The following is a 124,969-nucleotide window of genomic DNA, read 5'->3' as shown; positions in this document are numbered from 1 at the left end:
CACCACGCCAGGCCGTAAGGAATCTTTAGATACAAGAATTATATACCTAGATACAAGTTCCTTATCAGATATGTGATTTGCACATATTTTCTCCCATTTTGTGACTTTTCATTTCCTTGATAGTGTGCTTTGAAGCAGAAACATTTTTAATTTTAATGAAGTTAGATTTATCTGATTTTCCTTTTGTTGCTTGTGATTTGGGTGTCATATCTAAGAAATCATTGTCCAAGGTCAATAAATTTACCACTGTGTTTTCTTCTAAGAGTTTAATAGCTTCAGCTCCTATATTTATTAGGTAAATGATCCATTTTAGTTAGTTTTGGTATATGGTGTGAGGTAGCAGTCCAATTTTATTCTTTTGCATGTGGATATCTAGTTGTGTGAGCATCATTTGTTGATAAGACTTCTCTTTTATTTAATTTTCTTATCATTTTTGTCAAAAATGAACTGAACATAAATGTAATGGTTTACTTCTGGACTCTCAGTTCTATTCCACTGATCTATACATCTACAGATGCTGGTACCACACAGTATTGATTATGTTGTAGTAAGTTTTAAGAATTTAAGGATTGGTTTAGCAATTTCAACAAAAACATAGCTGTGATTTTGATAGGCATTATGTTGAATCTGTAAATAAATTTGGCATCTTAATAATGTGATATTTTCTAATTCCTGAACATATAATATCTTTCTATTTATTTAGGCATTTTAACGTTTCTCTCAACAATGTTTTGTAGCTTTCAGTGTATAAGTCTTGCCCTTTACTTTATTCCTGAGCATTTTATTCTATTTGATGCTATTGTAAATAGAATTGTTAATTTCCTTTTTGAGTTGTTTCTTGTTACTCTGCAGAAATACAGTTGATTTTCGCATACAGTTGATTTTTGTATTCCCATCTTGCTGAACTTATTTATTAGTTTTCATAGGGTTTTTTTTTTTTGTAAATTCCTTACGATTTTTTATATACAATACCTTGTCACTTGCAAGTAGATAGTTTTACTTCTTCCTTTCCAATATAAAAGTCTTTTATTTATTTTTCTTTTCCAGTGGCTCTTGTGGAACCTCTAGTACAATGTTGAGGCAAGAGTGGACCTCCTTGTGTTATTCTTGATTTTAGAGGGAAATCATCCAGTCTTTTAATATTAAGTATAATGTTAGGTACAGTTTTTCATACATGCCTTTTATCAGGTTGAAAAAATTCCCTTTTTTCCTAGTTAACTGGGTGTTTTATGATGAAAAGGTGTCCAATTTTGTCAAATGCCTTTTCTGTGTATACTGAGATGATTATGTGGTTTCATTTATTATTCTCTTGATATGATATGGTGTATTATATTAATTGATTTTAGGATGGAAAACCAATGTTGCATTTCTGGGGTAAACCCCACTTGACATGGTGGTAACTCTTTTTATATACTGTTAGATTCAGTTTACTGGTATTTTGTTGAGGAATTTTGCATATTCACATGAAATATTGATCTGTATTTTTGTTTTCTTGTTACATCTTTGTCTGGTTTTAGTATCAGGGTAATTAACTTGCCTCATAGAGTGAGTTGGAAAGTGCTCATTTCAACGCTTTAAATTCAGAGACTTTTATCATCTTGATCAAATGAGCATTATCTATTTGTTTTAGGCATTTGAATCATAGGTGTCTGAAATGTGTATCACACACAAAACTGACATTCAGTGGCGCTTGACTGAAATCCACTGTGCAATGAGTCTAATGAAGAAACTGGTAAAACTAAAACTAAACTAAGTCAAACTGAAATCAATTGCAAATCTTAAATAACAGAATCCATAAAGCTGTTAAACTTTTCCATGCAACACAGTTGCCATAAACTTTATAAATTGCTGATATAAACAAATTTTTGAATTGATAATTTCACCAAATTAGATTTTGGTGTCCAAAAGCAGATTTTTCTAAGTTGATAAATTTGGAAAATTTGGTGAATTGGACTTTGGGTAGCTTGGTCATTGGGTGAACTGTCTTCAGTAAAAACTCTTTCAACTAATTGCCTAGTTTGTGGGTACAGATAAGGATCACAAGGACAGGGAATTGAGAGAACTTTGCCTACAGACTCTTTTTTTTTGCAAAATAGGCAGTGAGGTGAAGGTGAAGTAGAGGGTTTAAGAAAAGTGGAGAAAGGCTGGGCAGGGTGGCTCACACTTGTAATCTCAGCACTTTGGGAGGCTGAGTTAGGCAGATCATCTGAGGTCAGGAGTTTGATACCAGACTGGCCAATGTGGAAAGCCCCGTCTCTACTAAAACTGCAAAAAAAAAAAAAAAAAAAAAAAAAAAAAAAAAAAATTAGCCAGTTGTGCTGGCACATGCCTGTAGTCCCAGCTACTTGGGAGGCTGAGGTAGGAGAATCCCTTGAACCTGGGAGACGGAGGTTATAGTGAGCTGAGATCATGCCACTGCACTCCAGGCTGTGTGACAGAGCAAGACTTCATCTTGGTAAAAAAAAAAAAGAAAAGAAAAAAAAGGTGGAGAAAGTTCGCAGGAGTCAGTGAGGTGATGGAACTGGGCAACCCAAGCTTGCTCAGTTGTGTTCAGGACCCAGCTCTGTTGGTGCCAGTTCTAATGGTTGTTGATGCTTCTTGTTTCTAGGAGCATTCAGTGAAGAAGGCACAGGGGTAGAGAAATCTGGTGATTAGTAGGTAGGTGGGAGAAAAAGACAAGAGGTTCAACAGGGCATGGCATGAGAATGGTGGTGTTGGCTCATGACATCCAGGCTGGGCTGAAAAGGAAGAAAGGCCTGGTACACGAAAGGATAAAAGAGAGATTCCAAAGGACTGGAGTTTCAAGAAGTTAGAGGTTTAACATCTGTGTGTAAGGGGATGAGGGAGCCAGAGACAAGAAGCTGGGTTTACAGAGTGAGATTCTGGAGGGCAAAATTTCAGGGGTAAAGCAGATCTCATCACGAAAGGGCTAGAGGCCTGGTAAACAGAGTGGGCTAGTTGGATGGGTTACTGGAGGTGAGGACAATGTAGAACAGTAGGGCCAGAGACTTGGATGGAGCAACTACATGGATGGGGCAAGCACATGGATGGAATGATAGCAGGTCTTGGGATGGTGAGCAAGACTCTAAGACTAAGACCTCACTGAATCTGTGAGTGATTAGGAGCTGTCTTCTCCCAACCCCAAACTCCATTAGCCCAGCATGAATGAACCATCCTGTCATTAAAAAGGTGGGATGGGGAAGGCAATCTTGTTCTCAAGTGTTTGCAGAACTTCTGTAGAGAGGTCTTTACCTTCCTGTATTTGCTTCTATCTCTGCCAGCTCCATATTGACTACTCAGTCAGGTTTTGAATTCATGATGTTCTCTCAATCTTCTCTAGACCATCCTGTTAGGTCTCTGATTGTCCGAGTTTAATGGTATTTTTTTTTTTTTTTTTTTTTTTAACTAGCTCTGGAGTATATACTGTGCATGCTTTCTCCTGAGAGGTAGACAATTTTTAAACTGCAAGCTTGCCAACTGACTTCCTGCCAGTTGGGCTAACAGATGCCCTAGGATCCTTATCCCTTAGCAGCTAAGGCCAAGACCATTAAGAGGAAGTGGTACAACCAACGTTCTGAGTCCCAAAAGATAAGGGACTTTGCACAAAAATGAAGGAGCTATGGAAGCAACAATAAGGAATGAGAAGAAAGCTCCCTTTCTTCTTGCTCTCAACTCAACATTTTGGATTTTTCCCTCAATTTACACATACCCTTTAAGTGTCTATCTGTACAGCTAAATGACCTTGCAAAAAAAAAAAAATCCCCAAAATGGATTTTTAAATGTGCCTCCCTTTCAAGTTGCTGATGTGTCTCTGTCTCATCTTCCCTTTCCATGGTCACCAAACTTCTTGAGCTATCTTTACGGTTTCTGCTTTTGCCTTTCTCAAGAGATAACTCTATCAGATATCAACAGTGAATGTGCTAATTTCCAAGTCCAATGGCCAAAGATAGTCTTTAAACCAATACTCTGGAGCCTGGCCAATGTTAGGTTCTGAGAATACAAAATTAACTATTGTCTGCCCCCCAATAACTCACAATCGACTGGGGGAGATAGACTCAAATTGACATTTTCAACACTCTGTTCCTCTGGATTCTGAGACAGCTAGGACTCTTTCTTTTCTTCCCCTATATTTCCTGTTTGAGAAATCTCATCTAAACCAATTGCTCCATTTCCCATGTATGTGTATATGACTCTCGAGTTTGAATTGCTAGCTTACATCTATCCTCTGAGCTCCAGAACAATCGTTGACAAGACAGTTCCTTAACATGAGTATATTTACAACCAAGTTCATCACTGTAACTCCTGATCTACTTCCCCTCTTACTTATGCTCATTCTCTGTGAATATGTGAATAGAATTTCTCTACCCAACTACCCAAACAGAAACCTGGTGTTATCTTGACTCTTAGTTTCTCCTCCACCTCATGTAATCACATACAATGTATCTAGTCTATTCTACCTTTTCTATTGGCTGTTTGTTCTGTCAGCTTCTCTAGGTCTTCCCTGTTTTTGGCCTAATCTGGGTTTCCAACTCCCCTTAGACTCCTTAATTAGCTTCCTATTTGGTTTACCAGCTTCTAATCTTGTCCCTCTCACCTGTCTTACAATCTGATGCAAGGATGATCTTTCTGAAATGTTACTCTTATCCCTCTTTTCTCCATTTTAAAATACCAGTGGCTTCCCTTAGTCTTCAGGATAAAATCCAAACACTTTATCATTATCTTACAGGGTACTTTGTGACCTGGTCTTGCCTGGCTTTCCTGCTTCACTTCCTTTACTTTTTCCTCCAATCCTAAATCCCTGCTGTGCCAAATTACTTGGAATTTCTCAACCACTCTATACCATTTCATAATTCAATGCATTAATACCTGCTGATCTTGCTGCATGGAATGCCCTCCAAACTGACTTCTTTCCCCAATGCTTGATGATTTCCTAATCATTCTTCAAGATTTAGCCCTAGCATTGTTTCTTCTGAGAAGTTCTGCATGGACCGCCTCCTTTCTTGGTACTCCAGTAGGTCTCAGGTACAACCATGTACATAGTACCTGTTTTACTATGTTGTAGTTATTTATGATCTGTCTCTCTAACTGGTCTTTTGGGCCTTTGAGGGGCCACCCCTATATTTCAAAGCATAGTGCTTTGGACGGAGAAGAAATATGCTTGCTAAGTTAACTGATTATTTATTGAGTGCCTCCTATGACAAAGAAGACACGTGCTAGGTACTGTGGTGAATTTTGCAGTTTCCTTTCCTCTCTTAAAAACTTCTGTCTCCTTCAAAAGTTCTCCATCCTGTCTGTTCCCTACTGTCTGACCTCAGCCTCCTCTCGCTCTACGTATATACTCTGAGTCACTCTATCCATTTATTTAGCTTTAATTGCTGACAACTCCCAAATCTGTTCTTCCAGCAAAAACCTCTTTCTTAAGCTCCAGATGCTCCCAGGAATCTCAAATGCAGCACAAATGAAGCTGAACTATCTTCTTTTTATTCCTTCTGGGATAAAAGGAGAAGATAATTGTAGGAAAGGTTCTGAAACCATTTTAGGGAAAAGTAGTTAGAAATTAAGCCAGGACAATGTCATTAAGTCTTCCGTGACATCCCTAGGTACAGCTTTTGTGTTTTCATCTCCTTTTGTGTTTTCAAGTGAATAGCAGAAAAACCCTTTAATGCTGTGCTTCCCATGCTGGGCTACAAGGTATATATGAAACCACAGTGTAAACAAGGCTTGTCTTCCCAAGACATTAATTTTGATAGAAAGTTGTGTGCATTCGTGTGTGTGTGTGTAATGTACAACATTTAACTTGTGAGAATTAAAACATTATTTTTATATTAAATAGATATGTTGTGGAACAGAATGCAAAAATATCAGAAAAGTTTAAAGTCCTTTCCTGGAAATGTAACCACACAAACCATTTCTATTATTAAGATATCTCAGATTTAACTACCAAATTTAAGGCTGGGCTCAGTGGCTCACGCCTGTAATCCCAGTACTTTGGGAGGCCGAGGCAGGCGGATCACCTGAGATCAGGAGTTCGAGACCAGCCTGGCCAACATGGTGAAAATCCATCTCTACTAAAAATACAAAAATTAGCCAAGCCTGGTGGCAGGCACCTGTAATCCCAGCTACTTGGGAGGCTGAGGCAGGAGAGTCGCCTCAAAAAACAAAAAACCAAAACGTCAATAACTAACACATTTATATCCCAGCACTAAAGGAGAGCTACACTATGCCCATGCATTTAAGAGCACATAGAGGAAAGCCTTAAGGGTACAAACATTACCCAGGCATGAACAATAGGGAATCAGCTTTGCAGGAAGTTCTTTTTTAGATGAAAAAGGAGGAAACAGGAGAAGGGAGGAGTCAGTGAGTCCAAAAGACAGAGCTATGCAGAAGAACTCAGTATAACACATTGATTCATTCAACAGACATTTATAGATGCCTATTTTGTCTCATGTTCTTTACAGGGTGGTGGGAAAAGTGAATTAGATGTGTTTATGCTCTTAAGTAATCCACGATTTAGTAATGAGTGCTGAACAATATAATTATACCATTGTTGTAATGAAGAATGTATAATGTAAAACTAGACTGCAAAAGGAAACAAAGAAAACAATCCTGTTTATAACAGCATCAAAAAGAATAAAATCTTAAGAATAAATTTAACCAAGGAGGTGAAAAATCTACACACACACACACACAAAAGATCTATACACCGAAAACTATGAAGCGCCAATGAAAGAAACTGAAAAAGAACAAATAGCTGGAAATACATTCCATGTTTATGGATTGGAAGAATTAATAATATTAAAATGTCCATGTTACCCAAAGTGATCTACACATTCAATTCAATCCCTATGAAATTCCATGGCATTTTTCATAGATGTAGAAAAAAATCCTAAAATTAGTATAGAACCATGAAAGACTCCAAATAGAATAAATAATCTTGATAAAGAACAAAGCTGGAGGCATCACCTTTGCTGATTTCAAACTACATTACAAAGTTACGGCAATGAAAACATTATGTACCATACTGTTTTGCATGTACATCCTAAACATAGACACACAGACCAATAAAACAGGATCGAGAACTCAGAAATAAATCCATGCATATATGGTCATATGATCAACTAATTTTTTTTTTAAATAGGGTCTCACTGTGTTGCCCAGATTGGAGTGCAGAGGCACAATCTTGGCTCACTGCAGCCCTGACTTCCCGGGCTCAAGTGATCTTTCCATCTCAGCCTCCTGAGGAGCTGGGACTATAAGCATACACCACCACATTCAGCTAATTTTCTGGATTTTTTTGTAGAGATGAGGTCTCCAGATGTTGCTCACCCTGGTTTCAAACTCTTGTGCTCAAGTGATCCTCCTGCCCCTGCCTCTCGAGGTGCTGGGATCATAGGTGTGAGCCACTATGCCCAGCTGGTCAACTAATCTTTGATGAGGCACCAATAATACACAATGGGGAACAAAAAGTCCCTTCAATAAATAGTGTTGGGAAAACTGGATAGACATATGCAAAATGACAAAATTGGACCCTTGTATTATACTATATAAAAATGAATTTGGAATGGATTCAAGACTTAAATGTAAGATGTGAAACTGTAAAACTCTCAGAAGAAAACATAGGGGAACAGCTCCTTGACATTGGCCTTGGCAATGATTTTTCAGATATGACACGAAAAGCATAGGCAAACAAAATGAAAATAAACAAGTTGGACCACATCAAACTAAAAGGCTCTGTACATCAAAGGAAACAATCAACAAAATGAAAAGGCAACCTACCGAATGGGAGAAAATATTTGCAAACCATATCTGATAAGGGGCTGATATCCAAAATATATAAGGAACTCATACAACTCAATATCAAGAAAACACAAAAATCTGATTTGAAAATGAGCAAAGGATCTGAATATTTTCTAAAGAAGCAATACATGAAAAAGTGTTCAGCACCACAAATCATCAGAGAAATGTAAATCAAAACCATAATGAGATATCATCCCACACTTGTTAGCATGGCTATTAAAAAAAAAAGATAGGAGATGACAAGTGTTGGTGAGGATGTGGAGAAAGGGGAACACTTGTACACTCTTGGTGGGAATGTAAATTGGTACAGCCACTATGGGAAACAGTAGTATGAAGGTTCTTCAAAAAATTAAAAATAGAACTACCCTAAGATCCAGCAATCCCACTTCTGGGAAACAAAATCAGGATCCTGAAGAGAGATATCTGCATTCCCATGTTCACTGCAGGCTTATTTACAATAGCCAAGATACAGAAAAAATCTAACTGTCAACACATAAATAGATAAAGAGAATGTAGTATATTTATATACAATGGAATTGTATTTAGCCATAAAAAAGGAAATCCTGCCATTCATGACAACATGGATAAACCAGGAGAACATTATGCTAAGTGAGTAAGTTAGACACAGAAAGAAAATTATGTATGATCTCATTCATATATGAAATTTAAAAACATTGAACTCATAGAAACAGAGTAGAACAGTCTGAGGTGTGAAGGAAATAGAGATGTTGATCAAAGGTCTAAACTTTCAGTTATAAGATGAACAAGTTCTGGAGAAATAATGTACAGCATAGGTGGTGATGGATGTGTTAACTAGAAAAAAAGAAAGAAATTGGATCACTGGAATAGTGCTGAGCTTTGCCTGGGTAATTCTGTCAACACTTTACAAAAAACGCAATCTTTCAGCTTTTGGCTAGTCTTGGAAAATTTATAGGTGTTTTCTGTCTATGGGTTGGTTAGAAATATTCCAAAAAATTGGAATATAAAATCTCTGGGAAATGAATTAGAAATATGCTCACATTCCTGACAATCATTATTAGCATTTAAGTTCCAGAAGAGGCAGGAGACCATTTATTTTGCTTGGTATACTCAGTAGTGTAGCTTAACCCTGTCTCTGCATGTGGTACCATGTTTATTGTTTGTAAAGCTCAGCCAGAGAGTTGAATATGGCATGGATGTAGCTTACTCCTCCTTATTTAATGAACATATATTGAGCACCGATTTTGTATCAGGCCTTATGGTAGAGTTACCAAGAATGAGTCCCAGTCTCTGGCTTCAGCAGTTTGGCTGAATGAAGGGATCAGTTAAGTAGACAGGCAACTAGTTAGGAGTATGCCCACAGGATTATACATAACAGTACACAAGAGAGGCCTGAGCCCATTTGGAGGGTGATGTGGAGTTTGGGGCCTCAAAAAAGTGACTTCTGAGCAAATATTTGAATGACAAGTAGGAGTGGACTTGAAAGAGGGCAAACATTAAAGTAGAGGGAACATCATATACCAAGTAGTAATACAGTCAGGGAATAACAAGCAGTTTCTCACGAAGGGTAGCTGCAAATAGTGGTAGGAGAGGAGGCTGAGAAGTGGCTGGGACCAGGTCATAGATAACCTTTGTGTCATTAAATGTCTGGATTTTTATCCAGCAAAGGCAATGATTAGTCACTGGAATACTGGCTATGAAAAGTGTTTTTCAAAGAGTAGTTGTAATCCATTAGTGGGTTGTAAAATCAATTTAGTGAATTGGGGCCAGCATATAAAAGGTGAACAAGTAGAAAATATGAGTGTAGATCATATTTGTAAAGGTAAATAACCTTTTACGAAGATTTTGTTTCAATCATTTATGTTTATGACTAATCTGTTCTGATGTAAAATGTTTTTTGACCTGTAGGTCACAGTCACAATTTTTGAGAAGCACTTCTTTAAAGGTTCAATGGTACACAAACTATCAGATTACTTTTAGTAGCAATTAACAGAAAATTCAGACCCAAATGGGAATAATCACTAAAAAAGATTATTATTCCAACATAACTAGGACTCCAGTTTGGGAGCTCTTGGTGCTGTAGTTTTAGTTGTTCTAATCTGCTACTCTCAGTGTTATCTTCTGCCTAAAGCCAGTTCCCCACTGGCACTTAGAATAACATGCCAATTTATTCATCTAGGCAGAATAGAGCCTAGATTCTCACTGCTTTAACTTAGTTTAGGCCTGTGCACTACAACCCATTCAGGAACAAATCCACTGTAGGAAACTGTAATGCAATGTGGCAAATTCAGTGTGTTATGGAAACATAGAGCACCTCAGTTGACAAAGTCATGAATTTAGGTGTGGGGATGGTCGGGGAGCCACCTAGGTGATGCCAAAAGTTTGTGTGTAAGTTAAGCAGGTAAAAGAGAGAAGGCTGTCTGTGCGGTGGGGACTGCTTTAACAAAAGGCTGTGGACAGGGGAGCTGTGCACAGGGAAACATCCAAAATAGGAACTTTTATGCTTATAGAGCATAGCAAAGGAAGGCAAAGGAAGTAGCTGGAGTGATGAGTAGATGTCTGAACTAGGAGGGGAGTCATGATAAGGAATCTGGACTCTTTCCCATAGGAAATAAGCAACTGGTGACCATCACCAGGGAATTAAGATGATCTCACTACAGCCAAAGTGTAGAGGGAGGTAAGTTAGGAGGTTGTTGCAGTAATCCAGGATAGAGGTATCTTGGATTTCATATTAGGGAGCGAGTTGATTGCAGATTTGAGGAACATTGTGGAAATAAAAACATGACTTGTTAATTTCAGTGTAGATTAGTGTAAGGAAATAATCTCTGACTTTTCTAGTCATCTTCCCAAGATAACAGGCTTGCAGTGTTTTAACTGTAAAGCCTAAACTTGTAACCTTTTGAGAAAGGAGTGATCATTACTTTGTCAACCTTACTGTAAAGAACTGGAGCCCAAGATGGTGGGAACCTTTGAGAGTGGTGCTCTTGGATTTGGAATGTATTTAAGAGGTGCTTAAATAGACTTGCGGGGAGCAGTCCACTAGTTGAAGAAAAGTTATTTATAAGCCCGATTAGTAAAATTTTTTTTTTTTTTTTTGATATGAGTCTCACTGTGTTGCCCAGGCTGGAGTCAACGGTGCAATCTTGGCTCATTGCAAGCTCCGCTTCCCGGGTTCGTGCCATTCTCCTGTCTCAGCCTCCCCAGTAGCTGGGACTATAGGTGCCACCACCATGCCCGGCTAATTTTTTTGTACTTTTAGTAGAGACCGGGTTTCACCATGTCAGCCAGGATGGTCTTGATCTCCTGACCTTATGATCCACCCGCCTTGTGCCTCCCGAAATGCTGGGATTACAGGCGTGAGCCACCAGGCCCGGCAGTAAAATTCTTGATGCTGTTACTTTCCTTGTGTTATCCCTGAGCCTTTAGCAAATGTTTTAGGATTCATCTACTTTTATTTGGACCAAAACATTAAAGGGGAAGCAGTGTCCCTTGAGGCCACTGTGGTAGTGGCGGTGGCCTGTTATTGTGAGCTCATTGATGGTACAGGTTGTTTCTTATCTCTAGTCTCTATTAGACAAACAGTGGATACTGTATCCCTTCTGCCTAAATTGATGCTGGGAACCAGCAGATGCTCCAAAAGCATGTAGGGAACTGTTGGAAGTCCCACAGGGAGATATATTTCTGGGGTCTAAGAAGAAAAGCTACAGGAGCTGAGCCACAATCCATCTATTCAAAATAAAGATGTGGTTTTAAGGAAAGTGGTTTTTCTAGAAGTCAGGCATGACTCCTAGATATCTAGCTAGGGTGGATGTTCATGCTAAGACAGAAGAGGGGTATATTTTTTAGCAGAAGCAGAGTTGTAGCTTTATTTCATAAATGTTTTGAGTGTCTACTATATTTCATTTGAAATGTAAGAGCTTTCTGGCTAGTGTGAAGAACAAACCAGAGTAGAGAAAAAGAGATAAAGAGCTCTGTTAGGAGTAGATGAGTATCAGACTAAGGCAGCTGCAGCTGAATTAGCACCAGAATAGTTCGTTCTGTCACTGAAGCCATGTCTGCTACACCAGTGATCCCTTTACCTTTACTCTTACTTATTGTCTCAGACAGTGGATGGGTTCAGTGGGCCAAATACACTCAGAAGATAGAGCCTAAGATAAAATCTCTTCTACCTACTCTACTGGAGATATGGCAATTATCAGGCACTACTATCAAGTGTTTGGACCAAGAGTGATGGCTCCTTTCTGTCTTTCCATAACTACCACCATACTAAAGCCTCTGAACCCAAGGGAACGGCAGCCTGGCTGTGCCAAGAAAGGGGTTCCCGGCTTCTCACATTCTGAAGCCGGATTTCCCTTTTCTGGGTTCCCAGAGAGGCCAGATTTGACAACAATAAAAATTTCCAGGAAATTCCCAGGAGGTTTAATATCTTAATCCTTCTTAGGCATAGACCCTCTTTCTTACCCCTTCCCCCCACCAAGAGGAAGGAGCTTATCCTGGAGACCAACATCCTCTGCTGAATGTCTCCACCCCTTTGGCCAAACTGGTAGAACATCTGAGTTCTTGGGTCCTCTCCTCCCAGGCCCATTTAGGGGGCTGAAGGGAACACATGAAGGTAATGTGTGATCCTGCCTCAAAACAGAGGAATGATTGCAGTATCCCCTGAAGATTCGTAGGATACTAGATTGTTTAAGGAAGTTTCACTTGCAGATTGTCACTCCCCTACCCGTCAGGAAGTAATCTTCTCTAAGAAATCCCAAGCACTCAGTCTCTAGGAGACCAGATGTCAAAACAAAACCACCTCTGGCAACATTTGGAATTACAGGATGCATTCCCATGTAAACTGGCATTAAGAAAAACAGAACTGCACTAACCAAAAATAACCCAAATTTAAGGACCAGAAGCATAAGCCAGGAATTTACTATCCCAGTTAGACTGAGCATTTGGGTAATTCTCATTCTCCAGAAATCCCACAGGAAGGAAACAAGAAATGAACTTATATATATTCATATAAAGACTTTTATCTATTGTGCAAAGAGAGGGTCATCTGGCTCCCAGAAGGTTCTCAATCCCACTAAGACTGTCCATTTTACATCTCTAGCTCCAGTTCTTCTCAGAGAGTAAAAGCGCTCCAAAGGTCTGTGATCATGGGCACTGATTAAGGGCTGCAGACTCTTCAGATCCAGTTAAATCCTTGGTGTTTGAGCTGTGGTCGCTTGCTTCCTGGCTCTGGCTGAGGTCCTGCCGCAAACCCTGCAGCAGCTGGTTTAGGAGTGTAAGGTGGCTGTCTCTGCGAGGCAGAGGCAGGGGTGGGAGGCAGTTCCCTTTATACTCGATCACTGCCATTTTCGCCCGATCCAAACTCCGATTTGGGATCTGCAGCATTCTTGTGTAGCCCCCATTTTGATCTTTGTATCGAGGGGCCAGAACTTGAAACAGCTTTGGGATCAAGTCTTTCTCCTAGAGGGAGAATTATCCAAGAGACAGAAGAGTCAGGCAAAACTGCAGAGGCATTTAACTTTAGGCCACTCCCAAAGATAAGGTCCATCCACACATAGAAAGACCTGCCCCGCCCCTCACCAATCTGGTAGAGTCAATGTTACACAAAGGAGTCGTTTATAGGCAGTTGTGCAGAGGTATATTGACTTCGACTTCAACTAACTTAAGACACAGTTTCTAATTTAGTTAACAACATTGGCTCATAAGTGAGTACCCAAGCTTAATTCTGCACAGTTCTCCTTCTTCCAACCCCCACCCCTGGAGAGCAAAGGGTGGGATTCTGAAGGCAGATAGGACGCACTCACTGTGAGCCAGAAGTCAGCCATGCGCATGGCTCGTTCGTTGGTGTCTCCCAGCTTCCCATAGTCGATGAGCTGTGAGGACATAACATCACGGATCCAACCGAGCAAGAAAACAAGGTGCCAATCTAATTTCTCTAATGCCGGACCGCAATGCATTCTTTCCACTAGCAAAGCATCTCCAATCTACGCCATCCCTAACTCCGCAGCCCTAACCAGTCTTCCATTAGAGGCGACGGAGGGGCGGGTTCAGCTGAGGGTCCTAGGAGACTCAGACTTGGGGAACGGTTTACCAGGTTGGTCCCAGTCCCTTTCCACTTGCAGCCGGCCCCGCCCCCTCAGACCAGACCCGCAGAGTGGACAAGAGGGCCCCGCTCCTCACCTTCTCCGCGTAGCCCCTCATCTCGTCCACACGCGCCCATGGTGCCTCGATGCGTTCGTGCCGCACCAGCCCTGTGAGCAAGTTCCGCAACAGATGGATGCGGGACTCCGGACCGAGGCCCAGACGGCGAAATACGCGGCCATGGGAGATGGCTGCAGCGACCGACAGCCGCATGTTTCCAGCTTCTGCCCGCCCCTTGGAGGCCGGAACTGGAAACTGGAAGGTAGACCGGGTGGCGGCAATTTCAGTGGACGCATGCGCCTTAGCTCCGAGCGTGGCGAACGTGTTTGCGCATGCGCATCAGGGCCTGCCTCGTTGGCAATCTCGGGAAGGGCGGAGAAATGGTGTTGAGCTTTTCCAGAGGCGGCGAGCTGGGCGGGCTTCAGGCATCCAGAGCGCTCTGTGGCGGCCGGAGAAGCAGGCGCCCCCTAGTGTGGGATAAGCGGGCCATCGGGTTTTTTTTTTTTTTTTTTGGCTGCGTCAGCCAGTGGCTTTTAGGGCGATGGGACGCTCCGCCGCGGAGCCTCCTGGGAAAGAGAGCGTCTGAGGAGAAAGGCACCCGGGCGGGCTGACGGCCCTACACGGTCCAGCAGTGGCCAGCTGGCCTGGTTGACACCTGTACGCATCGTTTTTAACACAGTGATTTTCAGTAGTAATAGTAAAATGGATAATAACGATGCCCGGAAAAGAAACGCAGATAGTGAAATTTTTCTTTTGTTGAAGTAATCATTCCAGTTAAAAAATTTACAGCGCTAAAGGGAAAAGTAATGGATTGTTTTAAATTACACCAGTGTGTTTTTTTAAGGGGAAAAAACATACCTACACATTTGTGTGTTAATGAACAATAATATTGTAGTTTGTTTTTGAGCCTTAACATCTGCAAATTGGCAATGACTGTCAAAATTATTCCTTGTTATGGGTTGAATTGTGTCTTCCCTCGTGATTCTTCCCGTCCACAAAAAGCTGTGTTAAGTCCTAACCTGCAGTAACTCAGGATGTGACCTTATGTGGAAATAGGGTCATTGCAGATGTAATTTGTTAAGATGAAGCCATACGGGTATAGGTGGGCGCCTAATCCAAAATGCCTAGTGTCCAGATAGATAGATAGATACATATATACGTACATACATATATACAGGTCGGGCACGGTGGCTCACGCCTGTAATTCCAGCACTTTGGGAGGCCGAGGCGGGCGGATCACCTGAGGTCAGGAATTCGAGACCAGCCTGGGCAACATGGCGAAACCCCGTCTCTACTAAAAACACAAAAATTAGCCGGGTGTGGTGGCTCATGCCTGTAATTCCAGCTACACGGGAGGCTGAGGCAGGAGAATAGCTTGAACCCGGGAGGCGGAGGTTGCAGTGCGCTGAGATCAGGCCACTGCACTCTAGCCTGGGTGACAGAGTCAGACTCCATCTCAAAAAAAAAAAAAAAAAAAAAAAAAAAAAAGCGTATGAGGAGAGAGAGATGGACACTCAGGGTGATGCTGACCAGGTAAAGACAGAGACATATAGGGAGAAAGCCATGTGACCTTGAAAGGCGAGATTATAGAGTTAAGCAGTTGCAAATCAGTGAATGAACTCCAAAGATTGATTGCTGGAGCACACCTGAAGCCAAGGGAAAGGTATAAAACGTATTCTTTTTCAGATCCGTCAGAGAGCATGACCCTGCTGCTAACACATTGCTTTATTACTTCTAGCCTCCAGAGCCACAAAACAATAAATTTCTGTTGTTTTAAGTTCCACAGTTTGTGATAGTTTGTTACAGCAGTCTTAGGAAATGAATTCACTCCTCTTTACGTGTACATATGCAGTAGACGTATAGATTTGTCACTATGTCAGCTTCTAGGTGACCAAAGAACATCTCTTTGCTAATTTTAATTTTGAAAAGCTTCTTTAATATGAAGGAACAAATAGACAAAGAGGAAAAGTCGTGAACATATAAATACATTGAGAGATTTATACAAATCACACTTCACAAATAAATTTACAATAAATTACAGAAATTACAATTACCATTCATATTTTGTTTCTTTGGGAACAACTCTTGTAGTTTTCAATTGTCTTTGCAGTTGAAAAATTTCACTAAGATATTTTCACCAGAATTTTTTTTTTTGAGACGCAGTTTCGTTCTTGTTGCCTAGGCTGGAGTGCAATGGCGCAGTCTTGGCTCACTGCAACCTCCACCTCCTGGGTTCAAGCGATTCTCATGCCTCAGCCTGGCAAGAAACTGGGGTTACAGGCACCCGCCACCACGCCTGGCTAATTTTTTTGTATTTTTAGTAGAGACAGGGTTTTGCCATGTTGGCCAGGCTGGTCTTGAACTCCTGACCTTAGGTGATCTGCCCGCCTCAGCCTCCCAAAGAGCTGGGATTAGAGGTGTGAGCCACCATGCCCGGCCCACCAGAAAATTTATCACAAATTTCTGTTGGTAAAAACTTGTGAAGAGTCTCTTCCTCAGCAAAAAATTAGATAAAATGAAACATTGATCCATTGTTTTAGAAGATGCTTACACTTGGTAAAAACAATCGTAGCATCAAACATTGTCCTTTTTGACTTTTTCTGGCAATACAAGACCATCATCTCTTGTCTCTTCTGGTAGTGTTCAAAATTTGATTCTTTTTTTAGATGTCAATTTCCTTATATTTTGTTTTTGCAGCATCACTACTGGCTTTCTCTGCAATTTCTGTGGGCTGATATTAATGGAACAATTTTTTTTTTTTTTTTACAGTCCAAGGGTCTTTTATTATCATTATTATTATTTGCACCTATTATGTCGTGAATTCAAAGGGAATAGGTTCCAGTAGCTCTGGCTCCTCTCCATTGGTTCTCACAAAGTGTGCTTCTCTTGGTGCAGCAGTCTGGCCTGTCAGCTGAATTCAGGTACCTTTCTCTTTGGCTCCCTTCTTTTTCTGATCACTTTCTTTCATGCATTTCAGGAGGCTACCTTGTGCCTTAGAGTGTTTAATGTGCTCCATATGCGCATTAATTCTTTTGGCAAGAATCTTGCCTTTAACTTTTTTTTTTCTTTTTTTTACAGCAATGCTAACAGCATGCTAAGTAAGATTATAGACTCTTCCAGTTTTTGCCATGGTAACACTTGTGAGGCATTACTTTTTGAACCATACCCATTCCCTTGATGTCTACAGTATCACTTTTTTTATAGACTCCCATGCATGTGGCCAACTCCATGTTTTCTAAAAGGTATAGAAAACATACATTGGGTGTCTCTCCTCTTTTCCTTGTGTTGGTCATTTTGGTGAATTACCAGAATATGGAGTTTCTAGCCAAAAGGAAGTTAAAGCAACAATTTAAACCTTGATGTTTTATTGACTGTATGTTGTTCAAGGCTTATTCTGGCTCTTTGCAGATATTTTTGTGTTTGATTGGCCTTCTTTGAAACTTCGCATTCATAAAAAAAACTCATAAATGAAAAATCCCACAAAACCAAAGTTGTTTGTTTTAAATCTACTGTTTAAAAGCAGAGATATTTTGTACAACAGGAGTTGGAGACATGAAATGTACTTGAAGTGAGCCTGAAAGCTAATTAAACTCTTATGAATTTATGTCTCTAACTATAAATAAAACTCCAGTCTCCTGCACAGCTGGCTCTGTGTGAATTACTCTTTCTCTATTGCAATTCCCCTGTCTTGATAAATCAGCTCTGTCTAGGCAGCAGGCAAGGTGAACCCATTGGATGGTTACAAATTTGGAGACTTGTCCAGGATTGCCCATGTGGCTACCTGCCCATGGTTTGGTAGTCCCCCTCTGGTGATGGATTCAGACGCCAGCCCAAGCAGCTGCCTAGTTGTTTTGGACTGGGGGCTGACTCTGATACTGTCTCCACTGATGGGGCACTGGCGACCCAATGTGCATGGGTTTAATTGCAATAGAGAAATAGTCTTGGGGTGATGTCCTATAACTGTAGCCCTATCACAAGGTGAGCCCCAAAGAAAGCTCAACAGACCTGGCTCGGGGCGACTATCTGCTCTTCGTCTTTCCCAGAGACCACCCATCAGATTACTGGTCAGAGGTCATCCCTCCCCACCTGGAGTGGATCAAAGACAATGTGACCAATGGGAGAAAGTTTGAGCCTTGCCAGGTCAATACTGGGTGGTGAATGAGGTGACTAGTGTCTATTTTGTTATGTATATTTTGCTTTTACGGGGATGGAAAATATTAGTTTGGTTCCCTATGCAGCCTCTTGGGCAGCATCTTGCAAAATTGAGAATCTTTTGCTTATGGTTCCATAAGAGAGAAAAGGGTGATTTTCTTTTGTAAAGTGGCTTGACCTTTACATGTGCTATGGCACAACTAGCAGGGTCATCAAAAGCTGCTCTGTTCTTCTGGAAGCTGCAGAGAAAGGGAATCTCAAAACCTGGTGTGCTGGCAAAAAGGGTAAGAAATTCTTACCAGCTGGGTTTCTGCACCTCCCCATCTGTGTGTGTGTGTGCACGTGTGTGTGTAAATGGTAAACATCACTATTTGCCTTCTCTGCAATGGTTTGATTACTAGAAAAAAGCATTTGTGAGTCTAGTCTTAGGCTGTAGGAAATCTGGTTGACTTTGTGCTAAGAATTTGTCTTTCTGTAATGGAGAGAGGGTTATCACAGGATAGAACGTGGGCTTAGGACCCCAATAAGCCTGCTTTACAAGCCAGCCCAGCAGACTGGTCAGTAACAAACTTTGTTGAGGGTCCCTGAAACCAATACCGGATGAAATTTCTCTGTCTTGTTTAGTGTCCTTAAGAGCTTAACCTTGTGACCATGTGAAGATATTTTCTCTTGGTTTCTGCCATCCAGAGGACAGGAATTTTGGGGTTCATGTTAGCCCTAAAAATTATCTTAAGGAGTTAAGAGCCTTTGCAAGCTTGAAATTGACTGCTCTAGACTTCTGGGAAGAGCAATAGAAACTGCTCAATGCTGTGTGGCTCGGTAACTGAAGCTTTTTCTTTCGACAGTGGTGGCCTGGGTTCAATTCTTCGCTTCTGGAATGTTTCCTTTCTGGTTTGTTATTTGTGTAATTTTGCTATTTATTGAGGGTTTTTCCCCCATGGATAACTTCTGATTTCCTGTCTGGGATTTTCCTTTCTCTAAACTACCCTTGGGGAGATTGCAAATCTTGCAAGAAAAAAAAAAAAAAAAAAAAAAAAGAAACTGCTTATCATCTCTTTGAGACACCTTATATGTCCATGGTTAAGTTATAACCTTAGCTAAAACTTACTAATTTCATGAGGAAAGTTACCTGTGGTAGAAATCAAAATCCGGAAATATTGGCTGTCCTGGCTAGAGTCTAGTAATAAGAGATTTAAAAGCATTTATTTATTTTTTTTAAAAAAGAGCTCTATGGCTAAAATCAGCTGAATTAAAAATAAATATCCAAGCTATATGTATTTAAGAGGACTTTATCTTTTTCCTCTTCTTGAGTTGTGTTTTTCTGAAAAAAGTTTTTTTTTCTCAGTAGACAGAATTGTTCTTTTCCATTTTGTCTTCTTGCCACTCTTGATGCCCACATGAGAGAATCTAAGATACATTCTAACAGCCTGGGATTCCTGGGGAAAAGCAGAGGAGGCACCACAGATGCTATTCTGGGATAAAGCTCTGCTTTCCTCACAGAAGCCCAGGAATTGAAAGAGAATAGATCCCTTTCAAAATCTAAGGCTGTATTCTGTTTTGCATTGCATTAGCTGACAGTTTTGACTTTTGTGGGTATCAAAAATTACTTTGCATTATGAGAGAAATTTGGTGTGTAATAACTAGGTAGGAAATTACCTTTGGGGATGGCTAACAGCAGTTATGGGGGGATACTTGGCTCTTTGATGTTTTAATTAGAGAAGCATGTTGTTGGCCCCCTGGAAGATATGGAAACATCTCCAACCTTCACTGAGAGATGAGACTCCCATGGGGGATGGGCTGAGTGTAAAATGGGCTGATTGGCTTTGGGCTGCCTTACAATGAAATGCATGGTAAAAGTACTGCACTATCTTCTCCTGTAGTATTTCCCTCTCTTTTGGGGATCTAGGATACAGTATAAGATGGCACCCTTAATCTTGGGGACCTGTCTTTGCCTTCCAGCAGTGCCTGCTTATTAGACTCTAGAAACTGCATGCTTTCCTGGCCCTGTACTTCCAAGGGCTTCACCCTGAAGCCAGTACTCCAGTTAAGAAACTGGCAAATGAGGGGCTGGGCACAGTGGCTCACACCTGTAAGCCAGTGCTCACACCACTTTGGGAGGCTGAGGTGGGTGGATCACAAGGTCAGGAGATCGAGACCATCCTGGCTAACACAGTGAAACCCCATCTCTACTAAAAATACAAACTATTAGCCGGGAATGGTGGCGGGCGCCTGTAGTCCCAGCTGCTTGAGAGGCTGAGGCAGGACAGGAGAATGGCATGAACCTAGGAGGCAGAGCTGGCTGTGAGCCGAGATCGCACCACTGCATTCCAGCCTGGGTGACAGAGCGAGAAAAAAAAAAAAAAAAAAAAAGAAACTGACAAATGAAAAACCTCAAAAGTGCTGAACCTTCTTTCTGTCTGTCTATTTATATGTGTTATGTGTGTAATGTTTATATAAAAGGGCTCTGATTAATTGACTTAGAAAAATAAGCACTTAAATAAAATATTTTGTTAGAAAAATAGAAACTTTAATGCCTTTTTGTTCATGTGACTTTAGTAATCTTTTGGAAATAAAGACAGTTTTAAAGATTATTGGTAAAATAAAAATGTCTTCAAAATGTAGACATTTGGTCTAAAGGTCAGATATCAGATGTGCTAAATTCTTTAAGGTTGTAAACTGCTTCTTTGACTTTTGAAAATTGTTCAGTTTACCTACTTTGGAGCATTAGACTCTAGATAAGGCCTGGGGACATGTGGAGTTAGCCATCCCCATAGCTATGCTAGAAAGAGTCAGAGCTTATCTTCACTTCTGTCTGACATCCTAGGCCCCACACCTAGTACATAATTAAAATCTCTTACATGTCATGCTTTTCACCAAAAATGAAAGTTGCTAAGGGTCAACATTGTTACATGTGATTGAGACTACCGGAGAAATGGTTTTACATCCACAGTGTGTAAGGACAGTAGGATGTGTTTTGGTAAAAGATGATAAGTCGGCATGGAAATGTGGCTTTTGTTAAAGATAATGTAATTTTGTCTAGTTTAGAGGGATTTAAAGATTGTCTTATCCTAAAAGAGTATTGGGACGAAACTGAAGGTTTAAGCAAGTTGAAAAGGGTTTGTGAAGGCTTGGTCTTATGAGGAAAGTTCTGTGGGTATGAGTAACTTGGCAAACATTTGAAGGGAATTATTTAATTTTTTTCCATATGCTGAATATTAAAATAAAAGCACATTAATGCAGGGCCAGAATCTGGGCCTATGTGTCCGAATAACAGAGTTTTCTTAGAAAACTGATCTGCTGTTTAACAGAAAATTGTAAAGGGTTTTAAAAAATTTATAAAAATATTACCTTACGGTCAAACTAATTAAAACTGAATAGATTGATAAACTTTTATTTAGAAACTAGCTATAGCATTAAAGATGCAATAATGCAAACATGAAGCTTGGTTTTCTCTCCTTTTTTTCCAATAAATCAAGGTTTTTATTTTAATTTTTTAATTTTTCTATTTTTTGAGACAGTCTTGCTCTTTCCTGGATTTCTCTTTTGAAAAATATTTTTATGTAATATTAAAAGATAATGAAAGGTTTTTGTTTTCTCCTTTGGGTAAATGGCAGGGGAAAATGAGGAGGAGAGAGAAGAGACAGATTCAGCTGACCTCATGCTATCTTCACTGGGTTTTTGTTTGGAAAGCTAAGTCTATTCTATTAGAGCAAAGGTTTTCATCTTAAAAAAATTTTTTTTGAGTTACCACTTCAGATAAATGAACAATCTGTGATCCTATTTTGTGATATAGTGTTCGAAACCTTTGATATTTGATAAACTTTCCAAAATTAAATTATGAAGTATATCGTTTTCTGACCTTATCAATCCTTTTAGACATTAGGTCCTCTGAAGTCCAAAAATGATGTGTTTGGCTTATTTGGTATAAAAATCATATAGGAAGCATTGTCAAATATGAAATGGTGTTTGGCTGTCTTTGGGCTGTATTTATATAAATATGTTTTTAGTATTTTTCCAAAATTATGGGAAACTTCTATAATTCTGAAATGATTTAGGGTACATTATTAATAATTATAATTGTTACGTAAAATTGTTGTATGCCACAGAAGTAACCAAAATTTCTAGTCAATTGTAGCTTTAATAGTGGCTGTTGTAAGACTTTTGTCATCACCAGACATTTTGTCTGGCTTTGCTTCTTTTCAAAAGGCAGTTTATAGTCAGATATAGACTCTGAGTGCAGGCCTCTGATAACTTTAAAAATTCTGCAATTGGAATAGAGAAAAACTGAAACTTCTGGGACTCTCATGGAGAGCTGATGTGTTAAACATTGCTAATCCTTTTGTTTTCAGAGTTAAGGAAACATTTCTTTTGAGCTATTTACAACTTTTAGCAAGTGAGTAAAGTATACTCCTGAGAACAAAATTTGAAGCATATTGCTTTCTCTTTATGTGATTTCTATGGAATTTAGAAACTATTTGTGAGTATTCTCAACTTATGGCAGTATAGTTATTTGAATAAGTGCAATGAGAATCTGTTCCCTTTTGAAACAAGACACAATTGGAGAAACTGGTTATTTTACCAAGGCTTTGACTAAAATGACAGGCTTTCTTTAAGGAATCAAAGTTGACTTACAGAGCCAATAAAGCCCCTTGGGAAAGCTGGCCTCATACAGAGTTGAGGTCTCATAGTCCTTGTACAGAGTTCCTGACCAGTGGTAAGTAAAGAATGTCACTTTCTGACAGACCCAGGAGCCCCAAGTTATCTTGAGACCTTGAGGTGAGGAATTCACAGGTAATTTGTAGGCAAGATAAATCCATGGCTGGGCTTCAAGGCTTTTAAAAAGTACAACTTGAGATTCCTTGTAGAACAGTTTCAAAAGCCAATATTAAAAAAAGCCTATGTGAAAAATAATTGTTCTTGCTGCACTTTATGCAAATAATCAGGCCAAGTATGCTAAGACTAAAGTTTATTTTGTGAACAAATCAGTTCTATCATGATGTGTTTTGGATAAAAATAGGGACTGGAGAGAGAAAAATTATGCTTCAAAAAAACTATAGTACACCTGTGGTTAGTTGTTCTTCAGATTTTTTCTGCAGTTTGGACTAAATCTTAAATTCTTTGTGGGCTGCAAGTCCCCATTTTGAAAACTAGAGCTTTCAAAACTTTATTTTTCAAACTGGAAATCACACTCGTTATCTTAGTACTCATTATTTACCTTATAGTATGCCGTTCCCTTAAATGTGGAACTAAAATTATAGATGGCAATACTAATGCCTTTGTCATATAAGCCTTAGAATCCCAGCCAGGACTGTTTGAGTATGCTCAGACAGTTGCAAAGTGATTTCACTCCTCTCACCTTGGGGTCAACACCTACCCCCACTACACCCCTGGTCAGCAGAAAGAAATTAGAGGGGTCTTTGCCCTTTTTCCATCTTCATTAGCTGACACCTTAAGATTAAAGTGTTGTAAAATCCAAAGGGAGATATTGAAACTACCACTGCAAAATTGTAACTGAGACAGTCCCAATTCCATCTTGTTTCTAACCTCCAAGCTGTTCTTGTTCATTCCTGGGTATAGGCTGAACTAACTTTGGGAGGAACTTAACTTATAGTTTATAGTTTAAAACAAACATGATAACAGGCCTTTTCCAAGGCAAACCCCTTTCTTGCCTGGGGACTAAACTACCTTTGTAGGACTAACAGAATAGCCACAAGATTAGAAATTATGGTTCAGGAGTCATGCAGCTGAGGCTACAAGATTCTGACCCTATCTAAACTGCTCCTAAGATCAGTGCTTGAGATATTTTATAGACTCTGCACTTGATGGATCAGCTGGCACCACCCAGATGGATAAACTGGCTCATCTGATCTTGTGGTCCCCACCCAGGAACTGACTCACTGCAAGAAGACAGCTTCTACTCCCTGTGATTTCATCTCTGACCTGACCAATCAGCATTCCCAGCTCACTAACTTTTCCCCCACCCACCAAGTTATCCTTAAAATTCTGATCCATGAATGCTCAGGGAGACTGATTTGAGTAATAATAAAACTCTGGTCTCCTGACAAAAAAAAAAAAAAAAAAAAAAAGAGAGAAAAATATATGTGGCAGAGTTTGTGTAACTAGTTCTCCAAATTAACTTCCATGTAGAATAAAATATTTTTTAGTGAATAAATTTAAAAAGTGATAATTTGAAGCTTACATACATATTATTATAATGCAACAGTAACTGTAGCAATTGCTTGGAACTTAGATTAACATTTTTTTTTTGGTGAGGGTTATTGTATCACTAACATTGCCTAGAATTGTTGTACAAGGTGATAATAAAAATCAGATTGACTTTTAGTTAGTTTTATTACTATTTAAACATTTTTTTACAGACAATTCACCCCTTATTTCTGCAGCCGGGACAGGCTGCTCTTACCTCTCAACCCTGTTACCCACTGGTCCTCAGTATCTGCCTGAGATCCCAGGGAAGGTGCTTGGAATAGATCTGAGTATTCTGCCTGAGACAGGACTTGGAGGGACTCTGATGAGAGTCCAGGTGGAGTCCCTGAGGAGGTGTTGGTAGTGACCACAGTCAGTCTGGCAGGATTGAGGAAAGTGGTCCCAATCAATGTTTTGGGAGGCAGCTGAAGAAAAAAGATCCCAGCCTCTAAAAGAAGTATTGTCCGTAACCTCTACTGGAAGAAGGGGGTTGGATCTGCTGATATCACTGCAGAGAACCCTTAAATGCCTGCATCCCATTCTGCAGGAGCCTCTGTGAAGCAGTGTTTGGGGAGCCAGTTTAGGGGAGCACAGCAAAGTGTTCGATCAGGGGTTTAGTGATGATGGTAGGAAGCAATTATTGATTAAATCCCAAGCCAAGTTCTGATTCTATCTCTAGAATCCTGAATGTGAAATATCCTAGGAACTGGCTTTTTCTTGATATATATTAATTCTTACCCTCAGAGCAGGGTCTTAACCCCTCTCTGAATCCAATGTTTTGGGAGGCACTGGACAAAGACACAGCCTATCTCTAGTATCTTATGGAATGATGATCATATTAGGTGATCAGTTAAAATGACTTTTTCAGAGTCACCAGGATATTGAGGATAACAACAAATCAAAACACACCTCAAGCGGAAACAATAAGCCTTGTAAGCAATTGAATTTAGGAAAATTAACTCCTGATTTACACGTAACTAAAGTTGAGATGGTTCAGGGTGATAGAGGGGCAGAATTTGGATAGAATCAGCACAATCCTCTACAGTGACTTCATTCTGGAAATGGTGACTAGCTGTTTCCAACTTGGCTTATTCTCTTCATGTGGTGTTCTTTCCCCTCCCTGCTTTATTTCCTTCTATTATTAGTGAGATGAAATGCCTGCTGCAGAAATTATAAGGTCTTTCAAGGTCAAAGAAGGACTCTGACTCATGTATCCCATTTCCTCTCCCCTCCCTTCTATACCCAAGCTAGCACTGTGCTTTTATAAGTTTGTAAAAAAGAAAAGTTTACAAGTTTACAAGGTCATAAAAGAGGAAAAAAACCTTAAAAAATCTTAAAAAATATAAAACTTTGATTTATTTGTGTTTCTTGATGACTTTACCTTTACTAAGCACAATTATTTATCCTCTCCTTTCTCTTTCATTTGCTAGTTATTGGGAATTTTTAATTTATATTTTATTCTTTTGAGACAGGGTCTTACTCTGTTGCCCAGGCTGGGGTGCAGTGGTGAGATCTCTGCTCACTGCAACCTCTGCCTCCTGGGCTCAAGAGATCCTTCCATCTCAGCCTCCTGAGTAGCTAGGACTACAGGTATGCGCCACCATACCCAGCTAATTTTTGTTTTTTTTTTTGTAGAGATGGGGTCTCACTGTGTTGCCCAAGCTGGTCTCAGACTCCTGGGCTCAAGCAGTCCTCCCACCTCAGCCTCTCAAAGTGCTGAAATTACAGGTATGAGCCACTACACCTGGCCTGTTATTTAGAATTTATTGTGTGGCTAGGCCCATTTCTTGTCAGCTAGCTTTCATTATACCTCAACACCAACTATCTCTCTGATTGTGCCTCTGTGTGGTATTTCCCATTATCTGTGACCTTTCACTACTGGGTTTAAATTATTAAAAAGATCTCTCCAGCTTACCTCTTCCTGTGAGCCTGAACTCAAACATGTTCCTGACTGTACTATTTGCAAAGCATCTGATTTGTTTTTGCTTTGGGTCCTTTCTCTCATCCTCACTCATATATTTCTGCACCGCCAGAAATTGGTTCTTTTCTTTATTCCCTACTTACCTATTTTGGAAACCTTTGAATCAGATAAAAGTTGGGCAATAGGCACATCGGAGGAGATAATAGCTATAAACTGGATTCATTTGGAAGGAGACTTACTGATCATCCAGTCAAAGGGCTCTTAACTTTTGTTGTGCCTTTTGACCAAGACTGAGAAATCTTAATCTTCTGAGAATGCTTTTAAATGCATGAAAGAAGATACAAAGGAATACAAAGGAAGCCAATTATGTTGTTTTCAAAATATTTTTTTAAAATCTCCATTTGGTGACATCATAATATGTGCTGTTTAGAATTAGAATAATTGAGACTATTGTGGTTTGCCACCTACATACAAATGGAAGAAAATGCTACATTGCAGTAACAGGTGAATAAAAATAAAGACATATTTTTTTTTTCCCATTCAAGCTTATGGACCTCCTGAATTTTATTCATTGACCCCTTGGGTATCAGACCTCCAGATTAAGAACACCTGAGTTATTGTGCAGGTGAAGAAACTGAGGAAAGCCCTTGTGAAAAAAGTTGAGAGGCTTTATTCCTTGAAAGAGAAGAACTATATTTGAATTCCAGTACAGCTCAGTATATATCAAGTGACTACCTTCAACCCCACCCCAGGTTTCTTTCTTTTTTTCTTTTTTTTTTTGAGATGGAGTTTCACTCTGTTGCTCAGGCTGGAGTTCAGTGGCATGATCTTGGCTTACTGCAACCTCCGCCTCCCAGGTTTAAGCAATTCTCCCGTCTCAGCCTCCCGAGTAGCTGGGACTACAGGCACCTGCCACCATGCCCGGCTAAGTTTTTTGTATTTTTAGTGGAGACGGGGTTTCACCATGTTGGTCAGGCTGGTCTTGAACTCCTAACCTCAAATGATCCACCCGCCTCAGCCTCCCAAAGTGCTGGGATTACAGGCATGAACCACTGTGCCCGGCCTAGGTTTCTTTCATTCATTCAATATGTGTTGAAACTTACTATGCACCAACCATTGAATTAGCCGTTTGGAATGCACTGGATAACTGTTCTTATAAGGTGTATAATTTAGTGAGGAGTTAAACATTAAACAGATATGTAGAAGTGGTTACATGCTTAGAAAGGAACAATATGAATTTTTCTGGAATAGATAATGGAGGGCATTTAAAGTATGTGCAGTTTAGTAGGTCGTGGAAGGCTTCTCTGAGGAAGTGATGTCTAAGCTGGCACCTAAGGATAAATAGGAGTAGTCTAGATGAAAAAGTAGGGGAAGAGTGTTCTGAATGAAAGAAATGGCATGTTTGAAGGCCTAGAAGAAAAATCCTTTCTGGACTGAAGAAAAGTTCACTGTGGCTGGAGGAGTGAATGGAAAGGGGTGAGCATTGAGGCTGGAGTGAGACATGGATTCCATTGTGTATAAATATATACTGTAAATCATTTCAATGATTTTGAACTCTGTCTTAAAAGGTAGGGGGAAGCCCCTGTAGCATTTTAGGTAGAGAAATGACATGATCAATTTCCATTTTAAATATAGTCATAGGCCTCACAATACACCTTTCAGTCAATGATGACATATAACTTGATGGTCACATAAAATGATAATACTGTGGGCTGGCCAAGTGCGGTGGTTCATGCCTGTAATCCCAGCACTTTGGGAGGCCAAGGTGGGCAGATCACTAGACCCCAGGAGTTTGATAACAGTTTGGGCAACATGGTGAAACTCCATCTCTATAAGATAAAAAAAAAAATTAGCAGGGCATGGTGGCGTACACCTGCAATCCCAGCTACTCAGGAGGTTGAGGTGGGAGGGTCACCTGATCCCAAGAGGTAGTGGCTGCAATAAGCCATGATTGCATCACTGCACTGCACTCCAGCCTGGGTGACAGAGTGAGACCCTGTCACCAAAAAAAAAAAAAAAAAAATGTTGAGATGTGTTTAGATACACAAATATTTACCATTGTGTTATTTTGCCTACAGTATTTACTACATTAACATGCTATCCAGGTTTGTAGCCCACGAGCAATGGGCTATACCATATAGCCGACATATGTAGTAGGCTATACCATCTAGGTTTGTGTAAGTACACTGTATGAAGTTCAAACAACTACTAAATCACCTAATGACGCATTTCTCAGAACACATTCCTGTCACTAAGCAGCACACAATTGTGGGTCTCTTTAGCTTAGGTTGTGGAAAATGGAGAGAGGGAGCAAGAGCAGAGTCAGGAAAACCAGTTAGGAAGTTTTTGTTGTAGTGCAGATAAGAAGATGGTGACTTGGTAGGCGTAAGGATTCATTCATTCATTCATTCAACAAATGCTTACATAGTATTTTTAGGGTCCTGATAGGCAACAGATGACACACCTAAATTTTGTAAGATACGGACTGGATTTAGGAAAGCCAACAAAAACAATAGTGCAAGACCTCAGGCTAGCAGTATCAGAACCATTACCACCTTGAGGCTTGAAGGGGCAAGTGGGGGGAACAATTCCCTGGGGGAGGGTCACTGCATGGTGGGAGCGATGCAGGGGGAGGGAAGGAAGTGTGGGAAGGGACCTAGGGGAATCGGTAGCCAGAACTCACTCTCCTTTTTCCTTTTGATCTTTTGCTGGTACTTCCTTGTGGCCTCACCCACTCAGAAACCAGAGGGCAATGGAGCCCAGTTTCAGGGCACACAACAGGACACAAAAGGATGGAGAGTGTATCTGGGACACAAACAGAAAATATTTGCCACAAACAATTAAAAAAAAAAAAAAAACCGGCCAGGCATGTTGGATCACACCTGTAATCCCAGCACTTTGGGTGGCTGAGGCAGGCAGATCATGAGGTCAGGAGTTCAAGACCAGCCTGGCCAACATGGTGAAACCCTGTCTCTACTAAAAATACAAAAAGCTGGGCATGGTGGCACACCTCTGTAGTCTCAGCTAGTCAGGAGGCTGAGGCAGGAGAATCACCTGAACCCAGGAGGCGGAGGTTGCAGTGAGCGGAGATGGCACCACTTTACTCCAGCCTCCATCTCAAAACCATACCAATCCCCTACATTCATAGGGCTTATATTTTAGGAAAGTTCTCTTCAAACTTAGGTATGCACACCCGGGGGGTTCATGGGACTTTCTAGGAGATACGCCTGCATAGATAGTTTTACAGTAATTTCTTCCAGGTCCTCAACATCCATATATTTCTTTTCCAAAATTGATCTGCCCAAGAATATGTCTATAGTAGAAATAGCATTGTTGTTCTCCTTTCCCACCTCCCCTTACACATTGACCCTTCACTCATTTTAAAAAAGAAGGCTATTCCTCTTGCTCATTTTGAATCTTATGGTATATAGTCCTGAATAAAATATCCAAGGGGTAAAACAGAGGAACAAATCAAAATATTGGTGTATATGAAGCCTCCTTTTCCTTGCTTATACATAATTTCTGTTAAGAAAAAAAAAATGTGGCATTAGAAGTGGTATTTTTGTCTCTTCTACATCTTCTTGTGTGAAAAAGAAAAAAAAAGAAATGGTATTTTTGGCTCACGATAGACTATACTAAAACCAGATATATTGTAGTAAGGACAGCAAGAATAATAATTTTTGTTGAACGATTTCATCTCTTTTGACTCCTGACAATTGCTAAACCAAACCAACAAACAAAAACATCATTCCTAAAGGAAAGTTCTGTTAAGAAAATCATAGAGATTACTGTTAAGAAGTAGTGAAGGTGATACTAATTTAATTCATATGACACATTTTTGGCAACATCACTTACCCATAATTAGAATATTCAAGATTTATAAAAATCATGCTGGGAAGTATAATATACATTCTATAACATGTATCCTTTGCATTTTCATTACTTTCACAAATGAGAAAAAGCTTAATGAGTATTTTTGTTCACATAGGTCTAGTTGCATATTTCATATACTTTCAGTAATTAGAAGAAGAAATTTTATGTTTGCTTCTACCACTTTATTTTTATTTATTTATTTACTTAGAGACAGAGTCTGGCTCTGTTGCCCAGGCTGGAGTGCAGTGGTGCCATCTCCGCTCACTGAAACCTCCGCCTCCCAGGTTCAAGCAATTCTCCTGCCTCAGTCTCCCAAGTAGCTAGGATCACAGGCACCCATCACCATACCTGGCTAAGTTTTGTATTTTTAGTAGAGATGGGGTTTGGCCATGTTGGTCAGGCTGGTCTCGAACTCCTGACCTCAGGTGATCTGCCCACCTCAGCCTCCCAAAGCGTTGGGATTACAGGCGTAAGCCACTGCGCCTGGTCTGCTTCTACCACTTTAATGTTGCATGTAAGAGAAAATACAATATATATCGGAAGTAAGTTAACCATGTGCATTTATTCAAACTCATGGGAGAAACATTTTTTTTAAAAGCTTTATTGAACTAAATTCACATACCATAAGATTCTTTCATTAGCTTTTGATAAAGGTTTGGGTCCTATAAATATGCATTTATTTTTACCCTGACTAATGACTTACCTGTTACTCTTCAACCAATTTTCTTGTAATTTATTCATTCTTACCATCGATTTAAGAAATTCAGAGTAGCTTTATTTGAATATTTTGTTAATCCTATTGTAAAAACCCTTCTGTAACAATAATTAATACACATTTTAAGCCCCTGCACTTCTAAGCGGTCCAGTACCTTTACTTTTTGCTCTTAATCTCTACTAAATCCAGTCACATTTTAACACTGGGTATTTTATTCATTTAAGGATAAGTGAATGAATTAAAAAAAAAAACTTGCCCTGTTCTTGTCTTTAGAAGACGTATTTTAATAAAAAATGTACTCTTTCTGTTTAAGAATTATTTATCACAGATTTGTAAGATACTTTGTTTAGCTTAGTTCTATACTATAAAACTGAAATGGTAATTAAACCTGTAAGAAATCAGTTGAAATTTACATTTCAAATTTATACAGATATTTTGTGGCCTAAGTCATGTATGCAACTCTTATAACTGAAAAAGGGGTTGTGGACAGAATATGTCAAGGACTCCTATAAAATCAACACAAGATAAAAATGGGTGAAAAACTTGAGCAGGCACTTTATAAAAGTCAATATTCAAATAGCCAATAAAGGACAAAAATGTAAAATTTCATTATTAATTAAGGAAACGCATATTAAAACCATATTGAAATAGTACTATATACTCCAGAATGGCTAAATTTAAAAAGACTATCTGATAAAATTAAGTCTTGGTGAGTATGAGAAGCAACTGGAATTCTCATACATTTCTGATAAAGGCATAAATTGCAACATACACTTTGAAAGCTGGTTGGTACTCTTTACAGAAGTTGAAAATGTGTATGTTATGACCCAGAAATCCTACTCCTAGTATATACACACATGCCTAATGGAAATGTGTAAGTATGTGCACTAGAAGGTATGCAACAATGCTTATAGCAAAACTAAAACATTCCCAAGGTGGAAACAGCACACATGTTTGTTGGCAGAAAGGATAAATAATTGTCATTTGGTCATATAATGCATTATACAACAATGAAAATAAACTAATACAGCTCCACATAGTAACATGGATAAATCTTACCAACATAATGTTGAGTAAAGGAAGTAAGGTACAAAACGTACACATTGTATCATTCCGACTGCTTGTCTGAAAACAGAGCTAATCTATGTGTTAAACTGCTTTGGGGAGTGGAGAGAAGGTACAGTGATTAGAGGAGGGCATGAGGGATGAGTTCTAGGGTGTTGGCAACGCTCCGTAACTTGATCTGGATGCTGGTTACTGGAGTGTGTTTGCTTTGTCACAGATCATTGAGCTGTATACATAAAATCTGTATCCTCTTTTTAGTGTAACTGTTATATTTCAATAAAAAAGAAGTTAAAAAAGATTAGCCACATCTTTTATAGCTGTCCAGCTCATGGAGAGTTATCCTTTCTTTGAGTTTAATACTGACAAATAAAGGTACCCTGAAGATATCACCTCCTACTCCCCAGAACCTGTGAATGTTACTTCAGATGGCAAAAAGGACTTTGCAGATGTGATTAAATTAACAATCTTGAGACGAGGAGATTATCCTGGGTTATCCAGTGGGCCCAATGTAATCACAAGGGTCCTTATAAGAAGGAGTCAGTAGGGTCAAGCATTGGAATGAGGCATCGAAAAACTTGACTTCTCGTTGCTGGCTTTGAAGATGGAAGGGGGTCATGAGTCTAGGAATGTAGAAGCAGAAAAGGAAAAAAAAAAAAAAAGATTTTTTCCCGAGTGTCTTTAGAAGGTATGAAGCTCTGGCAATACCTTGTTTTTAATTCCGTAAGACTTTGACCTCTAGAACTGTAAGATGAATCTGTTGTTTCATTGTTTTTAGTCACCAAGGTTGTGATAATTTGTTATAGTAGGAGGAGGAAACTAACACAGTGGGTTACATATTGTGCCCATCAGAATACATCACATGTAATAGGTATTCTGTGAGTGTGTATTGAATGAATGGCCAAGCTTCCAACATGTCTGATTCTTAATTATGACGAAGGAATTTTAGAAATAAATAAAGGTGTTTTTGTCTGTGAGAATTCAAGACCGGTATTGTGTAGTGTGACCAGGCAATTTTTTTTGTCTCTCTCCTCTAATCTCCCAGACCTCAAGGACCTTTCCAGACCAAGGTCTGGAGGTGAAGTGAATAGAGCACAGGCTTTGAACTCATCAGACAACAAAGTTGAAGATGAGGATGTAGATAAAAATGTCATGATTAGGGCTTCTCCTTAGTCTATCAGAGGCATTCATTCGTCTGGAGGAGGTTAGAATTTTTTCCAAAAATATAAGACTAAGGCAATATTAGTCTTTTGACATCCAAATGGATTACACCATGCATCAACTTTAGGGTCATTCACAGAAATGTAGCGCATCATGGTCAGATAGAAGGAGGCTTAATTTTACAAAGGTGCCTTGAGTTTTATGTGGTTTGGATACTGAATTGAAACCCAGTGGACTGTCATAGGCCTACAATAGTAGAATGAGTTGACTCAACAATAAGGTAATGTGGACTGCTGGACCAACTTGCAGGCTGGAGGATGTGGCAATCAACTCAGGGTTCTGCAGACAGCAAATTTTTTCTTAACAGCCTTAGCAACTCAGGAACATTGTCCCTGTAGAAAGTACATGTGAATTAGCCAATTCAGCAGTGGTGTCCTGCAGAATGTTGAATAATTTGGTGCCCAAAGGACAGTTCCCCAGAGACCAGCAGATGGAGTTGCCACAACATAAAAACCAGCCTGAGGTTCCTTCTCTGTGCCAGGGGATTGCATAACCATAGTCTCTCCATCATACTTACTTGGGAGAGAAGCAGGGGAAGTAGAGGCTTTCTGAATGATCAAGCATTATTTTATCCAATAGAAATAATAATTTCTGAAGGCATATTTACATTGTGTCAGGTTAGACTAAATTAAAATTAGATTGAACTATTAGGTTTTTTTTTTTTTCCTCCTGCTAACCCGTAGGTAGGGGTTTGGAAGGGAGATCAGATTGTAGACTAAATAAAGAGAGTAAAATGTTTCTGTACATCATCTGAGGTGTAGTGTAAGACTTAGGATCATCCCCAATTGCCCTACTGCAAGGTCACTGAGATTTTTCCTTGGATAAGGTTGCCAGAAAAGGAAAGAGAATCACAGAAAAAGCAGGAGATCACAGAAGTGCATATCAATTTACCTTTTTCGCTTCCTCTCTCCTCTGTTTCTTATCCATGAGTTCATGTTTTGAGTATGGAAAGTTGGAGTGAATTTGAACTTAAATCCATAACCCTCTGTCTCCTACATAGATCCACCTTTCTCTTTGTTTTGACGAATGCTCTTCAAGCAGGAAAGTTTCCAATAAATACCTCCATTCAGTGAATGTTTACTAAAGGTTTGATAAATGTGAGGCCCTGTAATAAACACAGGATATATAAGAAGAGAAAGCTGGCCCTAGCCTGTATGCAGGGGTGCAGGGGTGCAGGGGAAATATGCATTTTTTCTTTATTTAAATTTTTTTTTTTTTGTACAGATAGAGTCTTGCTATGTTGCCCATGCTGGTCTCAAACTCCTGGCCTCAAGTGATCCTCCTGTCTCAGGCTTCCAAAGCACTGGAATTACAAGTGAGAGCCACTGTGTCCAGTGAATATTTAAACAAATAAATAATTTTTCTAAGTACTGTGGTTGAAGAAAAAGGAGCTGAGACTTTTTTTTGAGATGGGGTTTCACCATGTTGGCCAGGGTTGTCTCAAACTCCTGACCTCAAGTGAGCCACCTGCCTTGGCCTCCCAAAGTGCCGGGATTGCAGATGTGAGCCACCACACCTGGCTGAGACTAACTTTTATATCGCTTATATCTAGGCCCATGTCTGTGAAGATATCCCTGACATCTAATCAGTTATCGCTCAATTTTTGCCAAAATTTCCACCGTGCATTTCCATGTCACAAATTATATTTATTCTATCTTCTATTCACACATTTTTTTTTTTTTTTTTGAGATGGAGTCTTGCTCTGTTGCCCACACCGGAGTGCAGTGGCATAATCTCAGCTCACTGCAACCTGCACCTCCCAGTTCAAATGATTCTCCTGCCTCAGCCTCCTGAGTAGTTGGGATTACAGGCACCTGCCACCACGCTTGGCTAATTTTTGTATTTTTAGTAGAGATGGCGTGAGCCACTGCACTGGGCATGTTCGCATTCTTTCCAGCAGTTTTTGTACATCTTTGGAAGAATATCTATGTCCAAATTACTTTGTAAAGCTCTGGGTCCTGTCGTGGCAAAATTGTAGATATACAGGAAGTGTGGAATGAAAAACTGTCACACTCAAGCTGTGCAAAGATGTATGTTCAGGCCAGGCAGGGTGATTCATGCCTGTAATCCCAGCACTTTGGGAGGCTGAGGTGGGCAGATCACCTGAGGTCAGGAGTTCAAGACCAGCCTGACCAACATGGTGAAACCCTGTCTCTACTAAAAATACAAAAACTAGCTGGGCATAGTGGCATGGACCTGTAATCCCAGCTATTCGGGAGGCTGAGGCAGGAGAATCGCTTGAACCCAGGAGGCAGAGGTTGCAGTGAGCCGAGATTGCGCCACTGCACTCTAGCCTGTGTGACAGAGTGAGGCTCCATCTCAAAAAAAACAAGTTCAGAGATGTATGTTAAATGCAGTGCTATTTATGAGTGAAATTTAGGAGTATGTATATTATACATTGCCATGCATACAAAATTGTATGTTTTTCACTATGTGTCCATATGCCTAGAAGGATGAGTATAAAAATGTTCACCGAAGTTAATCTGGATGACAGGATTTTGGGTGTCTTTGATTTTCTTGTTTTTCCACATCTTTGACTTTTTTCAATAAATGTAGTATTGTAAAAACTAACAAAGCTTTTCAAAAATTTCATCAAAATTGCATTCATTTTCTTTCTCCTATTTAAAACTCTTAAACACCCACCTCATTTCACAGTGGTCCTCCACAGGGGCAATGCAAATGTTTCAGGGACATTTGACGATGTCTAGAGACATTTTTGTTGCCATAACTGTGAGTGGCGCTACTCACATTTAATGGATGGAGGCTAGAGGTGCTGCTAGACATCCTGTAACGCACAGAGTTTCCTACAATAAATTATCTGGCTCTAAATGTTAACTATGCCGCGGTTGGGAAATCTCAGACTTCATTATCCTCATAGGCTCTTTATCACCATCTGGTGGTGAGAGAACTGCCTGCAACTTCCATGTAGTTTTAGCCAGAAGCCAAACTAAGGCCTCAGAAAAAATATAAGAGGCCCTAAGAAGGGTAGCTATAGTTACAAAGGGAGGTAGAAAAAGAGCAAGTTAATTCATGGTTGAGAGGGTCTGTGGTGCTCTTACTAAGACCTGTAATTGTTCTTCACGCTGCCATTCTGTATCAACGAACGCTATATTCCATTTTCTTGCCGCACTGGGACTCCAGAGACTCAGAAGAAGGAAGTTAGATGCTGAGGCAGAAAAGGCTTTGGGGAAACTTTATGGATTTAATATGGATTTAATATGGTTGATATAAGGGGGTAATCTCTACTTGCATCCATAGGTGCCTCCCCAGTACATCCTACATGTATTGTAGGATGATAAAACTTTAGCTCTGCCAGGAACAATTCTAGATTACAGCATGCGGGACCTAGTCAAAGCTCCTTGTTTTGGCTTGATGTAACTATTACTTCCATTTCACTTCTCCTAAGAGATGCGTTTGCAAGGCCTAGGCTTCATTCCTTGACTCCATCCCTCATACCGCCAATTCGAAAGTCATGTAGAAGAAATATCTGTTTTTACTTGCTTATCAGTTTTACTTCTTTTATTTTCATCCACCAGTTTCTTGTTTTCTAATGATCACTTACTAATGAATTTCCCGTCTGGTAGCTGTGTCTCATGCTCCTCTCTGCTGCTCTCAACAGGGCTGTAGGCCATTTTCCTGCCTGCTTCTCACTTCTGAGAAATCTGCATTCTCTCACTCCTCAAAATGATGCTGCTTTCTTCACACAGATGTTGCGAAGAGGAGAATGTTGGATGCCTCTCATTTTTTTTTTGCACTACCTCTTTAGTATCCATCACCCCATTGCTCAAATCTATCTGGACATAGCAATATCTACCAATGCCTTGAAGTAGGTTGCAGGTTGATTTCCCGAAGAGCAGACGGTGGAACAGTGTGGAGGGCAAGATGTTTATTAGGGATCAATACCTGTGAAGAAAAGGGGCAAAAGTAGGATTTGGCAGAGAAAGAAATTGAGCCGTGATGCAGGCTTTACGAACCTTCCCTGAACCTGGTGGAGAGCTCTGTAGAGTGACGACCAACAAAAGCATCCTGTGTCAGGCTATAATGGCTGGGTCTTTCTTACTTTTCTGTCTCAGCCTCTGGATACAGGCTATCCCAGGAAGGGCATGACCTCAGGTGAAGGGCCTCTCTGCAATTGAGGCAGATTGGGAAGATCTGACAGCTGAAGCCTGGCTGCTTACTTCATTCCCCTCAGTTGGGCAGCAAGTCTTCTCTTGCAGGAGGTTCTGGGTGGCACAGTTCCATGTCTTCACAGAGGAGTGGATGAGAATTACAATGTAAACTACAAGATAAACATGATTGTTCCCATGTTTCAAAGGAAAATCGCCAAAGATACATAAACTATCAGGCAGGTTGTTCCTGGTTCACATCTTTTCCAATTTGGAATAAATGCAAATTCCTTGAATTTCATTAAAAATAACAATAACATTGGATAACTGTTGCCTCAGGAACCCACAACGATGCTCTCATTCTGTCCTGGCCTACTCACATATTTTCCCTCCATTCCTCACCCCTTTTCTAAGGTTTACATTTTAATTCTATTTTATTTTTAAAATGCTATTCAGAGAAAATAAAATATAGATACAGGAAACAATAAGGAAAGCACATTTATAAACACTGTTTCAGTCAAAATAAAGAACTTGGACTGGCCCAGCGTGGTGGGCCAGCGTGTAATCCCAGCACTTTGGGAGGCTGAGGCAGGCAGATCGCCTGAGGTCAGGAGTTTGAGACCAGCCTGGCCAACATGGCAAAATGCTCTTTGTACTAAAAATATAAAAATTAGCTGGGAGTGGTGGCAGGTGCCTGAAATCCCAGCTACTTGGGAGGCTGAGGCAGGAGAATCACTTGAGCCTGAGGTTGCAGTGAGCTGAGATTGCGCCACCGCACTGTAGCCTGGGTGACAGAGCAAGACTGTATCTCAAAAAATAAAAATAAAAAAAAAAAGAACTTAGATTCTCTTCTTCAGGACCTTACAATTAAGATGGAGTGTAGCAATAGCTACATTTCAGTATAATAACAATAATATTATTAATAAGTGCCATAATTACTTCTATTAACGCGACTTTTGCTGCGGTTATTGCTGCTTCTGCTGTTGTTGGCAATGCTACTACCTAATATTATTGGCACGTGTACCATGTTTCAGGTATATATATATATATATAATTTAAAGTTATTCTTAACACTTCACTGAGGTTGCACCATTTTATGTATGAAGGAAATGAAGCAGAGACAGGTTACTCATCCAAGGTCACACATGTAGTAAATAGTGGAGGCCCTTTGCACAGCTAATAGCCTAGCTTTTGCAGGCTGGCATTTTCTAACTCTAAACACTTGGCTTATACCTTCTTTTTCATCTTGAATTACCTTCTCCTTCTTGCTTCCTCTCTCTCTTTGTACCCTTTGACCTACACTTCTGCTTTCCTCCACCCACCATCCCAGCTTCTGGTAACAAACATTCTATTTTCTTTCTTTTTCTTTTTCTTTTTTTTTTTTTATGTTTTTGAGACAGTCTCCATGTGCCGCCCAGGCTGGAGTTCAGTGGTGCTATCTCCACTCACTGCAATCTCTGCCTCCCAGGTTCAAGTGATTCTCCTGTCTCTGCCTCCAAAGTAGCTGGGATTACAGGCACCCGCCACAACACCCCGCTAATTTTTGTATTTTCAGTAGAGATGGGGTTTCACTATGGTGCCCAGGCTGGTCTGCAACTCCTGACATCATGTGATCCGCCTGCCTCAGTCTCTCAAAGTTCTGGGATTACAGGCGTGAGCCACTGCACCTGACAACAAACGTTCTACTTTCTACTTCTATGATTTCAAATTTAGATTACACATTTAAGTAACTCACAACTTACTCATGTGATTTGATGTTGTTCTAGAATCCATCACCCTGCTTCCCTTTTCTACAGGCCTTGTGACTCATTCTTTCCCACTGTACTTCGTTCTCTGCCTTAACTGACTGGAATATCCCTAAATCTACTGAAGTGATCCCCAATTCCCATGTCTCTGTGTTTCCCACTTGCAATAACTCTGACCCATTCCACTGACCATGGGAGCCCTGTTCCTGCCAACCTTATAACTCTGGCTACCTCTAATCCTGTGAGCTGCACCTGGACCCTTTTTTTTTTTTTTTTTCTGGTTTCACAAAACAATATGTTAATAGATAATATTTTCATTTTGAATTACTTGTACCGTGATGATTAGTAGATCAGTAAATAAATTTGATAATTGGCCAGGTGCGGTGGCTCATGCCTGTAATCTCGGCATTTTGAGAGGCTGAGGCTGGAGGATCACGAGGTCAGGGGTTTGAGACCAGTCTGACCAACATGGTGAAACCCCATCTCTACTGAAAATACAAAAATTAGCCAGGCGTGATGGCGTGTGCCTGTAATCCCTGCTACTCAGGAGGCTGAGGCAGGAAAATCACTTGAACCTGGGAGGCAGAGGTTGCAGTGAGCTGAGATCGCACCACCACTGCATTCCAGCCTGGGCAACACAGTGAGATTCTGTCTCAAAATAAATAAATTTGATAATCATACAAACTTAGAACTAGAAAGACTGGTCTAATTTTTTTACAGAGTAAGGATTTTGAACACAGGTGTCTCCCCTTCTTGATGATCTCATCCCTCCTGACTCCTGAGGTCTCCTGCCCCAGTGCCATCCAACCCACTGACGTTGTAATCCTCTCCAATCCTAACCCCACCTTGATGGCAGTGCTAATGTCTCCACTTCTATCACAGAAATCCCCATCTCTACATAGTCATCTTTGCTTTATCCCAATTTACCTTTTTCCCATTTTTCTTTTGTGATCTCTTGAGAACGGCCTCTGAATCTCATTTAATAACCATGCAGCTTAAAATCCTGAGGAATTTATCAAAGACTTTTGAAATTTTATACACACTGATTTTGGTTTGAAAATCAAGGTTAACATGTATATGATACCTTGTTAAAAGATGTTGGGGGGCAGAGCAAGCTGGCCGAATAGGAACAGCTCCAACTCCCAGCGCGAGTGACACAGAAGACAGGTGATTTCTGCATTTTCAACTGAGGTACTGGGTTCATCTCACTAGGGAGTGCGGGACAGTCAGTGCTGGTCAGCTGCTGCAGCCAGACCAGCGAGAGCTGAAGCAGGGCGAGGCATCACCTCACCTGGGAAGCGTAAGGGAGAAGGGAATCCCTTTTCCTAGCCAGGGGAACTGAGACACACAACACCTGGAAAATCGGGTAACTCCCACCCCAATACAGCGCTCTACCAAGGATCTTAGCAAACGGGCACACCAGGAGATTATATCCCACACCTGACCCGGAGGGTCCCACGCCCACGGAGCCTCCCTCATTACTAGCACAGCAGTCTGCGATCTGGAGGTAAGGCAGCAGCGAGGCTGGGGGAGGGGCACCTGCCTTTGCTGAGGCTTAAGTAGATAAACAAAGCAGCTGGGAAGCTTGAACTGGGTGGTGCTCACAGCAGCTCAAGGAGTCCTACCTGTCTTTGTAGATTCCACCTCTGGGGACAGGGCACAGCTAAACAACAACAACAACAACAACAACAAAAAAGCAGCTGAAACCTCTGCAGACGCAAACGACTCTGTCTGACAGCTTTGAAGAGAGCAGTGGATCTCCCAACACGGAGGTTGAGATCTGAGAACGGACAGACTGCCTGCTCAAGTGGGTCCCTGACCCCTGAGTAGCCTAACTGGGAGACATCCCCCACTAGGGGCAGACTGACACCCCACACCTCACACGGTGGAGTACACCCCTGAGAGGAAGCTTCCAAAGCAAGAATCAGACAGGTACACTCGCTGTTCAGCAATATTCTATCTTCTGCAGCCTCTGCTGCTGATACCCAGGCAAACAGGGTCTGGAGTGGGCCTCAGGCAATCTCCAACAGACCTACAGCTGAGGGTCCTGACTGTTAGAAGGAAAACTAACAAACAGGAAGGACATCCACACCAAAACCCCATCAGTATGTCACCATCATCAAAGACCAGAGGCAGATGAAACCACAAAGATGGGGAAAAAGCAGGGCAGAAAAGCTGGAAATTCAAAAAATAAGAGCGCATCGCCCCCTGCAAAGGAATGCAGCTCATCGCCAGTAAATACTCCCAAAGGATGTTTTCAGAATCCAAATCAATGTCAGACTCTGTGACTTGCGGAGAGTTGTGGATACATCACAGACCCAGTTTTTCCAAAGTTGAATGAATTTCTCATGTAACTCTTCCTCACTCAATTCTTTACCCTTTACAGTTAAAGCAAACTTTCAGCTCCTTTCCAATACTTCTTTTTCAAAATCTGTGTTTATCTTATTCAGTCTTTCTTGACTTTTGTTTTTAAAACGAATGAGTTCATTGGCTTGTCTTTTGCTATCTGAAATAAGTTTTTTTTTAAGGGCTATTAGCTTATTTTCAAAATTTGCTTTCCAAATGTCTGACTGTAGCTGTGAGTTCCTCCATTAATTCTGCCTCATTCCTATCCTTGATACCCATTCTCATTCTTTGGCCAGAATTACTGGTCATGGTTGCTTCTTTGTCATCGAGCAAGCAGATCAATGGCCTCGATGCCTGCCACAAGTTATGGACAATTTTTCGGTTTCCTTCATTGTCGTCAGTGGCTGACATGAGGACCACAATGACTGTAGACACCTCCTTCAGGAAGTTGAGCTGCTGCTCATGTTCCTTTGCATCTCCATGAAGATTGGTGAAGGTCACATCATTGTCAAATCTGTCCTCATCTTCCCCTCCTGGACAGAACCAGTAGATTTCTACCACATCCCCCATCAAGAGGCAATCTTTCCTGCTTCCTCTGCAGTGTCAGTGAAAAAACACGTCATGTTTCCGTTTACTGAGAAGACAGTTCATAATCTGAGATTTGGAAGCAGAGAGGCTATTTCCAACTCTTATGAAGGACATAATTGAGGTAGAGACACAACACATCTGCTGATTCTTATAATGGTTCTTCCCTTTTGGTGATTTCCTTGCTTCTCGCCAACTTCTTGTAATTTGACAGAGAGACCAGAGAGAGAATTCAATCTGAGAAGTACAGGGATAAGGCACCAAAAGGGGGAGGGAAAGCTGACAAGTGGAAAGTTTGACCAAAATATATTGTCTGGCAAAATCATCTGCACAGTGAAAAATTGTCATCTGAATATCCATTGGGTGAATATGGGGGCTAGGCTTAGTGGATGAAGATTTAGTGGGACTATCACTGTCTTCAAAAATGTTTTCATATGGATCAAAAGCTTCATCTTCCTGATCTGAGGCATTTGGATGTACTTGGTGTTCTGTGTTTCTACCATCTTTGAAGACTAGGTATCTCAGCTCATAATTCATCATCAGTAGTTTCTGCAGGAAATAGAAGGGAAGCTCCTGTTCAGAGCTGGGCTGGGTGTTGTACACAGAAGTCTTATAGACTAGATGGAAATTAGCTTTGCTCAATTTTTTGGGGTAGTACTGTTCTAGACCTAGACGCTGGAGTAAGTCTAGGAAGGCTCCATTTTTTATCATCTCCCATTTGCTATTTTCATTGTCATGTGGTTCATGAGGCTGTTTCTTTCCATAGAAGAGACTTTGTTTGCTCACCTCTTCCATTTGCAAAGAAGAGATGGTGACTTCTTCTTCATAATCCCCATTAATGAGCAATCTCAATTCTTTCTCTAGTTTTCCCAATCGTGATCTGCTCCAGGTTTGGTGAGGACATGTGCAACTTCTTTGGACCATGATTGTCCCATGTGATGTCTCATTAATGACATGCGTTGTGTTTTCTCTTCTGAAAAAATAGCTGTGTCTCCAACTGTGGCTGTCAGACCTGTGAGAACTAGGAATGCCTGAGCCCTGTAGCTGCAAATATTCTTAAGCTCCTGGTATTTATTTTGGGCAGTTTGCATTTCATCTAGTAGGAAGCTTAACTCATCACACCCCAAGAGACTCTGAAAAGTATTGTTTACCACACGATATCCTGCAGCAGCTGCAATGGAAAGTAGCAAGAGTTGTGTCTGTCAGCTCTGCTTTTTGGAGATAATTCAAGAAGTAGCTGAGAGCCAAGCTGACCTCATAAATGGACTTTATTTGAGCTTCCTCCACTGTTTCTGGGGACTCCGATTTGACATTTACTTCCATGAGTTCATTCTGGGTTTCTTTTAAGATCTCAATTAATTGAGAAAACTGGGAAACATTCACCTGCTCTTGCTCTGAATCTGACTGGAAGATCCACTGCATGATGAAGTGAGCCTGAGGAAAGTTTGTCACTCTGTAGATGTGAGGATCCAGAAGGCTGCGCAAATGAGATTTAATATGTTTAGTTTTATAAATGGAAGAGTTTTTGCAAAAGTTGACGGTGTTTACTAGAAAATTCTGCAGATCCCAATCTGTGAGACATATATTGATCCAAGTGTCATAACTTTTTAGTTATTGACTCAACATTTTCATGAAATTTATCAGTTTTATAAGTTGCTCTTCAGGATCAGATACCTCCCAAGATTTTACATCCTCTAGAAAAACCCTGGCCTCCTTCCCAGCACTCAGTAACTCTTCCCCTTCCTGGATCTGGGAGTGATGCTAGTCAGAGCAGTGTGGCTGTCTTTCAGGAAGTTAGCCACTTGAAGAGGATCCTTAAAATTGCTTCTGTGGCTGGAGAGGATAATGTCCCGAATTGGCACCAATTGAAGCCCGTGGTCAATGACACACCAGGTTTGATTGCTGGCCAGGAGGCCAGCTTTCCACTGGACAAGGACATCTGCTTCTGGTGGGCCACCTGTTTAGGCCACAGATAGTTGGACCTCGGTTTGGAGATTTTGGGAAGTTTTGGTCTGAGTGGCTGTTTTCGAATGAGAGTCTGAAACATTCACATCTGCAGCAACTTTCACTCCAAAGCCACTGTAGCTGTCCCTTATGAAAATGTCCAGGGCCTCTGCAGACTACTGCGTCACTTCTGCCAACTGCTCTCTGCAATAACCCTCTGAAATGGCCTTCCACCAGTAGATTCCTCCCAGGTGCAGAGGGCCTTGGTTAACATGAGAGCCAAACCTGTGGAAGAAGTTTACAATCCTGTGCCTCAGCAAGGAGAATCTGTCTGGGTTTGCTGTCTGACTCAGAAGGTCTTCAATACATTTCAATTCCTGGAGAGCAGGCTTGGATAACTGCAGCTGATCAGTGGGAAAGTGGCAGGAGGCCAGGGGGATGTAGCTGAACTTGGCTGAGCAGAAATAAGAATGCTTAGAACTTGGTTGTTGGGTTTCCTTGGATTCTGAATGTTTGCTGTGATCCAAACCAGCTTCTAGACTAAACCCCCAACTTCTGTCCTTGGCTGAAGTAGTTAAACTAAAGCCCAGCTTCTCTACCGTCTGGGTAAACATGAATTCAGCCTGAGGAGATGTGAATTCCTTTGTTTTCATTTGTGTTCCTTGCTGAGGATCCGAAAGTAAAAACTCTTTGGGGACACTGAGCAACTCCTCTCTCTTCTTTGTCAGGCCCCTTTGGTGGTTGGCTTTGTAAATTCCCTGGAGGGCCAGCCCTCCAGATGCCCATCTCACCACATCTCTATCTGGGAGATTTTGCCTGTGGCACAGTGTCCACTCTATGAGGTTGAGTTGTCTGCAGGTTTTCCATGACTTCCCTTAGAGGCTCTTCAGGGGATGGCCAGTACTCTTCAGGGATGTCCATCACTTGTCTCAGCTCTGCTTCTCTTGTCCTCACTGCCTCTTCCTGTCTCTGCTTCCCTTCTGTCAGCAAGTCCCTCAGCTCCTGCAGTGCCTATTCTGCCTGCTTCTGCTTTCTCTTTGCCCTCTCCACCTGAGACTCCTGTAATGCTGAAAGACTTTTTGGGTGTGACAGGGTAAGCAGCTTCTCCAAGGCTCTTTTCTCCCATGGATGTTGTGTCTGGGATTTCAGCTTCTGGAGGTTGTTTTTTTCTAGGTGTTGTAAGGTCTGGACACAGGTCGCATCCAGGTGTTCCTGCAGCTTGGGTAACCAATACTCAACATCCAGGCCCACTTCTCTCAGCATCTCTTAGAGATCTTGCTCCTTTTGCCTCTGAGCAGAGGGTCATCAGGGGTGTGTTCTCCTGTGGCCATGGCTGCATACAAAACAGACACTCAGTTAGCTGACTGTTCTGACCTTAGGAAGTGTCAGCCACATGGCCAAAAGTGTAAGTATACTAGTATGCACATCTACAAGGCTTTCTCATTCCTCATTTAATTGTTTTAACAAAAATTTTTTAATACCCTTTTTTGTGTGCAAGCCATCATTAGGTATTCTCAATATGGATTGCTTTTGTGGTTTGCAACTTACTAGACTTATTTTGACACTTCCTTTTACATAGAATCAATTGCATGCAAAACATTAAGATGAGAGATGGAGTTTGAAAATATGCTTGAGTTTGGTAGCTTGCTGTTTTTTTTTCTTTTTTAAAGAATGATGGTACCAACAGATCATCTTTTCTTTACTAGTTTCTGTGAAATCTGTGTTGCCTGGTTTCCTTCCTGTCTCTGTGTCACTTCTTCCTAGGGCATTTCATAATATTTATTTGCTTTCCTGCCCTTTTAAATGTGCTACTAACCTGGTTTATGCTTGTCACTCCCTTCTTACTCTTAATTTTCCCTAGTTAATATCATCCTTCTGTTACATTAGTAGCTGTCTCTCTGTTGATGCCACCTTCATCTGTGTCTGTAGACCCAAATGCTCTCTTGTATTTAATGTTTAATTAATGTTATGTTTTTCCCCTTACTACCTTCAGTATATATCCTTGACCAGCAGATGAGATGAGATTTTATATGTTTCAATTTCATACTTTATTCAATTTCCCTTCATCCTGTAATTCTTGTCCTACTGAATGGCATGCCAATGGGCATCTTGTTCATCCTTCTTCTTCATAACATGAATTTAGTACATAATATCTTTTCCATTTGTCCTCTTAAACCTCTATTTAATTTCACTTCTTTTTGACACCCTATCAACTCTCCCTTAGATTTTGTCTTCACCATGTATATTGGATGGCTATAATAGCCATTCCACCTTCCATGGTTTGAATGTTTGCTGTCTCCAAAGCTTATGTTGAAATTTAATTGCCATTGTAATAGTATTAAGAGGCAGGAGAGGTGATTAGCATTGAGAGGTGATTAGGCCATGAGGGCTATGCCATCACAGGTGGGGTTAATGCTGTTATGAAAGGTTGAATTTTGTCCCCTTTTGCCTCTTGTGCTTCTGCCATGTGATGACAGAGCAAGAAGGTCCTTGCAAGATGCTGACACCTTGACCTTGGACTTCCCAGCCTCCAGAACTTTGAGCCATAAATTTGTTTATTATTAGTTACCATGTCTCAAGTATTCTGCTATAGCAACACAAAATAGAGTAAAACACCATCTTGCAGTAATTTTTGTCTCATGCATTTCTTCTTCCTCAGTGTCTCTACAATTTAAATCTGCACTTTAATTAATAGTAAACTCAGCAGCTCAAGCCATTCTTTCCAATGAAAGACATCTGAAATAAGTAGAGACACGCATAAGACAATTTTTTAAAGGCTTAAGTAATTTACCTGGTAAAAAATATCTGACAGAAGAGGTAAATAATCTGACGCAATAATGAATGAAAAATTTCCATTATAAATTAAAGACAAAGTTTAAGACCTTTACAAATACTAAGCAAAAATTAAAGTAAAATAACTTTACACTCAGATGTATCAGAATAAAACTGCAGAAAATAACAAGAACAACAACAAAACAACAAATACATGTAGAAAGTACAAATACAAGTAGAAAAAGAGTTTACCTTTAAAAACCTAACAGAGAGCTGATTTCTCAACAGCTATAGTGGAAGCCAAAAGAGAGTATAATTGAATATTTATTTCACTGAAAGAAAATGTCAGACAAAAATTTTATATACAGTGAAATATTCTTAAAGAATGATCATGGAAAAGGGACATTTAAAACAAAAATGAAAGACTTACAGGTGCAAAATTATGGCATAGGGGCAAGCTGGTTTTCCTCTCCCCACTCAGAAAACCAAAAGTAAATACATAACATGGAAATTTTTACCATCAATAACCCAGAGCTCAAATATGAGGATGAGGCAGTTCCCAGGATCACACAGAAGTGGAAAAACTCTGAGCAGATGGTATGAGAATCAAATTTCCACATCTGTAATGACCCTACACATTATTCTCTTTGGTACTAAGAACATAGAAAATCTCTCCCGACCCCCAACTCAAAGTTTCTACACTGGAAAAGGTGAAATTGAGGTGGTCAGTTAGCTTTCCCACTTTCTTGAGTTCCCTGCAAGTTTACCTGTGTTTGCCTTAACCCACAGGAAGCACCATGACTACCTAAAGGGATAAAGATCCCTGAGTACAAGCAAAGACAAGGGGAGGAAGTGAGAATATCATCCACATCCTAGGCAATTCTGCTCTGTAACTTGGCCAAAGGAGATGCCAAATCAGAGTGGCTGTTTAGCAGCAGAACATTGTAGGAGGTATGTTCCATAGGTCCCCTGGGCATGAACCATTGGCCAGCCTTCCCACATTGCTGGGATAATCCTTTTGAGACCTCCCCCATTCAGGACAGGCAGCACTATAACATTTACCAGAGCCAAGGTGAACTTAGGCTTAAGGCACCACCTAGACTTAAAAAGGAGGCAGCAATCTAGTGGTAAATATTTACTAAATAAATATATTAAATAAAAACCAGAACAAGCCAAAGAGAGAAAACTGGAATAAATAACTTCTCCTTCAATGCAAAGACATTGATACAAGCCCACAAGAAACAACAACAATCAGGGAGCCATTACCTCCTCAGAAAGACTAAGCAAAAATCCAATGACTGAATCTAATGAGATAGTGATCTGTGAACTCTCTGCCCAAAAGAAACTCAATTATCTCTAAGGTAAAGCAGTTCAGAAGCATGTCAGAAAATGTAACAAAGCGATTGAAACAATAATTTAAAAAACCAAACAAAAATATTGGAACTGAGACATACGTTTGCTACAGCAAAGAACCCTTTAGAGGCTCTCAGCACCAGAATGAACTAAGCAGATGAAGGAATCAGTGAGCTCAAAGACTGGCTATTTGGGGGGGCGGAGCAAGATGGCCAAATAGGAACAGCTCCAGTCTCCAACTCCCAGCGCGAGCGACACAGAAGACCGGTGATTTCTGCATTTTCAACTGAGGTACTGGGTTCATCTCACTGGGGAGTGCCAGACGATCGGTGCTGGTCAGCTGCTGCAGCCCGACCAGCGAGAGCTGAAGCAGGGCGAGGCATTGCCTCACCTGGAAAGCGCAAGGGGGAAGGGAATCCCTTTTCCTAGCCAGGGGAACTGAGACACACAACACCTGGAAAATCAGGTAACTCCCACCCCAAAACTGCGCTTTAAGCAAACAGGCACACCAGGAGATCATATCCCACACCTGGCCGGGAGGGTCCCACACCCACGGAGCCTCCCTCATTGCTAGCACAGCAGTCTGTGATCTACCGGCAAGGCAGCAGCGAGGCTGGGGGAAGGGCGCCCGCCATTGCTGAGGCTTAAGTAGGTAAACAAAGCTGCTGGGAAGCTCGAACTGGGTGGAGCTCACAGCAGCTCAAGGAAACCTGCCTGTCTCTGTAGACTCCACCTCTGGGGACAGGGCACAGTAAACAATAACAAACGCAGCAGCTCTGCAGACGCAAACGACTCTCTCTGACAGCTTTGAAGAGAGCAGTGGATCTCCCAACACGGAGGTTGAGATCTGAGAAGGGACAGACTCCCTGCTCAAGTGGGTCCCTGACCCCTGAGTAGCCTAACTGGGAGACATCCCCCACTAGGGGCAGTCTGACACCCCACACCTCACAGGGTGGAGTACACCCCTGAGAGGAAGCTTTCAAAGCAAGAATCAGACAGGTACACTCGCTGTTCAGAAATATTCTATCTTCTGCAGCCTCTGCTGCTGATACCCAACAAACAGGGTCTGGAGTGGACCTCAAGCAATCTCCTACAGCTACAACCTACAGCTGAGGATCCTGACTGTTAGAAGGAAAGCTATCAAACAGGAAGGACACCTACACCAAAACCCCATCAGTACATCACCATCATCAAAGACCAGAGGCAGATAAAACCACAAAGATGGGGAAAAAGCAGGGCAGAAAAGCTGGAAATTCAAAAAATAAGAGCGCATCTCCCCCGGCAAAGGAGCGCAGCTCATCACCAGCAACGGATCAAAGCTGGACGGAGAATGACTTTGACGACATGAGAGAAGAAGGCTTCAGTCCATCAAATTTCTCAGAGCTAAAGGAGGAATTACGTACCCAGCGCAAAGAAACTAAAAATCTTGAAAAAAAAGTGGAAGAATTGATGGCTAGAGTAATTAATGCAGAGAAGCTCACAAACGAAATGAAAGAGACGAAAACCATGGCACGAGAAATACGTGACAAATGCACAAGCTTCAGTAACCGACTCGATCAACTGGAAGAAAGAATGTCAGCGATTGAGGATCAAATGAATGAAATGAAGCGAGAAGAGAAACCAAAAGAAAAAAGAAGAAAAAGAAATGAACAAAGCCTGCAAGAAGTATGGGATTATGTAAAAAGACCAAATCTACGTCTGATTGGGGTGCCTGAAAGTGAGGGGGAAAATGGAACCAAGTTGGAAAACACTCTTCAGGATATCATCCAGGAGAACTTCCCCAACCTAGTAGGGCAGGCCAACATTCACATCCAGGAAATACAGAGAACGCCACAAAGATACTCCTCGAGAAGAGCAACTCCAAGACACATAATTGCCAGATTCACCAAAGTTGAAATGAAGGAAAAAATCTTAAGGGCAGCCAGAGAGAAAGGTCGGGTTACCCACAAAGGGAAGCCCATCAGACTAACAGCAGATCTCTCGGCAGAAACTCTTCAAGCCAGAAGAGAGTGGGGGCCAATATTCAACATTCTTAAAGAAAAGAATTTTAAACCCAGAATTTTATATCCAGCCAAACTAAGTTTCATAAGTGAAGGAGAAATAAAATCCTTTACAGATAAGCAAATGCTTAGAGATTTTGTCACCACTAGGCCTGCCTTACAAGAGACCCTGAAGGAAGCACTAAACATGGAAAGGAACAACCGGTACCAGCCATTGCAAAAACATGCCAAAATGTAAAGACCATCAAGGCTAGGAAGAAACTGCATCAACTAACGAGCAAAATAACCAGCTAATATCATAATGGCAGGATCAAGTTCACACATAACAATCTTAACCTTAAATGTAAATGGACTAAATGCTCCAATTAAAAGACACAGACTGGCAAACTGGATAAAGAGTCAAGATCCATCAGTCTGCTGTATTCAGGAGACCCATCTCACACGCAGAGACATACATAGGCTCAAAATAAAGGGATGGAGGAAGATTTACCAAGCAAATGGAGAACACAAAAAAGCGGGGGTTGCAATACTAGTCTCTGATAAAACAGACTTTAAACCATCAAAGATCAAAAGAGACAAAGAAGGCCATTACATAATGGTAAAGGGATCAATTCAACAGGAAGAGCTAACTATCCTAAATATATATGCACCCAATACAGGAGCACCCAGATTCATAAAGCAAGTCCTTAGAGACTTACAAAGAGACTTAGACTCCCATACAATAATCATGGGAGACTTCAACACTCCACTGTCAACATTAGACAGATCAACGAGACAGAAAGTTAACAAGGATATCCAGGAATTGAACTCATCTCTGCAGCAAGCAGAACTAATAGACATCTATAGAATTCTCCACCCCAAATCAACAGAATATACATTCTTCTCAGCACCACATCGTACTTACTCCAAAATTGACCACGTAATTGGAAGTAAAGCACTCCTCAGCAAATGTACAAGAACAGAAATTATAACAAACTGTCTCTCAGACCACAGTGCAATCAAACTAGAACTCAGGACTAAGAAACTCAATCAAAACCGCTCAACTACATGGAAACTGAACAACCTGCTCCTGAATGACTACTGGGTCCATAACGAAATGAAGGCAGAAATAAAGATGTTCTTTGAAACCAATGAGAACAAAGATACAACATACCAGAATCTCTGGGACACATTTAAAGCAGTGTGTAGAGGGAAATTTATAGCACTAAATGCCCACAAGAGAAAGCAGGAAAGATCTAAAATTGACACTCTGACATCACAATTAAAAGAACTAGAGAAGCAAGAGCAAACACATTTGAAAGCTAGCAGAAGGCAAGAAATAACTAAGATCAGAGCAGAACTGAAGGAGATAGAGACACAAAAAACCCTCCAAAAAATCAATGAATCCAGGAGTTGGTTTTTTGAAAAGATCAACAAAATTGACAGACCACTAGCAAGACTAATAAAGAAGAAAAGAGAGAAGAATCAAATCGACGCAATTAAAAATGATAAAGGGGATATCACCACCGACCCCACAGAAATACAAACTACCGTCAGAGAATACTATAAACACCTCTACGCAAATAAACTGGAAAATCTAGAAGAAATGGATAATTTCCTGGACACTTACACTCTTCCAAGACTAAACCAGGAAGAAGTTGAATCCCTGAATAGACCAATAGTAGGCTCTGAAATTGAGGCAATAATTAATAGCCTACCAACCAAAAAAAGTCCAGGACCAGATGGATTCACAGCTGAATTCTACCAGAGGTACAAGGAGGAGCTGGTACCATTCCTTCTGAAACTATTCCAATCAATAGAAAAAGAGGGAATCCTCCCTAACTCATTTTATGAGGCCAACATCATCCTGATACCAAAGCCTGGCAGAGACACAACAAAAAAAGAGAATTTTAGACCAATATCCCTGATGAACATCGATGCAAAAATCCTCAATAAAATACTGGCAAACCGGATTCAGCAGCACATCAAAAAGCTTATTCACCATGATCAAGTGGGCTTCATCCCTGGGATGCAAGGCTGGTTCAACATTCGCAAATCAATAAACATAATCCAGCATATAAACAGAACCAAAGACAAGAACCACATCATTATCTCAATAGATGCAGAAAAGGCTTTTGACAAAATTCAACAGCCCTTCATGCTAAAAACGCTCAATAAATTCGGTATTGATGGAACGTACCTCAAAATAATAAGAGCTATTTATGACAAACCCACAGCCAATATCATACTGAATGGGCAAAAACTGGAAAAATTCCCTTTGAAAACTGGCACAAGACAGGGATGCCCTCTCTCACCACTCCTATTCAACATAGTGTTGGAAGTTCTGGCTAGGGCAATCAGGCAAGAGAAAGAAATCAAGGGGATTCAGTTAGGAAAAGAAGAAGTCAAATTGTCCCTGTTTGCAGACGACATGATTGTATATTTAGAAAATCCCATTGTCTCAGCCCAAAATCTCCTTAAGCTGATAAGCAACTTCAGCAAAGTCTCAGGATACAAAATTAATGTGCAAAAATCACAAGCATTCTTATACACCAGTGACAGTCAAACAGAGAGCCAAATCAGGAATGAACTTCCATTCACAATTGCTTCAAAGAGAATAAAATACCTAGGAATCCAACTTACAAGGGATGTAAAGGACCTCTTCAAGGAGAACTACAAACCACTGCTCAGTGAAATCAAAGAGGACACAAACAAATGGAAGAACATACCATGCTCATGGATAGGAAGAATCAATATCGTGAAAATGGCCATACTGCCCAAGGTAATTTATAGATTCAATGCCATCCCCATCAAGCTACCAATGAGCTTCTTCACAGAATTGGAAAAAACTGCTTTAAAGTTCATATGGAACCAAAAAAGAGCCCGCATCTCCAAGACAATCCTAAGTCAAAAGAACAAAGCTGGAGGCATCACGCTACCTGACTTCAAACTATACTACAAGGCTACAGTAACCAAAACAGCATGGTACTGGTACCAAAACAGAGATATAGACCAATGGAACAGAACAGAGTCCTCAGAAATAATACCACACATCTACAGCCATCTGATCTTTGACAAACCTGAGAGAAACAAGAAATGGGGAAAGGATTCCCTATTTAATAAATGGTGCTGGGAAAACTGGCTAGCCATAAGTAGAAAGCTGAAACTGGATCCTTTCCTTACTCCTTATACGAAAATTAATTCAAGATGGATTAGAGACTTAAATGTTAGACCTAATACCATAAAAATCCTAGAGAAAAACCTAGGTAGTACCATTCAGGACATAGGCATGGGCAAAGTCTTCATGTCTAAAACACCAAAAGCAACGGCAGCAAAAGCCAAAATTGATAAATGGGATCTCATTAAACTAAAGAGCTTCTGCACAGCAAAAGAAACTACCATCAGAGTGAACAGGCAACCTACAGAATGGGAGAAAATTTTTGCAATCTACTCATCTGACAAAGGGCTAATATCCAGAACCTACAAAGAACTCAAACAAATTTACAAGAAAAAAACAAACAACCCCATCAAAAAGTGGGCAAAGGATATGAACAGACAGTTCTCAACAGAAGACATTCATACAGCCAACAGACACATGAAAAAATGCTCATCATCACTGGCCATCAGAGAAATGCAAATCAAAACCACAATGAGATACCATCTCACACCAGTTAGAATGGCGATCATTCAAAAGTCAGGAAACAACAGGTGCTGGAGAGGATGTGGAGAAATAGGAACACTTTTACACTGTTGGTGGGATTGTAAACTAGTTCAACCATTATGGAAAACAGTATGGCAATTCCTCAAGGATCTAGAACTAGATGTACCATACGACCCAGCCATCCCATTACTAGGTATATACCCAAAGGATTATAAATTATGGTGCTATAAAGACACATGCACATGTATGTTTATTGCAGCACTATTCACAATAGCAAAGACTTGGAATCAACCCAAATGTCCATCAGTGACAGATTGGATTAAGAAAATGTGGCACATATACACCATGGAATACTATGCAGCCATAAAAAAGGATGAGTTTGTGTGCTTTGTAGGGACATGGATGCAGCTGGAAACCATCATTCTTAGCAAACTATCACAAGAACAGAAAACCAAACACCGCATGTTCTCACTCATAGGCGGGAACTGAACAATGAGATCACTTGGACTTGGGAAGGGGAACATCACACACCGGGGCCTATCATGGGGAGGGGGGAGGGGGGAGGGATTGCATTGGGAGTTATACCTGATGTAAATGACGAGTTGATGGGTGCAGCACACCAACATGGCACAAGTATACATATGTAACAAACCTGCACGTTGTGCACATGTACCCTACAACTTGAAGTTTAATAATAATAAATAAATTAAAAAAAAAAAAAAAGACTGGCTATTTGAAAGTAGTCTGATGAGGAAAAATAATGAAAGGAACAAAGACCACCTAGGCGCAAGATATAGAAAATTACCTTAAGAGACCAAATGTAAAAATTGTTGCTGTTCAAGAGGGAGCTGAGCAAGAGTAAGAGAGTAAGCGGTAGAAGGCTTATTTAAAAAACCCAAAAAACAAAAACAGGATGGGCATGGTGGCTCACACCTGGTAATCCCAGCAATTTGGGAGGCTGAGGTGCGTAGATTGCTTGAGCCCAGGAGTTTGAAGCCAGCCTGGGCAGCATGGCAAGCCCCTGTCTCTACAGAAAAATTCAAAAATTAGCTGGGCGTGGTGGTATGTGCCTGTGGTCTCAGTTACTTGGGAAGCTGAGATGGGAGGATCTCTTGAGCCCGGGAGATGGAAGTTGCAGTGAGCATGATCATGCCACTGTACTGCAGCCTGGGTGACAGAGTGAGACCCTGCCTCAAAATATATATATATATATATATATATATATATATATATATATATATATATATATACAGAGAGAAAACTTTCTGAAACTTGAGAAAGATATAAATATTCTGGTACAGGAAGGTCTGAGAACATCAAACGTTCAATCCAAATAAGACTACCTGAAGAGATATGACTTTGAAGAAGTCAAAGACAAAGAAAGGATTGTAAAAGCAGAAAAAAAAGCAAAAGCAAATAACATATGAAGAAGGTCCAGTTCATCTGGCAACAGAGTTCTTGCTGGATACTGTATAGGTCAGGAGGGCATGGAGTGACATTTTCAAATGCTCAAAGACAGAAAACTGCTACCCAGGAATTCTAAATGCAGCAAAAATACCCTTTAAATATGAAGGAGAGAGGAAGTCTTTCGTAGACAAACAAAATCTGGGAGAATTCACCACCACCAGACCTTTCTTGCAAGTAATACTTAAGGGAGTTATTCAATCTGAAAGAAAAAACACTAATGTGGAAAGATAAACTTTTCATGACATAAAATTCACTGGAAAAATTAAGTAAATGGACAAACCAAGAATACTCTATTACTATAATTGTAATGTGCAATTCACTTAACATGTTAGTATGAAGCACAAAAGCCCAAATCTATCAAAAATAATAGATCCTGAATCAAAGACCAGAGGAAAAATACAGGTATAGCAACCTGGTAAAAGATAGATGATATTAAAATATGTAAATTGAGACAACCAAAAGTCAAAATATGGGGACATGGAGTTAAAATGTAGAATTCGTTGGATTTTTTGATTTGTTTATATTCTGTTTTTTTGAGACAGAATCTCGCTCTGTTGCCCAGGCTGGAGTGCAGTGGCTTAATCTCGACTCACTGCAAGCTCCGCCTTCCGGGTTCACGCCATTCTCCTGCCTCAGCCTCCTGAGTAGTTGGGACCACAGGCGCCCGCCACGGCTCCTGGCTAATTTTTTTTTGTATTTTTAATAGAGACAGGGTTTCACCATGGTCTCCAACTCCTGACCTTGTGATCCGCCTGCCTCGGCCTCCTAAAGTGCTGGGATTACAGGCGCGAGCCACGGCACCCGGCCTGTTTGTATTCTTTTATATGTAGTCTAAGTTGTCATCTTTTAAAAATAATTTTTTATATCTATAAGAAATTTTCTGTAAGCCTGATGTTAATCACAGCACAACAGGCTATAATAAGTTCACTAAAAATAAAAAACAACAAATTAAAACATACCACCAGAGAAAATTACTAACAACAAAAGAAGACAGTAAGAAAGTAAAAAAGAAAGAGAGGACTCTCAAAACAAACGAAAACAAGCAACACAATGGCAGTAATTTATCAAAATTAACACTGAATGTAAATAATCCCAGTTCTCCAGTTAATAGGTATTGATTGGGTGAATTTATAAATAAACAAGACCCAACCATATGCTGGCTTCAACATACTCACTTCACTTATAAAGTCACACATAGACTGATAGTAAAGGAGGGGAAAAATATATTCCATACAACTGGAAACAGGAAAAGGTCAAGAGTAGCTATACTTACATCAGCTAAAATAGACTTCAAATGAAAGACTATAACAAAAGACAAAGAAAGTCACTATATGATGATAAAATGGTCAATTCAACAAGAAAATTGTATTAATCCTTTTTGCATTGGTATACAGAAATACCTGAGGCTGAGTAATTTATAAGGAAGACAAGTTTATTTGGGCTCATGGTTTTGCAGACTGTACAAGAAGCATATCGCCACCATCTGCTTCTGGTGAGGCCTCAGGAAGCTTCCATCATGGTAGAATCTGAAGGGGGAGCAGGCATGTCACATAATGAGAGGGAGTGCAGGAGTGAGATGCCAGGCTCTTTTAAACAACCAGCTTTTGCATAAACTACTAGAGTGAGAACTCACTCATTACACTGAGGAGGACACCAAAACATTCATAAAGGATCTTCTCCCATGAACTAAACATTCCTCACTATGCCCACCTCCAATACTTGAGATCACATTTCAAGATGAGACATGGAGGGGACAAACATTTACACTATATCAGAGATACAACAATTATAAACCTATATGTACCTAACACTGAAGCTCCTTAGTATATAAAGCAAGCATTAATAGATCTAAAGGGAGAGATAGACTGCAATATAATAATAGTGGGGGTCTTCAACACCGTACTCTCAGTAATGGACAGATCATCCAGACAGAAAATCAACAAAGAAAAAGTAGAGTTAACCTACACATTAGACCTAAATGACATCTATAGAACACTTCACCAAACTTCCACAGAATACATATTCCTCTCATTGGCACGTGGAATATTTTCTAGGACAGACCATAAGCAATGACACAAAACCAATCTCAACAAATTCAAAGAAATCAAGATCATACTAAGTGTATTTTCTAAGCACAGTGAATAAAACTGGAAATCAGTAAGAGGCACCTTGGAAACTATACAAACACATGGAAGTTATGTGTTCCTGACTAACTATTGGCTAATGAAGAAATTAAGAAGGAATTTAAATAATTTCTTGAAATAAAGGAAAGTGAAAAGACAACATACTAAAATCAATGGGCTACAGCAAAAGAAGTACTAAGAGGGAATTTTATAGCAGTAAATGCCTACATAAAAAAAAATGAAAGATTTCAAATAAACAACCTAATGATGCACCTCAGGAAACTAGAAAAGCAAGAATAAACCAAAGCTAAAAATAGTAGAAGGAAAGAAATAAAGATCAGAGCAAGAATAAATGAAATTGAGGCTAAAAGCATACAAATATAAAAAAAGTCTTAAAGAGTTTCCCCAGTGTTTTCTTCTAGGAGTTTCATAGTTTTAGGTCTTAGATTTAAGAATTGGACGGGTGGTGAGGGGAATGATGAGGGATTGGTTAATGGATACAAAAAATACAGTTAGAAAGAGGGAATAAGATCTCATGTTGGTACTACAGTAGAGTGACAATAGTTAACAATAATGTATTATATATTTTAAAATAGCTAAGAGAGAAGAATTGGAATGTTCACAACATAAAAGATAAATGCTAATGGTGATAGATATCTCAATTTTCCTAATTTGATCAATACACATTGTATGTATATATCAAACTATCATGTATACCCCAAAATGTACAATTCTTATGAATCAGTAAAAAAAGAGAAAAAGAAAATATAAAATCAATCCAAAGAATGGGAGAAAATATTTGCAAGTTGTATATTTGATAAGTTTAATATCCAGAAAATATAAAGAACCCTTATAACTCAACAACAAAAAGGCAAGCAACCCAAGTATAAAAATGGCATGGTACTTGAATAGAAAGTTCCTCAAGGAAAATGTAAGCACATCAAAAGATGCTTAATATCATTAGTTATAGAAAAAGGACATCTGTATCACACTAAAATGCCACTTCACACCTATTAGGATAAGTATCATAATAATAATGAAGAAAAATAACAAGTGATGACATGATGTCCAGAAAGTGAATTTTCCATATGTTGTTGGTAGGAATGCTAAATGATGCTGCTGTAATAGGAAACAGTCTTTTGGTTCCTTAAAAAGTTTAATTTTAGTTACCGTGTGGCCCAACAATTCTACTATATACTCTAATTAATTGAAAATAGGTATTCAAACAAATGCTTCTACATGAATGTTCACAGTAGTCTTTTTTACAGTAGCCAAAAAAAGGTTGGAAGTAACCCAAATGTCTATCATATGATGATGGATAAACAAAATGTAGTATATCCAGACAATGGAATACTATTCAACCATAAAATGAAGGGAGTATTGATGTTTGCTACAATGTAGATAAACCTTGAAAACCTTATGCTAAGTGATAAACTTTGAAATGCAAGTAGATGAAACTTGAAAACCTTATGCTTAAGCCAGATCAAAAAGTTCAAATATTATGTGACTCCCTGTATATGAAATATTCAAAAGAGATAAATCCATAGAGACTAATGGAAGATTGGTTGTTGGCAAGGGCTAGGTGAGGTGGAACTGGGGAGTGACTGCTTAGTGAGTATGAGGTTTTCTTTTGAGGTGATAAAAATATTTTGGAATATGATCAAGGTGGTTGTTTCACAACCTTGTGAATGTTCTAAATTCCACTAAACTGTACAATTTAAAGTGGTTAATTTTATGTTATGTTAATTTCACTTCAATAAAAATTATATAGATTTTTAATTAAATAAAGTATATAAAAACAAGGGCAGTAAAACTCAAAACCCATCACTTTCTGATTATTTTACTATAATTTATGTTGCTGAATCCAAGTCTATGTTTTTTCATTGCATATATGTGTGTGTGTGTAAAGAAGAGGGAGAGGGTATATTATATAATGATGTGTTACTTTGCATGTCTCACAATTTCAAACTGGAGTTGGTCATTTGAAAGCAGACACAGAAAGGATATTTATGTAATAGAAACAGGCAAATGCTACAAAACAGGAATTTTATTTTCTGAAGAGCTGGTTGTTAAAACGTTTACCACACACTCTTGACTGTAATCCTGTAATCCTTCATAGTCTTCTCTGTTTCCCCTTGGCTCACTGACTGTAATCCCCAGAAACAGAGATTATGTCTTCTTCAGTTTTGAGTCCTGAAGATGGAACACAGTACTCGTGATGACTGAGCACTTTTAAGAACTGACCGAATAATGTATGTTCTGAAAACTTTCCTATTTTTAGGTTTCCATGTTTCTTTCCTTTACTGCCTGTTTTCTAGTTGATTTGGGAAAATTCCAGCTTTATTCTGAATAAACTAAAGGAAGTTGCCTACATAAATCTTTTCCTGGAGGAAAACAAGAGCCCAATGATCCAGGAAGCCATCTCCAGCTTGGACAAAATGACATTTGGAACTGTGGGGCAGAGAGGCGAAGTCAGATGGAGAGTCAGTGACAGCTAGGATTGCTGATCTCTTCCTGTCAGGCATTTCTCTGATCTTTCCTAAAGTTAGTGTATCCTCAGCTGCAGAAAAAGCTTTCTTTGTAGGGGCCCTGTTGTGTTCTGCTAAAAACTGGACTCCTTTCTGAGCTATATAGGAAATATAGAGAAAATATCACATGAATACATGTTCCATTATCATTAAAGAAAAATTCTGTTCAATTCTTTCTCTACTTTTTCTCCTAGTAAACTAGGCCTGCTCTTTTTTTCATAACACAATACCAGAGTTGTGTCTCAAAAAGTTGAGTCTTCTCAATGAAAAACCTCTAGCAGAATGGAATCTTAGGAAGATATAGGGAGAAGATTTCCTTACTTCCTTGTATTTACAGAGAAACTTCTGTCGAAGTAGAAATATGTCAAATTAAGAGCAGTAACAATGAATATTATTCTTATTACTACTATGCAATCTCTGAATGTGTCTATAACTGCTAACTTCTTTTTGTCTCTCTTAATATACATTTCTCCTTGGAAGACTTATTTGAACAAAGGAGTCTTAAAAGTCTCTTGGACTTGGCTGGGCTTGGTGGCTCATGCCTGTAATCCCAGTACTTTGGGAGGCAGAGGTGGGTGGATCACTTGAGGTCAGGGGTTCAAGACCAACCTGGCCAATATTGTGAAAGCCTGTCTCTACTAAAAATACAAAAATTAGCTGGGCGTGGTGGCACATGCCTGTAATCCCAGCTACTAGGGAGGCTGAGGCAGGAGAATCGCTTGAACTCGGGAGGCGCAGGCTGCAGTGAGCTGAGATTGCACCACTGTACTTCAGCCAGGGCTATAGAGAGAGACTCTGTCTCAAAACAACAACAACAACAACAACAAAAAACAAACAAACTATCGTGGACTTCAGAAATTGTTGCCATGCCCAATGGAAATAACACAACTTCAAAAATAAGCCTGAAATTCTGAGTGCTTGTCTTACTTGAGCATTTATTACATCTATATTAAATTTAGAATGGATATCACTCTGTTCTTAAATGGTATGGCTATTAGAATATCAGATCAGACGTGTATTATGACATTTCTTCTTAAAATGAAAAGAACAAATGAAGGACTTTGTTAGCTTTTGTGTTTAAAAAAGCACCTGAGAGTTTTAAGAATTTAAGTTAATGGAGAGACAAAGAAGAAGAAATAGCCTCAGATACTGCAAAAATATGCTTATCACATGTTGCCTTAGTGGGTTTTGTTTTTCTCACTGTCAGGGAAGGAACAGATGGGGATTTTGATGAAACAGTTACTGAAATTGAATGTCTCTTCTTTTTCCCACAAAGTTTTGAGTTTACTCTGTTTCTGGGCATGACTACTATTCACTTCATTTAATTGAGAAACTATGAAATGATAATTCAACATAAAGGGCTATTATCCTCAGAGGTGAAAGGCAAACAATAGCTGTTGTTCAGTTGGCTTTGCCCATAATGGACAAGGAAAATGATAGCTTTGGGTTAGATGGGCAGTTGCAGAGGCAACCATGGTTTATTCTCTTCGAGACCACATAATGTCATGGGAAGGAAACCAGATTTACAGTTCTCTGTCTGCTCTATACCACCTGTGTGATCTTGAGTTTGTTACTTACTATCTGTGATTATTTATCTTTTTTCTGTAATAAAAGGGCCATTATCAAAACCATTTTTTATTAAGATGATCAAATGACATGTTTTAGTTTTCTATTGCTGTGTAGCAAATTACCATAAATTTGGGGGTTTAAAGACACACATTTATTATCTCACAGTTTCTATAAGTCAGAAGTCCAGGTATAGTGCAGTTACGTTCTCTGCTCTAAGATCTCACCAGATTTTAATCTAGGTGTTTGCTGAGGATGTGGTCTCATCAAAGGTTTGAGTGGTGCTATGGTTTGAATGTTTGTCTGCTCCAAAACTCATGTTGAAATTAGGTTCCCACTGTGGTGGTATTAGAATATGAGAATTTTGGGAAGCAAAAGGGTCATGAGGGCTCTGCCCTCATATGTGGGATTAATGCTCTTATGAAAGAGTGAATTTTGTCCTCTTTTTCCTCAGTGCTCTTCTGCCATGTGAGGACATGTTGTTCCTCTCTGTTGGAGGATGTTGCAAGAAGGCCATTGCCAGATGCTGGTGCTTTTATCTTGGACTTCCCCGCCTGCAAAACTGTAAGAAAATTAATTTCTATTCTTTATAAATTACCCAGTCTCAGGTATTCTATTCTAACAGCACAAATGGACTAAGACAGCTGGGTAAAGATCTGTCTCCAAGCTTTCTAAGGTTGTTGACAGAATTCGTCTTATAATTATAGGATTGAGGTTCCTACTTTCTTGTCTAGAGGCCATTCTCAGCTCTCAGAGGCTGCCCATAGTTCTTTGCCACATGCTCTTCTCCTTGAGCCTTCTCTAAATATGGTGACTTGCCTTTTCAAAGCCAGCATGGAAGAACTTCTTGTCCTCATCTGCTGGAATGGTGGCTTCTAAAATGTAACATGATCATGGGAGTTATATCCTATCATCTTTGCCATATTCTATTGGCTAAAAGCAAATCACAGGTCCCACTTAGACTCAAGGGAGAAAATTACATAAATATGTGGACACCAGGACATGGGAACCTTAAGATCTGCTTACCACAATCTACTTTCTGGGCCCCAGTGATTCATGTTCCTCTCACATAAATAAATGTATCCCCTTTGATAAATTTGGTTTGGCTCTATGTCCCTAACCAAATCTCATCTTGAATTGTTATCCCCACTTGTCAAGGGAGGGAGCCCGTGGGAGGTGATTGGATCATGGAGGTGGTTTCCCCTATGCTGTTCTCATGATTGTGAGTGAGTTCTCATGAGATCTGATGGTTTTATAAGTGGCAGTTTCCCCTGTTCTTCTCTCTCCTTCTGCCATGTAAGACATGCCTGTTTCCCTTTCTGCCATGATTGTAAGTTTCCTGAGGCTTCCTCAGCCATGCAGAACTCTGGAGTCAATTAAGCCCTTTTTCTGTATAAATTACCGTGTCTTGGGTATTTCTTTAGAGAAATGTAAAAACAGACTAATACACCCTTCCCAGTTCTGAGAGTGTCATCCCACTATGAATTACTTGACCTCCAAAATTTTATTATCTAAATTAAGTCCAGGCATGGATTAAACTCCTAGGTGTAATCTGTTAAGTATACCTTCTGGGGAACTGTTGGTCTATGTCTACAGACTGGTGAAACTAAAGATCCAAATTATCTGTCTCCCATATACCTAACATACAATGATGGGACAGACATAGGATAAAAGCTATAGGCATTTTAGTTCAAAAAAGGGGAAAATAAAAGTTTAAAAGTGAGTCACTTTTTCATAATAGTCTTGAAATCCAGCTGGGAAAGCTATAGTTGGCGTTCCTTCATTACGTTTCAAGATATGAATGTAATTTTCTATGGTTCATAGTTTTACTCTCTGGGTTCTTAATTCTGCCCTCTGAGTCATCCTTCCTTTTTCATGAAAGGTAGCATGTGTTCACAACTGAGTAGTTTTATTAGCCTTCTTCCTGCTAGTAGGATTTTTTTTTGTGGGGAGTCATATAGCAGACTCCTTTCATTTTGTACTCTCTTTGTCTTTCAGTTTAAGTTGCAGTGTTTCTGCTGAATTAAGTTTTTAAGAACATGTGGGTCTTTGATGTATTACAGCAGAGTTTATTAGAAAAAAACCACATTTATAGACCATTTTCATTTAAACCCTTCCATACTTTGGCCTTCTGCTGAGAAGGGGAAGGGACAGTGTCCTGAAGCTTCCGACTAGAGGACTTTGGTTTGATTGATGTCTGGGAGGCAAACTGATTCTCTTAAAAGAGCACTTTGTGTGCCTGATTAATCTAAACTTTTTATATTTCTGATTTTTCAGCAAAGGATTATACAGTGATACCCAGCAGAGATTCATGATGGAGTCTCTTAATTGTAGTGTGTTTTGCCTTTTGGAGAGGCTGATAATTTAACAATTATGTAGTTCTGGTTTCTTTTTATCTAATAATTCTTTTCTCAAATTTATCTTTCACATCTCACATTTTATTACAAGCTGAAAGAAGAAATCAGGAGAAATCTTCAACACTTTGCCTGGAAGTCTCTTTATAACCAAATTTGTTACTTACAGGCTCTGATTTGTATGTAACTCCAGGACATAATTTTGCTAGGTCATTCTGCCACTATATAAGAAAGATCCTTTTCCTCCTGACTCCAATAGCATGTTCTTTACTTTCTTCTGAGCCTTCGCTGCAGTATCCTTAAATTCTAGATCTCTACTAATAGTCCATCCAGGGAAATTTAGACTTTTTCTATCATGTTCCTCAAAATTATTCTAGCCTGCTCCCACTTCCCAATTCCAAAGCTGTTTCCATGTTTTTTAGATATTTGTTATAGCATCACTCAACTTCTAGAAACTAGAAATCTCTATTATTTTTATATTGCTGTGTAACAAATTACCACAACCTTAGTATCTTAAAACAATACATCTATATCATAGTTACTGTCAGAGTCTCCAGCATGACTTAGCTGAGTCCTCTGCTTGGGGTCTCACAAGGCTGCAATCCAGGTGTCAACTGAGCTATATTCTTATGCAGAGGCTTGACTGGAGAAAAACTACTTCCAGGCTTATATGTTGGCAGAATTCAATGCGTTGTGGTTGTTGGACTGAGGTTCCCATTTTCTTGTTGGCTGTCATCCAGGGCTGCTCTCAACTCCTGGAGGCTGCCTATAGTTTCTTACTACATAGCCCTCTCCATAGCTCCTCTCACAACACAACTGGCTTACCTTTCAAGGCAACTGGAGAGATAAGTATCTGCCCTAAGGAAAGACTCAGTCTCTTTTTCAAGGGCTTTACCTGATTAAGTCAGGCCTACTCAAGATAATCTTCCTTTCGGTTAACTCAAAATCAGTTTAGGACTTTACTTGCCTCTGAAAAACCCCTTCACCTCTGCCATATTACTCAAAAGAAGAGGAGACATTATACAAGGCATGAATCATGGAGCCTACCTTGTCTGTCTGCCAACTAACAAAACAAAAAAAGTGCTTATCCCAGTGTTTGACCTAAAGTAGGGGCTCAATAAATGTTAATTACTTCAAAAAATTACTTTAATTTTTTGAAAATCCCTGCTGAAACTACAGTGTCCATCCCAGTGGGATGTGGGACTCAAAGACATAAGTTCTCATGGAAGAGAAGGAGGACCTAAGTGAGGTTACCACTGTCAAGCCAAGAGAGCATCTCATTCTCCTAGAGATTACAGAATTTCTTAGAGTTGATGGAAATATATAGAGAGGAGCCATGATTGAGGACCTAGAAGAGCTAACCCAGAGAATTTATAATGAATACATGTTTATATTGGGTTCCAGGAATTTTTCACTGTGATAAGTTAAAACACAAAGAGAAACAGAGAGAAGTGTAGCCCTAGGGAGTGTATCTTATGGAAACAGGAAGGTATGGCTGTTATTTGGGGATATCGATAACCTTTAAGATATTCTCTATACACCTAATTTCATGTCGAGTGGGCAGAAAGAAATTGGAGAATAGGAGGCTTAGCAATTGTAGCTGGGCTATTCAGGACATAGAATTCATTTGGTGCTTTCATCTCTTTCTATCTGATGAAGGTAAAATTGTTGGGATGATTTCTGGCTAAGTTTGGTCAAAGTTTGCTGGGCATGGTGGCATGGTGGCCCACACCTGCACATTGGGAGACTGAGGCGGGAGGATCACTTGAGGCCAGCAGTTCGAAACCAGCCTGGCCAACATGGTGAAACACCATCTCTACTAAAAATACAAAAAATTAGCTGGGGGTGGTGGCAGGCATCTGTAACCTCAGCTACTTGGGAGGCTGAGACATGAGAATTGCTTGAACCCAAGGGGCAGAGGTTGTGGTGAGCTGAGATTGTACCACTGCAAAGCAGCCTGGGCAACAGAGCGAGACTCAGTCTCAAAAAAAAAAAAAAAAAAAAAAAAAAAAAAAAAAGATTGGTCAAGGAACAGAAGTAACTAAGAAGCTAGCAGGTATAGTAGAAAAAAAGTTAGGCTGCTTGAATAGGATGAACAAGGCCCAAGGACCAGAGAACCAGAGAATCCTATAGGACTGGGGATGGAAACATAGGAAATAGAGAAGCTCCTCAGATAGAGAGGTCTCTCTCCAATCTCCAGGTGACTACAAAGATTTAAAGTAGAATGGCAGATCAGCTACTAGAGGGAGCATGAATACAATCTTTTGTATTACTCTGCCAAGTTACGATGAAGATACGAAAGGTGACATTGAAAAAGAAAGTAATGATCAAGACACAGGGCCTGAATTAAGGCCAAGCCTTTTTCCTTTGTACTGTAACTGGAAGCTACATACCACAGCTGCAGCCAGGGAATCTGATTCTGTTGGGTAACTTTCAGAAGAATCTTCCCATCTCCTGGTATTTCTACTATGAGTTAATAAGAAATATCGGGCATGGGAATTGCTTTAATGTGGAGACTGACTATCATTATTTTGGTGTAGACTGAAGGTAACAGGAGATGCTGTGTCTCTTTTCTGCTAATGTTTTTAGCAAGTCCTGGATTTTGTTTTGTTTTGTTCTTTTCACCAAGAAGGGGCATTCTTTCCTCAAGGAGATGGAGGTTGTGACCTAGGGACTCTCTAGCCTTTGAAATCCTATAGCCATTGGCCACCAAATAGGTTAGGAGGGAACCAAAAAATGGGATACAAACTGTAGTTGCTTTTTCCTTCTAAGGTTTCTATTAAGCTAGAATTCTCAGAGTTGTCATTTCAAGAGGATAGACCAGGACATGTAGGGAGGCGGGAAGAATTTTCAATGATAATTGTCTCTACTGGACAATCTGGTGCATATTTGGACAAACATTGTGTGGCTCTAGGAGGTGGGGAGTCAATGTAGGTCCCACTACACCATCAGACTCTCCTCACTCTGCACTCTGCATGAGTAAGCTCTGCGAGGCAATGTGTAAGAGTGAAATGGGTCGGAAGAGAGTTTTCAAGATGACTTTCCCTGATGGGAGCTGGCAGACTTTTGATATGATCTATTAGTAATTTGGGAACATCAGTTTGTATCCTAAAGGACACGACTTTTTTTGTTTCGTTTTGTTTTTGAGATGGAGTTTCACTCTTGTCACCAAGGCTGGAGTGCAATGGCATGATCTTGGCTCACTGCAACCTCCGTCTCCCGGGTTCAAGCGATTCTCCTGCCTCAGCCTCTCAAGTAGCTGGAACTACAGGTACGTGCAACCACGCTCAGCTAATTTTTTGTATTTTTAGTAGAGATGGAGTTTCACCATGTTGGCCAGGCTGGTCTTGAACTCCTGACCTCAGGTGACCCACCCACCTTGGCCTCCCAAAGGACTGAGATTACAGGCATGAGCCACCGTGCCCAGCCAGGATATCACTTTTGATCATCAGGCAAAACAGAAAAAGATTTCACCTTTGAACTAAATATATCTAAACATATGAATTAATATATGAATTAATATCTAAATATATGAATTAATTTCCACATTGCTCTAGAGAAAGATATCTTTCAACCAAATTAGTCAAGGAACAAGTAAAACTCCAGAAAAAGATATCTTTCTCTAGAGCAACGTGGAAATTAATTCATATATTTAGTTCTCACCAAAGACTGAGTCCCTGGTAGTTATGAAGCTTACTAAATTGATCTTTACTGAGGATTAATGCAAAAGCATTGACTAGGTGTAGGTAGTTTCAGAACACACTTTGGTATTTTTTTTTTTTTCAGAAGGTAATTATCTTTATAGTTAGGGAAAGAAGAAGGAATCCGTTCCTTTGTCCAGAGTATCTGGGAGGAAATCCTTTGCTGTTACATGAAAAGTCAACTTTTTCGGTTCCAGGAAGGATGTAATAACAAGTAACAGAATTACATATTTTTCAAGATCATGTTTTCTCATTTCACGGACTTACTGTCTAAAATATACACCTATAAAATGGTGTGCATATCTGAGTCTTTTGTATTAGGAACTTGTTCTGATAGTCTCCAAAGGTAACAAGTCCTTCTTTGTAGCCTTGTATGCCTCAGAACAGGTGCTAGGGTCATGCAAATAAGAAAGAAGTAGGTATGTGAGTGATGGGAAGATGGAAGAGGAGGAGGAAAATGTACCTTAGTTGTTGTCAGCTCTACTGTTACCCACAAAGAAGGACTTGTGTGCTAGAGGTAGATTATTTACCCATACTTTTGGATGCTGGAAAAATTTAGACAACAATTTGGACAATAATTTTTCCTCCTATCCAATAATACAGCTTTGGTCTATTGTGGATATAGATTCAGAGAAGTCAGGAATTCATTCAAGGAAAGGAAAATGCTGCAGCAAACTAGTGGAGGTGTGAAGGCTTTTAATGTCTTGACTTCTATGCCTGATTTACCTGACATATTGGTGCATCAAACAGGCTTGGTTTTAAGCTAATTTAGAGTAAGAAGTATGAGTTAATATTTCAAATCAGTTCTCAATCTTTATTTAAACAAAATCAGCTGGGGACATTAAAAAAATTCCTAGTCCCAGTCACAGAAGTTTTGACATGTGAAACCTAGTTATTGTTCAGAAACTATCATTTTCTAAAACACTCCAAAGTTCATTTAATACATGCTTCCAAATGTTAAGTATTCAATCCCATTTTGAAAAAACACTATCCTGGCTGGGCATGGTGGCTCATGTCTGTAATCCCAGCACTTTGGGAGACTGAGGCGGGTGGATCACCTGAGGTCCAGAGTTCGAGACCAGCCTGGCCAACATGGTGAAACCCTGTCTCTACTAAAAATACAAAAATTAGCTAGGTGTGGTGGTGGGCACCTGTAATCCCAGCAACTTGGGAGGCTGAGGCAGGAGAATCACTTGAACCCAGGAGGTGGAGGTTGCAGTGAGCAGAGATCACACCATGGCACTCTAACCTGGGCAACAGAGTGAGACTCTGTCTCCAAAAAAAAAAAAAAAAAAAAAAAAAAAAAAAAGGGAGAAAAAAAACACTATCCTAGAGACATTTTCAGTGGAGAAAATGTGGGAGTGTAAAAAATTAATTTTGCCATTTTGGATGGCCTGGATATAGAAACAACTCATTTGAGAGTTTTTGCATCGTGGTTTCCAACTAAAGTATTCTTTCTGACTGAATATTTGCATGAACACACCTGAAGACTGTACTGCTATGCTAGAATGTTCAACCAAGGGTTGTTTCAGAATATAACCTCAAAGGATAAAGAAATGGAAAAAAGGTGAGCTCTAAAGAGACATGGAACATAGATCCAGAAGTGCTGCCAATGCTAACTGACTCTAACATAATTTTGAGAAGGAGAGATTAGAAAGAATAGAGGAGAAAAATGATCAAAGAAACAATAGAGGAACACTTCCCAGAGCTGCAGTATGACCTGATGATATTGAAAGTATACATTAACTGTTTTTTTTTTCTTTTTTTTTTTTTTTAAATTTATTTATTATTATTATACTTTAAGTTGTAGGGTACATGTGCACAACGTGCAGGTTTGTTACATATGTATACTTGTGCCATGTTGGTGTGCTGCACCCATCAATTCGTCATTTACATCAGGTATAACTCCCAATGCAATCCCTCCCCCCTCCCCCCTCCCCATGATAGGCCCCGGTGTGTGATGTTCCCCTTCCCGAGTCCAAGTGATCTCATTGTTCAGTTCCCACCTATGAGTGAGAACATGCGGTGTTTAGTTTTCTGTTCTTGTGATAGTTTGCTAAGAATGATGGTTTCCAGCTGCATCCATGTCCCTACAAAGGATACAAACTCATCCTTTTTTATGGCTGCATAGTATTCCATGGTGTATATGTGCCACATTTTCTTAATCCAATCTGTCACTGATGGACATTTGGGTTGATTCCAAGTCTTTGCTATTGTGAATAGTGCTGCAATAAACATACGTGTGCATGTGTCTTTATGGCAGCATAATTTATAATCCTTTGGGTATATACCCAGTAATGGGATGGCTGGGTCATATGGTACATCTAGTTCTAGATCCTTGAGGAATCGCCATACTGTTTTCCATAATGGTTGAACTAGTTTACAATCCCACCAAAAGTGTAAAAGTGTTCCTATTTCTCCACATCCTCTCCAGCACCTGTTGTTTCCTGACTTTTGAATGATCGCCATTCTAACTGGTGTGAGATGGTATCTCATTGTGGTTTTGATTTGCATTTCTCTGATGGCCAGTGATGATGAGCATTTTTTCATGTGTCTGTTGGCTGTATGAATGTCTTCTTTTGAGAACTGTCTGTTCATATCCTTTGCCCACTTTTTGATGGGGTTGTTTGTTTTTTTCTTGTAAATTTGATTGAGTTCTTTGTAGGTTCTGGATATTAGCCCTTTGTCTGATGAGTAGATTGCAAAAATTTTCTCCCATTCTGTAGGTTGCCTGTTCACTCTGATGGTAGTTTCTTTTGCTGTGCAGAAGCTCTTTAGTTTAATGAGATCCCATTTGTCAATTTTGGCTTTTGCTGCCATTGCTTTTGGTGTTTTAGACATGAAGTCTTTGCCCATGCCTATGTCCTGAATGGTACTACCTAGGTTTTCCTCTAGGATTTTTATGGTATTAGGTCTAACATTTAAGTCTCTAATCCATCTTGAATTAATTTTCGTATAAGGAGTAAGGAAAGGATCCAGTTTCAGCTTTCTACTTATGGCTAGCCAATTTTCCCAGCACCATTTAGTAAATAGGGAATCCTTTCCCCATTTCTTGTTTTTGTCAGGTTTGTCAAAGATCAGATGGCTGTAGATGTGTGGTATTATTTCTGAGGACTCTGTTCTGTTCCATTGGTCTATATCTCTGTTTTGGTACCAGTACCATGCTGTTTTGGTTACTGTAGCCTTGTAGTATAGTTTGAAGTCAGGTAGCATGATGCCTCCAGCTTTGTTCTTTTGACTTAGGATTGTCTTGGAGATGCGGGCTCTTTTTTGGTTCCATATGAACTTTAAAGCAGTTTTTTCCAATTCTGTGAAGAAGCTCATTGGTAGCTTGATGGGGATGGCATTGAATCTATAAATAACCTTGAGCAGTATGGCCATTTTCACGATATTGATTCTTCCTATCCATGAGCATGGTATGTTCTTCCATTTGTTTGTGTCCTCTTTGATTTCACTGAGCAGTGGTTTGTAGTTCTCCTTGAAGAGGTCCTTTACATCCCTTGTAAGTTGGATTCCTAGGTATTTTATTCTCTTTGAAGCAATTGTGAATGGAAGTTCATTCCTGATACATTAACTGTTGAACAGAGTAAATCAAAGTACTAATAAATAATAAAATAATTTATAGTAATTATAATGCTTGAAATATTGTAAAATTATTGAAAATGCATATCAAATGTTGAACACAAGGAATAATATGATTATTACAATTATAATAATATACAATAAAATAATAGAATTATAAATTATTATAAATTATTACTAAGCTATAAAAACAAAATTTTTAAATAATGAAATTATAATTTTATCATTATAATTATTCTTTTCAACATTTGATGTACACTTTCAATGCAAATAATCAGGTCATATTGCAGTTCTGGGAAGTATTCTTTTATAATATGATATTTTAGGATATGATTATAATATAAATATGTAATATCATATTCTAAATAATATGACCAGAACCTAACATTATATACCAATCAAAGTAGTAAAGGAACAAGTAAAACTATTAGCAAAACACTTGTGGTTGTATAATGTAAAAATTAGGAACAGTTTCTAATTAAAATTCTAGCTGGTTCAATATAGGAAAGATAATGTTTTGTGGATGAGGACAGAGTGTATGTGGTGGTCGTGGTGACAGTGAATTTATGCAAAATTAATAGAAAATTATTTTTGAATGTCTCAGATAATGATGGAGTGCAGTCATGACACTCACACAAAAGAGTGATTATATCCCAACTAATGGAATAATGATGAAGCCGTCTTTGTAAAATTGTGACTGAGACAGTGAAAGAGATCTAACTTAACTGACTCCATCTTGCTTCTAACCTCCAAGTTGTCCTTGTTCATTCCTGGGTGTGGGCTGAACTAGCTTTGGGAGAAACTTAGTTTGTAGTTTAAACAGAGACGGTGGCAGCCCTTTCCCAGGGCAGACTTCCTTCTTGCCTGGGGACTAAATTGCCATTGTAGGACTAACATTAGCCACAGGATTAGAAATTATGGTTTAGGAGTCATGCAGCTGGAGGCTACAAGATTCTGAGCCTCTCTAAACTGCTCCTAAGATCATTGCTTGAGAGATTTTGTAGATCCTGTACTTGATGGATCAGCTGGCACCACCCAGATGGATAAACTGGCTCATCTGATCTTGTGGACCCCCACCCAGGAACCAACTCAGTGCAAGAAGACAGCTTCAACTCCCTATGATTTTGTCCCTGACCAGTCAGCACTCTTGGCTCACTGGCCTCCCCCAACGCGCCAAGTTGTCCTTAAAAACCCTGCTCCCCGAATGCTTGGGGAGACTGATTCGAGTAATAATAAAACTCCGGTCTCCCACACAGCTGGCTCTGTGTGAATTACTCTTTCTCTATTTCAATTCCCCTGTCTTGATGAATCAGCTCTGTCTAGGTAGTGGCAAGGTGATTCCCTTAGGCGATTACAATGAAATGGAATTGGTTTTAATAAGTACAACAAAGGTAGGGAAAAGAATCCAATCAAGAAATCATAGCATATAAAGTGGCAGAAATAATCCAAGATTTCTATCTCTAGATAAATGCCAATATGTGCACATTTGCACCAAGACACATCTATGAGAATGTTCATGGGAGCACTATTCACAAAAGTTGCAACTGGAAATAAACCAAATATCCATCCACATCCAGATGGGTAAATAAAGTTTGGCATATTCATACAATAGAATGTTATACAACAATGAAAACAAATACCACAGCTCTGCACAACAATATGGGTTAATCTCACAATATTAAGTTGTGAGAAAGAAGTCAAATACAAAAGAATAACACTGTACACTTCCACATAAAGAAAGAAAACTGGCAAAAATAATTTATAATACTCCCATCTTCCCAGCGTCTCAGACTCCAAAGACACCTCTCTTTCTTTCAGTCCTCACAATCAGCCATCACCTCTTCATGGTTTCATATTGAATCATATTATCTATCTCTTCCTTAATGCCAGGCACTTTGCTAGACAATAGGGATGGAGAGAGAAATAAGAAAATGCATGGGAGAGTCTTTGAGCCTAAAACCTGCAGCCTAGAGAAGAAGCTAAGGGTGACAAAAAGATTTATATCAAACAGAGCATGTTAAGGGTTCTGTCCCCTTTGATGGCCTCACTTCCTGATTCTAGAGAAGCCATCTGGTCAGGCCTTTCTCACATTCAAACGTTTCACCTTCAAATTTAAGACTGTAGTAGCCATCCTTGTGTTTTTGTTTTCTCTGATCTCCAAGGAAGAAGTGTCCTTAATCTCTGTGCAATACCAACTAACTCTGTCCTTGAAATCCTGCTCCTACTTACCTCCCCTAGGGTCTTGCTTTCTATCTCTTGAGTCTAAGGTATCTTGAGCATCTTACTTTCTTGGTTGCTTCACTCTGGACAAGAAAACATGCTCAAGGCTTCCCATACTACTTAAATGCAAACTGGTTCCTGCCTGTTCTATAAATTTTTATTTTCTTTATATTTTCATTGTTTCTAGATTTCTCAAAAAAGTATTTCAATTCAGCATATCTGGCTCAATAAATGTTTGTTGATGAAATGAATTGATGAATTCATTCCATCTACTTCTCATCGTTTAGTCTCACTTCTACCTACATCTTTTTCTTTAAAAGTTCTCTATAAGCCTGATGCTCACATTCAAATTACCAAGTTAGATGTCTCTACAATATTTCCATCCTGTTAATTTTAAGGACCTGTCTTTGTTGACGGCCTCTCCTTTCTTGTATCCATCATGAAAAATTCCTTTAAGTGAAATTGATCACAAAGTAACATGAATTAGAGATTTATCAAAGATAAGCTAAAAGTCCCAGAATTTGTTTTACACATTTTTTTTTTGAGACGGAGTTTTACTCTTTTGCCCAGGCTGGAGCGAAGTGGCATGATCTTGATCTTGGCTCACTGCAACCTCCGCCTCCTGAGTTAAAGGGATTTTCCTGCCTCAGCCTCCCGAGTAGCTGGGATTATAGGTTCCGCCACCACACCTGGCTAATTTTTGTAGTTTTAGTGGAAATGGTGTTTTGCCATGTTGGCCAGGCTGGTCTCAAACTCCTGATCTCAGGTGATCCACCCACCTTGGCCTCCCAAAGTGCTGGAATTACAGGCATGAGCCACCATGCCCAGCCTTCACACATATTTGTTGAGGGCTTTCAGTGTGTTGAGAAAAGTTCTAGGTGCTGTACGTTGACTGATGAATAGATTAGATCCCTACCCTTACAGAGTTCACATTTTAATAGAGGAAGGATCATAAACTTGTAAATGTATGAATAAGTGATAATATTTTCAGATTTTTTTTAAGTGCTAAGAAAGAATTAAGGAAGTAATGGGATTAAAGGTAACTTAAGACTACTTTAGATTGTGTGGTTAGAGTGTACCTCTTTGAGGAGATGCTACCTCTGCTGTTAACTATGTAATGCTTTAGGCCCTTCTTGCTTTTTCTAGTTTCTACCAAATTTTAGTTTGCCTCAGACTCTGACACCTACCCTATATCTTACTATTCCTTTGGATTTGGAGTTGTTCTTTGGACTTGTTGGATTGACTATGTAGAATGGTTTATTCAATTAAAAACTCATTCTAAATTCCTGGCTCTAGCCTTTTGGTCACATCTTCTTCTGGGAAAATTTTTGATAAAGGAAATCCACCTAGTTTTGATGGTGAACTGGTGAAGCAGGAAACTTTTATGTTGTGGAAGCTTGGTTCTCCTAGTTCTTCCCTCATAATTTTGCTTCCTGTTGAATACCCATTACATATTGGACATTAGTGAGCCCTATTTGCCTATTCTGTAAGAGTAGCCCTTGAATCTATTTTCTCACTCCTCTTGTGATCTATTTTCTACATTCCATCCTGAAAATCATATTTAAATCATTTGTTTCTTTGTTTACAAACCTGAAATCCTACACTGTTTTAAGATACAATCAAAACTACGTGACCCTGGCCTTTAAGACCCCTCATAATCTGGCAGCAATTAACCTCTGTAATTCCTTTTTATAACCACTCTTTTCCCTTTTCCTACCGTCTGGCTCACTCTCTTCCCTTAAGTGCCACATCAGCCATCTTCCCTCCACCTCAAGAACCTCAAGGTGTTTCTTGACTCTGCATATTTCACTATATGAACCCTTCCCTACTTTCTCTCCCTAGGATTTTATACTCCTGACCCAATTCATGTTTCTCTTTATTTGTGAAGCTTCATTAATTTTCCAGGTCCAGTTAGTAACTCTCTTTTCTGTGTTTGCAATACTTGCTATTATTCAAATGAGTCAAATTAACAATGTGAAACCTTTTTATTTGAGCCCTTTGTTCCTGGAAAATAGTTATGGTTAAGGAAATCCATCCACTTTTTGGTGTTCTGAGAAAGGGATTATTGCAAAAAACCACTCTTCCCCATATGACTTAGATAAGGCTTATGTCTCTTTTTTTTTCATGATAGGCCAGACACAGACTTTTTAAATTCTCATTCTCGGCTTTATAAAAGATTAGCTGAACTGTTTATCCTCACTGGACAGTAGGAACAAAGTGATTATTAACTTGACCGAATATCAGTTAAATTTCTCTTCCTCTTCCAAGCTCGTGAGTTTTGATCTACCTTTCTTCTGATCCAGCATACAACCCTCCTTAATGACTCTTCTAAGAATCAGCTGACCTTGGGTAAAACATTTCATGGTTATTTCCCTATCCCCATACTGGTATCTTTCCAGCTTTGTTGATCCTTCACCATAAAAGGAAATCTTTTTCTCTCTGGTCTTTGAGATGCTTATAGCTCTTATGGTTGGATTTTTCTTCCTATTGCAATACTCTCCTTCCTCTTGTTGTAATGATCCTTTTGAATAAAGTCCCTCTTTACCTAAATATTGTTTGTTTTTATTTGATAATAAAAGTTACCAAAATGTTTTTTGTCTGTTTCAATTATATACTCCTTCTCCCAGATTTGTAGCTTTTTGGAACCACTCTTTTTTCTTTTCCTACCATCTGGCTCACTCTCTTCCCTTAAATGCCACATATTGGACATTAGTGTGCTCTATTAATGACAATGCCAAATCCACATTTGTATTCCCAGCATGTCTTAATCTCCTTGTGTCTTACTGCTTCCTATGTTTATTTACATCAATTTCTTTTTCTACTTTAGTTTCTGGGTCTGTTGCTGTACCTCTGTCTGCTCTGTTTCCTCTGTTCTTCACCTACCTGTCCTGAGGCCAAGCTCCTGTCTTCAGGTTGCTCCAGAGAGACGTGCATGCAGAGTAGGTTCCTTTTCTGGGGCTGGGGCTGCCAACACACAGCTTCACCCCAGGCTTTGGCCCTTTATGTGAGACAGAAAACTGAGTTTATCCTTAGAGCAGTGCAAAACTTCCTGCTCTAAGGTTTTACTTTCGTATTTGTTTTTTGTTTCTAAATCTGCTGATTGAAAGGGAGCCTGTTTATGCTTTCTTGTGAACACCATATGTTCACAGTTCATATGGGAACTGGACCTTGTTTACATTGGGAACACCATGTCCTTACATGGCAGAGGAGCAAAAAGGCAAAAGAGGGCTGAAATCACCCTTTTATAACAGTGTTAATTCTATCTATGAGGGAAGAACCCTCATGGCCCTCTCACCTCCCAAAACCTCCGTCTTCTAACACCCCCATAAGAGGAACTAAATTTCAACATTAATTTAGAATAGACAAACACTCAAACCAGAGCTCCAGTCAAATCCTTGATGATACCATGATCTCAGTCAATGCTAGATTACAATCTGGTGACATCCTAAAGTAGAGAACATAGCTGTACTTTGCCCAGACTTCTGGCTTACAGAAACTACAAAATAATAAATGTGTGCCATTTCAAACCTCTAAGTTTGTGGTAATTAGTTATGCAGCAGTAGAAAACTAAAATATGTCAGTTGATCATCTTAATGAGAAATGGTGTGGGTAATGGCCGTTTTCAAGATAGGAAAAAGAAAAATAATCTCAGGAGATAGATGGCAAACCCAAGATCATACAGGTAGTAAGGAGCAGTTGGAGAACTCTAAGTCTAGCTTTCTTCCCATGACACAATGTGGTCTCATAGAGAAGAAACCATGGTTGCCTCTGCAACTGCCCATCTAAACCAAAGCTCTCATTTTTCTTATCTCTAATGGACAGAGATGCCTGCACATCAGCTCCCTTATTTGCCTTTCACCTCTGAGGATAATAGCCCTTTATATTGCATTAACATTTCATAGTTTCTTAATTAAATAGGGTGAATAGTGATTAGGCCCCAAAGCACGATAAACTCAGAGCTTTACAGAAAAAAGAGGAAACACTCAGTTTCAGCGATTATTTTATCAAAATTCCCATCTGCTCCTGCCCTGACAGTGAGAAAAATGAAGCCCACTAAGGTAACATGTGACTTCTGTGTGTGAGCATTTTTTTTTTGCAACATCTGATGCTATCTCTTTTTCTACATCCCTCCATTGACTTAAATTTCTAAAACTCAAGTCCTTTATTAAACACAAGCACTAAGAGAGTAAGAGTCATTTATTTGTTCTTTGCATTTTAAGAAGAAAGGTCAAAAATACACTTCTGATTTGATATTCTTAAGTGTCCATACCATTTAAAAACACAGAGATATCCATTGTAAATTTAAGATAGATGCAATAAATTCTCAATAAGGCAAGCATTCAGAATTTCAGGATTATTTTTGAAGTTATATTATTTCCATTGGGCAAGGCAGCAGTTTTTGAAGTCCAAGAACCTTAAAAGTCTCCTTCTGAGGAGAAATTTGTATTGACAAAGATGAGAGAAGTTATAAATATTCACAGATTGCATAGCAGTAATAAGAATGATATTCATTGTTCCTGTTCTTAATTTGACATATTTCTAGTTGGATAGAAATTTCTCCAACTGATTCTATGTAAAAGGAAGTGCCAAAATCAGGCTATCAAATTGCAACTCACCTTGGCAACTAAAAAGCCCATCAATATTGAGAACACCCACAATGAAGTCTAGCACACACCTGAAAGGTGTGGAGAGATTTGGTACATGAGAACTTTATTTTTGGTTTCAGGAACATCCAAGAAGTCATGGTCATGAGCAAACTGGAAACCATGTATAACCACTGGACCTGGGAGCTGAAGAATCGTGTGCTGGGCTTACAGAACCAGCTGATCAACCAGATTCAGAATAGAAAAATTCACACACTCGAAACAAGGACATTTGAGGCTCCAGTTACAGAAGAATATGAAGCCATGAAGCAAGAACTTGAAACACATTTTAATGAAGACTAAGAGAATGAAATATAAGTTCAATGGAAATATAAGCTCAATTTTGAAAAATGAGTTCAATTTTGAAAATAAGCTAATAATCCTTAAAAAGCAACTTCTTTCAGACAGCAAAAGAAAAGCCAGTGAACTTATTAGTTTTTTAAAAAATTTAAGAAATGCTGGATGAGAAAAAGGGAGATTATAAAACAAATTATTGGAAAGGAGCCAAAAATTGGCTTTAATTGTAAAGGCTAAAGAGTTGAGTGAGGAAGACTTCCATGAGAAATTCAATCAATATTGGAAAAAAGGGTCTGTGATGTATTCACAATTCTTCCTAAAGTCGCAGAGCCAGACACTGATTTGAATTCCGAAAACATCCTTTCAGAGTATTTAAAACATGAGATGGATGTCTTGGACATACTGACAAGAAATTCTGCAGAGAAGTTTCAAATCAATTATGACAAACATGTCAAATTGAATAAGAATATAACTTAATCTTGAAACAATGTGATCAGTAGTCATATTCATGATCTCTTTCTCAATGACATTAATCGTCAGAAAAAAATTACAGGTAAATGACATTAATCATCCTTGAGAAAGAGTTCGTGAATATGACTACTGATCACATTGTTTCAAGATTTAATAAAACTATTAACAATATCTGGAAAAAACAGTGTGATTACAATCCAAAATATTTCCAGAAAATTCTAAAGACAACAGAGGAAGAAGTGAAATCTGCATCTACTCAGGAAAGATACACATTTAAAAATAAATATATTATCAGCTTATGTTTGTGTTTATTCTAATGAGCAACAGAGAATTGTAAAGAAATGCACAGGGCATTCAAGAGAGCAAATGATCCTGTAAACTATCTAGAAAGCAAGAAAAATGATTCCTTCATGAGGTTTAAGATTTCCTGTCAAGAAGAAGCCGCCAGCAAAACACTTATGATTTTGTGTGGCACAAGCTTATTCTTGCTGTCTCTACCATCATATGGGGGAAAAATAACCATTAAAATTGTGGGGGCATGTGAGCTACCTGCCCTGCATTCAGTGGAAACAGGACTAACCTGGAGAAACACATTCTCATCTCTCTGGGAGAAGAAAACTTTGATCATTATTGGCAATACTTTCATAATAAGAATAGCTTTTTAAGGAATTACATCAAAATCAATAGAAAGAGATACAGTTTAGACAATGCAGGAAAAAAAATGAAGATTTTTTTGAGAAAAGTTTAGTTGACATTAATAATAGCATCCTCTCTGCCCTTCATGAATTCACATCAGTAGGTAAAGATAAAAGCAGCACTGGATGGTTGGATTTGTTCTGTGATCACCTGGGGAGCAACTTGATCTTTTCACAGAGAGACTTGACAAGGATTAAACACCAGGAGATAAAAGATACTGAGTTTCTCAAAGAAGACATGAGTGCAGCTTTGGATCTCACAATGAAGAGAATAGAGCAGCATTATTCAAGTATGCCTATGAAAGTAATGGTTTCTAAAATTGAGAAAATGCTCTCTGAACATCTCTGTGGCTGCTGGAAACAGTGTCCCTGCTGTGGAGCAATTTGTACAAACACAATTCCTACACATGGAGACCATGGTGTTCCCTTCCTCTGACCTCAGGCTGTCTATGGAGAAGAGTGGTGTAAAACAGGCCATTCTATCATTGATTGCTTTACTAGTTTTGTAGCAAGTGATTGTTCATTGGTTTTGAGCAATGGTGGAAAAATCCCATATAAGAAGTATCAAAAGGCAGAAGGGGATTATGCCACTTGGAGCATCACTCCAGATTCTTCCACCCAGCCATCTTGGGAATGGTTTCTTTCTCATTTCAGATCAAAGCTAGAATATAAATATCAGAAAAAAATTATAGGTAAAGGTAAAATCCCCAACTCATGGGCCAAAATCCAAAAGAAGGACATGCTTGAAGATTTGAAAAAAACAGTGATACTCAATGACCACAAAACAGCCCTAGGGTCTGAATAAAAGAGTCAGTGTAGGACGGGCATGGTGACTCACGCCTGTAATCCCAGTGCTCTGGGAGACTGAGGCAGGCGGATCACAAGGTCAGGAGATTGAGACCATCCTGGCTAACATGGTGAAACCCCATCTCTACTAAAAATACAAAAAAATTAGCCAGGCATGGTGGTGGGTGCCTGTATTCCCAACTACTTGGGAGGCTGAGACAGAAGAATGGCATGAACCTGGGAGGTGGAGCTTGCAGTGAGCCGAGATTGTGCCACTCAACAAGTCTCTAGAAAGAATTGGTCAAAGCCATTCAACAAGTCTCTAGGAAGTCCCAAACTTTCCCACATTTTTCTACCTTCTTCTGAGCCCTCCAAACTGTTCCAACCTCTGCCTGTTACACCGTTCCAAAATTGTTTTCACATCTTCAGGTATCTTTTCAGCAACACCCCACTCTACTGGTACCAGTTTACCGTATTATTCTGTTTTCACACTGTTGATAAAGACACACCCAAGACTGGGCAATTTACAAAAGAAAGAGATTTATTGGACTTATTATTCCACATGACGGCGGGGGGGGCAGTCTCACAATCATGATGGAAGGAAGGAGGAGCACTCCAGCCTGGATGACAGAGCGAGACTCCATCTTAAAAAAAAAAAAAAAAAAAAGTCAGTGTATCTGAACAATCCCAAAATAACTCCTCTTTACAATTAGAACTGGTATGATTTGGCTCTGTGTCCCCACCCAAATCTCATCTTATAGCTCCCATAATTCCCACATGTTGTGGGACAGAGCTGGTGGGAGATGATTGAATCATACGGGCTGATCTTTCCCATGCTGTTCTAGTGATAGTGAATGGGTCTTATGAGATATGATGGCTTTGAAAACCGGAGTTTCTCTACACAAGCTCTCTCTTTGCCTGTGGCCATCCATGGAAGATGTGACTTGCTCCTCCTTCCTTCCATCATGATTGTGAGACTGCCCCCCCCCCCGTCATGTGGAATAATAAGTCCAATAAACCTCTTTCTTTTGTAAATTGCCCAGTCTTGGGTGTGTCTTTATCAACAGTGTGAAAACAGAATAATACGGTAAACTGGTACCAGTAGAGTGGGGTGTTGCTGAAAAGATACCTGAAAATGTGAAAACAATTTTGGAACGGTGTAACAGGCAGAGGTTGGAACAGTTTGGAGGGCTCAGAAGAAGGTAGAAAAATGTGGGAAAGTTTGGGACTTCCTAGAGACTTGTTGAATGGCTTTGACCAAGATGTTGATAGTGATATGAACAATTAGATCCAGGCTAAGGTGGTCTCAGATGGAGACGAGGAACTTGTTGGGAACTAGAGCAAAGATGACTCTTGCTATGTTTTAGCAAAGAGACTGGTGGCATTTTGCCCCTGCCTTAGAGATTTGTGGAACTTTGAACTTGAGAGAGAGGATTTAGAGTATCCAGCAGAAGAAATTTCTGAGCAGCAAGACATTCAAGAGGTGACTTGGGTGCTGTTAAAGGCATTCAGATTCAAAAGGGAAACAGAGCAAAAAAGTTTGGAAAATTTGCAGCCTGACAGTGCAACAGAAAATAAAATCCCATTTTCTGAGCAGAAATTCAAGCCCACTGCAGAAATTTGAATAAGTATTGAGGAGCTGCATATTAATCACCAAGACAATGGGAGAAAATGTCTCCAGAGCATATCAGAGACCTTTGCGGTAGCTCTTCCCATCACAGGCTTGGAGGGCTAGGAGGAAAATGTGGTTTTGTGGGCCAGGCCCAGGGTCCTCATGCTGTGTGCAGCCCAGGAACTTAGTGCCCTGCCTCCTAGCTGCTCCAGCTGTGGCTGAAAGGGGCCAACGTAGAACTCAGGTCATATCTTCAGAATGTGCAAGCCTTAAGCCTTGGCAGCTTCCACGTGGTGTTGAGCCTGTGAGTGCACAGAAGTCAAGAATTGTGGTTTGGGAACCTCCACCTGGATTACTAGATTACAGAAGATGTATAGAAACATCTGGATGCCCAGGCAGAAGTTTACTGCGGGAGGAGGGAGGGTTCCTCATGGAGAACCTCTGCTAGGGCAGTGCAGAAAGGAAATGTGGTGTGGGAGCCCCTGCACAGAGTCCCCACTGGAGCACTGCCTAGTGGAGCTGTGAGAAGAGGACCACTGTCCTTTAGACCCCAGAATGGTAGATCCACTGACAGCTTGCACCGTGCACCTGGAAAAGCCACAGACACTCAGTGCCAGCCTACAAAGGCAACTGGGAGGGAGGCTGTATCCTGCAAAGCCACAAGGGTGGAGCTGCCTAAGACCATGGGAACCCACCTCTTGCATCAGTATGACCTGGATGTGGGACATGGAGTCAAAGGAGATCATTTTGGAGCTATAAGATTTGACTGCCCCGCTGGATTTCAGACTTGCATGGTTCCTGTAGCCCCTTTGTTTTGGTCAATTTCTCCCATTTGGAATGGCTGTATTTACCCAATGCCTATACCCCCATTGTATCTAGGAAGTAACTAACTTGCTTTTGATTTTACAGGCTCATAGGCAGAGGGGACTTGCCTTGTCTTGGATGAGATTTGGACTGCAGACTTTTGAGTTAATGCTGAAACGAGTTGAGGCTTTGGGGGACTGTTGGAAAGGCATGATTTGTTTTGAGATGTGAAGATATTAGATTTGGGAGGGGCCAGATGTGGACTGATATGGCTCTGTGTCCCCACCCAAATCTCACCTTGTAGCTCCCATAATTCCCATGTGCTGTGGGAGGGACCTGGTAGGAGATGATTGAATCATGGGGGCAGGTCTTTCCCCTGCTGTTCTCGTGATAGTGAATGGGTCTGATGAGATCTGATGGTTTCAAAAATGGGAGTTTCTCTGTACAAGCTCTCTCTTTGCCTGCTGCCATCCACATAAGATGTGACTTGCTCCACCTTGCCTTCCACCATGACTGTGAGGCCTCCCCAGCCATGTGGAACAGTAAGTCCAATAAACCTCTTTCTTTTGTAAATTGCCCAGCCTTGCGTATGTCTTTATCAGCAGCATGAAAATGGACTAATACAAGAATCTTTATCGTTTCCAGTTTTTAAAATGAAATGCATGAAAATAAATCAAATAACACATCAAGAGTTGAGGATTTCCAGTAAAAGGACTTCATTGTTGTCTGTCTCAATTCCTTCTGGTTTAAAAACAAATTAGTAAAATATGTGAATATATAATGAAATCAACATTCATTTTAGAAACTTCATATCTTAAAATATTATTCTAAATATTGGTTTTTTAATTTAAAAACATGTAAAGTCTCCATAAAAAGTCATTTTAACAGAGGAAAATGAAAATAATTTCAGACTACCACAAATGTCTATAGAATAACTATCTCAATATTTTAACCAATACACAAGTCTTGACTGTAAGCTACAAATTGACTTTTTAATTTTTAAGTGGATTTTGTTCACCCTTTGAAGTTTAGAGGAAATGTTATTAATTCTTGAATGTAAAAGATTCATGAAAAGTTCATGATTCCTAAGCACAACAATATTTAAGCATATTCTGTTCTAGGAAAAATAAACCAGAGACTTGACCAAAATAGAAACATCAGCAATTCAGGAAGCATTATCAAGCCAATATGGGAAATACAAATAAAATAACGGTTTATCTTGTTTATTCATCACTGTCTTCTTCCTAGGTATCTTGCAAATTCCCTATGCATGCTAAGGAAAAAAGAAAACACAAAGCTTAGGAATTGAAAGCAGAGTATTATGTACAACTCTGAGAATTGGCTCCTGGAACAAAATGGTGAAAAGTACCACTTTAATCAAGTGTGTGGACAAGGTCAGATTTAATTAAATCATTAATGAATAAAAAAATTCCTTAAGAAAAAACATTTAAAAAGCATATAGTTCTTGCAAATCAACTAGTAAACTCAATTGGGTTCCAATATTTCAATAAGAAATTTGTTTTTATACATAAAAGTGTAATGAAATGCTTTCCTCCAAGTTGGGCATATTTGTGACTCTTCACATCTTTTGAGTCATAAGTTCATAATCAGAATAAAAATGAAGAGTACTCTGAATCCAAATAGGGCCTTAGAAGGGAAAGAAATCACCCTTCTGCAAACCTATACTTTATGCTAGGTCCTGAAAGCTGATGATCTAAAGCATCTGACAGCTAATGATCTAAAGGAATCCTAGTGCAAAGAAGAAAATTTCTTCAAGTTGGGCATAAACGCACCTGACTTCTGACTTCCATTTACAGGTTTACTCATTATCCTCCACAGACAATGAAAATAGACAGCCCAGGGAGCAGCAGCTGAATGTCTCAGATCTTCAGAGTTTGGAGATAGGAATGGTGATGTTTATCTCCTTTGTCCCTTCAAAGGGCTTCAAGCATATTCTGTGTCAGATCAAATGACCCATGTCTCCAGAAGAAGTTTTGGGACAGGAAAACTGCAAAAGAAACAGGTGTTGTTGAACAGTTGGTTTTTCTTTTGTTCTGTAGAAAATAGTCTCAGTGATAGGAAGATCTCCTAAAATGATAAAACTGAAATGGTAATGGAAACAGAACCCCTGCCTCACAAGGTCTCTGTCTTTCACATCGTTGCAACCTTCAGGACTGCTCAATGTTCACTTAACATTTTCTGAATGCTTTTATATTTGTTTAATGAATTCATAAAAGCCTTTAGCTAAAGTGAAATAAGTAGTCGGGCACAGTGGCTCATGCCTGTAATCTCAGTGCTTTGGGAGACCGAGGCGGGCGGATCACCTGAGATCAGGGGTTCGAGACCAGCCTGGGCAAACATGATGAAACCCAATCTCTACTGAAAAAAAGAATTAGCCAGTGTGGTGGCACATGCCTGTAATCGCAGCTAATCCCAGTTACTCAGGAGGCTGAAGCATAAGAATCGCTTGAACCTGGGAAGCAGAGATTGTGGTGAGCCAAGATCGTGCCACTGCACTTCAGCCTGGGCAACAGAGTGAGACTCTGTCTCAAAAATAATAAAATAAAATAAAATAAAATAAAATAAAATAAAATAAAATAAAGGATAAGTAAAGTGAAATATGCCAGGCACAGAAAGATAAATACTGCATGTTCTCACACATAGGTCAGGGCTAAAATGTTGATTTCATATAAGTGGACAGAATTGTGGTTACTAGAGATTTGGAAAGGTAGGGGGAGATGAGGAGTAGAGAGAGGTAGGTTAAATAATACAAAATTGCAGCTAGATAGGAGGAATAAGTTCTAGTGTTCTATAGTACTGGAGGATGATGATAGTTAACAATATTTGTACATTTTCAAATAGTGAGAAGAAAGAATTCTGAATGTTCCCAACATGAAGAAATGATAAATATTTGAGATAATAGATATAGCAATTGTCCTGATTTGATTAATTACACATTGTATACGTGTAGCAAAATCTCACTCTGTCTCATAAATACATACAAATATTTTGTGTCCATTAAAAATTTTCTTACAGTTTTTAACAAAAGGTACAATGTATGTTAACTTTGATTTCCCAGCCAAAATCAGTGAGTATAAATTTAAAAAAATCTTTGATAAATTCCTTAGAATTGTAAGCTGTATGATTATTAAATGAGATTCAAAGGCTCTTCTCAAGAGATCACACAAAAAAGTAGAAAAAGGTGAATTGGGATAAAGAAAAAACTGTAGAGATGGGGATTTCTGTGATAGAAGTGGAGAGAGTAGTGCTGCCATCAAAGTGGGGTTAGGATTGTAGAGCATTACAGTGTCAGTGGGTTGGGCGGTACTAGGGCAGGAGACCTCATGAGTCAGAAGGGATGAGATCTCAAGAAGGGGAGACACTGGGTCCAGGTACAGCTCACAGGATCAGAAGTGTCCAGAGTTATGAGGTTGGTAGGGATAGGGTTCCCATGGTCAGTGGAATGGGTCTCTCTGAGTCATTGAAACTGGGGAACATAGAGACATGGGAATTTAAGATCACTTCAGTAGATTTAGGGATGTTCCAGTTAGTTAAGGCAGAGATGCAAGTATAGTGGGAAAGGAGTCACAAGGCATGTAGGGATGGGGCTAGCAGGGTGATGGATTCTAGGACAACATCAAATGACATGAATAAGATGTGAGTTACTCACTTACATGTGGAATGTGAAATTTGAAATCATACAGGTGGAGAGTAGAATGTTTGTTACCAGAAGCTGGGTGGGGGGTAACAAAGGGAGAAAGGAAGAAAGAAGGAGAGGGTAATTCAAGATGAAGAAGCAGATATAATCCAAGTCGAGAATGCGAGCTTGCGGATGTCCTTAAGAGCACAAACTCAGAAACTTGGCTGCTAGTTGTGCGAAGGGCCTCCACTACTTACTAGATGTGTGACCTCGAATGAGTTAGCTAAACTGTCTCTGCTTCATTTTTTTCATGCATAAGATAGTGTGATCTCAGGGAAGTGTAAGAATAACTGAAAATAATATATATTCCTAGAGCATGGTATATGTCCCAATAATATTAGAGTAGCACTGCCAATAGCAGCAGAAGCAGCAACGAAAGCAGCAAAAGTCACATTAATACTGAAGTGTAGTTGTGCGTACACTCCAATCTCAATTGTATGGTCCAGAGGAAGAGGATCCAGGTTCTATATTTTGACCCAAGCAGTGGTTACAAATGTGTTTGCTTCATTGTTTCTTGTATCTATATTTTATTTTCTCTGAAAATTAGTTTCAAGATAAAATAGAATTTGAAATATATACCTCAAAAAGGGGATGAGGAATGGAGGGAAGAAAGGTTCCTAGGCCCAGACAGATTTAGAGCATTCTTGGGTTCCTGTGGCAACAGTTATCCCATGTCATTGTTATTTATTTATTTAGTTTTTAATATAAGTCACCAGTTTATTTAATAAAGATAGAGAAACTAATTGTAAAAGAAGAGCTCATATTGCAGGTCCAGTGGTAGTGTATCTTTTGTGGCATTACTCTTTCCTCCAAATCTCCTGTGGGATTTTCTGTAATTAAAAATACTCTAAACAGGTAAGATCTTGGCAAAATTAGTAAAGTCTTCCTATGCTATTTCTTTTAGTTCTCAAACTTCCGTCTGCATTCACAAAAGACACGTATTAACAAACAAACATCATTATAAGGAAATCTTTAACATTTAACTTGTACTTGGGCAAAATTTAGCAACAGCAAAAGCACATTCTTATATGAGGAGAAGAGAGAGTCATTTTTCTGACATCTCTGAATATTTCTGCCTTTTACTCTGAATATCTGTGTTACCAAAAAGACAATTTCTTAAAAAGATTCAAAAGATCACGGTATTTGTTATTAATTTCAGAATATATAAGTTCATTGAAGGAAAAAAACAAATGTCTTTTTCTTATAATATCTATTTGGTGCCTAACTTGATGCCCTCTCACACTCAAACAATGGGCATTCAGGAAATGTATATGAAATAAATATGTGATGTTAGTTATATTACTCTATAGCATAGCGAATATTTCATAAAAGTAAGCAATAATGAATAATATTTTCCAAACGTAAAACTAAAGATAAATATGAAACAAATTCTACACTATGACATATATTAGCAAATATTACTTGACTAGCCAAAGCGATGGGCCTAAAAATTATAGAAGTATGGAAGAGAGCTTTTTCAAATCTTTTTTTTTGTATTATTATTATTATTTTTTATTATTATTATACTTTAAGTTCTAGGGTACATGTGCATAACGTGCAGGTTTGTTACATATGTATACTTGTGCCATGTTGCTGTGCTGCACCCATCAACTCATCAGCACCCATCAACTCGTCATTTACATCAGGTATAACTCCCAATGCAATCCCTCCCCCCTCCCCCCTCCCCCCTCTACATGATAGGCCCCGGTGTGTGATGTTCCCCTTTCCGAGTCCAAGTGATCTCATTGTTCAGTTCCCACCTATGAGTGAGAACATGCGGTGTTTGGTTTTCTGTTCTTGTGATAGTTTGCTAAGAATGATGGTTTCCAGCTGCATCCATGTCCCTACAAAGGACACAAACTCATCCTTTTTTATGGCTGCATAGTATTCCATGGTGTATATGTGCCACATTTTCTTCATCCAGTCTGTCACTGATGGACATGTGGGTTGATTCCAAGTCTTTGCTATTGTGAATAGTGCCGCCATAAACATACGTGTGCATGTGTCTTTATAGCAGCATGATTTATAATCCTTTGGGTATATACCCAGTAATGGGATGGCTGGGTCATATGGTACATCTAGTTCTAGATCCTTGAGGAATCACCATACTGTTTTCCATAATGGTTGAACTAGTTTACAATCCCACCAACAGTGTAAAAGTGTTCCTATTTCTTCACATCCTCTCCAGCACCTGTTGTTTCCTGACTTTTGAATGATCGCCATTCTAACTGGTGTGAGATGGTATCTCATTGTGGTTTTGATTTGCATTTCTCTGATGGCCAGTGATGATGAGCATTTTTTCATGTGTCTGTTGGCTGTATGAATGTCTTCTTTTGAGAAATGTCTGTTCATATCCTTTGCCCACTTTTGGATGGGGTTGTTTGTTTTTTTCTTGTAAATTTGTTTGAGTTCTTTGTAGGTTCTGGATATTAGCCCTTTGTCTGATGAGTAGATTGCAAAAATTTTCTCCCATTCTGTAGGTTGCCTGTTCACTCTGATGGTAGTTTCTTTTGCTGTGCAGAAGCTCTTTAGTTTAATGAGATCCCATTTGTCAATTTTGGCTTTTGCTGCCATTGCTTTTGGTGTTTTAGACATGAAGTCTTTGCCCATGCCTATGTCCTGAATGGTACTACCTAGGTTTTCCTCTAGGGTTTTTATGGTATTAGGTCTAACATTTAAGTCTCTAATCCATCTTGAATTAATTTTCATATAAGGAGTAAGGAAAGGATCCAGTTTCAGCTTTCTACTTATGGCTAGCCAATTTTCCCAGCACCATTTATTAAACAGGGAATCCTTTCCCCATTTCTTGTTTCTCTCAGGTTTGTCAAAGATCAGATGGCTGTAGATGTGTGGTATTATTTCTGAGGGCTCTCTTCTGTTCCATTGGTCTATATCTCTGTTTTTGTACCAGTACCATGCTGTTTTGGTTACTGTAGCCTTGTAGTATAGTTTGAAGTCAGGTAGCGTGATGCCTCCAGCTTTGTTCTTTTGACTTAGGATTGTCTTGGAGATGCGGGCTCTTTTTTGGTTCCATATGAACTTTAAAGCAGTTTTTTCCAATTCTTTGAAGAAACTCGTTGGTAGCTTGATGGGGATGGCATTGAATCTATAAATAACCTTGGGCAGTATGGCCGTTTTCACGATATTGATTCTTCCTATCCATGAGCATGGTATGTTCTTCCATTTGTTTGTGTCCTCTTTTATTTCACTGAGCAGTGGTTTGTAGTTCTCCTTGAAGAGGTCCTTTACATCCCTTGTAAGTTGGATTCCTAGGTATTTTATTCTCTTTGAAACAATTGTGAATGGAAGTTCATTCATGATTTGACTCTCTGTTTGTCTGTTACTGGTGTATATGAATGCTTGTGATTTTTGCACATTAATTTTGTATCCTGAAACTTTGCTGAAGCTGCTTATCAGCTTAAGGAGATTTTGGGCTGAGACAATGGGATTTTCTAAATATACAATCATGTCATCTGCAAAGAGGGACAATTTGACTTCTTCTTTTCCTAACTGAATCCCCTTGATTTCTTTCTCTTGCCTGATTGCCCTAGCCAGAACTTCCAACACTATGTTGAATAGGAGTGGTGAGAGAGGGCATCCCTGTCTTGTGCCAGTTTTCAAAGGGAATTTTTCCAGTTTTTGCCCATTCAGTATGATATTGGCTGTGGGTTTGTCATAAATAGCTCTTATTATTTTGAGGTACATTCCATCAATACTGAATTTATTGAGCGTTTTTAGCATGAAGGGCTGTTGAATTTTGTCAAAAGCCTTTTCTGCATCTATTGAGATAATCATGTGGTTCTTGTCTTTGGTTCTGTTTATATGCTGGATTATGTTTATTGATTTGCGAATGTTGAACCAGCATTGCATCCCAGGGATGAAGCCCACTTGATCATGGTGGATAAGCTTTTTGATGTGCTGTTGAATCCGGTTTGCCAGTATTTTATTGAGGATTTTTGCATCGATGTTCATCAGGGATATTGGTCTAAAATTCTCTTTTTTTGTTGTGTCTCTGCCAGGCTTTGGTATCAGGATGATGTTGGCCTCATAAAATGAGTTAGGGAGAATTCCCTCTTTTTCTATTGATTGGAATAGTTTCAGAAGGAATGGTACCAGCTCCTCCTTGTACCTCTGGTAGAATTCAGCTGTGAATCCATCTGGTCCTGGACTTTTTTTTGTTGGTAGGCTATTAATTATTGCCTCAATTTCAGAGCCTGCTATTGGTCTATTCAGGGATTCAACTTCTTCCTGGTTTAGTCTTGAAAGAGTGTAAGTGTCCAGGAAATTATCCATTTTTTCTAGATTTTCTAGTTTATTTGCATAGAGGTGTTTATAGTATTCTCTGATGGTAATTTGTATTTCTGTGGGGTCGGTGGTGATATCCCCTTTATCATTTTTTATTGCATCTATTTGATTCTTCTCTTTTTTCTTCTTTATTAGTCTTGCTAGCGGTCTGTCAATTTTGTTGATCTTTTCAAAAAACCAACTCCTGGATTCACTGATTTTTTGGAGGGCTTTTTGTGTCTCTATCTCCTTCAGTTCTGCTCTGATCTTAGTTATTTCTTGCCTTCTGCTAGCTTTTGAATGCGTTTGCTCTTGCTTCTCTAGTTCTTTTAATTGTGATGTTAGAGTGTCAATTTTAGATCTTTCCTGCTTTCTCTTGTGGGCATTTAGAGCTATAAATTTCCCTCTACACATTGCTTTAAATGTGTCCCAGACATTCTGGTATGTTGTATCTTTGTTCTCATTGGTTTCAAAGAACATCTTTATTTCTGCCTTCATTTCATTATGTACCCAGTAGTCATTCAGGAGCAGGTTGTTCAGTTTCCATGTAGTTGAGCGGTTTTGATTGAGTTTCTTAGTCCTGAGTTCTAGTTTGATTGCACTGTGGTCTGAGAGACAGTTTGTTACAATTTCTGTTCTTGTACATTTACTGAGGAGTGCTTTACTTCCAATTATGTGGTCAATTTTGGAATAAGTGCGATGTGGTGCTGTGAAGAATGTATATTCTGTTGATTTGGGGTGGAGAGTTCTATAGATGTCTATTAGGTCTGCTTGCTGCAGAGTTGAGTTCAATTCCTGGATATACTTGTTAACTTTCTGTCTTGTTGATCTGTCTAATGTTGACAGTGGAGTGTTGAAGTCTCCCATTATTATTGTATGGGAGTCTAAGTCTCTTTGTAAGTCTCTAAGGACTTGCTTTATGAATCTGGGTGCTCCTGTATTGGGTGTATATATATTTTGGATAGTTAGCTCTTCCTGTTGAATTGATCCTTTTACCATTATGTAATGGCCTTCTTTGTCTCTTTTGATCTTTGATGGTTTAAAGTCTGTTTTATCAGAGACTAGTATTGCAACCCCCGCTTTTTTTTGTTCTCCATTTGCTTGGTAATAAATCTTCCTCCATCCCTTTATTTTGAGCCTATGTATGTCTCTGCGTGTGAGATGGGTCTCCTGAATACAGCAATCTGATGAGTCTTGACTCTTTATCCAGTTTGCCAGTCTGTGTCTTTTAATTGAAGCATATAGTCCATTTACATTTAAGGTTAATATTGTTATGTGTGAACTTGATCCTGCCATTATGATATTAACTGGTTATTTTGCTCGTTAGTTGATGCAGTTTCTTCCTAGCCTAAATGGTCTTTACATTTTGGCATGTTTTTGCAATGGCTGGTACCGGTTGTTCCTTTCCATGGTTAGTGCTTCCTTCAGGGTCTCTTGTAAGGCAGGCCTAGTGGTGACAAAATCTCTAAGCATTTGCTTATCTGTAAAGGATTTTATTTCTCCTTCACTTATGAAACTTAGTTTGGCTGGATATGAAATTCTGGGTTTAAAATTCTTTTCTTTAAGAATGTTGAATATTGGCCCCCACTCTATTCTGCCTTGTAGAGTTTCTGCCGAGAGATCTGCTGTTAGTCTGATGGGCTTCCCTTTGTGGGTAACCCGACCTTTCTCTCTGGCTGCCCTTAAGATTTTTTCCTTCATTTCAACTTTGGTGAATCTGGCAATTATGTGTCTTGGAGTTGCTCTTCTCGAGGAGTATCTTTGTGGCATTCTCTGTATTTCCTGGATTTGAATGTTGGCCTGCCCTACTAGGTTGGGGAAGTTCTCCTGGATGATATCCTGAAGAGTGTTTTGCAACTTGGTTCCATTTTCCCCCTCACTTTCAGGCACCCCAATCAGACGTAGATTTGGTCTTTTTACATAATCCCATACTTCTTGCAGGCTTTGTTCATTTCTTTTTCTTCTTTTTTCTTTTGGTTTCTCTTCTCACTTCATTTCATTCATTTGATCCTCAATCGCTGATACTCTTTCTTCCAGTTGATCGAGTTGGTTACTGAAGCTTATGCATTTGTCACGTATTTCTCGTGTCATGGTTTTCATCTCTTTCATTTCGTTTATGACCTTCTCTGCATTAATTACTCTAGCCATCAATTCTTCCACTTTTTTTTCAAGATTTTTAGTTTCTTTGCGCTGGGTACGTAATTCCTCCTTTAGCTCTGAGAAGTTTAATGGACTGAAGCCTTCTTCTCTCATCTTGTTAAAGTCATTCTCCGTCAAGCTTTGATCCGTTGCTGGCAATGAGCTGCGCTCCTTTGCCGGGCGAGATGCACTCTTATTTTTTGAATTTCCAGCTTTTCTGCCCTGCTTTTTCCCCATCTTTGTGGTTTTATCTGCCTCTGATCTTTGATGATGATGGTGACGTACTGATGGGGTTTTGGTGTAGGTGTCCTTCCTGTTTGATAGTTTTCCTTCTAACAGTCAGGACCCTCAGCTGTAGGTCTGTTGGAGATTGCTTGAGGTCCACTCCAGACCCTGTTTGCCTGGGTGTCAGCAGCAGAGGCTGCAGAAGATAGAATATTGCTGAACTGCGAGTTTACCTGTCTGATTCTTGCTTTGGAAGCTTCCTCACAGGGGTGTACTCCACCGTGTGAGGTGTGGGGTGTCAGACTGCCCCTAGTGGGGGATGTCTCCCAGTTAGGCTACTCAGGGGTCAGGGACCCACTTGAGCAGGCAGTCTGTCCATTCTCAGATCTCAACCTCTGTGTTGGGAGATCCACTGCTCTCTTCAAAGCTGTCAGACAGAGTCGTTTGCGTCTGCAGAGGTTTCTGCTGCTTTTGTTTACTGTGCCCTGTCCTCAGAGGTGGAGTCTACAGAGACAGGCAGGTTTCCTTGAGCTGCTGTGAGCTCCACCCAGTTCGAGCTTCCCAGTGGCTTTGTTTACCTACTTAAGCCTCAGCAATGGCGGGCGCCCCTCCCCCAGCCTCGCTGCTGCCTTGCCGCGAGATAGCAAACTGCTGTGCTAGCAATGAGGGAAGCTCCGTGGGCATGGGACCCTCCCGGCCAGGTGTGGGATATAATCTCCTGGTGTGCCTGTTTGCTTAAAGCGCAGTATTGGGGTGGGAGTTACCCGATTTTCCAGGTGTTGTGTGTCTCAATTCCCCTGGCTAGGAAAAGGGATTCCCTTTCCCCTTGCACTTCCCAGGTCAGGGATGCCTCGCCCTGCTTCAGCTCTAGCTGGTGGGGCTGCAGCAGCTGATCAGCACCAATTGTCCGGCACTCCCTAGTGAGATGAACCCAGTACCTCAGTTGAAAATGCAGAAATCACCGGTCTTCTGCGTCACTCACGCTGGGAGTTGGAGACTGGAGCTGTTCCTATTTGGCCATCTTGCTCCACCTATTTTTATTTTTTAGATGGAGTCTCATTCTGTTGCCCAGGCTGGAGTGCAGTGGCATGATCTCGGCTCACTGCAACCACCACTTCCCAGGTTTAAGCAAAGCTCCCACCTTAGCCTCCCAAGTAGCTGGGATTACAAGCATGTGCCACCACACCTGGCTAATTTTTTGTATTTTTAGTAGAGAAGGGGTTTCACCATGTGGTCCAGGCCGGTCTCGAACTCCTGACCTCAAGTGACCCACCTGCCTTCGCCTCCCAAACTGCTGGGATTACAGGTGTGAGCCACTGCACCTAGCCTGGCAGTTGGATGTCGAGCCTAAATTCCACAGAGAGTGAGGGTTGGGTAGAGAAGGGCTAAACAAATGGTGACTGTGGAAGGGAAGAAGGGGAGGTGCAAATGGCATTGCCCAAGGAGAGACCCTGGAGGTTTTGACTTGCTAGAGAACCTACCCAGTAACAGAGACATCAAAAATATATTCTGGTGGCCACTTGTCTACCACTGTGGGTGGCTGTGCATTAGGCCAGGAGACTGTGGACTCCCAGTTCCTTTGATCAAGAGGGTCTTGAGCAAAGTAGCAGTAAGTCAGTACATTGGAAAGGGCCTGCAATCGGCTATTAGGAAAATAATACTTCTAACTTCAGGGCAGAAAAAGGTAGGACTGCTATTGTGGGTCCTACCACTATTGTGGGCTATAACCCACAATCCTGGAGGGAATGTCCATGCCAAATACCCCAGGGCATCTCCAAGGCAACCAAAATCAATTCTGAAAACTCGGAGTGCCCTAGTTTCAGCCAATGAGGGTCACCACACCAAATGCTGAGACCCTCAAGGCACCCAGGGTGCAGCTAACTGTGAACCCAAGACCAAGTTGGGGTCACCAAGCAATGTGACTCTGCCATCTCATAGTTGACACAATGGGAGACCTCTCACAACAAAGTGTCTTGCCTTTAGCAATTACCCAAACACAGTTAACAGGAAGTTAAAAGCAAACTGCAAACAAAACATATATTTTAAAACTGAAAATAAAATGACTGATGGAACAATAAAATGGAGTCAAGGAGAAAGGACTTAGGGGAGGAGTGACAAGGATGTGTTTTGGGATGCTCAAATGATGGGAGACTTCTAGCCAATCACCTAGCCAAAGGCTTTTATTATATTTCCTAGTTCTCTTGATACTGTGGGGGTGGGAGCAGAGGGGACACTCACCCATCCACTGGAGCCAAAATGGCACTGACTATCTTCCACGTGGAACCCGGGTGGAGATCTCTCCAGGATCCCTCAGCGGGGTGGACTCAGCTGCTATGGAGGAAGGGGCCAGCATGAGGGCCTCTAACCCACCAGCCTGCTGGTCAGAGCAGGTCTCACATGAGGCAGTGGCACTGTGGCCTGCCAGGTTGAGCGGGAGGTCCCACATAAGGCAGTGGCATTACAGCCACTTGACTGTCCTATTGTCTCCACTGCCTGCCAGGGAAAATGATGGTTCTGAAAAAAACCTTTGATTAGCGTTAGAGCTGTTAGGTGTTATAGCTCCACTTTGCTGCCTCTCTGCTTGGTATCCTGCAGATCGCTGTTTCTCACCATCTTGTTGACTGCTTTCCCACCCACTGCCATCTCACCATCACCCTGCCATTCATTTCTCTTGCCATCTTTTATGCCTCTGTCTTCTTTCTTGGCCCCACGTTGAGTGTCATGCTGATGCAGGGCAGGGAAGCCCCAAAGTAGGGCTTAGCCTGTGAGTGTTCTTGGATTCATCCTGGAAAGAATTCAACGGTGAGCCAGTGGTAGGGTGGAAGAAAACAGCCTTTTTTGAAGCAGGAGTGTTACAGCTCTGGTGGTGTTACAGCTTTGTGACTGCTTTTGCAGAGCAGGGCTACGCCATAGGCAGTGTGCTGAAGGTAGCATTGCTATAGAAAGGGGCGGTAACTCCCAGATGTTGCCATGAGAGAGGTGAACTATCATGGCACACTGGTGGGAATGTCTTATCAAAAGCTGCTCCTGCCCTGTCCCTGTTTTAGCTAGTCCGCAATTTGGTCCAGTGTCTGAGCCCCATCTCCGGAGTTGAGTCCCACCTCATACATCAAACAGTGACCCACAGCCCTGTTGAGAGTAGTAGAGAGAAGCATGAGACATAGTTGTTAGATGGGGAACTCATTAGTAAGTGATCATTAGATAACAGAAAACAGGCAAGTAAAAATAAAGGAGATAAAACTGATGAGCAGAGCCAGAACAGATAGATTTTTTTTCCCCCCCCGCATGGACTTGGAATTGGGGGTAGAAGGGCTAGAGTTGAAGATGGAAGCCTAGGCCTTGCAAATGTATTCCTTAGGAGGAGGATGAGTGAGATGGACATAGTAGTTAAATCAAGCCAAAACAAGAAGCCTTGCCTATGTGTTCCAGTCTGAAATTGTTCCTGGAAGAGCTAAAGCTTTATCATCCTATGTACTGGGGAGGCACCTATGTGTGCAAGTAGAGATTTCCCCCTTATATCAGCCAGGTTAAGTCCATAAAGTTTACCCAAAGCCTTTTCTGCCTCAGCATGTAGTTTTTCTTGGTCTCTGGCGTTCCAATGAGGTTAAAAAAGGGAAATCATAATATATAATTTTATAGATACAGAATGGCAGTGTCAAAAGCAACTACTGGTCTTAGTAAGAGCATCATAGACAGTTCCATGATGAATTAATTTGCTCTTTTTCTGACTCCCATGTTAACCATAGATACCCTTCTTAGGCCTCGCATCTTAGCTCTGAGGCCCTAAGTTTGGCTTCTGGCTAAAATTGCACAGAAGTTGCAGACATGTCTTTCACCAACAGATGGTGATAAAGAGCTGATCAGGATACTGAATTCTGAGATTTTCCCAACTCCAGCACAGTTAACATTTTGGGCCAGATAATTTATTGTGGGGAACTGTCCTGTGCATTATAGGATGTCTAGCAGCACCTCTGGCCTCTACTCACTAGATGCTAGCAGCACTGTTCATAGTCATGACAACAAAAATGTCTCTAGACATTGTCAAATGTCCTTGAAACATCTGGATTGCCCCATTGAGAGCTACTATGAAATGTGACGTTTAAGTTTTAAATATGAAAACAAAAAAGAATAAAATTTTGAAGGAATTTTTGAAAATCTTTGTTGTTGTTTTTTAAAATAACGTGTATTCATTGAAAAAATGTTTAAAAATATAGAAAAACATAAGAAAGAAAAAAGCACAGAAAATCCTATCATTTAAATAACCTTCTGTGAACATTTTAATAAAAATTCTTTCAGGCATATAACTACACAGTTAAATATGTATAAATTTGCATTTATGGCAAGGTATAGTATACATACTCTCCTATAATCTCCTTTTCACTCAAAATCAACTAGGGATATCTTTCTAGGTCAACAAATATTGGTGTAGTTTAATAATTAACTTTAACGCCTACATAATATCCCTTTATATGTAATTAACCAGGTCACTACTGATAGCCAACCAGGTTCCTACATTTTCACTATTATAAATAGCATGACAATTAACATCTTTGAGCATATGTTTTTGAACAGCTTGAGAGTGAGATTATTTCACACTCATTTCCTATGTGTCTACAATTTTGCCAGGACCCAGACCTTTAGGGAGTAGATCAGACATAGATTTTCTTCCAAGGATGTGCAAAAACTGGTGGAAAGAATGCGAACGGTATAATGGGAATGTTTCTAACACAAAGAAATATAAAAGCTTGAGGTGATGGGTACCCCATTTACTCTGATGTGATTATGATGTATTGTATTCCTGTATTAAAATATCTTATGTACCCTATAAATATATATACCTACTATGTGTGTGCGTGTATATATATATATGTGTGTATATATATATACACAAATTAAAAAATAAAATGAAATTCCTTTATATACCAGAAGAATGTGAACAGAAGACAATAAAATATAAGTAGCATGGAAATGCAGGGTGTAAACATTGACAAAAGATGAAGACATAGCTGATTGGATGTCAGGGATATCTTCACAAACATAGGCCTTGAAATAGGTAATAAGCAAATTAATCTCAGCTCCTTTTTCTTCAACTATAGTTGTTACAACAATCACTTGTTTAAATGCCAATTTCTCCATTTCCCCTGCTCCCTGTGTGAGGACCATAGCCAGCTTTCTCTTCTTCTTCTTTTTTATATCCTATATTTATTACAAGATCTCACACTTATCTTTAGTAAAGTTTGCTGAATGGAGGTATTCATGAGAAACTTTCCTGCCTGAAGAGCATTCTCCAAAATAGAGAGAAGGAAGAATTACATAGCAGAAATAGGGCTATGGATTCAAGTTCAAATTCTCTCCAACTTCCAAAACTCAAAGACAGATCAGGAAACAGAAACAGGAAAGAGGGAGTGGAAGAGAAAAAGGTAAATTAATATGCACTTCTGTGATCTCTTACTCCTTCTCTTTCTGTGATTCTCTTTCCTCTTTTGAAAACCTTATCCAAGGAGAAATATCAGTGACTTCAGAGGTGCAATTGGGGGTGATCCTAAGGCTTACCTATGACTCAGATGATGTACAGAAACATTTTACTTTCTTTATTGTAGCCTATAATTTGATATTCCTCTCAAATCCCCATCCACTGGTTAGCAGGAGAAAAAAACAACAAAAAACCAAACTAATAGTTCAATCTAATTTTCATTTAGTCTAACCTGACAATTTAATATATTTTTAGGAATTATTCATGCTCTATTGGATAAAATGATGCTTGATCACTAAGGAAGCCTTCCCCTGCTTCTCATCCCAATGTGTGGTGGAAAGAATGTGGTTTATTCCAGCTCCTGGTGTTGAGAAGGAACTCTAGTCTCAGGCTGATTTTACCGTTGTGGCAGTTCCATCTGCTGGTCTCTCGAGCACTGTTTTTTATGAACCTAGTTGTTCAGCATTCTGCAGGACACCACTGCTGAACTGCTAGTTCACATGGGTTCTACACTTTCTACAGGGACAATGTGTCTGAGTTGCTAATGCTGTAAGAAAAATTTTGCTGTCTGCAGAACCCTGAGTTGACTGCCACATCCTCCAGCCTGCAAGTTGGTCAGCAGTCCACACTCTTTTATTATCAAGTCAACTCATTCAGCTATGGAGGCCTATTAAGAGCCCACAGGGTTTCAATTCAGTATCTAAATCACAGAAAAACTCAAAGCATCTTTGTAAAGTTAAACCCTAGGGGCTCTCTCTACTTGACTGTGATGTGCTACATTTCTGTGACTGAGTCCTAAAGTTGATGCATGGCATAATTAATCCATTTGGATGTCAAAAGACTGATATTACCTCAGTCTTATTTCTCTCTACTTTTCTTTCATAAAGAATTCTAACTCCTTCCAGACAAATGAATGTCACTGGTAGAGTAAGAAGAAACTTTAATTATGACATTTTTATCTACATCCTCATCTTCACTTTTGTGGTCTGAGAAGGTCGAAGCCTTATCCTGTGCTCTCTTCACTGCACCTCCAGGTGTTTAGTCTGGAAAGCTTGAGATTTGGAAGATCAGTGGGAGAGAGACTAGAAGAAAACAGCCTGCACACACCACATGATACCGGTCTTGAATTCTCACAGACAGAAACGCCTTTCTTTATTTCTAAAATTCTTTCATCATAATTAAGAATCATACATGTTGGAAGCTTGTCCATTCATTCAACACACATTCGCAGAGTACCTATTATGTGCAATGTGCTCTGACCAGCACAATGTGTAACTCACTGTGTTAATTTCTATTCCTGCTGAAACAAATTACAACAAATTTGGTGGCTTACAACCACAGATTTATCTTTAGTTCTGGAGGGTAAAGTCCAAAATTAGGTCTCATGGGGCCGAAAACAAGGTATTGGCAGGGCTTCCTTCCTTCTAAAGGCTCTCAGTAACATTCATTCCCTTGTCCTTCCTGCATCTAGAAACTGCCTGCATTCCTAGACTCCTGACCCCCTTCCACCTTCAAAGCCAGCAATGACCATTCAAGGTTTTCAGTGTACTGTTCAAATTCTGACCCTGCTACCTCCCTCTTATAAGGACCCTTGTGATTATATTGAACTCACCTGGATAATCCGGGATAATTTTCTTGTCTCAAGATTGGTAATTGTATTACATCTACAAAGTCCTTTTTTTTTTTTTTTTTTTTTTTTTTTTTTGCCATCTGAGGTACCATGTACAGGTTCTGGGGAGTAGGAATGTGGACGTCTTTGGGGGACATTTATTTATCAATAGCATACTCAAAGAGAGACTAGCCCTCAGTGAGTCAAATGACTACAAAACATGTGGCTAATCTTTTTTAAATACTTTTTTTTAGCTAAAATATAACTGTTAAACAAATACTAAAAAATGCTCAGAATGTATATGTACAGCTTAATGAATCTGACACAAGACATACACATTCCAGTAACCACCATTCAGGTCAAGTTATGGAGCATTACCAACACCCCAGTATTCTTTCCTTATGCCCTCTTCTAATCACTATACCTTCTCTCACTCCCCAAAAGCAGTTTAACACCATAGATCAGTTCTGTTTCTTAGACAGGAATTGAAATGATACAATATGTATGTTTTGTGCCTGACTTCCTTCACTCAATAATATGTTTGTAAGATCTATCTATGTTACTGTATGGGGCTATCATAGTTCATTTTCTTTTCTTTCTTTTTTTTGAGACAGAGTCTGGCCTTGTTTCCCAGGCTGTAGTGCAATGGCACGATCTTGGCTGACTGCAATCTCTGCCTCCCAGGTTCAAATGGTTCTCCGCCCTCAGTCTCCTGAGGGCTGGGATTACAGGCATCTGCCACCATGCCCAGCTAACATTTGCATTTTTTTTAGTAGAGACAGGGTTTCACCATGTTGGCCAGGTTGATCTCGATCTCCTGACTGTGATCTGCCTACCTTGGCCTCCCACAGTGCTGGAATTACAGGTGTGAGGCACTGTGCCCAGCCTCGTAGTTCATTTTCTTTGTTGTATAATGGATTGTATGACCAGATCACAGTTTATTTATCCTTTATGCTGATGAACATGTGGGTTGTTTTCAGCTTGGGGGTATTTTAAATAGTGTTTCTATAATTAGTTTTTCACATGTCTTTGGTGCACATATACAAACATTTCCATTAGGCATATACAACAAGTAGAATTGTTTGGTTATGGCATATATATATCGTTAATGTCAGTAGAGAATACCAACCAGTTTACATTTAAATTACACTTTAAGTTTTTTAAAATTACACTTTAAATTACACTTTAAGTTCTGGGGTACATGTGCAGAACATACAGTTTTGTTACATAGGTATACACATGCCATGGTAGTTTGCTACACCCATCAACCCGTCATCTACATTAGGTATTTCTCCTAATGCTATCCCTCCCTCAGCCCCCTCCACCCCACAGGCCCCAGTGTGTGATGTTCCTTGCCCTGTGTCCATATGTTCTCATTGTTCAACTCCCACTTATGAGTGAGAAAATGTGGTGTTTGGTTTTTTGTTCTTGTGTTAGTTTGCTGAGAATGATGGTTTCCAGCATCATCTATGTCCCTGCAAAGGACATGAACTATCCTTTTTTATGGCTGCATAGTATTCCATGGTATATATGTGCCACATTTTCTTCATCTAATCTATCATTGATGGCCATTTGGTTTCAAGTCTTTGCTATTGTGAATAGTGCCGCAATAAACATACGTGTGCATGTGTCTTTATAGTCACATGATTTATAATCCTTTGGGTATATACCCAGTAATGGGATCGCTGGGTCAAATGGTATTTCTGGATCTGGATCCTTGAGGACTCATCACATTGTCTTCCATAATAGTTGAATTAATTTACAGTCCCATCAATAGTGTAAAAGTGTCTCTATTTCTTCGCATCCTCTTCAGTATCTGTTGTTTCCTGATTTTTTAATGATCGCCATTCTAACTGGTGTGAAATGGTATCCAATTGTGGTTTTGATTTGCATTTCTCTAATGACCAGTGATGATGAGTTTTTTTTTCCCTATGTTTATTGCCTGCATAAATGTCTTGTTTTGAGTGTCTGTTTAGATCCTTCATCCACTTTTTGATGGGGTCTTTTTTTTTTTTTTCCTTGTAAATTTGTTTAAGTTCTTTGTAGACTCTGTATATTAGTCCTTTGTCAGACAGATAGATTGCAAAAATTTTCTCTCATTCTGTAGGTTGCCTGTTCGCTTTGATGATAGTTACTTTTGCTGGGCAGAAACTCTTTAGTTTAATTAGATCCCGTTTGTCAATTTTGGCTTTTGTTGCCATTGCTTTTGGTGTTTTAGTCATGAAATCTTTCCCCATGCCTATGCCTGAATGGTATTACCTAGGTTTTATTCTAGGGTTTTTATGGTTTTAGGTCTTAGGTTTAAGTCTTTAATCCATCTTGAGTTAATTTTTGTATAAGGTGTAATGAAGGGGTCCAGTTTCAGTTTTCCCCATATGGCTAGCCAGTTTTCCCAACACCTTTTATTAAATGGGGAACCCTTTCCCTATTGCTTGTTTTGGTCAGGTTTGTCAAAGATCAGATGGTTGTAGATGTGTGGTGTTATTTCTGAGGCCTCTCTGTTCCATTGGTCTATATATCTGTTTTGGTACCAGTACCATGCTGGTTTTATTACTTTAGCCTTGTATTATAGTTTAAAGTCAGGTAGCATGATGCCTCCAGCTTTTTTCTTTTTGCTTAGGATACTCTCGGTTATGCGGACTCTTTTTTGGTTCCATATAAAATTTAAAGTAGTTTTTTCCAGTTCTGTGAAAAAAGTCAGTGGGAGCTTGATGGAGATTGCATTGAATCAATAAATTACTTTGGGCATGTGTGAGGAAGGTACTTGTTCTAGCATTCACCAAATTCCAGATAAGAGACATGAAGTTCTCCAGTAGTACTTTTCAATCTCTCATCAACAAACTTAAGATTAGTTTCTTCTTTCCTTATTTCTCTCCACCAACCTTCAACTATCTCTCTCTTTCATACCCTAAAAAAGATGAAGGCTTAATGCTTGTAAGCCATCTCTTGATCACCTCCATGTACATCCTCCCTAATGGTACAGCACCTCAGTTTAGAATGTGGAGGTAAATGGCAAATGTTGCTTTATTTTTAGATTTCAGGTAATATTTCTATGGTATGACATTAGTATAGAGGCAATAATGTAACTGAACTTTTGGGAAGTTGAGTCAAGGAGTGTAAGTTTAAAATAATGTACCATAATATTTTAATTCATGCTCCACCAGACTCATCACTCAATTATTTCTTTTTCTTTTTGAACATTCTAGTAAATTTAAGAATATACTTCTGGAAATTCATTATTATAAACTTTATTGTTTTACAGTACAGCAAATGAGGGCAATGCCCACTTTTAATTTATCATTTCAGGGCATGCTGACATCTGACAGCCATCTTTTGCAACAGAACTTTCTTTGGCTAACATGCCAGTTATGCCTGCTTGCCCAGAAGATCAGAATGGCCTAAGATACTAATGTGCCCTACCCCAAGCAGCCTTAATTGATAATTGATGAGAATTATTGTGTAAAAATCCCTAGATTTCTGATATAGTTTGGATGTTGTCCCCTCTAAATCTCATATTGAATTGTAATTCCCAATGTTGGAGGAGGAGCCTGGTGGGAGGTGATTGGGACATTGGTGTGGATCCCTCATGGCTTGGTGCTGTCCTCACAATAGTGATTACTCACAAGATTTGATTGTTTAAAAGTGTGTGATATCCTCTCTCCCCTACTCTCTCTCTTGCTCCTTCTCTCGCCATGTGACATGCCTGCTCCCACTTTGCCTTCACCACCAAAAGTAAAAGCTCCCTGAGGCCTACCCAGATCTGAGTAGTTGCCAGTGCCAGGCTTCTGGTACAGCCTGCAGAACTGTGACCCAATTAAGTCTTTCTTTATAAATTACCCAATCTTGTTTATTTTTTATAGAAATGTAGGAATGGCCTACACAATCTCTTACATCGGAGGTGAAATATACTTCTGAGATACATGTTTTATTCTTTCCAAGAATTCCTTAGGAAGATTAGGATTCAATTGCCCACAAAAACTTGCCTGATAACTCACTCATTATTGAGTCTTTTCTTTGTCTGTTTCCCTTTTGCAAATTCTACTAGTTTTTCCTGGAATTGCTTCCTAAATATACTATGTATTCAAATTCTTGCTCAGAATCAAATTCTGAGGGAGCCCACATTAAGATAAACTGACTGTTCCTAAGCAAAAAGAACAAAGCTGGAGGCATCATGCTACCTGACTTCAAACTATATTACAAGGCTACAGTAACCAAAACAGCATGGTACTGGTACTAAAACAGAGATATAGATTAATGGAACAGAACAGAGGCCTCAGAAATAGCACCACACATCTACAAACATTTGATCTTTTACAAACCTGACAAAAACAAGAAATGGGGAAAGGATTCCCTATTTAGTAAATGGTGCAGGGAAAGCTGGCTAGCCATATGTAGAAATCTGAAACTGGATCCCTTCCTTACACCTTATACAAAAATTAATTCAGGATGGATTAAAGACTTAAATGTTAGACCTAAAACCATAAAAACCCTAGAACAAAACCTAGGCAATACCATTCAGGACCTAGGCATGGACAAAGACTTCATGACTAAAACACCAAAAGCAATGGCAACAAAAGCCAAAATAGACAAATGGGATCTAATTAAACTAAAGAGCTTCTGCTCAGCAGAAGAAACTACCATCAGAGTGAACAGGCAACTAAAGAATGGGAGAAAAATTTTGCAATCTATCCATCTGACAAAGGGCTAATATCCAGAATCTACAAAGAACTTAAACAAATTTACAAGAAAAAAACAACTTCATCAAAAAGGGGGCAAAGGATATAAACAGACACTTCTCAAAAGAAGACATTTATGCAGCCAACAGACACATCAAAAAATCTTTATCATCACTGGTCATCAGAGAAATGCAAATCAAAACCACAATGAGATACCATCTCACTCCAGTTAGAAAGGCGATCATTAAAAAGTCAGGAAACAATGGGTGCTGGAGATGATGTGGAGAAATAGGGACACTTTTACACTGTTGGTGGGACTGTAAACTAGTTCCACCATTGTTGAAGACAGTGTGGTGAGTCCTTAAGGATCTAGAACTAGAAATACAATTTGACCCAGCGATCCCATTACTGGGTATATACCCAAAGGATTATAAATCATATGACTATAAAGACACATGCACATGTATGTTTATTGCGACACTATTCACAATAGCAAAGACTTGGAACCAACCCAAATGTCCATCAATGATAGACTGGATGAAGAAAATGTGGCACATATATACCATTGAATACTATGCAGCCATAAAAAAGGATGAGTTCATGTCCTTTGCAGGGACATGGATGCAGCTGGAAACCATCATTCTCAGCAAACTATCACAAGGACAGAAAACCAAACACTCAATGTTCTCACTCATAGGTGGGAATTTAACAATGAGAACATATGGACACAGGGCAGGGAACATCACACACTGGGGCCTGTGGTGGGGTAGGGGACTGGGGGAGGGACAGCATTAGGAGAAATACCTAATGTACATGATAAGCTAATGGGTGCAGCAAACCAACATATTACATGTATACCTATGTACCAAATTTGCATGTTGTGCACATGTACCCTAGAACTTAAAGTAAAATAAAATAAAGTAAAATAAACTGATTGCTTATAATTTTTTTCCCTTGGCTGAAAATTGTCTTTGAATTCATGCTGTTTCTGCATACTTTGGAAGTATTGCTCTAATACCAAAGACAGAAAATGACACTACAAGAAAACAAAATTACAGGCCAATTCATCTAATGAACATAGTTGCAAAAATTCTCAAAAAAAGTATGACCAAACTGAACTCAATGAGTGTTGAAAGGATCATTCACCATGATCAACTGGGATTTATTTCAAGGATGCAAGGATGGTTCAACATGTGCAAATCAATAAATGTGATATGCTACATGAATACAATGAAGCTTCTGCATAGCAAAGGAAATAATCATTAGAGTGAAAAGACAACCTATAGAATGCATAAAAATATTTTGAATCATACATCTAATAAAGGGTTAATATCCAAAACATATCAGGAACTCAACTCAGCAGGAGTAACCTGAGTAAAACATGAGGAAAGAACCTAAATTGACGTTTCTTAAAATTAGACATAAAAATGGCCAACGGGTATATTGAAAAGTTCTCAAGATTCATAATCTTCAGGGAAATGGAAATCAAATGAGATATCACCTTCCATCATTTAGATTATCCAAAAAACAAGATACGGTAAGTGTTGGTTAGGATATGGAGAAAAGGGAGCTCTCGCACACACTGTAAATTGGTACAGACATTAGGGAAAGCAGTATGAAAGTTTCTCAAAAAGTTAAAAATAGAGCTACTATATGATCCAGCAGTCCCACTCTGGGTATATAACCAAAGAATATGAAATTAGTATGTTTAAGAGATAGCCGCACTACTGTGTTCATTGCAGCATTATTCTCAATAGCCAAGCTCTGGAATCAACCTAAGTGTCCAACAACGAATGAATGGATTAAAAAATGTGACACACACACACACACACACACACAAGAAAATCTTTCCTTTTTAAAAAAGAAGGAAATCTGGTAATTTGCAACAACGTGAATGAATCTGGGGAACATTATTTTAAGTGAAATAAGCCAGGTATAGGAAGAAAAATATCACATGATTTCACTTATATGCAGAACCTGTAAGCTGAATTCACAGAAACAGAGAGTAAAATGGTGGTTACCGAATGTTGAGGTAGGGGGATTTGGGGGATGCTGGTCAAAGGACACAAAACTTCAGTTAGACAGGAGGAATGAGCTCAAGAGATTTATTGTAGTTCATGGCGATTACAGGTAATTAGAACATATTGTATACTTGAAAATTGCTGAGAAAGTAGACTTTAACTGTTCCTGATGCAAAAAAGATAAGTATATGAAGTAAAGCATATGTTAGTTGGCTTGATTTAGCAATTCCATAAAGTATACATATTTTAAAACATCATGTTGTACTACATTAATACATACAATTTTTGTCAATAAAAATAATAAATGTTTCATTTCTAAAAGGAAACAATAAAATAATATTGTTTCTTTAAAAGGCTTTTTACTATTTATCCATATAGCAGCCAAAATGTTTTAAGCACTATTTACTAAGTAGTGGTCTAAGTGCCTGATACTTATTATTTTATTTAATCTACCCAACAATATCATGAGAGCAGGCTTGTAAATATCACCACTTTTGACATCAGCAGACTAAGGTACAAAGAATTTAATTTAGCATCCAAAGATGCATAGATGACCAAAGGAAGATAGGGATTCAAATGCAGGCACTCGGGTCCGCTTTCTCATCACTACTCTAAAATATCCCCTCATAGCAAGGAAGAAGATTCACCAAATTTCAAATGAAAAAAACCCAGGACCTTCATCATCATGGACATTTAAATTCAGTAAAATACATATATGTACAACAAAAAGGAAAAATTTATAAGTGATTTTTGATTCATTCCAAATTTCTTAATTTTCTCAGTTTTTATAATAAACAGATTAATTTTATAGATTAGCTTTATTTTTTAGTTTTTAGGGTTTAGCTTTACAGATTAAATAATATAATATTATTTCTGTAAAGAAAACAAGAATTACTGTGTTTTGACAAAGCACTATTCTCAAGAATAGTAACGCCTATGTCAGCCAAGGTATTTTGGGAATTCTGCACTCAACAAATTTAAGTTCCCGAATTTTGCTATAAATCTTCCCACACCGATGAATAGAATTTTAAAAAAAGGCATATTTAGGCTAGCTAGAAAGCAAATTATAAATTTTATATTTCCTTTTCTATGGACACGCACATATACTCACCTCAAGAATATAACCTCTTTCAATTGTTTTAATGTTCAAAAACACATTCATATATCCACAAGTCCACAATTTAAAAAATTTAGACAATGTGCTCAACAAGCTTCTCTCATTGTTATTGTACTCACTTTAAAACTGGTACTTTCAATTCTATTTTATTCATTCTTTATTTTAGTTTTTATTTTAGACCATGTAAAAATGCCCATTTTCAAAAAGACTGTCAAAATTTCCAAGTAGAAATATCTCTCTTTATCCTTTTCCTTTCTTTCTTTCCATTATTTATTTATTGAGATAGAGTCTCTCTCTGTCACTCAGGCTGGAGTGCAGTGGCACCATCTCGGCTCACTGGGACCTCCGCCTCCCAGGGTCAAGCAATTCTACTGCCTCAGCGTCCCGAGTAGCTGGGATTACAGGTGCCCGCCACTATGCTCCACTTAGTTTTGTATTTTTGGTAGAGACTGGGTTTCAAAATGTTGGCCAGGCTGGTCTCGAACTCCTGACCTTAGGTGATCTGCCCGCCTCGGCCTCCCAAAGTGCTGGGATTACAGGCGTGAGCTACCGTGCCAGGCCCCACACTTTCAATGTAATTATTTATCATTACTCAAGTAACCCATATGAAGGTCCCTCAGGTCTAGAGTACAAATGCAGTCACATAACCCTTATTCATTTCCACTAACTGCTCAAACAATCATCTACTAATAAACAGAAAATCTAATATATCTTCTGAAAATTGTTCTCTCTATTAATAGTTTAAGAATCGGCTTCAAAGGGAGCACTCCTCCTCTGATGCTGAGAGGCTATTGGAATTTGGTCAGTCCAAAACTACTGCTGCTTCTCACTGCTACATGACGCTCAAATGGAAAGCTAATCCCCTACCATGTCTACTTGGTAATGTGTCAGGAAGATGCCCTACCACAGAGTGAGTCTACAACACTCATTCAAGGCTTTCCCCCCCAATCTGGATATTGTATAATGTGGGTTTCCAAAGTCAGGATGATGTATGCCTAATGAGTTTAAGTCAAGGTCATTGTACACACCAGATTCGCAGTTGAATAAAAAGTAAAATTTTAAAAATGTATGTATCATCTGAGAGTATAGTATTGAAGAATGAGTGAGTTGAGAATTTTATTTGGAGCAGGAATGAGTGAGTAGAGAATTTTATATGGAGCAGGAATGGTGAGAGGCAGCCATGATCCTTCCCTAGAGTGTGGAATGTACCAGCAGCCTGTATTTTCCCAGGACCCTCCTCAAGGCCCCCATGACCTCCTTATTCCTCAAGCTGTAGATGAGGGGATTCAGGGCTGGAGTGACAATTGTGTAGAAAACAGAGATGATGTTGTCTTGTTTGGGGCTGTGGAAGGAACTGGGCAAGACATACATGAATGTGGCAGCTCCATAGAACATCCCAACCACAGTCAGGTGGGAAGAGCAGGTGACAAGAGCTTTCTTCCTCCCTTCATTTGATGGCATACGAAGCGCAGTGAATAGGATTAGTGTGTAGGAGGCCACAATGGCAGAAATGGGGACCAAGAGGAAAGTCACACCTGTCACGTATATTATAAGCTCATACCTGGAGGTATCACTACAGGCCAACTTCAGCAAGGGTGGGATCTCGCAAAGCAGATGCCTGATTTCCCAGGACATGCAGAAAGGGAGGTGCATAGTGTACATGGTATGTCCTAGAGCTACCAGGGATGCCAGGATCCAGGATGTGGCCACCATGAGCCAGCAGACTCTTGGGCTTATGAGGGTCATGTATTTCAGAGGATGACAAATGGCCACAAACCTGTCATAGGCCATGAAGGCCAGTAGGAGGTCCTCAGCACTACCCATTGTCAATGCCAGGAACATCTGAAGGGCACAGCCTCCAAAGGAGATGGTGTTTTCTCTGCGCAGAAAGTCCGCGAGGGCCTTAGGAGTGACAACAGATGTGAACAGGAGGTCCATGAGAGAGAGCTGCCCAAGCAGGAGGTACAAGGGCACGTGGAGCCGGGCTTCCATGGTGATGGCCAGGAGCAGCAGGCCATTGCTGGTCAGGGCCAACATGTATAGGACTGTAACTGTAGCACAGAGCAGTTCAGGAAACCCACTGTCATTCAGAATCCCCACCAAGATGAAGCTGCTTCCCAAGGTGGAGTTCCGGAGCTCCATGCTGTGGTTTTTTAGTTGCCTAGAACCAAATGTATTATTAGTGGAAGCTTTTCTGATGGTGTGCACTGTAGCTTTGGATTGTTCTAGGTCACTGTGCGTTGGCCAATAGGAATCCCATAATACCGTATCTTTTCCATCTGTTAGTATGCCTCTGATTTCTGAATGCTGGTATTGGATTACAATAAACCATCAGGTAAACTGGTATTAGGTAATTTGGCATGTCATTAAGATAATCATTTAGAAATCCCTTCAAATAAGGTATCCAGAAGAACGAGCCTAAGCAACCATCTTTGCAGATAGATGAAAGCATCTCTCTCTTCACAATGAACAAATACACTGGGCATTGGTTTAAGATCTAGCTATTTTTTTCTGCCTTAAATGTACTTGGAATTCCAATTCAGTTTTTAAAGTTTTATTTATAAAAAAACCTCTTTACTGTCTTCTCCCTTAAACCAGTCTCACTGTTGTTGATTACCTTCCTCAATGGGAGAATCTCTGGGCTCTTGGGCTGCTTGGTCACTGGGACTCTTCAAATGCTACCCTGTTGGAGGGAAAGAGAATTCTGGGCTGAACTTGACAGTCATGGTGGTATAGATTTTAGAAATAAATCTAGAGGAACAGTACCAAAGGTGTTTGCCTAGATAATGATAAGATTTTTTCTCAGAAACAGGCAGGAATAGAGGCAGTAAATGAGATTTGTGGCAGCACGGCAGGTGTTTGTGTTTAGGGCACATGATACAAGGAGTGAGCTACAAATGAGGAGACGTTGTAGACACGGCCCAAGGTAATAGCATTACCTGTGAGCCACAGCAACACACTCAAGGTGAGAAGATTTCTCCCCACAAATCTTAGGAATACAAGGAAAATGTTGGTTCTGCTGAACCCTGAATCCATATGGTAGCTCTGCTGCTAGGGGTTGAGGAAGAGAAGTGGAGTGTGAGGTGCATGTGGGACAGCGTTCACTTGGCTTGCTTTTTATGAATTCAGTTTTTTTCAAAGTTGGATGGAAGAGTTAGGAGGCCTTTTGGAAGAGAAAAATAATTTTCGATCAAATTATTCATCTTTCCCTTCCATAATCTGCACCTACTTCTCCAAATATCCATTTATGTCACTATGCTGGTCAACTCAGAGTTAGAACCTTTAAGTGCTAATGTCATATAAAAAGCTGACATTGGAAGGCCTTCTGATCCAGCTGCTTTCATTCATTCAATAAATATTTACTAAAGACCTATGATATCTCAGGCATTACACTTGGGCAACTGTGTAGATGTGAAAAATCGATTACACAAACACCTACATACATTCAATGATACATGAAAAAAACACTAGGATAATATGTAAATGAGGTTTCAGGAAAGGATTCACTAAGGAAGTGGTATACAAACAACATGCTGAGGATAAATAGGAGCTGGCTAAATCAAAAAGGCTCAGGATATAATTAAAAAACAGTGAGGGATGGTATCGTGAAAGTCAGAACCTTAAAATATAGTACAGGAATGTCCTCTTTGCATTTTTACCCCGTGAAGTGTGGACAAGAAACAAGCCAGAAAAATACCCCTATAAAACTGTGTTTTGGCACTCATTGGAGTCTAAGATCTTTCTCCCGCCTTACAAAATCAAAATTATAATTTTGACCTAGGAACCACTGACCTACTGACTGGAAAACCTTATTTGTCTGTTGAAAATGAAAAGACAAGTCCAAAGACAATTCTAAGCACTATTTCTGCTAAATATTAGATTTGAAATGCCTTTATTTTTCTTGAATAAAAAGATTAATGGACAGGAAAATAAAAGGAGGAAAATAATTAGTGGGGCATATTCCTCTAGCTTCCTATAACAAATGTTTGCACAGGATTTCAAAGAGAAGAAAAATCAGGGCTTGGGTGAAGTGGGGTAACTAGGACCCAGGATCCTACATACCTAACTCCTCCCTCTGATACGAGACTATTGTTTTCCCTCCTTTCCATTCACTGGGTTCTCCCCTCTGGGGTCACCTAAAGGGAAAGGCCAGAGAACACACACTGGGCCTACAGAGGAAGAGCTTCTTTCTGGAAAACTGCTGGTGGTTGTGGGTATTTAAAACCAAACACCGCATGTTCTCACTCGTAGGTGGGAACTGAACAATGAGATCACTTGGACTCGGGAAGGGGAACATCACACACCGGGGCCTATCATGGGGAGGGGGGAGGGGGGAGGGTTGCATTGGGAGTTATACCTGATGTAAATGACGAGTTGATGGGTGCAGCACACCAACATGGCACAAGTATACATATGTAGCAAACCTGCACGTTGTGCACATGTACCCTACAACTTGAAGTTTAATAATAATAAATAAATTAAAAAAAAAAAATAAAACCAAGAGAAGTCAGCAGAGCTGATATTAAGAGAGACATTGTTATATTTCATGGAAAATGGTCAGTCAATTCACAAGGTAGAGCTAAATTTTTGGAAGTATATTGATATAAGTTTTTTTTTTTTTTTTTTTTTTGCACCTCTGCTCAGTATATTTATTTTTTGTATTTACATCAATTGGCTTTTTATGTGGCACTGGACTTAGTGCCAAGCAGTCCCACAGGGGAAAGGCGCTTCAGCATATTTTAGATCGTCCTCCTTTGAGGTACTATTCATTTGGGGACTCACACCAAACTATTGGAGGCCAGGAAAATCTAGATGTAACAAAGGTAAGTACTGAGACTTTTACCAGGAGGCCATTATCAGGACTTCTAGGAACTCACGGCTGGTCAGTGGCAAAGAATTATTTTGGGTGTCCCCATATGTGCAAGATGGGTACATGTACAAAGTGGATAAGGTATAGACGGGAGTAAGTGTAACATAAAGCCTGAGGAACTAGAGAATCTGGGAATGAGAGCAGTGGAAGGTCTTGACCCTGTTTCTCAGGACTTCAGACTTCCCATATTGCCTTGAAACAGAGACACAGCCCTTACCTCATATGGGAACGGGCATAGCTTCCAGATAAAGAAGTTCAAGAAGGCCAAGAAAGAAGAGTTGGTTCTTCTGTCAGGGATGAACATAGGTGTGTGTATGGCTGCCTCTGGGATCAGAGGTCAAAGGCTCCTCCAGTCGCTGGCACTGCAAGTCCTCTCTGAAAGTAGAGATAGATGCAGACAGGCAGCTGAGAACCTAGAGCAGGATCCTGCAGAAGTGAGGAGCTGAATCTCCTCCAAAGTTCTCTCATTCACTGTCCTTGTGAGAAAGTCCTCACTGCTTTGGAATGACTCTGGCTGAGCTCTTGAGTCCAGGTCCTCAGATTTCACACATTCCCCTCATGCTGTGTTTCATGATAAAAGAGGAGCACAGCAGGAATGTGGGAAAAGAGGTATAAGAAGAGCTGCTTAAAGGAGACCCGCCAATGCCCAGACTCACTGTCTCTGTGCCAACAGTGAGCCCTGTCCTGGGGGAGGGTTCATAGTCTCACCCTCTCAGCTGACATGACCTCCCCTGAAAATATTGCTCCAGCAAATGGGATTTTAATGAATCCCCTTGGGCGTGTCTCCTGGCCTGCCATTTCTTCAAACTTTACCACCAAATGAGCTCTGAACCTTGAGGCCTTATTCTGCCCCCCACGGACTCGCTGTATCTCACCCCTCATTGGAGTCTAAGATGTTTCTCCTGCCTCAGAAAACCAAAACTAATTTTACCCTAGAAATCACTGACTGGAAACCCAGTCAGAGGCTGTTTCTGACCAAATAGACAGTGTCAGTAACTGATCTGAGAAGCAACACCTCCCTGTCCAGCCCTCTGTCCAAGTATAGAGTATGTTTCATGGGTTCTATAGATCCTGCCACTTACATTTCCCTCTTTGTGCCACTAGCCTTGGCTATTACCAGCTAGAGGGAGTTACCTATGCTTTTGTTAATATCAAGTCTTCCTTCATTGAGCTTTAATGAGGATCCAACACTAATTTATTTTTTAGTTCTTTGTTTCTCCTTTCTATTCCCTCTTGTGTGTGCACATTTGTGCATGGGCCTACATACTCTGTGATCAGTCAGCTGAGCTGCTCAGAGTTTTGGGCTGATGACACAGCACCTGTTGCAGTCACCACTGCTTTTAGTTCAGGCTTTCCCATCTCTCACCCAATTCTTTGCTTAATCTTCCTTATTCTTTAGTATCTCTTTAATCACTCATTTTCACCAGAAAATGCTGAAAATTGCTGCTGGAGTTATCATCTCTTTTCTCTTTGAACTTAAAAAAAATAAAAATAAGTTTCCCTTTCTGTTTATACAAAAAATATACTCAAGAAAATTCTTCCAGAAGTACAACAGAATAAATAATATGAAAACCTTTTTTACATTATAAAAGCAATGTATTGAAAAGAAGGTTTTAAACATGTAAATATAAGAGCAGCATTATTCACAGTAGAATAAAAATTAGAAACAATCTTTATGCCCATCAACAGTGGAATAGATAAATGTTCACCAAAGGGTTACTATGTAGCAATCAAAACAAAGGAACCAGGGCATACAGCAAAAAAAGCAACTCAGGAAATTAACATTAAGGGAAAAAAGAGAGACTTTAGGATTATATATCATGGTACTTCTTTTACAGAGCTAATAACTTAAGTGAAAATAAACTTTCTAAAAATATGTGTACATTCAATAAAACCACATACAAATGAAGAAGGAGAATGATGGACATAAAATTTGGGTTAATAGTTATAGTGAAGGGAGGCAGAGAGCTGGACTGTTGATGACTGTTGTCGAGTCCAAATCTTCTACTACTTGCCACAAGACAGCCAATACGTGGAGAGACAAGGTGTCGGGGCAAGGAAGACAACCTTATTTCAGAAAGCCAGCAAACTGAGAAGATGGTGGACTAACATCCTAAAGAACTATCTAATGTTGATTAATTTTAAGCTCCTTTTATGTTATAGGGAGGGGGAACAGGGATGGGGCTAAGGCCAGGAGGTGACTGGTGACCACAGATGTCTGGGCATCAGCAAGGGTCTGAGAAGGTGGCAAAACTTCTTTGTTTATGGTCAATCACTTGTCAAGTCCACCTTGTTTCTATAAATCTTTAATCATTGCTATTTACATGCATACTTCCTTATCTCCTTGAGGGTCTGTTTCAAAAGTGAGAGTCATTAGTTCTAAAGTATAATCCAAACTCTTTTTGTGAGAGCTTGGTCCACATGTAGGAATGAGCAAAGGCAGTCAGCTTGTGAGGTCAGAAGTATGACGGAGTCAGTGACATTAGATTTCTCTCACAGTTACATGACCTTATGGGAAGGTGAGGATATTATCAAGGTCCTAGCTTGCATTCTGGGAGCTGAGTTTATGGTAATAATCAATTAGTCCCTACATACCTGACATTCAACCTTTCTTTCTATTTCATAGGTAAAAGTGAAGATCACAGATGATTAAGTTTCTCAGATGAAAACTTTCTTACACCTTTTCATTGTCTTACATAGGAACTGTTTTTACTCCTTGGCCTTTTATTTCAGAGGGGTAAATAAGCTCTCCTTCTCCACGTTAGGGTTGGCTTCTCCAATTATTACTGAGATTCCTCCTTTTTTCATCTTCATTCCCTATTCTCTCTCCCTTTACTCTTTCATTTATGTGTTTTTCTTGTATCCTAATCCCTCTCTCAATCCTTTGGTTTAGCTTTCAAAGATAATCACAACTTCTCTGTTCAAAAAATAATCCCTTGGTTTTTCTTTTCTTTCATACTATTTCTCTAAATTCCTCTCATTTTTGTAATAGGTTCCCTTAAAAATTTTTAGTTGAAAAGTAAAAATTGTATGTATTTGTGTACCACATGATGTTTTGAAATAAGTATACATTGTAGAATGGATAAACTGAGCTAATTAACATTGGTAATGCCTCATACATTTATCTTTTTTTTGTGGTGAGAACACTGAAATACACTGTCAAGAATTTCAAGAATATAATACATGGCTACTAACTGTAGTTACTATGTTGTACAATGGATCTCTTAAACTTACTCTTCCTGTATAACTGAAATTTTGTATACCGTGACCAACATCTTCCCAACGTCCTGCAGTTCTACTGTCCCCTGGTAACCACCATTGTACTCTCTGCTGTTGTGAGTTCAACTCTTTTAGATTCCACATATGAAGAGAACATGTAGTATCTTTCTATCTGAGTTTGGCTTACTTCACCTGACATAATATCTACCAAGTTTGTCTATGTTGTCACGAACTATAGCATTTCCTTTTTTTTTTTTTTTTTAAAGTGAAATGGCATTCCAGTGTGTGTGTATACACACACATATATATGACATTTTCTTTATTCATTCATCAGTTAATGGACACTTAAGTTGATTTCATAGCTTTCTATTGAGAATAAGGATGCTATTAACACAAGAGTGCAGATATCTCTTCCACATCCTGATTTCATATCCTTTGGGTATATACCCGGTAGTAGGATTGCTGGATCATATGATAGTTCTATTTTTATTTTTTTGAGGAACCTCCATACTGCTTTCCCTAATGTGTGTCCCAATTTACATTCTCACCCACATTGTTCAAGTTTACCCTCTTCTGCATATTTTTGCCAACACCTTTTATCTTTTGTCCTTTTGATGATAGCCATTCTAACAGATGGGAAGTGATATCTCATTGTGGCTTTGATTTGCATTTTCCTGATGATTAGTAATGTTGAACAGTTTTCATATACCTGTTGGCCATTTTTATGTCCTCTCTTGAGAAATGTTTTTGATTTTCTTTGCTCATTCTTTAATCAGACTGTTTTCTTACTATTGAGCTGAGTTTCTTATATATTTTGGTTTAAATCTCATATCAAATGTATGGTTTGCAAATATATTCTCTCATTCCATAGGTTGTCAAATCACTTTCATAATTGTCTCCTTTGCTGTGCAGAAGGATTTTAGTTTGATGTAGTCCCATTTGCCTATTTTTGCCTGTGTTTTTGGGGTCATATTCAAAAAATCTTTGCCCAGACTAATGTCATGGATCTATTCTCCGATATTTTATTCTAGTAGTTTTACAGTTTCAGGCCTTACATTTAAGTCTTTAACTCATTTTGAATTGATTTTTTGTATGTGGTATAAGATAGGGTCTAATTTCATTTTTCTGCATGTGGATATCTAGGTTTTCTAACACTGCTTATGAAAAAAACTGCCCTTTCCCCATTATGTTTTCCTGGCACCTTTGTCAAAAATCAATTGACCAAAGCTGTATGGATTGATTTATAGGTCTCTATTTCATTCTATTCCATTGATGAATGTGTATGTTTTAATGCTATCATCCTGTTTTCATTACTATAGTTTTGCAAGCATATTTTGAAATTAGGTAATGTGATGCCTCTGGCTTCGTTCTTTTTGCTCAAGATTGCTTCTGTTAGTTGGGGTCTTTTGTGATTCCATATGAATTTTATAATTGTTTTTTATATTTCTGTGTATAATGTCATTGAAATTTTTGTAAGGATTGAATTGAATCTATAGATTGCTTTTGGTAGTATGGATATTTTAACAATATTAACTTTTCCAATTTATGAACATGGGATATATTTCCATTTTCTGTATCTCCTTCAATTTCTTTCATCAATGTTTTATAGTTTCAGTATACATATCTTTCACATCCTTGGTTAAATTTATTTTTAAGTATTTTAATTAGTTTTATTATTTTATTTTGTGGCTATCTTTAATCTTTTTATCATTTATTTTATCTTTAATTTATTATTTTATGTTGTGGCTATTGCGGATGGTATTATTTTCTTAATTTCCTTTTCAGATAGTTCACTTTTAGTCTATAGAAATGCAACTGCTTTTTATACATTGATTTCGTATCTTGCAATCTTACTGAATTTGTCTTTTAGTTTTAACAGTTTTTTTAGTATTTTGGGTTTTTTATATAAAAGGTCATTTACAAATAGAGAAAATTTACCTTTTTCTTTCAAATGTGCATGCCTATTTCTTTCTTTTGCCTTATTGCCCTGGTCAGGACTTCCAGTACTATGTTGAATACAAATGGCAAGAGTGGACATGCTTGTCTTGTTCCTGATACTGGAGGAAAGCATTCAACTTTTCTCCACTAAGTATGATGTCAGATGTGGGCTTGTAATATATGGCCTTTATTATGTTGAGGTACATTCTTTCAATGTGTAATTTGTTGAGTTTTTCTCATGAAAAGATGTTGAATTTTATAAAATGTCTTTTCTGCCTTCATCAAGACGATCATACAGTTTTGTCCTCTATCCTATAAATGTGGTGTATTATATTATTTATTTGCATATGTTAAGCCATCCTTGCATCACTGGGCTAAATCCCAGTTGATCATGGTGAATGATCCTTTCAATAGGCTGTTGAATTTTGTTTTCTGGTATTTGGTTGAGGAGTTTTGCATCTATGCTTATCAGAGATATTGGCCTGTAATTTTATTTTCTTGTATTGTTCTTCTCTGGTGTTGGTATCAGAGTAATACTGGTCTTGTAAAACGAGCTGGGAAGTATACTCTCCTTTTAATTTTTTTTGAAAGATCTCAAGAAAGATTGGCATTAGTTCTTTGTTAAATGTTTTAGTCTTGGTAGGTTGTGTGTGTCTAGGAAAAACTTCATTTTAATGACTATATAATATTTTATCACATGAGTTCTCTAGTGTATACATAGGCATTTGCTGATATTTAGTTTTACTCCTCCAAATATTCTTATATGAAAGTCTAATTTTATCTTAGATCAAATTTCTAAAAGTGAAATTACTGTGATAAAGATCAAGACTCTATTTAAAATTCTTGTTACAAAGAGCCAAATTGGTTTTCAGAAAGTTAGAAACACTTTGTTTTCTGGCTAGCATTATGTGAGAATGCCTGCCTTACTATGTTATTTCTAATTCTGTCTTATCATTGCTAATTTATTAAATACTTCAAGGAAATAAAATAGATGTTTTAATTTACATTATTTTGTTTTTTATAATGATGTTGTACAGATCTTTATAGATGAAAGTCACAAGCAATTTAACACTTATGTATGTGGCAATTTTTTTTCAGTTTTTAAATTTAGCTATGTGGTAGGATTTGTTAGACAGGGAAGTATCACAATATTTATGTAGTTATAAAAATCCATATTATTCTTTATAATTTTCAGGGAATTTTACTCTTAAAATTTCCATTCTTATTTTAGAAAATACTTACATATCTTTCTTTTACATATGCTTAATAATTTTGTTAATGATATTTAACTTTTTATTTCATCTCCAAATTATTTAGGTGTATTATGTATGTTGAGACTTTATTATGTTTTCAAAGATTTTCCTGTTAGCATTTTTAGTAACCTTAAAAATGCATTATTATTTATTGTAATTGCTTGACCATATACTGACTTCTTATACATATAGTAATAAAGAGTTTTTCTGAGCTAGCTCTCTAGTTCCAGTAGTCTCTCAAGGCTCTCCTTTTCTGTTTCTCCTCACTGACCTTTTAGTATGTTTTATTATCTGTTATTTCTGATAAGCTTTTAATTCATCTGCCAAATGTCAAAAAATCCCATTATTATATTCGTTGTGGTTATATTTAACTCATAAATTAATATGGGAATGTTGGCTCTTTGCAATATTCAGTCTTCTGCACCAAGAACATAGTATTTTGCACAGCTCTAATACAACCTCTTTCTTATTCTCTAAAAATACCATTTTATACCTTCACTCTCAGCTTCTGAAATTGCCTCATACATCATTGGAAAACTAGAAGCAATCATACAGGACTTCCTCATATTCCACTACCAATTTACCATACATCTTCACATAACTTTTGGTCTTTGAAAATGCCTATAAGAGGCCAAATCCTCCACTAATACTCTTCATATCTTATTATCTTAATAGCCAAAGAAATTGGTCTTGCAATTACTTGATTCTCTTCTACATCATCTCTCTACTGGAAAATTACTATAGGTTACACACATGCTCCAGTATCTTCTATCTTAGGGAAGTCTTCTCTCAAAATTACATTTCCCTTGCAGTTCCCCCAGTTCTCAGAGCAAATCATCTTGAAAGATGTGTCTATACCCAAAGTTTTCACATCCTTTTCTACCATCCATGGCTAATGTCACTGTAATCAGGCTTCTCTGCTCTCAGTCCCACATTACCACAATTGTGCTTGTCAGAGTCAGCAATAATGTTCCTATACCAAACTCAGTATCACTTCTTTATCTTCATCCTGCTCACACATTCAGCTACATTTGACACAATTGGATCATTTTCTCCTTTTGGGAACATCATTTTTTTACTCTCAGGCCACTGCAACCAATAGGTTTTCTAAGTACTCCACTGGATTCAGTCTTTACTTGGTCAACTTTTTCTCTTCAACCTGACGTCTAAGTATTGAAGCGGCTTGTGGCTCCATTGCAAGCCTCCTTTTCTTCTCATTCAATATTCTCTGGCAATTTCATCATCCCATAGGTTTAAATGCATATCAGTTCTCAAGGACATGACTTCCTCTGAAGCACAAACTCATTTAGCTAATTGCTGATGTGACCTTTCTGCCTGGATGGCTAGTAAGCATTTCACTTTTAATCCAAAACTTAATGTTTGACTCGGTCTGCTAAAATTTGTTCATACCACAGTTTTTCTTGTTACGAAAAACAGCAGGCTGGGTGTGGTGGCTCACACCTGTAATCCCAGCACTTTGGGAGGCTGAGGAGGGTGGACCATGAGGTCAGGAGTTTGAGACCAGCCTGGTCAACATAGTGAAATCCCGTTTCTACAAAAAATATATTAAAAAAATTAGCCGGGTGTGGTGGCATGCACTTGTAGTCCCAGCTACTCGGGAGGCTGAGGTGGGAGAATCGGTTGAACCCACGAGGCGGAAGTTGCAGTGAGCTGAGACCATGCCATTGCACTCTAGTCTGGATGACAGAGTGAGACTGCATCTCAAAAAAAAAAAAAAAAAAAAAAAATTCTGAAGATGGATGTTGGTGATGGCAACACAACAATGAGTGTACTTAATGCTGTTGAACTGTACACCTTAAAAATGGTTAAGGTGGCCCAGAGATAAAAGGATGGTTCAGCATACACATCAAACAAGGTGATACATCATATCAACAGCATGAAGATTTCTTGTAATCTTATATATTTCAACAAGGTAGATATGTTCTAACATTAACTATTCTTCAAATGCCTTATGAATCCGATTTACTATCTTGCAAACTTTCTTATTAAGTTAACATATATATCATTTTATTTTTGTGGGCATCATATTTGTAGCTTTCCAAAAATTATATTTTGACACAAAGACTTTATGACTCAAGGTTTATGACTCACATGTCTGACAAAGAAATTTTTTTTTTATGTTTTATAAACTGTTAAGTGGGAATTTTCATATCATTACCTATGATGACAAATGAGTATAAAAGGGCTTAGAGATTAAAAGCTATATTCCATAGTAAATAAAATAAATGTTTATAATTTACATATCTCAAAAAAATTTCAAGCAATTTTGTAAGAACATTTTCAATGTTACCATGTAGACAGCACTTAATTGTGATAATGTTTTCAGTCTCCAACTCTAAGCATATATACATGTATATGTTTTCTTAGATGACCTCCTGTTTGGAATTGTACCTCCTTCTTTATCTGCATGAATAATCCTGTTTCCTTTACAAAACTCTTCTTTTTTCTTTGCATGTTAATTGGGAAAATTTGAAATGTAAGGCCTCAGGCAATATTTCATTCATTTTGAGTTAAAATTTAGAAAGCCTATGCTTTACAGCTTAAAAGAATGCAAAATGGAAATAAAATCGGGAATGCAAAATGGTTCAGTCAATATGGAAAAGTCTGGCAAAGTTTTATAAACCTAAACATACACTTACCATATAACCAATCAGTTTTACTCTGAGGTATTTTCCCAAGTGAATAGACAATTTATGTTCGTGTCAAAACCTGTACATGAAAGTTTATAATGGCTTTTTCATAATCAACAAAATAGGAAACAACAGAAATATCCTTCAACTGGTGAATGGATAAACAAACGATGATAGATCCATACAATTGTATACTATTCAGTATTAAATGGGAAAGGACTGCTAGTACGTAGATACAAGAATATGGATGAATCTCAAACATATTATTCTAAGTGAATGAAACTAGAATCAAAACCTTTGATGTCATTTGTATGACATTTTGGAGAAGACAAAATAATAGTGACAGTAAACAGATCAGACAGTTGGCAGGGGCTTGGGAGGGGGAGGGGAGGAATACAAACAGGCACCTGAGAATTCTTGTGGCTGATGAAACTTCTGTGTCTTGATTTTGGTGGTGGTCTCATGACTACATACATTTATCAAAACTTGCAAAACTGTATACTAAAAAAGGTGAATTTTACTGTATGTAGATTGCACTTTAATAAATAATGAAAAAAGGAAATTATAGTGTTAAATAAATGAGTATGAAGCTTTTAATATTCTGCTTCTACAGACTTCAAGTACCCACAGGAAAATTCCACTCATATTATTATGATTTTGTGAAGAATTTTAGTTTGACTCTTTAAAAAATATAAACATTTTATGTTTCACGAATTAAACTTGCCTATTTACTTATTGAATCAATTTCTAAGTTCATTATTTCTCCTTGTATACATTTTCTAGGTGCCACTTTTCTCCTTGCTGAAATTATTTTATTGGGAGTGTTTGGGGATAAATACTTTCCAATGTCATTTTTAATTTGTCCTAATTCATTAATGATGGCTCAGCCATGCCTGGAATTCTAGGTGTGCAGTTACATTTTCTCAGCACTTTTTAATATATTTCTCCCTTGTCCTATTGCTGCTATTGATAGTCCGCTATTATCTAGTTGTCTTTACTTAGTGGGCAATCTGTCTTTTATTTTTGGGAGAATATAAATTGTTTTCATTGATATTGATACTCTACAAGTTCAGTACTGTATGAATTCCTTTTTGTTTTCGTGCCCAATACTTGGAAAACGGTCTGCTTACTCTTTAATATCACTGGTGGCAGAACACGGTAACACCAAGACATGTAAGCCATACTGGTTTGCCAAAGGTCAATGAGGGGAAGACCTCACATTTACAGACTCCTCAGGGAGCAGTCATATTGAATAGGAAATGGTCCAGGGTAAAAGAACCATAAAGAAGGAAGCAGCATGCCACATAAGTAAGGAAACCCACCTTATATTCTGGGACAGAGGGCTGGCAACATAAGGAGCCTTTGTGTCCTGCTCTATTTAGTTAATTTAGAAATGAGCCATCAGTGCCTCCCTTGTGGAATAGAAACATAGAGCCTAGGTGCTTATTTAGTGAAAGAAGAATACAGGAATACCAGGCAAGGAAACACACCCACGAGGATTAATTGTCATCCTGATCCTGGGCCAGCATTTCCAGGGAAGCCATTTGAGTTGAGAGGATAAGTCCCTTGGAACATAGGGGTACAATAGAGGGAAGAGATCATGGATCAGAAGACAGGGCAGCCTCTCTCAGGGCAAGGCTCTGGCTCACCTTTGGCCCCAGGGAGAGTAAGGCGGGGGACGACAGAATATCCTTTGGGCAGCTCTTTCAATATTGACTCAATATCTACTTCCTCCAGGATGCTGCAGCTTTTATCTTTGCTCCCTGACCCTAGCAAGAATGAAGGAAAGTCTGAGTATCTGAACCCAAGAACTCAGTCTGGTAACTGCTCTAGGGCTAGAGGGGCTCTCTTCCTGGGAACCTGTATAAAAGTAGTTTCTACTAGTGTTTCACAGGTGCGAGAACAGGAAGGTAATCTTCTTATGTAGGAAACTACCCAAATTCTGTATTAGCTGTCTGTCTGCATCCACTGCTATCTCTAGGGTAGACCTGCAGATAAGTGGAAGGAATAGAAGGGCCCTGATATCTGATCTCACTCGGACTTTTCAGACACTTAACCCAACTTGGCAAAATTAAACCAACTGAACACTGCTGAAGAAAGTCGCGTCCTTTCTGCCCATTTCGACTGGAACATCCTTGAACTTCAAACAATCCCTAGGAAAATCTGAGTGGTCGCACAGCTAGGCTTCTCACTGCCTGAGGTAAGGACTTTGTATTTTTTTCAGGGAATGGTGTGTCTCTAGGTAAGCTGAGTAGGAAAAACGGAGTTCAAAGCATACCCTAAGAATGTAAACTGCCCGTTCTGCCAGATTCCCTAGTATAATGTTTGGGCTTCATAGCTTGTTCCAATTTGTCTATTCTTAATTTTCTGAACCTGAAAAGAGAACCAGTAAGGACCATGCTGCAGCCCAGGCATGGGTATCTGCTTCCTGGTGGAAATGGCAATACTTGTCTTTAGACCTTGTGTGCTCTGCTGGCTCCTGGTAAACATTTTTGCATCTATCAGATGATGAATATCCTAAAGGGCCATTTAAAAAGTGATGATATATCCATTTCATGTTCTTATACCTTTTAACCATTAAGGTACTAATGGCCCCATAAGAGGCCAGTGGAAACCAGTGAAATATGAAAACACAGATGCCATAATATGGGGAAATGATTTACAGAAGGATGTTTCACTTCAAAGTCTTTTATTTATTTATTTATTTATTTATTTATTATTATTATACTTTAAGTTCTAGGGTACATGTGCATAACGTGCAGGTTTGTTATATATGTATACTTGTGCCATATTGCTGTGCTGCACCCCTCAACTCGTCAGCACCCATCAACTCGTCATTTACATCAGGTATAACTCCCAATGCAATCCCTCCCCCCTCCCCCCTCCCCATGATAGGCCCCAGTGTGTGATGTTCCCCTTCCCGAGTCCAAGTGATCTCACTGTTCAGTTCCCACCTATGAGTGAGAACATGAGGTGTTTGGTTTTCTGTTCTTGTGATACTTTGCTGAGAATGATGGTTTCCAGCTGCATCCATGTCCCTACAAAGGACACAAACTCATCGTTTTTTATGGCTGCATAGTATTCCATGGTGTATATGTGCCACATTTTCTTCATCCAGTCTGTCACTGATGGACATTTGGGTTGATTCCAAGTCTTTGCTATTGTGAATAGTGCCGCCATAAACATACGTGTGCATGTGTCTTTATAGCAGCATGATTTATAATCCTTTGGGTATATACCCAGTAATGGGATGGCTGGGTCATATGGTACATCTAGTTCTAGATCCTTGAGGAATCGCCATACTGTTTTCCATAATGGTTGAACTAGTTTACAATCCCACCAACAGTGTAAAAGTGTTCCTATTTCTCCACATCCTCTCCAGCACCTGTTGT

At 39.3% G+C, this 124,969-nt stretch overlaps 2 protein-coding genes and 2 pseudogenes across 2 annotated transcripts; 1 reads left to right on the top strand and 3 right to left on the bottom strand.

Annotated features, from left to right (window-relative positions):
* Positions 1-12,774: 12,774 nt before the first annotated feature.
* Positions 12,775-14,219, bottom strand: MRPL17 (mitochondrial ribosomal protein L17). Its single transcript, XM_008008414.3, has 3 exons — positions 13,954-14,219; positions 13,578-13,646; positions 12,775-13,233 (listed from the first exon to the last, which is right to left on the bottom strand). The coding sequence occupies exons 1-3, from the start codon at positions 14,125-14,127 to the stop codon at positions 12,919-12,921; spliced, it is 558 nt and encodes a 185-aa protein (XP_008006605.1). The 5' UTR covers positions 14,128-14,219; the 3' UTR covers positions 12,775-12,918.
* A 22,653-nt stretch (positions 14,220-36,872) lies between these two features.
* Positions 36,873-45,119, bottom strand: LOC103241265 (interferon-induced very large GTPase 1-like; annotated as a pseudogene).
* Positions 45,120-47,064: 1,945 nt separating this feature from the next.
* LOC103241273 (interferon-induced very large GTPase 1-like) lies at positions 47,065-80,418 on the top strand (annotated as a pseudogene).
* A 26,051-nt stretch (positions 80,419-106,469) lies between these two features.
* OR2AG2 (olfactory receptor family 2 subfamily AG member 2) lies at positions 106,470-113,088 on the bottom strand. Its single transcript, XM_008008373.3, has 2 exons — positions 112,734-113,088; positions 106,470-110,329 (listed from the first exon to the last, which is right to left on the bottom strand). The coding sequence occupies exon 2, from the start codon at positions 109,786-109,788 to the stop codon at positions 108,838-108,840; it is 951 nt and encodes a 316-aa protein (XP_008006564.3). The 5' UTR covers positions 109,789-110,329; positions 112,734-113,088; the 3' UTR covers positions 106,470-108,837.
* Positions 113,089-124,969: the final 11,881 nt, after the last annotated feature.

This window comes from Chlorocebus sabaeus, chromosome 1 (genome assembly GCF_047675955.1).
Source record: "Chlorocebus sabaeus isolate Y175 chromosome 1, mChlSab1.0.hap1, whole genome shotgun sequence".
In the NCBI taxonomy this organism is placed as follows: domain Eukaryota; kingdom Metazoa; phylum Chordata; class Mammalia; order Primates; family Cercopithecidae; genus Chlorocebus; species Chlorocebus sabaeus.
This window is presented reverse-complemented; position numbering and strand designations above follow the sequence as displayed.

Excerpts from the sequence above, each read along its gene's own strand:
- MRPL17 (XM_008008414.3), bottom strand. The coding sequence starts at position 14,127 with ATGCGGCTGTCGGTCGCTGCAGCCATCTCCCATGGCCGCGTATTTCGC. Across the intron at positions 13,647-13,953 it reads TGAGGGGCTACGCGGAGAAG|CTCATCGACTATGGGAAGCT; the intron begins GTGAGGAGCGGG and ends ATGTCCTCACAG. Across the intron at positions 13,234-13,577 it reads TGGCTGACTTCTGGCTCACA|GAGAAAGACTTGATCCCAAA; the intron begins GTGAGTGCGTCC and ends TTCTCCCTCTAG.
- OR2AG2 (XM_008008373.3), bottom strand. The coding sequence starts at position 109,788 with ATGGAGCTCCGGAACTCCACCTTGGGAAGCAGCTTCATCTTGGTGGGG.